The sequence below is a fragment of the Alosa pseudoharengus genome, unplaced genomic scaffold, assembly GCF_046254945.1.
Source record: "Alosa pseudoharengus isolate Yale_2024_CS ecotype anadromous, Long Island Sound unplaced genomic scaffold, YU_APseudo_1.1 YU_APseudo_1.1_scf_16, whole genome shotgun sequence".
NCBI lineage: Eukaryota > Metazoa > Chordata > Actinopteri > Clupeiformes > Clupeidae > Alosa > Alosa pseudoharengus.
In genome coordinates, this window is record NW_027468630.1 from 37,983,614 (window position 1) to 38,106,312 (window position 122,699).

Below are 122,699 nucleotides of genomic sequence, written 5' to 3' on the forward strand. Positions count from 1 at the left end.
AAAGCACCCACTTCCTTCATTTAGCGAATTCCTGATTGATGCACGTTACTGATGCTGTTTAGGCCTACTAGTTATCCCACAAACTCGGGTGCTGCGCGTCGGGAGTTCTCTGCCTCCGCCTCGTTCGTTAATTGTGAGTAACGGGATACCTCGGCGGACATAGTACAGACAAGTCCTAAATTATGCGATAGCGAACGTCAAAAAGTCTAATTGCTCCTTTTTGAAAATGACTGTCAGAAAAGACTACATGCACCCAGGGCCAACCGTAGGCTAATTTAATCCGACCTGAACAAAATCGCGTCCTGAGCTGGCTATTAACGTGCCTTTTAGGCTCTCAAAAGTGTAGCTTATAGCCTACACATGGACACAAATTGCATGCTTAAATAGCCTAAGAACTATTTTAAAACTGTTTTGTTAAACTATTGAACCGTAACACTTGCCATCACGCATGCACCTCTTCCTCTCCCTCTCCCTCTCGTGCACTCACACACATAAAGGCAAATCATCCTCTTTGTGACAGGTCCCTTAACAAGCACATAGCCAATTGTGCAGGCCTACTCTATGAAAATAATTGCTATCACTCAGCTCTTGGATTAACATGATACACAGGATTTACACTTGCAAAGTGATGCAAGTTGATAGACAATTTGTGTATCAAAAGAAGAAAGAAAAGTTTGCATAATTAAATGATTTTGAATTAAATTTTTGCAGCATATAGCCTTTACTATCTACCCCCCTTTTTGACAACTGACATATCGGTTTAACATATCGGTTATCGGCCTCCTGTTTTGGTAATAATTTTTCGGTATCGGCCCTGAAAAAACCATATCGGTCGATCCCTAGTAAGGATGACCAATGACTAGGCTACTTGTGAAAGACTAGATATAATAACCCAACTGGCCCAAGTAAGGTACTAACATCATTATCAAGCAATGATGTCTGCTGTAAACCGTACTGTAGACTTCCCCAATTTGTGTGTGAACAAAAGAAAGGACAAAAATTAGGGGCAGCCGTGGCCTACTGGTTAGCGCTTCGGACTTGTAACCAGAGGGTTGCCGGTTCGAACCCCGACTAGTAGGCCCTTGAGCAAGGCACATAACCTCACTTAGCGCCACTGTTGTTGCAGGCAGCTCACTGCGCCGGGATTAGTGTGTGCTTCACTAATTCACGGATTGGGATAAATGCAGAGACCAAATTTCCCTCACGGGATCAAAAGAGTATATATACTTACTTATACTTACTTACTTATAATATACAGAGATGTAGCCTATGTGTGAGAGAGCAGTTTCAGTTGGTAGGCTAGAATACTGATGAGAGTGGCAAGTGAACATGTTCTCTCCCTCACATACACACACTCTCTCTCTCACTCACACACACACACTTCATATATTCCCTCTGTCTCTCTCTCACACACAGTCACACACACTGTTGCTGAGTAGGAAAAGGCCTCATTTTAGCACATCATTCCTGATATATCTCTGTTGCTTTCAAATTGTTGTACATCCCAGAATAGAGAAGCATGGCAGAAGGAAGTAGTGGTATCCGGGGGGAGTGTTTAATACATTGTTCAGATGATAAACCTTGTGGCACCTACTGTATAAACATAAAGTCATGATACACACTACTGAGAGCAGCTGAAATTAGAGCCCCATCCTTGATCTTGCTAAAGGTCTCCCTGAGGGTAGAATACCATCCATATTGTATGACAGAAAATGCCGTAGCATCTTTACTATGAAGAAACTGCTTGACAAGATCCTTGACAAGATCCTTGCAAAAGACATATCTGCAGAACCGTCTGTCACAGAGGACCTAAGAAAATCCGCAAGGGAAGGTCCAACGACTTTAAGAGTTTATGAGGCTAAAGGTATACAGGTGCTGGTCATATGGTCATATAATTAGAATATCATCAAAAAGTTCAATCATGTCAGTAATTCCATTCAAAAAGTGAAACTTGTATGTTATATTCATTCATTAGACTGATATTTCAAATGTTTAATTATTTTCATTTTGATGATTATAACTGACAACTAATGAAAATCCCAAATTCAGTATCTCAGAAAATTAGAATATTACTTAAGACCAATACAAAAAATGTTTTTTTAGAAATGTTGGGCAACTGAAAAATATGAACATGAAAAGTATGAGCATACAGCACTCAATACTTAGTGGGGGCTCATTTTGCCTGAATTACAATGCGGCATGGCATGGAGTCGATCAGTCTGTGGCACTGCTCAGGTGTTATGAGAGCCCAGGTTGCTCTGATAGTGGCCTTCAGCTCTTCTGCATTGTTGGGTCTGGCGTATAGCATCTTCCTCTTCACAATACCCCATAGATTTTCTATGGGGTTAAGGTCAGACGAGTTTGCTGGCCAATTAAGAACAGGAATACCATGGTCCTTAAACCAGCACTGTGTGCAGGTGCCAAGTTCTGTTGGAAAATGAAATCTGCATCTCCATAAAGTTGGTCAGCAGCAGGAAGCATAAAGTGCTCTAAAACTTCCTGGTAGATGGCTGAGTTAACCTTGGACCTCAGAAAACACAATGGACCAACACCAGCAGATGACATGGCACCCCAAACCATCACTGACTGTGGAAACTTTACACTTCAAGCAACGTGGATTCTGTGCCTCTCCTCTCTTCCTCCAGACTCTGGGACCTTGATTTCCAAAGGACATGCACAATTTACTTTCATCAGAGAACATAACTTTGGACCACTCAGCAGCAGTCCAGTCCTTTTTGTCTTTAGCCCAGGCGAGACGCTTCTGATGCTGTCTCTTGCTCAAGAGTGGCTTGACACAAGGAATGCGACAGCTGAAACCCATGTCTTGCATACGTCTGTGCGTGGTGGTTCTTGAAGCACTGACTCCAGCTGCAGTCCACTCTTTGTGAATCTCCCCCACATTTTTGAATGGGTGTCTATTAATGTGCTTGGACACAGAGCTCTGTGAACAGCCAGCCTCTTTAGAAATGACCTTTTGTGTCTTGCCCTCTTTGTGCAAGGTGTCAATGGTCGTCTTTTGGACAACTGTCAAGTCAGCAGTCTTCCCCATGGTTGTGTAGCCTACAGAACTAAAATGAGAGACCATTTAAATGCCTTTGCAGATGTTTTGAGTTAATTAGCTGAGTGTGGCACCAGGTGATTTCAATATTGAACCTTTTCACAATATTCTAATTTTCTGATGAACTGAATTTGGGGTTTTCATTAGTTGTCAGTTATAAAATAAATAAACACTTGGAAAATATCAGTATGTGTGGAATAAGTATACAAGTTTCACTTTTTGAATGGAATTACTGAAATAAATAACCTTTTTCATGATATTCTAATTATATGACCAGCACCTGTATTTTGTGACAAATGTAGCAAGTATTTGAAAGGTCAAAGGACAAAAGAGAGTCTAACAAAATGTGCAGAGTTAAGACCTGATGACAAAATCAGAAGAGCAGCCGTCAGGAAAGGTTACAAAAGAGTACTATCCATAGCCAGTCGTGACTTAGTAGCAGCAGAAGTCCATTACCATAGATCCTGCTACAGGGCGTACACAAAGGAAGATTCAGACATAGACAAAGATGAAACTAACTTGGCCTGCAAATGTGTACGGACCTGCAAACTTCCTGACTGCTCCTGCCTTTCAAACAAATTAAAGTGCACGGAATTGTGTATGTTACAAACTTGTAGAAATCAGATGGAGGAAGAGGAGGATGAGGAGAACATGAATGCCGGTCTGGATGAATATAATGATAGTGATGAAGATTAAAAATATATTTTTGAGTCCTCATTAATCTTGTCTTCAAACGTTTGAGCACATCCACCTATAAATTCCACTGTAGCCTAAAGTTGAGCCATTTTTGCAGCCAAGACATTATGGTCTCTATTAAAGCCAAACATGCCTATTCAGCCATTTAATCCATATATTTTCTAAAAGCCCATACTCTCTAGATGTCACAAAACATGAGTTTGGACTTGATCCACCCTTTTCTATCCTTTTGCATGTATATATGAATGTATTATATAGGCGAAAATGTGTACATTTTATTTAATTTTGCCTGCATCATTAATGAAAAACTAAATCATCCATCTAAATTTTATATTTTCTACAAGCCTATGTCATCTAGATGTGATATAACATGGATTAAGACATGTCCCACCTTCCTCCAGACTTTGAGGCACCTATATCTGTACATAGGCTTGTATTGTATAATTTACTGTGTGTCGGTATAAAAGCTAGGAAAAATACAACTAAGCTACCACTTAGAGAGGGCTATCATACCAAATAATGTCCCTCAGGCATGGAGGATTACAAAAATCATTGGTAGATTTTGCCACCTCAGGTGATACCGATATGTGATTTTTTGGGTCCTGGCCCATGGACTAGATGAAATGAAGAAATATTGAGTAGAAGCAGTTCATGTCGCAGGCAAGATTATCATTCGCGCCCTCTGCTCTTCTGCCACCTGTGTCCAATGGGATTTGTCCAATGGAACACTCTCTCAAATCATGCATCCAAACAAAAAACAACCTGCATAGCAGGGCAACAATTCAATTCAATTACTCTCTCGATACATTTTAGCAGATCTGGAAATATAACTCATATTCATGAACTGTAGTAGCTTATTCTTATTTTTAATCTATACATTCACTACATAGCCTACATGAAACTTCAGCACTAGCATATCACGTTGTTAACATGGCTTCAACATAGCATGAAATAGCACTTCAAATCATTAAACTCATGTTCGACTCCGATTGGTTTTTAGCTTATGCAGTACCATTAATACATTTCCACACAATGCATTAAACAACTGAGTTACAGCAAAATAAAACTTTACGTGCTTAACTCATTAAACACATCTATCACGCCATGTCTGCTACTAACATAAATGACGAACACTCACCGGAGACAACTCATACAAGTAAGTAAACTCCTTGTCGTAATTTCGACCCTTTGCTGTTATTCCTTCCTTAGAAGTAGGTTTGGTGGGAAAAACCCTTTTAACTAGCTCATCAATGTTATTTTTAACTTTTCTTCTCAGTGTGGAAAATCTAAATATGGCTTCAGCTCACTATCGTTCTGCTGTCTTTCTGCTGTTTGCGATTTCTGTCTTCTTCTCTAAGAATCAGTGTAGCAGTTTCCCCTCTATGCAGCGCCACCACTGCCACCTACAAATACGGTGTGCAGGGAAAACATAACTAAAAGTAATCAAGAAATTAGATATTAAACTAGAATAATGTAATCCTATTAGTAGGCTATTTTCGAGTGGGTTACATCTGCAATGCACCTTCAATATGTTGAGTATATCTAATTTATAATGGTGTCATAACAGCCAATTGTTCAGGCTCATCACTTCATAAACCTAGAAGATAAGTCAGGCCAAACACAGTTATATGTCAAGTTGTCATGACAATATCATGCCAAGGAAAGTATTCATGACACAATTACAATGGTTTCATGTCAATCAATTATTCCGGCCCACCACTTCACGAACCTTCAGGCCAAACACAGTTATGTCAATTTTGCATTTCTTTCTTGGCTAATGTCAAGTTGTCATGACAACAGTTTACATTTTCTTGGCTAATGTCAAGTTGTCATGACTCAAATAATGTCATCTTGCCTAATGTCAAGTTGTTATAATGATGACACCCAAACAATGTCAACTTGACATTCCAAAAACCAAATGACACTTAATGACAACAGTCATAAACATCGATACTATCCCATTAGTGTGCATGACATGTGTCATGACATTCTTATGACGGTTACATGTCACCCTTGTGTAGACCCCTTCAAATAAAGTGTTACCCTTTTTATTCCAATTTTGGGTCTGTCAGTCACAGTGAAAACCGGGGACTTTTCCGGGGACAGCTCCAGCCGGGGACAGGTCACCGAAATCGGGGACTGTCCCCGGAAACCGGGGACGTCTGGTCACCCTACGTTAACTACCTTACAGACCTTCATACTGGTGACTGAATGTATTTAAACGTGGGTTACCTGTTTGATTGGCAGGAGCTGTGACGCGACTGGCTCGCTCCCTGGCTGATTTGTGTTTGTTTTGTCCTATGTTCCAGATAGCCTATGCCATGTTTGTTTTATGTACTTTTATGGCGATTCACGCCGTTAACTGCGTGTCTCCTGTGGGGTATACTACGAAGCACGTTAGACATATCTAGGCTATGTAGACATATCGAGGCTTGACAAAGCCTTGACCAGGGGTGGGCAAACTGCGGCCCGCGGGCCGGATCCGGCCCGCCAAGCACTTTCATCTGGCCCGCCGAGCATTTCATTTAGTTATCAGGCTGCTCGCTATTTTTTTCCTGCGATAGAGACGACGTTGGTTAGCTTTACTGCAAACTGCTTTTCACTCTCCTTAGATAACGTTTACAATGTCAATGTCAAAACATCATGTTAAGTAAGGGATAATGTATAGAACGCCGGTAATTATCGGAACATAGCTCTAAGTCCCGACAGGGCGAACAGGACCCCGACGCGCAGCGGAGGGGTCTTGTTTCGTCCTGAAGGGACTTATGTTCTGATAACCGGCGTTCTATACATTATCCCGCTCATTACACGGCTACTTGCCAAAACGAAATAATAAACTCCCCACGATATGACTTTAGCCTACATAACCTAGCCTATTTGTTACCGTTCATCGTGGCATTTGCTGAGAAACAAATAGTTCGCAACAACACACGCTGCTGAACTTCAAAACATTCTTTAGAACACAGCTGATCAACCGTCTGCTTTCACGTTTGAATGAAGTTCCAGTCCTTGCGTAGTGATATGAAAGACATTAATCAGAAGCACAAAACCCGTTGCCATTGACAGCGGTGATTAAAGCCTGTGGTGCAGGTTTTTTTTTTTGTCTTTTCTGGCAATTTTCTAGTTGGTAATAAACATTTAAACAATTATCCATTGTATGTGATGTTGTAAAGTATCACAAAAAAGAAATATAATAAGGAAAAGTAGGTGATATTTTAGCGGTTAGCAACAGGTTTGCGATGATTCTTATTTCTCCCACAATGCATTCCATGACGTCACATGAGGTACTCGTTTTGGGACGACATCGGAAAGGCCGCCTTGATACCATTGAGAGAGACTACGATTAGTGAGAGTAGCAGCTAGTGAGAGAGTAACAGTGTCAGATATAAGTAAATATAAAGATAGAGATAGATAGATATATAGAGATAGATAGATAGATAGATAGATAGATAGTGAGAGAGAGATAGCATAGATAGATAGTAGTGAGAGATAGCATAGCATAACATAACATAGATAGCTGATGGAGAGAGGGAGAGAGTAGATATATAAATAAATAGATAAAATGGTTTACTACTGTGTTTGTACCGGGTGCAAGAACTCCAGCAAAACTGGACTTAGGGTCCATTGCTTCCCCAAGGACAAAGGGATCTTCCGAAGCTAGGTGCAATTTGTCAAGGTTAGGTGGGCAGATTTTTCAGCTAGCTCCGTCACCGCCTTCTCGAGAATATGCAGCGCGCATTTCAAGGAGGAGGATTACCACTCAGGGGATGCCAAGATGGTCTCACTTGGTTTAAAGAATGAGAGGATGGCGAAGTTAATTCCTACCACTTTGCCGTCTGTGCATGCAAACCTCTCTGCCTCAGGGCTCTCAAGTTTTGAGGACAGGCAAGAGTGACATTCCCCGTCGACAATCCCCCCCCCCCCGCCACGTCAACACATACTGGCATGGGAGTCGAGCGCTCTAACCACTGAGCTAAAAGCCCAGGCTTCCAACTCAGCGGTTAGAAGCGTTCTTAAGGTTAGGGCAGAGGAGGCTTCTATAAGACTACAGGTGAAGCAGTGCTTCACCAAAAAAAAGTAAAAAACAAAACACAAAAAAAATCTTACAATTATCACAATTTTACTCCTTTGAAACAGAAATACAGTTACTAACACGAGCTGTTTTCCTGAAATCAGTTCTGTGAGTGACAACAGCGCCATCGCACCCGCGGTGAAACAGAGAATTACAGTGAATCAGACTGCTTCACCAACTTTTCGTTTCGCTTCACTACCATAGATATCTTTCCCCATTGACTTCAATGTAAATCGAGTGAAAACCTATTTTTTACAGTCTATGGTGAAAACCCAGGCGGCTCGTGGATTTTTTCAGTTTCAATTGACCGATCCCAAGCCCCGCCCCCTTTTACTATGTCACAATGAGGACTTCGGAGGACCTCGGTCAACCTCGGTCAATTTTGAATTTTCTAGTGTCCGTTCTGTATGACAATACGCCAGTTATGCGAATGCTATAATGCTTCTTTTGCGAGTAGCCTAAGTAACTAAATAACTAAAGAGCTCAAAAAGGTTCAAAGATAAGCCTGAGATACTTGTAGAAGTGACATCCGATATCCTGACCGTGTGAAACGTTAACACACATAGGCCTAACTTTGCATAACTTTGGATAGGCTGCTACTTTTCAGTAAAGAAATCTGTGTGTGTAGCCTACGAAAATGTTCCCTTTTCACAGGAACATTTTATGTTTTTGTTACACACAAAAACATAACTAAATCTGGTTTCCACTGATGAAACGACAACATAACACAAACACCTACACAAAAAAATATACCTACCTTGCAGGAACTGAACTCGCACATTCATACGATTGGAAGACCCGCAAAAGGCTACACCTTCAATCACGTATCGCATTACACACATCCAGAACATACTTTCAGCTTTGCTACATTGCCATGTTTAACTTGGGATAGAAGACTGTTGACAGAAATAGGCTAATGATCATTTTTTCAAAAAACGCAATAATAGCCTACTGCGATGCATTGGCTGAACGAGAGATAGACAATGTCTTCTAAAGATCGAATCATGTGCTGATTCAAAACTATGCCTTGCTATAGGCTATGCAGTCTCGAAATCGCCAATATTAGACCTAGCCTACTACATTGCCCACGTTTAAATTAATTATAGCATAATGATGAAGTCTAGTGCAAGACAAACCACGTCTGCAAACTGCAGATAACCTATGTCATGCGTGTATGGGTTTGAACTCGGAGTGGTTTCTTTTCAATACACTTGTATCATGTTTATTTGAACTCTTCCTTCTAAAGCAGCCATTCAAAATAATAAGTAGACTCTCGGCCTACCGAAGAGAAGCTATCTCTCCACCTCCCCAACATGAGCTGCTTAACAGGCTAGTCACTCTCCCAAGTTGCGTGAACTTGGATCTGCAGCACTTGGTCCCGTTTTACTAATCCTCGAAATATGGTTAGATTTTGTTATGGACACGTCAACACCATATGTTCGCACAGACCTGTTTATTGAATCAGAGTCACATCTGCAGCAAATAAGGTAAACTACCTGCTCGGGATAACGTGCTGTTTATCCAGTTAACATGCAAGATCCACGACACCGGATTTTTTTGTCCTTTGAAGTTTGAAGTTTGTGGTGTTCCACCTCGTTGATGACAGCGGACATTGTGAATGTGTCCTTCTGCATACTGAAGGCCTTTCTGACCTCTGATTTTTGAATATATCAATATTACCTGACGCCCAGAAATCCAGCATACACTGTTGCACTAGGCTAAATGGGGGTGCTGCGTCCCCATGTTGAACACGCGTTCTCGCACACTTTCCTGCAAACTTGTCCGACTTAGCAACAGTAACTATGGGACTGACAATGGGAGGAGGGGCTTGGGATCGGTCAATTGATCCTTATGGCAGATAAGTCCCACCCGTGAAGCAGTGACCGATTGGGCAGAATTTCACACTTCCTGCCGTTGAATATGATTGAAGCAACACTCTGGCCAATCACTGTCTCCATTAGCTTGCCATCACTTTTCAGTTGCCTTCAGTGACCTTACTAGAGTTTCATTATAAATTGTGTAATTCATTCGCATAGTTTGTTTTACATTCATTTTGTAAGGTACATCGGATTTTTTTCTGTGTAGGAGAGAACGTTTTATTTAGGATTATTGTGTGTAGCTCTGTGTTTTCTAACATCAGCTAGGGGTCTCCCCCACCAGTCAGCTAACGTTAGTGACTCGCTAAGTCCTAGCAAGATGGTTTCGACGGAAGTTTCAGGCGATGAACATCGTTGACCGCAACGTACAGGATTCTTTACAGTTTTTTGAAATGAGGACCTATGAGTGAATGCAGAGGGGAGACCAAGAGACTTCCTGTGAAATTAACACAGTTCGTGGGTGCTACTTTGGCTACGGTAAGGATAAACTTGATAAACTGTAGGCTACAGTATGCTATGCATTAGAAAGTGCAGCTTCTCAACGTAGCCATCCTGTAAGTTCATTGATGTGTTATGATAACATTAGCCTATGTTATGGATGTGTTATAGGCCTAACGTCTTGGCTTCCCATTTTAAAACCTCAACTTTGTCAAAGACAATTCAGAACAATCTGCTTGAAGCTAAATTTCAACTACCATTTAAAAACGAAATAGACACTGATTTGATTTAGAAAAAAATCTAGGATTCTTCAATGTATCAGAGGCAAATGCCAAGTGGATCTTTACTTTTGTAGAGAAGGAAGGCAGTGACAGAAACAAACTGGTTGGTCAAACATATGCCAGAGCAACAGTCATGGTATAATTTCTTAATATATCCCAGAGGCAAGAATGTGTCTCTTAATAGGCTACTGAATTTGACATTGCTTATGGGGCATTATTAGTAGCTTAGAATATTGGAAGATTGTTGTTTCAAGATGTTGTGGACATCAACAACTTGGCATTAATACACTGCAAAAACGTACCTAGTCACTAATAAGTGCTAAAGTGGAGATGCTCTTTTTTGGGGGCATGACCATAGATAGCCTAGTCTCTGCAAGCAATATGTCTAACAAAAATATGCAAACTTATTAATAATAATAATAATAATAATAATAATACATAAACCTTGTTTACTGTCTTGTCCAGTCTTAGGCCCACTACACCCCATTTGTGGCCTGTACTTCGAGATGGTGGTAAACAGGTCTTGATTTCTCAACAAATTACTCTGAGCTCTCTGACTGATCAAACATAACTTTTGTTTATGCCATTGCAGACAGTTCAATGTCATCATGTGTCTCATACATTCAACCTCACCAACTTTGCCAGGTGTGTTAGGCACAATGTTCGTTTCCGTGGGGGGGGGGGGGGGGGTCATAATTTCATAACTGCTTCACTAGAAAAAAATACCACCAGCCGCCACTGGGTTAGGGGTGTGAGGATTTACACGCGCAACTAGCATCATCAGCTAGCATACACCAGCCCCAGGTCAGTTACCAGTTGATCCAATATTTGTTGTGCAGAAATATAGCCCGTCTTATACACACCAATTGAATTTAAATAGAAATTGTAAAGATTTGTATGTTTTTTTAATTATTCCATATTTAGTGTAGTCATATCAGAACCTGAAGTAGCCTACAATCCAAATGCAAGCATGAAACTTCAGAGTATTACCTTTCATTTGAGGCCAATATTATGCTTATGTGGGGTTCAGTAAGCATTTGATTGCCAGTATGCATTTTGGATAACCCAAAGTCCTATGGGGAGTTTTCATAGGGCATTTTACCAAATGCATGAGCATACCTTGGCAAATAATGGTCTAAAGTACTCACGTTGTCATTCTATATTGATCTACTTTTGCACACAGCATGACAAGACCTAATGCTAGGACTCAAGTCATATCAAGTCAAGACCTAGAGGGCTGAAATGTGGTCAGTTCAAAGATGCTTGTTATCCGGTAGAAAAATAAAAGAATAATCTAGCCTTTGTAACTTTGTGACAGCTACATCACACAGTTATTCTAATTGTTTTCCAACAGTGTCTCAGCTTTCCAAAAGAGAGCAGATGTTTGATTATTGGCTAAAGTATGTAGGAACAATGCCCTCCTAAGTCAAAATGGGGCAAAAGTATAATTTAAAATTGCTCAGATTTGCAAAAGAAATGATTTGACACATGGCACTGACAATTCAATAATGGGCCTTTTCACCACCTCTGAGCATCCACTAACCTGGACCTTTTAGGGGGCTTTTCTCTCAGGGTGAATGAGAGGATGCTTAATTGCTTTTTACCCGACATTTTTGAATACAGATACAATGATTAATGCATCCATGGCCAGGATATAATTATATAATATGACATGATTTTAAAAGTGACCTATAACAATAGGCTATGCAATACACTTTAATTTGTTTAGTGCTAATAAAATGATTAAGCCTATTTGGAGAGAGAGATGTTTAGAATGTGACAATATGTCAGTCATCGTGTGAACGAAAGTATGACTAGGCATAGGCTACTTGTTCTGAGCAAGTGTTGTCAATGAACACTGTGAAACTGTTGGCTAAGTTACAGACAGTCATGAACAACTGATGCTAATTATCTGGGAAACATTCTCTATAGCAGCAGTTGTCATTGTTTGTGTCAAACAAGTTGTGGATTTGTTGTAACATTAAAAGATGACTTACTCTGTGCTGAAACCATGAACGGATGCTCAAAGCTCCAAGGTGAACGAAACTTGGAAGAAGTAGGTAACAGGTTCACGTTCAATAATTCACGTTCAACAATTCCAGGATACGCGTTTTCATTGGTTGTTGCGTTAAATCTTACCCAGATACAATACAGTTATTTTCTGATTGGCTATTGTGTAGCCCCTCTCGTTATTTTTGATTGGCTGATAAGTGGCAGGCTCAACTCCAGGGGAGACGCGCTTGATTCCTGCCGCTTCCATAGTGAGAGCGGCGCGGCCAGAGACATTTTGGGCGCTGCCGCTGCATATTAAATATATAAATAGTTTTTCTGCGTGAGAAATACAATGTGTGGCGGGAGAGCGTGACAAAAGACTGAAATGAGTGACTGTCACGCTCAATGCGTGACACTTGAGAGCCCTGCTGCCTGCCCTGTCCCGAGGTCCAGAGACACCGTCTGCCGCAAGCGAGATATTGCCACGGTAAGCATCATGCTACAAGCTGCGCGTTAGCTAGCTCTGTGTGTATTTTGCACACCGTGTTCCCTTTGACACAGCCTCCACTACATTCATGATCAGTCTGACATTAGAGTATATTACCGTGGTAAAGTTGGTTTTATATTGGACGTTGGATATTCGACACATTCGAAAAATCTATTTAGCACTGACGACGAGGGTCAAATTTGTGTCAAACCAACTTTAATGTGTTTAAACAAGGCCTGCCTATATTACACAAAGCTTCTTTTGTCCAAAAACCCATGTTTTGATTTTATGAATTTTTTAGGCTGATAAAAGATTTCAATCTATTATGCGGCTTCACCTTTTGACTTACCCATACTAAAACACATCTCCTGAACTCGGCTTACTGCCCTTTCTAGTACACAAAGCTTATTTTTCCCTAAAACCTACTCTTTGATTTTATACCATTTTTAATGTTAAATGTTTCAAATCTATTATGCGGCTTGCCCTTTTGACCTACCCATGTCAAAACACATCTGGTGAACTCGGATTACTGCTCTATATAGTACACAAAGCTTCTTTTTCCCAAAAATCCATTCTTTGATTTTATAAATATTTTTTAATGTAAAAAAATGCTTTAAATGCTTTAAATCTATTATGTGCCTTTACCTTTCGACCTACCCATGTCAAAACACATCTGCTGCACTCAGCTAACTGCCCTACATAGTACACAAAGCTTATTTTTTCCAAAGCCCACTCTTTGATTTTATAGATGTTTTGGTAACACTTTATAATAACTACACACAATTCATCATTTATTAAGCCTTTGTTACTTATTAGTTAATGGTTTGTTCATCATTAGTAGTTTCTTGTTCATACATAATTTATCATCAGTAAAGCATTTGTTCACACAATTATAAATGGTTTGTTCATAGTAAATAAGCCTATCCAAAAATATGTTTGTAAGTACATGATTTATACTTAATAAGTAATGAAACAACCACTTATAATGAAATCATTTTCTTATTATAAACCAGTTGCAAACTATTACAAAATGCTTTGATCATCATTTGTAAAGCATTGTTCCTATGTTGATTCTCATAAACAAAGTATTTGTACGCACAATTATAAATGGTTTGTTCATAGTAAATAAGCCTATATCTAAAATATGTTTATGAATTATTGTTAATACTAAATACATTTTGCAATAATATTTTGTTGATGAAGTAATATTTCCATTATTTAACAGTTGTTACATACACATGCACTAATGATTAATTAGGGTGAGGATACATATTTTATAAACCACTTCCTAATACTATAATTCATGATTAACTCAGGAGTTACAAGTGGTTAGTTAATGATATTTTGTGAGCTTATCTAAAGTGAGGACTTTCTATGCCTTGCAACACATTTTCAAATGAGTTGTAAAGATTACATTCACATTCATTCATTTAGCAGACAAGCGACGTAAACATGTCAATTAAATTGAAGGCCATTGACATAACAATGAAAGCTGGGAATTGAACCCCCAACTTTTCAGGCTATTGCATGCTAGTCCTGCTCCTTATCCACTACACTACCTTGGCCCAGACAGAAACCCCTACAACTATGCAAGAGTTTCTGTTTTCTTCTACTACACACTGTTATTAAACATCTGTAAAGTATTATTAAATGCTGTATTCTTCGTTTGTAAAGCATTATTCCTACATTAATTCTCATCTGTAAATCATGTTTACACACAGTTAAAAATGGTTTGTTCATAGAAAACACGCATATCTATATTATATTTTTGAATTGACTGTTGTAATACCACTGGGCAGAGGTAGTGTAGTGGATAGGGAGCTGGGTTAACATGTAGTAATCCATAAAGTTGGGGGTTCAAACCCCGGCGTCCACCAATGTGGCCTTGCCCTTTAATTTCATTGACATGTGTCGCTTTGGGTGAAAGTGTCGGCTAAATTAATAAATGCATGTGTAAACTTTATAACTCATTTGTAAATGTGTTGCAAGGCATAAAAAGTCCTCACTTTAGATGAGCTCACAAAATATCATTAACTAACCACTTGTAACTCCTGAGTTAATTATGAATTATAGTATTAGGAAGTGGTTTATAAAATATGTATCCTCACCCTAACTAATCATAAGTGCATGTGTATGTTACAACTGTTAAATAATGGAAATATTACTTAATCAAAAACATATTATTGCATCATTTATTAAGTATTAACAATAATGTATAAACATATTTTAGCTTATTTACTATGAACAAACTATTTATAACTGTGTGAACAAATGCTTTACTGATGATAAATTAGAAATTACTAATGATGAACAAACCATTAACTAATAAGTAACAAAGGCTTAATAAATGATGAATTGTGTGTAGTTATTATAAAGTGTTACCGATGTTTTATTATCAAAAAATGCTATAAATCTATATTATACATTTATTGAAAATATAAAAAAATCCAGTTGATTTACACAGCCAAATGGAACTTTGGATGGAAAACAAAATATAGTTAACTTAATAAATATAAATGATGTATGTCTACCTACAAAGAGGTAGCTTGTTTTTTTGCATTTTTGAATAGTAAAAAATTAATATAAAATCAAAGAGTGAGTTTTTGGAAAAAAGAAGCTTTGTGTACTATGTAGGACAGTTAGCCGAGTGCAGCAGATGTGTTTTGACATGGGTAGGTCAAAAGGTGAAGGCACATAATAGATGTATAGCATTTTTATAAAGTAAAAAAATAATATAAAATCAAAGAGTGCGTTTTTAAAAAAAATAAGCTTTGTGTACTATGTAGGGCAGTTAGCCGAGTGCAGCAGATGTGTTTTGACATGGGTAGGTCAAAAGGTGAAGGCACATAATAGATTTATAGCATTTTTGAATAGTAACAAATTTATATAAAATCAAAGAGTAAGTTTTTGAAAAAAAGAAGCTTTGTGTACTATGTAGGGCAGTTAACTGAGTGCAGCAGATGTGTTTTGACATGGGTAGGTCAAAAGGTGAAGGCGCATAATAGATTTATAGCATTTTTTAATAGTAAAAGAATAATATAAAATCAAAGAAAGAGTTTTTGAAAAAAATAGGCTTTGTGTATTATGTAGGGCAGTTAGCTGAGTGCGGCAGATGTGTTTTGACATGGGTAGGTCAAAAGGTCAGGTCGCATAATAGATTTATAGTATTTTTGAATAGTAAAAAATTTATATAAAATCAAAGAGTGCGTTTTTGAAAAAAAGAAGCTTTGTGTACTATGTAGGGCAGTTAGCCGAGTGCAGCAGATGTGTTTTGATATGGGTAAGTCGAAAGGGGAAGGCACATAATAGATTTATAGCATTTTTGAATAGTAAAAAATGTATATAAAATCAAAGAGTGCGTTTTTGAAAAAAAGAAGCTTTGTGTACTATGTAGGCAAGTTAGCTGAGTGCAACAGATGTGTTTTGACATGGGTAAGTCGAAAGGTCAAGCCGCATAATAGATTTAAAGCATTTAAAGCATTTTTTTTTACATTAAAAAATATTTATAAAATCAAAGAATGGATTTTTGGGAAAAAGAAGCTTTGTGTACTATATAGAGCAGTAATCCGAGTTCACCAGATGTGTTTTGACATGGGTAGGTCAAAAGGGCAAGCCGCATAATAGATTTGAAACATTTAACATTAAAAATTGTATAAAATCAAAGAGTAGGTTTTAGGGAAAAAGAAGCTTTGTGTACTAGAAAGGGCAGTAAGCCGAGTTCAGGAGATGTGTTTTAGTATGGGTAAGTCAAAAGGTGAAGCCGCATAATAGATTGAAATCTTTTATCAGCCTAAAAAATTCATAAAATCAAAACATGGGTTTTTGGACAAAAGAAGCTTTGTGTAATATAGGCAGGCCTTGTTTAAACACATTAAAGTTGGTTTGACACAAATTTGACCCTCGTAGTCAGTGCTAAATAGATTTTTCGAATGTGTCGAATATCCAACGTCCAATATAAAACCAACTTTACCACGGTGTAAAACCTAGCTTCCACCACGTCTACCTCATATGACGTCATCGCCGAATTGCATAAAAAATAACCGTTACTAACAAAAAATTACAAAAACTGGACTTTAACACCATTTTGGAGACATATCTAACTTTATATACATATCTTGAGTGCTTAATGTACCCATTAATTAAAAGTGTTGTTTAACCTGCACCACAGGCTTTAAATGCTTTGCCGGTGATTTATGTAAGGGATAATGTATAGAACGCCGGTCATTATGTAAGGGAAAACGGCCGCCGAGGTGTCCTGTTATACGGAATTAATGGACGAGGGCGAGGGGCAAAAACTCCCCGACGCGCAGCGGAGGGGAGTTGCCTCCGCCCAAGTCCATTAATTCCGTATAACTGGACACACCTCGAAGGCCGTTATCCCGCTTATCACCCGGTTGCCACTGTAAACACTGGAAACAAGCGGTTCTGTTTAAAAAGAAGCTCACTAGTTCAGCTTGTTGTACAACTTTAGCATGGACAGTTAGCTTGTTTACAGTTGATTCCATTGTTGGGAAGCCTGCAACCAAAATATTCTAGAGCGCTGCAACCGCAATCCTATTATGGTTGTTATAGTTACTATTCATAAGCATTGATATGGAATGGTGTCCTGTTATTCAGAATTAATAGCCACCCCACCAGCCAATCAGAAAAGAGTATTTCTTCTCTCCAGGTGATAAGGGGAAAATAAGTCCCGACAGGGCGAACCGCCCTGAAGGGGCTTATTTTCCCATAATGACCGGCGTTCTATACATTATCCCGCTTATTATACGGCTACTTGCCAAAACGAAAAAATGAACTCCATGATATGTCTCTTTACACTTATTTGTTACCGTTTCGTCGTGGCTTTTGCTGAGAAACAAATAGTTCGCAACACACGCTGAACTTGAATCAAACATTCTTTAGAACACATGTCAACCATCTGCTTTCACTTTTGAATGAAGTTCCAAGCGCAAACTCCGTTGCCATTGACAGCGGTCATTCTTGTTTTCAGAGGTCCTTTCCCAAGAAATAATGACCGCTAGAACTTTCGGAAATCCCATTCAAGTCAATGGAGCATTCTACTTGCATTGTGAAGAGCCGTATAATAAGTAGATTTAACATAGGCCCGAACGTTGGAAAGGCCCATTCATGTGAATGGAACTTTCTTCAGCACTCTGAAGAGCCGTGTAATAAATAGAGATAACATCATGTTAAACTAAGTTAACTCTTATCTCCTTTGCAGCAGATCTAACGTGAACATTATGCAATCCATTTAATTGGGAACGCGTCTGCACTCACGAGAGGGAGAGAGAGCCGCAGCGGTTCCAGCTGGCTTGTGATTGTTGATGATTGATATCTCCTTCTTATAAGAAAGTTTTAAAAGGAAATCATGAAGGCAACAGTAGTTCCCACTACTGACCATTTAAAAACTGTGAAAGGGCCCAGCCGTAGGTACAGCACTAGCCATAGCGGAGCAGGCAGAAGATCATTGAGAAATAAACGTGAATTAAAGCGACTGTCTTAATAAAGCGACAGTGCACAATTTATACATTTGTTAAACTGCATACAATTAGCAGTATTTTTAAGCAATTAATATTTTAAAACAAATACTTTTCATACTAAATTATAGGCTCTAAAAAATAAATTTTTTTTTTATGCATGTGTCGTGGGGGGGGGGGGGGGGGGGGTTGTTGTGCGGCCCGCCGGCCAATTTTCAAAACCCAATGTGGCCCTTGAGCCAAAAAGTTTGCCCACCCCTGGCCTTGACTCAGGGGTATACGTTAAGTTATGTGATATATTTGTCAAACTAGGCTTTCAGCTCAGATCAGTGTGCGTTCTCGGTGTTGGGATGACTTTGGCCAATCGTGTAACTTGGAGACGCACAAGACCGCCTCTATTTAAAAATAATTACTTCCGCATTCATGAGCTATAGCTTAATCTACACTGCGGTGATTTTTTATGTCTAACCTATAACATCAAATAAATCAATTGTCATCAGTTGTTGTATGGTATGCACGTCCATAGTGGGATATTTGCACGCACCGCCCTATTAAAGCGCATTCGAGATCCAAAATGTTAGTAGAGGCGGAGCTCCACCTGTAAGATATATGACAGAATCCTACACGTGAGAAAACTTAGTTTTTAAGACAATTGATTGGTCAGTGTGCGGTAGATTACACGATTTGAGCTATAACTTAGCACATAACCTCCTCCCGACCAGGTTTGGTTGACAGCATAAGATACCATGGTGATATAGCGACACTAAAACAAATCCACTGTCGTGTCACAGCATACCCTAGCTTTGAGCGCAACATACCTTGCTAACCCACTAATCGAGATTCGTAGTACACCCCAGTGGTCTTGCCGCTCTCTTTTGCTACTGGCAGAGGAGCTGTGATGCGACTGGCTCGCTCCCTAATTTGTGTTTGTTTTGTCCTATGTTCCAGAGAGCAATAAACAGTAAAATCAAGGTCGGTTGTGGCGTCCATCCTTTACACACAACGCAGAGTGATCGAGGGAGGGAAGAGACGACCTCTGTTACACATAGGCCCTATTTTATTTTATTTTTAGGCAAAGTGTAATACAAAAAGTGTTATATCTTAATATGAAGATTAAACTGGTAGAAATGTGGAAAAAAAGTCACCTGTAGTGTGATAAAAGTGTCACCTATTTGCCTTATTCACCCAAGTACACCCAGGGTACACTTGTCATTACACCTCAGTCCAGGAGATGGTGGTAATGCACTCCGTTTGCAAAATACCAGAAAACTCACTAGACGAAGAAGAAGGTTACTCTGGCAGTTGAGAAATTCTCCGCTAAATGAAGTGCATACAAATCGATACAAATCTAACCCAGGACCTCTACTAGATGAATGTGAGACAATGGGAGCCGTAAATCTGAGACTAGCGGTGACCAAATCATATTTTGCCGGATAGCGTGATGGTCTATTCCTAGATGGCACGCACGTAACATCTCGCACCCTAGGCCTACTCCCGGCTGCCGGCTGTTAGAATTACTGAGGGCTTCGTGAGACGGTAAGTTTTTGGAGCAGTATCGTTAATGTTGTTCATTTGAGTGATAGATAGATAGAAGAGAAACAATATGATATGTATGTGTCGACTACGCGAAACACCCTAGTGGAACCCGTTTGGACGGTCCTCTTACAAGCTAGGGTGGATGAAATAAATATCAGGAAGATAGCTGCTAGGTTTTTGCGCAACAACATTTTTATGGTTAACGTACATTGCTGAATAATCTACTTTTATTGTTGAATGTCATTACATAGTTTGTGCAAACAGCTACGAAAAGTGGAAACTACCAATGACTGATTATGCATCCACCTCGGCTGTCGTCATAGGCTACTGGTAACTTCCATTAGATAGAGCTTTCGACTATCTGACAGGGTTCGATTGCCGAAATATTTAACATAACCCACGACCATACGAAACATTCCTGATATTATACATGTCAGTGAAGATGGATGAGCTAAGCTCGTGGCTATACTGCCAGTTTGTGGTGTGGGTTTCCCTGTGTGGAAATCAAAGAAAATGGCTTTGGCCACTGTTAGATGTGTTAGCGTGAACTCGAACAAATATAAATGTTATTCGCTTAACAAAACTTTGGACTTGTAACGATATCGTATGTTTGCTCATTCTTACAAAAGGCTATCTCCTGGTGACACTGGCTAGTTTGTTTGCTTGCATTGTAGTTTAGGCTACCTGTCAGCCCTCCCGTTTTCCCCAGGTTTCTCACGTTCCCCAGCTGTCTTCCCGTTTTAATTAGCCTAGAAATCTAGACGCACCCTAGCGGCGGCAAATTAATTTGCTCAGCCTGTTCGTCTAGTACCAAACCATAGGGATTTCTATTGGCTGACGATGTGGACGTCAACCAATCACAGCGCTCTATTTTGTTAGAGAGTCTTAACCCTTACAAGCCCGACCATTCTAATTTCGTTAAAATTTTAACCATGACCAATCATCTAATATCTCAGCTGTCCAATGACTGATTTTATTTCTGAAATCTTTCCCGTAATGCTGACAACATAAGCTTCAATTTGATATGATTGGTTAAGGGGTTTATGGCGCGAAATGTTTTGGATACTTGAAGATGAGTCTTGAAAAAATATTTTCACTTGAGTCAGTGCATTTGACGTGGACAGCCGGATGCCACCTGCACTTAAGTTGGAGTTTGCCTCGACTGGAAGCCACAAAGCTGGATAAACTGAGGTAATATTGTTTTTACATCGGTTCTAGTTATGGTTTATCTTAATTTGAAGTCCTTAAATCATGTTATTTGACAGTAATATGCTTTCTCATCAGCGTCAACATTATGGCTTAGCGGGGGGCTAGTGCATCGTCACGTAACTTTAGCTAACTGTATAATTCTGAACTGCTTGCAATATTATCGTTTGCTTTTGATGTCAGTTATTTTCATTTGACAGTTTCATTTAAAAACCTGTTAGTATATAACCTGTAGGTAAGTTTGTTATCTAGTACCAATTTGCTTGTTAGGTAAGCCTTATATTGGCAAGACAGTATAGCAAACCAAAGCTGAATAAATCAATGGGCGCCGCGTTTCTAAGTTGCGTTCTCTTACATGAAATAAGTTGAGCGATATTTTTACTCCTCTCAATATGTAACGTTAGTTGTAGAAAATAAGATGTAAAATCACATATTCTGTCAGAAATGTAATTAACTTATTGCCTTTCCTCCGGTTGTTATCTGTAGTGCAGTCTGTAGTGAACTATTTTAGCTTGCTAACTTCTAAATGACAAACATCAGACGTGCTTGTCTCAACATTTTCTAAGATGGCATGACTTGAAATAGATGAAGCACAACTCCTCAATATTTAGTTATAGACTTTTCATAGGCCTACTTAGAAATATTTCGAGTATATTCTGAGGATGCTTCAATAGTTTAGGCTACCTCTTCTTTTGTGTGCATACATGCACAAATCTGTAGTTTTGTCATTTTATTTTTTACATTAATAAAAGGTATTTGTATGATTTCGCTCTTGTTTCAGATGGAGGATGACAAGACCTACACAGACCTTCTCGCAAGCCTGAAGAGGTAGCCGACTGCTCATGAACTTGCGCTCACAATGCTGAAGACCATGAGGGGATGGAGGAAGAAGGTATAGATTTATGTGCCATGCGTAGGATGGTGCAGACTAAAAAACTGTGTGAAATAGACTTGTTATGTTCTTTTTTACTCACATTGTTGTCCCAGGCATATGTGGTTTTACCGGAGGGAATGGGAGCTTGTGCTTAGTAGGCCATCATATGCAAACAGTGCAGGGGCATAGGACAAAGACCCCAGAAGAGTTTCACAGGTTTCTGGGATTGATCATTTACATGGGGTTCACTTCCCTCCCTAATATCCATTGCTACTGGGGAACCAAGTCTTGGCAGGGATCAGGGGACATTGACCAAATGATGAATACATATTGTGTACTCCAAAAAACGCAGAATAGCAGAAAGCACTTTTTCTCCATTGACATTGCCGTTGTCAGTAGCTTCTTGTTATTTCAAGTTTGACAATGCAATGCAGAATCTGGTGTTGAACCTAGGTTTGGTAGCTACAACCAGAAAGAATTTGGAGGAAATCTATCACAACAGCTGGTAGGCATTTCCGTTGAAATTTCAGCCTCACCTTCAGCTGCTCCAACTACTACTCTGTCGTCTTCCCATCAAGTACATATTCCTGTACAGCAGGAGCTTGTTATAAAACAACGTACATAATAAAACTAAAGTAGCTTGTATGGCCCTGGAGTGTAACGGTAGGCGAATTTGTTTTATTGATAAACAAATTGCTGTCAGATTTGGCATTCTGCAAAAAGGGATGCGTTTAGTAATGAGTCATAGCTCTTCTGTGTTCAACCTTCAGGTTCCCCACCCCACCTTTCCCTATCCTCCTCTGTAAGTGTGTGTGTGTGTGGGTATGAGTTTGTGTGTATATGTGTGTATGTGTTTATTCTCCACAGGCTTGTTTTAAGTATGTAATCCACTTTCAAATGTTTAGAACACATTGAGTTTTGAGTGATGTTGATTGTATTCCTAGCTTTTCATGAATAATAATACATTTTATATATGTATATAATTTTCATATTATACTGATTTATATAAGGAAGTTGTATTTGTTGAATCAAATGTATTTTATGTCTCTTTTCCGAAATGGTCTTCAATGAATACAGTATACTTACTTCCTGTATTACTGGTAAGGTACAGTATGTTTTTTTTTAAATGTCATTCTTATTGACTGTAGCATTTGCTTAAATACAAATAAATGGTTTATTCTTATAGACCAAATACATCTAAACCATTGTTTCTGACTTGATTATTAGTTTTTATGCATACTTTTATGTTGTTGGTGAGAAAGTGAATGTGAATTCTGTCAACATTCTAAATCCCGTTTCCTGCATTTTTTTACACTGATCACTAAAAATATCATAACTTTTGAAAGGTTAATGATATTCCAATACAGTTTTTTGTGTTAAATAGCCCACAACTTGCTGAACATTTCATACACTCTATATTTTTCTCTATCTTGTAGAGAAATATGATGAAAATTCATTTTTATGTGAATGAAATTAAATTTTGACAAATTCCGGATATACATTTGGAGAGGATTTTCAAATACTGTTCATTACTATATCAACATTACCATATGTATTTTACATCATTTCATAGAACTGATCCTTCTGATTACAATGGTATGTATATCCCATTGATGGTATGTATTATACTCAAGAAATAAGGTTTTTTGTGTGAGGAGGTCATCCAGCACCAAAAATGGAATGTTCGGCACGGGCACGAAAGGGTTAAGGCGGGATTAACAGGATAACGACAGTCCTGCAACGGTGAACAACAAGGTGGCTATGGCGAACGAAGAGCGGTTGTTTGAATCGGCGTTGGCGTCAACTTTGGAGGAGTTGGACTTGTGCTTTTCTTTGAAAGTTGAGCAACACATGCACTTAAATCATTCCTTTCGAAGAAGGATGTATTTGCCGTTTTGCCAACCGGATACGGATATGGTCGTAGCGCTGGCCTGTTGCATGGCAGTTTGAAAGACAACTCTGCCCGCCCCTTGGATTAAGCGAGGTGAATGGTTCGATTCCAGACTATACTTTTCAATGATATAGGATGGCCCGCCAGGCTACGTTTTAACTCATTGAATGCCAAGCTGTTTTTGGGAGCTTTGTCCTAGAGTGCCAGCAATCTAGACCATTGTTGATGATTTTTGTACAGCCACAGCATATTCTGTGTTATAGCTATGAACATGCAATAGCTCGATTAAAAGGTGAGACTTTAAGCTCTCGGTGGGTGCAAACCGTGTATTTTTACACGCCTCTGTTCCTGAGAAATCCCAAGCTAAACAGTGGCTAGTTTTCACCAAAATCGCTGTTTTTTTTCTGGAAATGGAGATATAACGTCTTTCATGAAATATGAAGTGTTGCCTGTTACTTACTTGTGTGACTTTCCGGGAAGTGATCAGCGAGACCTGGCGAGAGTGCCACCTAGTGATAGACCCACGAAAATGGCCTGGTTTTGACCTGACGTGCGTGCGTCACTGATTCGACCCAAAGCGGCAACCGAGTTATGATCAAATGTCCAGATAAAATGTCCAGATTGTGCGTTTTCATGAGTTTCACGATCGTCATATATTTCATTTCCATTCATCACAGATAGGGCTGGGATAAACGATTATTTTTTAAACGATTAATCTAGCGATTATTTTTTCGATGCATCGATTAATCTAACGATTAATTTTTTCAGTCCGATTCGATTTTGATTCGATTATCGATTATTTCCCCATTAATTGACTAATGGATTTACATATTTGAATGAAAAAACATGAATTCTTTAACATTGCAATATATGTTTATTGCTCTTAAGATTCCAAAATAAAAGACTATACAAGTGCAAAGTAATGCATTCTTAGTCAGAGGTAGCATTCAATAAAGTTCAGTAGTGTATAGGTCTAATTGAGTGCCTGTCACTTTAAGAGTTCGTGAGGGAATCCTTGCAATTAACATTAACACAGTTGTGTGGATGCAATTCATAACATAGTTAGTTCAAATAACGGTTCGTACTTCTCCTTTGGACAAGCACTTTTGAGTCTTGGAAAACACTTTTTAATTTACATCGGGATTTTGCAAACATTCAGAGTCAATAAAATGAGCCCTGCATGAGTAACGAAATACAAGCAGCTGTAAGTAAGCATGCTAAACTTGACATCCAAACAGTATTCTAACGTTAGCTTTGAGATACTGCTTGATTGCATAACTTAACTTAGTTTAGTCTCCTCAATGTACTATGTTGTGATAAGACATTAGCAGAGTTTACTTTAACTTTAATGCAGCAGTTTTGAACAAATTTGCGCAGCATGGTCACGATGCTAAGCGGATTTAGTAGCAATTTAGCCCGCTGTGTTCTATGCAGTGCTTCTATGTGGCAACAACAATCCTTCAACAATCGTGAATATTTTGTTAAATGCACATGCAGAGGAGGAGCAGCGGGCTCGTTACGAGAGAGAGCGGGCGGGGCGAGGAAAGGCCGCGTGAGTAAAAAAAGTGCAGCTCAATGAAATTATTTAATCTTATCTTATCTATTTAAATAGTACAACATAGAACATCAATGTGTGGTGGGTGGTTTCGATTTCGTGGCGCCCAGCCACAGATTAGTCAATGTATGGGAAACACTGAAGATGTAAAATTTAAAATATTTAGCAGCACACGTTATGCTTGACGAATCGACGCGCATATTTTGCGTCAACGTATTTTTTTCGTCGACGTTATCGATTACGTCGACGCGTTGTCCCAGCTCTAATCACAGAGTTCCCAAAATCACATATAAGGTGTGTTAGAGTGTCTAGTTTCGTAATTAAAAAAAAAAAGCTAAAAACGTAATATTACGTTTTTGGCACTGAACGCATGGGAAGCAAAAACGTAATATTACGTTTTTGGCACTCAATGAGTTAATATCTTACTATAAAATATCCCGTATTTTAATGGTCTCATAACATTTGCCCTACCATCGGGCATGTCTCTGTGATGTAGTGGGTATACGGTGATCAACCCCAAATGTTAATAGGCTACACCACTGCCCCTTTCCTGGTGTAATGTCACATTTAACTACCACACCCTAGCAAAAACACTGAGAACAAAATAGGTTTCTTCTATAGAAACAAAGCCAGCCTCCTTATGGAAAGTAGGAAACAAGTTGCTGAAGCAGTTTTCATGTCAGTTTTAGCCATAGAGGTTTTAGCAGAGCCCGTCTATGGAGAGCCTCCCCACTCTCTATAGAGCTGCACAGTCCCGCCCACAGCCAAAAAGCGGTTAGGTGCCGGATGTAAGATTCCCATTCATTTGTCCCATTGACGTTTGGAAAAATCCGTATCTAAAGAGTTTTACAGCATGTCTTAGGCTAACCAGCTACGGCAACGCATAAGCATACAACATATCATTTCGAGTGAAAAAATGAAGAGAAAATCCAAAAAGTAAAAGGTACAAGACTGTACATATTTTCATTTCCGAGCGAAGGAACTACTCATCCCATAAACCACCGCGCCCCTCACTGAATAATATAGGCAAAATCGGCGCAATTTATTTTGTCATTTAAACCATTTCCAACCGGCGACAGCACGCGAACCCTTTCCTCCAAACATTGATTTTTATATAGTGAATGTGCAGTTAATAGCAGTTATTTCAGGAGTAATCGTGTAAATAATAGTGTTTTGATATTGAATTTTATATTTATCATTAGGCTTGGGAATCGGTTCCAGTTTCCGGTTTGGAACCGGTTCCAAACGTTCCGATCCATCGGAATCGTACACGTACACACGTTAACGATTCCACTAACGATTCCGAACATCCATTCCCACGTCGCGGCACGACGTCACAGTATGCGAAATTTAGAAATGTTAAAGCATTCAACTTCTGCAGTGTTTCCCCTACAATGTAGGCTAGTCAGCAGCGCCACTCCTAGAATTCAAGCGCTGCTGCAAAAAATTGCCTAATTAAAAAAATGCACGCAAGTGAACTTAGGGAACAGCTGCCGTTTGTTCAGGTTCGATGTCAACAAATAATAGTAGGCCAACGTTGAAGGCGCAGTCAGGGATTCCACAGGAGATCACATTTGTTTGTGTTTATGTTTTAACTTTATTAGCAGACGCAATTTTGTGCAAAAAAACGTAGCCTACATTATGTTAACCAAGGAACCAAATTAAACACGCCAGCGAGGTAGCTTGCCCCTACCTTCAGTAGCTTATTCCCAGATAAATTCCACGCATTGTTTCGTTTTTTTAGGTTTTCGTTTGTTAGGCCTATACAGTAAATGCTTTCAAGCCCTGTATTGCCAACATACCTAGGCTGTGAAACTAAGGTCTAGCCTATTGGTGGGTTTAATTGAATTTCGGTAATAGTATATGCAACCATTTACATCTGGAGATAGTTTGTAATTTCCTGTAGAGCTCACCAAAATCATAGAAATGATACAGAACACTTATCTATAATCTAAAATAGATTTGCTTCGAGTTGTTAGACTTTTGAGCATTTACTTTACCAAATGACATGGAAAACACAATTCATTTCATCCATATATCCTTATGCACCATGCACAGCAACGCTACTAAGTTAGCTTAACCGTGAGAATCAGTGTTGCGCGGTCTGCCCGAAATTAAGCGGTTATGAGTCATAAACAAAATATTTTAATGATATTCGGGTCATTTGCGGGCGGGTCAGTTAAAATGAATTAAATATATATTTTCTACAAATAGGCCTACTTAAAATAATACGAGAAGGCTAGCATCAATACAGTAAAGCATCAATACAGTAAAGTCAACAGTAAAGAAGCTGAAGACGCGAGTTAAAATAATAAAGACATCCCTTCAGGAAAAGCGATATAGGCTATGGGAAATATTGGGAAAAGTTCTTAAAGAAGATGACAGTAGTACAAGTTATGGTCTATGTAGGCCTACTTCTTGCGAAGCCATTTAAAAGTATGACAGCCAAAACGAGCAGCCTGCAGGAATAAATGTTATGGCACAGACTACACAGACATATCTACCGGTATGTATAGGTTCGCGCATGCATAAAAGTTACCTTAGTTCGTTGTGTTTGTGACTTCAAATAGTGGATGTGCTTTGGTAAAGCTTTGTGCGTTTTGACCAGCAATGTATCTCTCTTGCCTACCTTGCCTCACCATTTCTGTTTTCGAAAGAAAGATGTATGTCCATGGCCTTCAAATCTGTTCTAATCCTTGGTGGTTGCGTGCGTGCTTGCGCTCTTATTCTCATTCTCTCTCCTGCGCAAACATGTCCTGCATGCCTACTGCGTGTAGTTCTACAGCATAAAGTTTCGCAAATAAATTAGTTTGTTTTACAGAAATGGCCTACTGCCACACTGCATGCAGGCTATAACCAAAATCACACATTTTGTAAATAAGCGGGTCGGATCGCGGGTCGGGTATAATTTTGTCCTAATTAATATTCGCGGTCCGAGTTGCGGTCGGGTTGATTCAAATATCGGGCGACCGCGGGCCCCTTGTGACCCGCGCAACACTGGTGAGAATCAAGCAAGCCTCTCTGGCCGTCACGGCCTTAAAGGGACAGGCACTCAATTTGACCTGCACCGCACCAATACATTGTAATGACATGAAAGAGAAGTCTATATAGTTTATACAGTGCTGTGCAAAAGTTAAGACACCATGCTAAAATTGACTAAAAGGAGGAATACAAATAATCTTTTGGAAATTGATCTTAATGGCTTAATTTAAAAAAAGAGGAAAAATCAAGCCTTTAAGGACATCAATTTTTTGTGAATGTATCATGTATCGTAAATAAATAAATGTTATTATATAAATAAATGTCTTAACTTGTGCACAGCACTGTACATTCTAAATAGTAATAGCTTGTACAGTGGCCTGTGATTAAGCTTTATTTTTTTGTCAGAATTTGTAACTCAATCTGTCAATTTCTTTCGACAAAATCCACCAGAAGTCATCATTTAAGGAGTCATTTTTTCAAAATCTTCTGGGGGGGGCTTCCTACGATCAACAGCACCGCTGCTGGAAAAAATTCTAGGGGAAACACTGTTCTGTATTGATATTGCAGCCTTGGTATTAATTTTCTAAAACCACTTTAAATTAGACATTCAAAGCCAACAACTCTCAAAGCCATCCTATAAGTGTTCAGCAAATGGTACAGGAATCGATATTGGAATCGATAAGGAATCGCATCGATAAGCAGGTTCGACAATGGCATCGATATCGATAATTTCTTAACGATGCCCATCCCTATTTATCATCGTGTATTTTATATCGCGTGTGTGTTAAAGCGGTTAACGTTAACGGCAGTGCTTCGTAACATTACCTGACTCATCCTATGCTGTCATCACTGCTCAGTCGGGCTGATGCATGGTCTGCTCTTGGACCACCATATTCAGTTTATTAATTTGCCGTGAATTATTACACAAAACGTTCATTAAATGCACGAAGAAGTATTCCTAGGTTAATGATTGATATGAATCATACAGTATGAAGGCTACAGTAGCCTAGCTAATGTTAACTAGCAGCTAACGTTACCAACCTCCCTGCTTAACTCACCACAACTTTGTAGGTCTTGTCCCTCATGCTGGCCCTTACAAAACCCACAAACTGACTCTCGGACACACAACAGTCAATAATGTGACCCGATTTAAAGTGGCTTTCACCCCTTTGGACACTCACTAAAACAATATATTTCATACTTGTGTTGCAGCATGTAGGCTAATGTTAGCTGCATTATGTAATGACCTACAATGTCGGAAATGCTAAAGGTTAGCCCGCCGGTTACCTGAAAAGTTTGAGTGTTTAAACTAACATTTACAGTGGTCTATTTGATAGTGTATTGGCCCTGACTAAGTTCGTGTGATGTATAAACCCCAATCCTTGTTGATACAAATGGGTGGATGACAAATAAGCCTGAAAAAAGGAATTTTTAAAAACTTCAAATATCATCCCTAAAAAGTGTTTATGTGTTGCTGTATCTCTAAACTTGACTAATATACATTTTTTTTTTCAAAAAAAAAAAGTGAAATATATATTTATATGTGAATTTGTCATGTTAGTGCCTAAAATTGTCATATGGTGTGACGTGACAATAATTTGAAATAAAAAAAATATACTTTTTTCTACTTTAATTTATGTCACTGTACATTTTAATCATGTTTGCTTTGATATGCAACATTTCCTTGTGAATATTTAGAAGAAAAACCTAACATTTAACAAGTTATTTTGTCAAGGTGGAGAATGCTCCTAAGTGTAACCAGATATTTTAGCTTAATTCTGATATTTCTTGTAAGAACTCACTCAAAATTCTTGAGGTTCTTGCAGATACCATTTCCTTTGTGTGCTATTGATGTTTTAATGATTTTTCAATTATAAAGTCTTTTTTTGTGACATTATTTAATGTCACACCAAATGACATGGTGTCACGCCATACGATGAAGTGCACCACTCCACCATGTGTCAGAGCAAAACAGGGTTTTAAATGACTATAAAATAATTAACAATGAATTTTGAAGTCACTGTATGAATGGTGTATGCGTTAGTGTTGTCACGATACCAAAATTATGACTTCGGTACGATACCTGCCATAAATATCACGATGCTCGATACTAAAACGATACTACGGCGAAATCCTAAGATATCTGGAGAAGAAAGGACTCATACCTCCTCCAAGTGTATTGAGTCATTTGTGTTAAATTTGGTGCACTTTTGTAGTGTGTAGGTCAATTCTGGGTTCTAAACTTCTAAACTTCCTACATAATTATTATTTTTTATAGTCAGTAAAATAGTAGGCCTACTTTGTGTGATTAAGTCCTTTATTGTTTGTTATAGTTCATTTGACAAATGACAAACTATGAACTCAGTAATTTCCTGATGATTAATTAGATATTAATGAATGAAGTAATACATAAATCATGAATTAATTCATGTACCCTTACCGTAAAGTGTAACTTACTCTGAGACTACATACATTACCAACCTAATTCGCTTCAATTGTGTAAAATGTAATGTAAATCAGGTTTTATGGCCAAGTATACTTTGGTATACAAGGAATTTGGTCTCTGCATGTATCCCATCCGTGAATTAGTGAACACACAGGTCACACATTGAAGCACACATTAACCTGGTGCAGTGAGTAAAATAGTAGGCCTACTTTGTGTGATTAAGTCCTTTATAGTTCATTTACATTGTGTTGTGTTTTGGCAATAAAGTAGCTTTAAATAGCCAAACTAGGCTAGATCAAGGTCAGTGTTAAAATTACTGCATGCAAATCACTGAATGCTATGCAGAGGGGCCATCTGATGTACAGTATAGGCTACCCTAGGCCTTCCCGTGTTCATGGGATTTCTTTGACAGTTGCAAAGGGGAAAATGTGAGGATAGTCTTCTTTGCGCCCAGTGTACAAGTACGACGTTCCAACCACTCAGGTCTTCGTCAGATAAGCCTACACCATTACCTGTTGCAATATATCTGTGTGCATTCCTACATTACGTCTATTTCTTTGATAACATGATTTGCTACCACGTAGGCTACTGTAACAATAAGCCGCTATTATTAGGACTCAACACGCTTTGGTGGTATTATGCTGTGGGCTTTAATTAGCGCATTTCGGGTAGCCTATCCTACATCTGGGCAATAATTATTGAACAAATTACAGTCTACATGCCATGACAAATATTACCAGTAGTAGGCTACTGACCGAACATGAATCGTAGATAGATCGTTTACAAGTTATGGTAATGTTATTCTGGCGTGAACATTGCGCTTTCATCACGTTAGCACCTTATGATTACAGCTCGTTATGTCTCGTCAAAATGATTACAGCTCGTTATGTCTCGTCAAAATTCATGGATGAAGGAAGGTTCGCTTTATCCCAGATAACCATACTCGTTTCACTTAGGCTAGACTAAAACATAAGAGAAGAACTTGGCACTAACCATGTAGTCGTGTTTTCTATAGCATAATCGTTAACCTGTCGTTCTTTGAACTCTTTAAAAATGTTGGGATATGCCTGCGAGGTGTTTAGCCAAGTTCCATGCGTAGCCTACTGCTTTTAAATTACTTTGTGTACCTGATGGCTTGCCTTCACTATTCGCGATGTATCCGAAATAGTTGCAGATTTCACTGCACCTTTTGTTTTATCCACAAGGCCTAGAACTGTCGGCAAAGAATGTTGACGTTGGCTGCCCACTCACTCACTCAGAGCTGCCTGCTTAGACACGCCCACTTGCCTAGATGCGTGCAATGAGCAGTGAGAGCAGCAGTTCACACAGACACAGAACGTTATTATTTTAATAAAGTATCGATTCTAAAAACGTCTGAAATCGTATCGTTTTTTGCGTGAAGGCATCGCGATACCTTTTTAGTATCGATACACCGTGCAACACTAGTATGCGTGTAACAGCAAAATAGATGAAAGTTTAGTATTTATTTTTTAAACTTACATCGCATGGTAACATAAAAGAAAAAAGTATGAGAAATATGAATTGTACAGATACATTTTTTCCCAATTATCACAGATTTAACAAAAAACATAATATCTGAATTTAAAACATGTTTTTACAAGAACTTTTATGTAAAAATGCAATTTGGTCATAGGGTGTGACAGAAATGTCATATAGTGTGACTTTTTTTTGTGTGAAAAAAGCTGTCATACCATATGATGCAGCGTCACACTATATGACATTTTGACAGTTAAGCTAATTTTCTAGACAGTTAAATACAGCTAACTATTATTTAGCATGCAACTGACCACATGGCAGCAGTGCTTTTTAAGAATTCATGAAGAATATTTGTGAAAAATAGCTACTTTTTAGGCAAATGATGTCACACCATAAGACACTAAAATTTGGCCACGATTGATGATGTCCAATTCAAAGCTTTTTATATAAAAATCTAAAAAGCAGAACTCCCCTCTTGACCATGCCAATTACTCCTGACATTCTATTGTTACTTCCCGGTTAAAATATACAATATAGTGTCATGCCATATGACAACCATTTTATGGACAAAATATATTTGATTATAACTTAGTTGGACAGCATGCATAAACATCAAAACCTTCTGTGGTTGTAAAAAACATCCAATTATTTTATATGCATGGTAAAACTTTAAAGTAATTATACTTTTTAGGAAGTTCGCACACATGGTGGACAGTCACACCATATGACATTTTTTATGTTTGGATGATTATTTTAAGTCAAAAGTTAAATACAAATCCAATAAATTTAATATGACAGAACTTGAACCTACCAGACCTACAACATTTCCATATCAGTTCTTAACAATTGCCATTTTTTATAAGTGTGTGACACATGGACAGTCTGAATTCTGCTATTTGTCATCTACCCAAGTACCAATATTCGTCAAGAAAGTTTTTAATCACATTAAGATTTTCGCCATCTTTGTCAATATTTTTCGCAGAGAAAGTCTCAAACTATGACCATAACGGCCTTTCCACCAATCAGAGGCATCATTGTGGGATTGTTCAGGATTGTGGGTAATGAAGTACTTATCCAAGAGATCACGAATAAAAGGCATTTATCTCAAAACAAGGTTAGTGCCCCATGAACTCTTGGTGTCTATAGGAACATATACAATCGCTTTGTACAGCCGTAGCTGGTTTTAAGTCTACCACGTGCAGTTAAGTTTTTATGGCTTATACCGCAATTGTCAATGGAGAAATTGCATTGAATTTTTACATCCGGCATCGGCTGTGGACGGGACTGTGCAGCTCTATTAATCCCATACAAACCGAATTTGGCTGCAGTTCACCAGAATTCACCTAGAAGTCGATCGCGGGCGAGTCCAAAATACAAGGGGTCCTATGGAGCTATATGGCTACATTTATTGTTTTCACCTATTTAACAACTGAAACCCTCAGATTTTATTTTATTTTTTGCAAAATGGATATGGATTATCAATCAAAAGTGAAATAATCCGGGAGTCATGTCCTTTCGTTTTCTTACAGGTTGGGTCGTTGTTGCCCATAACACGCTAGCATTGATGCTATGCTATGCTATGATCATGTTAATGAATGACGTCATTGACACGTTTGAATGGCTTTTTAGAACAATTAAGTGACTTTAAAAAATATAATACTCAACCAAGTGTATTGTCTTTGCCTCCCCTTTCGAATACATATTCAAATTACTTGAAAAAAAATTATATCCCGAGAAAAGTGGATTATGAGGGGTACAGCTCCATAGACCTCCATTCATCCTGGACTCGCCCGCGAGCGCCCCTAGATTGTTGAAGGTTATATTTCAGACATGCTTGTGTGGAATTGTGGTCCCTATCAGACCAGATCAAATGACTGTTTGATGCTCAAGGTTCCATGTATCCACTCTGAGTTGGGAAAGTCGGCCTTTTGTTATAGTGCCCCTACTTCCTGGAATAATCTTCAGTGTAATATAAAAATGAACTCTATACTTTCCTATAATCAATTCAGATCTGTAATCACAAACCTTCCTATGTCAATGTGTACCTGCTTTAAGTAAATGTCTTTATTACAGTGCATGAAAATGCTAAGTTAGCTAAGTCACATGGTTAGCATAGTTAGCATGCTAGTATGTTAGCATGCTAGTTAGCATAGTTAGCATAACTGCTAAAAATGATTAGCGAAGTTAGCTAAGTCATATGGTTAGCATAGTTAAATTTTAACATTGTTAGCATGCTAGTTAGCATAGTAACTTGGTTAGCATTATTATCTTTGTTAACATAGTTAGCATAACTATTAGCAAACATTGGAGCCATTCCAACTGTTAGTTATCGTCAACTATCTGCCTAAATAATTTAACCATTTCAATTATCAACCTATTTAACTGTTCAGTCATTCCAACTATATTAACCCTTAGAACCCTAAGCTGTTTTTAGGGCATTTTCACTACCTTTATTCATAAGGATTTATTCTGGTCATTGTAAGTGCCACACACATATATTATATATTGTTTTTTTCAGGAGAGTCTAGGCTATTCAGATCTGCCATCATTTCATGTATTAATACTAGCATTGATTTTATTTTGATTTTTAAAGAATTAAAATATAAAAAGTGTATTATAAAAATTCTTATATTTTGACATGTATCTCACCACAGCAAGCTCACAGCTCTACATGCATTTCATGTGGTTGTAGGGCAGACTGTCCTGAATCGGGCAATATAATTGCCATGTTTGAGGGATACTCTGGGGCTGAGCAATTTACAGAAATATTTGCTGTGTGATTTACGGAAATAAATGCCATTTTTTATAGTGACCTTTCTGAGCTCCATATCTGTGACACGAACTGATCTGACCTGACTTGACCCGAGGTTATGTGTTAGCCTGCGTGCCTGTGTGTATGCTGTCATAATAATTCTCAACTTTTTACTGCATTGCCATGAACAAAGTAAAGGCAAAAAAGGTGTTTATTTGTTGAACAAATTGGGATGCAATGTGAGCCTTGAATTGGATGCCATGCAGGAATTTGCTAGGATCTCAAAACCGGAATATGAACATGCTTTGCCATAGAGAAACACATGATAGCATTGGATTATAAACATGCTTTGCCACAAGAACAGATAAAAACGTGGGGTAAGTCCAGCTATATGAAGTTATTATTTTGCTGTCACTTCGTCTGTTTTATAACCCAGAAGGATGTACTTGGTATCATGCGTGGCATATCTATGCGATCATGGGTCCGCGAGTAATTCAAACGAGAGTAATGAGGCATAAAAAAAAAAATTCTTGGGTTCCGGTTTCCGACCGACCCTTTCAATTTATGTGCGACCCAAATTTATTTTATGAGCTTGGGGAAGAAATAACACTAAATAGTCTAGGCTACATTAAATAAATCCACAAATAAAAGGTGAACTATAATTACATTAATTGCGTTATGTATAGGGATGAGCGTATTCTCTCTGTTACAAAATAGCCTATGCACAGCTGTTCACGAAGACGATTGTTTTCGTCACTTACCAAGGCACTCGCAATTTTGTCCAAACACCGCAACTTTTTCGCAAATTTGACCAATCATCGTAGTTTCACTGTGAAATGTCACCTACCGCAACAGTCCCTCGCGCAGAATATTGAGCCAGATGGCACACTTCTGCACCTTCTGCATATGACGCCAAAGACTGCCCTAAGTGTTCGTTCCTCTGCAGTTTTGATGACAATAAATAGAAGGCTAACGTTAACGATCTGCTTACTTGCATCTCTCAACCTGGTGTTGCTAACCTACCTAGGCTATGAAAGTAAGTTATGGCCTACTTGGTTTACTGACATTTGAGTAGGCTATGCAACCCATTGGCAAACGTTTACCTGGATATGTCCTTTTAGCTTATGTCATGTTTATGTCAAGCTTATGTTTGCTAGCTTGTGGGCTTAGTTTGAGTAGTGCTACCAAAATCATAGAAATTAATAAAATTGCAAGACATTTACCTCTTCTATGATCCAAGAATAATTTCATTCGAGTTGTTTTTTTTAACATTTATTTTAACTAATGACATGGAAGACATTCCCAATTGCATCCACAAATGCACTATGCAAAAGTGATTTACACTTGTAGCCGAACACAGTGAGATGCAAGCCTTCCAATCCACTCAGAAATGTAATTAGGCTACTCGCACGTCCTTAAAGGGGCAGGCAGTCAATTAGACGTACACCACCAATGTAATGACATTAAACAGAAGTGTAGTCAAATAGTTTAAACCAATATGAAATTACTAGATACTTACTTGGATATTAGTAATTATGCAGGCCACAGACTATGAATTATTAAAAAGATATGAACTTAATATGAATTACAAAATATATGAATGTATTGAAACATATGACATGATACCATCTCTTTAGGTCTTTTTTGGACAGTTCTACTATACTGCTTTGTGAATTACCTCAGTCAAAGCATTTTCACAAATAAAGTAGGCCTACTTAGATTTTCTGTAATCCTTACTGTTTACCTTTGATTATCCTATTTAATAAGCATCAAGATTATCAGTGTGATTTTGGTCTTACTAACCTTAATTGCCCTAAATTTAAACTATTTTTGCAATTTTCACTTCCCGCAATTTCTCCACAAGAAACAGCTAAAATCACCGCAACTTCCATCCAGGCATTTTAGGTCGCAACAGTCTCAAAAAACCTCGCGAAATCCTGGAGGGATTGATTTTCTACCTACTGTATCCCTTACTGCCACTGGAAAAAAAAAAAAAAAAAAAAATTTCCCTACCGACCCATGGCCTCAACTGACAACCAACAGGAACCAAACCTTTTTTTTTTTATGCCTGAGTGTGCAGCGTTGGTTTGTGTACATGACGTTATTATTTTGCAGTCACTTCGTCTGGTTTTATAAGCCCGAAGGATCGATAAACATGGTACCAATGGATAGCCCTGTGCCTCCTCTTTCATCTGATATGCTTGCCATATCGATGCGATCACGGGTTCGCGAGTAATTCAAACTAGAGTAATGTGTGTGCAGGTGAACGCAGAGAAGTATAGACTGTAAATATGATGCAGTTTGATTTAATTTCATGATTTTTTTTAATTTTCATACTTGATCGTACAGACAAGTGTGTAGTCTCGTTGGAAAGCCCCACTTCTGCTCTGTCGTGCAATAAAGGTTTCATCTCGCTGCGACGAACCGTTCCGGAGCAATGTAACAGAGAAGAAGGGGTGTGTTTTTTGACGCACTTTGCGTCAATCGGGTTCTAAGGGTTAAACCTTATCTACCAAGCAAATAATTTAACCATATGAACTCATCATATTTTTGCATTTTCATGCACTGTATTTCCTTCAGGAAATGCTTTTCTAGTTCTTATTATTTTTCTTCTTCTAACGCAGTTAATGCAGCTTCAACCGTTTAACGTAGAAACTTCATTCAAACTGCGTTGCGTAGGTCTTACTTATGACATGTGGGCTTTGTATTTTTCATCTTTGTAACTTTTATACTTTTTAAACTGTTAATTAAAAACTGCTCAAAATTTCCTCATAGACTTAACATGGGCTGATGACATCACAATGGACTAATTAACTTGATTTGCACCTGGTATCATCTTCCAGCTGCTCATCTAGGCCCCATCAAAGAATCAGTTCAACTGATTGCACCTGTATCAACTGCTTTCTACTGAACTAGACCAACTCTCTGTCTCTCCATTCTACAAGGATATAAGACACATTTCCTCCAACTTTCTATCCATTCATCCTCTTCAAACCATTCACTCATTCACCCATTAAACTATCCATCAACATCCATTAAACAATCTGCCTATCAACATCCATTCAACTTTCTGTCTATCCATCCATTGCACTATCTACATTTAACTTTTAAACTATATACTCTGTCTCAGGCTTTAAGCATACAATATGGCTCTATTAAGACTGCCGTTAAGCAATTAGAATCCTATGGCAGGTGTTCGGGCCAGCTGCATCAACTGCCAGTCTCAGGCTTTAAGCATACAAACTGGCCCTATTAAGACTACACATCCTGTCCAACTGCTTCCTCTGCCAAAAACTGTTTCAAAATAAAAGTCCTCACTACAATATTTCACTGTTAAACAATTCAACCCTTTAAACTACTGAACTTTTTAACTGTTCAGCCATTGTAACTGTTACTTGTCATCAACTATGACTCCTACCCACTGTAGCTAGTTAGCATGGTTAACATAGTTAGCATGCTAGCATGTTGGCATGCTAGTTAGCATTTTAAGCAAAACTGCTAAAAATGATTAGCTAAGTTAGCTAAGTAACTTGGTTAGCATAGTTAGCATGCTAGCATGTTAGCATTCTAGTTAGCATTTTTAGCAAAACTGTTAAAAATGATTAGCTAAGTTAGCTAAGTAAAATGGTTAGCATAGTTAGCATGCTAGCATGTTAACATGCTAGTTAGCATAGTTAGCAAAACTGCTAAAAATGATTAGCTAGGTTAGCTAAGTCACATGGTTAACATAGTTAGCATGTTAGCATTGCTAAAATGCTAGTTAGCATAACTACTAAAAATGAAAACATTAGCTAAGTTAACTAAGTTAAGTATTATCCACCTATTTAACCGTTCAATCATTCCAACTATATTAAACCTTATCTACCAAGCAAATCATTTAACCATATAAACTATCCACCTATTTAACTGTTCAGTCACTCCAACTATATTAAACCTCATCTACCTAACAACCAATATAGTTTGTTTTTACTCTATGATATTTTACATCATATTTTTTGCATTTTCATGCACTGTATTTCCTTCAGGAAATGCTTTTCTAGTTCTTATTATTTTTCTTCTTCTAACGCAGTTAATGCAGCTTCAACCGTTTAACGTAGAAACTTCATTCAAACTATGTTGCGTAGGTCTTACTTAGGACATGGGTGCTATGTATTTTTCAGCTTTGTAACTTTTATACTTTTTAGACTATTAATTAAAAACTACTCAAAATTTCCCCATAGACTTAACATGGGCTGATGACATCACAATGGACTAATTAACTTGATTTGCACCTGGTATCATCTTCCAGCTGCTCATCTAGGCCCCATCAAAGAATCAGTTCAACTGATTGCACCTGTATCAACTGCTTTCTACTGAACTAGACCAACTCTCTCTGTCTCTCCATTCTACAAGGATATAAGACACATTTCCTCCAACTTTCTATCCATTCATCCTCTTCAAACCATTCACTCATCCACCCATTAAACTATCCATCAACATCCATTAAACAATCTGCCTATCAACATCCATTCAACTTTCTGTCTATCAACATCCATTACACTATCTACATTTAACTTTTAAACTATATACTCTGTCTCAGGCTTTAAGCATACAATATGGCTCTATTAAGACTGCCGTTAAGCAATTAGAATCCTATGGCAGGTGTTCGGGCCAGCTGCATCAACTGCCAGTCTCAGGCTTTAAGCATACAAACTGGCCCTATTAAGACTACACATCCTGTCCAACTGCTTCCTCTGCCAAAAACTGTTTCAAAATAAAAGTCCTCACTACAATATTTCACTGTTAAACAATTTAACCCTTTAAACTACTGAACTTTTTAACTGTTCAGCCATTGTAACTGTTACTTGTCATCAACTATGACTCCTACCCACTGTAGCTAGTTAGCTAAGTTAGCTAAGTAACATGGTTAGCATAGTTAGCATGCTAGCATGTTAGCATGCTAGTTAGCATTTTTAGCAAAACTGCTAAAAATGATTAGCTAAGTTAGCTAAGTAACATGGTTAACATAATTAGCATGCTAGCATGTTAGCATGCTAGTTAGCATTTTTAGCAAAACTGCTAAAATGATTAGCTAAGTTAGCTAAGTCACATGGTTAGCATAGTTAGCATGCTAGCATGTTAGCATGCTAGTTAGCATTTTTAGCAAAACTGTTAAAATGATTAGCTAAGTTAGCTAAGTAAAATGGTTAGCATAGTTAGCATGCTAGTTAGCATAGTTAGCAAAACTGCTAAAAATGATTAGTTAGATTAGCTAAGTCACATGGTTAACATAGTTAGCATGTTAGCATTGCTAACTACTAAAAATGCATTAGCTAAGTTAACTAAGTTAAGTATTGTCCACCTATTTAACCGTTCAATCATTCCAACTATATTAAACCTTATCTTCCAAGCAAATCATTTAACCATATAAACTATCCACCTATTTAACTGTTCAGTCACTCCAACTATATTAACCCTCATCTACCTAGCAACCAATATAGTTTGTTTTTACTCTGTATGATATTTTACATCATATTTTTTGCATTTTCATGCACTGTATTTCCTTCAGGAAATGCTTTTCTAGTTATTATTATTCTTCTTCTAACGCAGTTAATGCAGCTTCAACCGTTTAACGTAGAAACTTCATTCAAACTGCGTTGCGTAGGTCTTACTTATGACATGTGGGCTTTGTATTTTTCATCTTTGTAACTTTTATACTTTTTAAACTATTAATTAAAAACTGCTCAAAATTTCCCCATAGACTTAACATGGGCTGATGACATCACAATGGACTAATTAACTTGATTTGCACCTGGTATCATCTTCCAGCTGCTCATCTAGGCCCCATCAAAGAATCAGTTCAACTGATTGCACCTGTATCAACTGCTTTCTACTGAACTAGACCAACTCTCTCTGTCTCTCCATTCTACAAGGATATAAGACACATTTCCTCCAACTTTCTATCCATTCATCCTCTTCAAACCATTCACTCATCCACCCATTAAACTATCCATCAACATCCATTAAACAATCTGCCTATCAACATCCATTCAACTTTCTGTCTATCAACATCCATTACACTATCTACATTTAACTTTTAAACTATATACTCTGTCTGAGGCTTTAAGCATACAATAAATATGGCTCTATTAAGACTGCCGTTAAGCAATTAGAATCATAGGCCAGGTGGCCAGGCCATCAGCATCAACTACCAGTCTCAGGCTTTAAGCATACAAACTGGCCCTATTAAGACTACACATCCTGTTCAACTGCTTCCTCTGCCAAAAACTGTTTCAAAATAAAAGTCCTCACTACAATATTTCACTGTTAAACAATTTAAGCCTTTAAACTACTGAACTTTTTAACTGTTCAGCCATTGTAACTGTTACTTGTCATCAACTATGACTCCTACCCACTGTAGCTAGTTAGCTAAGTAACTTGGTTAGCATAGTTAGCTAGTTAGCATGCTAGTTAACATTTTTAGCAAAACTGCTAAAAATGATTAGCTAAGTTAGCTAAGTCACATGGTTAGCATAGTTAGCATGCTAGCATGTTAGCATGCTAGTTAGCATTTTTAGCAAAACTGCTGAAAATGATTAGCTAAGTTAGCTAAGTCAGATGGTTAGCATAGTTAGCATGCTAGCATGTTAACATGCTAGTTAGCATTTTAAGCAAAACTGCTAAAAATGATTAGCTAAGTTAGCTAAGTCACATGGTTAGCATGCTAACACGTTAGCATGCTAGTTAGCATTTTTAACAAAACTGCTAAAAATGATTAGCTAAGTTAGCTAAGTGATGTGGTTAGCATAGTTAGCTAGCATTTTTAGCAAAACTACTTAAAATGATTAGCTAAGTTAGCTAAGTAACGTGGTTAGCATAGTTAGCATGCTAGCGTGTTAGCATGCTAGTTAAAAAATTTTACAAAACTGCTAAAAATGATTAACAAAGTTAGCTAAGTAACGTGGTTAGCATAGTTAGCATGTTAGCATTCTATGTTTATGGTTATGGTTATGGTTATGGATTTAGCAGACGCCTTTGTCCAAAGCGACATATAAATACAAAACAACATAATAATATTTAAAAATGAACAGGGAACAGATTAAAATCTAGGTCAAATATAGTAAGGAGAATAGTTGTAGTACACAATAATATCAATTCAATCAATAGCCTAATAAAAAAAGCAATGTAAAAAAGGGGAAAGGCAATAATAAAACAATAATGTCAATTCAATCAATAATATAAAAACAATAACATGCTAAGACTACATTAAGGAGAATATCAATAATAAACAATAATGTCAAATTAATTAACAGCCCAATTAAAATAAAAACAACATTATATAAACCATAACACATAAGCGCTTAAACAACTAAGTATATGTTGAATAGGAATGTCTTTAGACCCCTCTTAAACGACCCAAAACTACCACAGGAACGGAGAGCACTGGGCAGTTCATTCCACCAACATGGAACCACTGAAGAAAAGAGTCTGGAATTAGACCCAGTTTTTATGACTGGTCGACACAACATACGCTCACCAGAAGACCGCAGTGGGCGGTTGGGCATGTAAGGCTTGATTATTGAATTAAAATAACTAGGAGCAGATCTAGTTAGTGTCCTATAGGCCAAAGTGAGAGATTTAAATTTAATTCTGGCTACTATAGGGAGCCAATGGAGAGTAACTAGGAGAGGAGTTACATGTGTCCTCTTTGGCTGATTGAAGACCAGGCGTGCTCCAGCATTTTGAATCAGCTGTAATGATCTTGTTACACAAGCGGGTAAGCCAGCTAATAGTGAATTACAATAGTCCAGCTTAGAGATGACCATGGTCTGAACAAGAAGTTGTGTGGAATCTTGTGTCAGATAAGGTCTGATCTTCCTAATGTTGTAAAGCATAAACCGGCATGATTTTGCAATAGAAGCTATATGCTCAGAGAAGTTAAGTCGGTCATCAATTACAACGCCCAAGTTTCGTGCCGATCTAGTTGGGGTCAGTGAAGTTGAGTCAAGCTGGATGTTAATCTGTTGGGGAATAGCTGTTTTAGCTGGAAACACCAAAAACTCTGTTTTTGAGAGATTAAGCTGAAGGTGCCGATCTTTCATCCAGGCTGAAATATCCTTAAGGCATGCAGAAATCCGGTGGGAAACACTAGAGTCATCAGGTGGGAAAGACAGGTAAAGTTGAGTGTCGTCTGCATAACAGTGATAGTCAAATCCATGGGAGCGAATGGTATCACCTAAGGAAGTGGTGTAAATAGAGAAAAGCAAGGGTCCTAATACTGATCCCTGAGGCACACCTGTGGTGAGGGCATGAGACTTAGATACCTGTCCCTGCCAAGACACGTTGAAAGAACGCGCTTTAAGGTAAGATTCAAACCAGTCAAGAGCTTTTCCAGAAATTCCCAGTTCAGATAGTATAGATAGGAGAATGTCATGGTTAACAGTATCAAAGGCTGCAGATAAATCTAGTAGAATTAATACTGATGACTGAGCAGAGGACTTAGCTACTCTCAATGCTTCAGTCACAGACAGAAGAGCAGTTTCAGTAGAATGACCACTCTTGAAACCAGACTGCATAGGGTCTAGTAGATTATTCTGATGAAGAAAGTCACAAACTTGCTTGAAGACCACTTTCTCCAAAACCTTTGACAAGAAAGGAAGAAGGGAGACAGGTCTGTAGTTCTTCACCTCAGTTGGATTAAGTGTACTTTTCTTTAGCAGAGGTGTAACCCTAGCCTGTTTAAAAGAATAAGGAACTATTCCAGAACTGAGAGAAGCATTAAATACATGTGTGACTGCTGGTAGAACAGCGGGTGAGATAGACTGTAGAAGAGTGGACGGGACAGGATCTAATGGGCATGTTGTTGGACGACATCGCTGAAGCAATTGAGAGACTGCTTCCTCATCAAGAGGAGAGAAAGAGTCAAATGATGGGGTCGTACTAACACAAGGCAAAGCCCTCCTTATAGGAGCATCAAACTGAGCACTTATTTTAGCAACTTTTTCAGTGAAAAATGTTGCAAAGTCATTTGCTGACAGTGAAGTAGTTGATGGTGGTGGTGGAGGATTGAGGAGAGATTTGAAAGTAGAAAAAAGTTGTCTACTGTCAGTGGCGCTCTCAATCTTGCTTTGATAGAATGCCTTTTTTGCAAGTGTAACAGTGGATGAAAAGGATGACAGCAAAGACTGGTAGTTACTAAGATCATTTCCATCTTTGGATTTACGCCATTTCCTCTCAGCAGCTCTAAGTTCCTTTCGTACTGAGACTATACTGTTCGTCAGCCATGGATGGCGAGGTTTAGAACGAGTAGGTCTTGAGGAAAGAGGACATGCTGCATTCAGACAAGATGCCAGTGTAGAGCAGAGAGTCTTTGTAGCGTCATTAACCTCAAGTGTCAAGAATGAGCTAGGAGTAGGTAAAGCAGATGTTACTAATGTTGCAAAATGGTCACTTGAGAGGCTTCTGAGATTACGCCGGAACGAAATTATCGGAGGAGGAGCTGCTGGGTTATCCAGGAGACGCACAGAGAATCTGATAAAGTGATGATCCGATACATGTAATGGATTAACCAAAACTTTGTCTGTATTACAGTTACGTACCAGAATTAAATCAAGATCTTTACCAGCCTTGTGAGTAGGAGGACTGTGGACACGTGTGATATTAAATGAGGAGAGTAAGGACAGGAAGTCAATTGCAGACGAGTTATCCAAATGAATATTAAAATCGCCATGGATTAATAATGGGCATGCATCCATTGGAATAGCAGACAGTAGAATGTCCAACTCGTTCACAAAGTTCCCAAGTTGTCCTGGAGGGCGATAAATAACCACCAAGTATAATTTGTATGGTTCAGTTATCATGATGGCATGATATTCAAACGAGTTGTGGACCTGAGCAGGCAGCAACTGTGTAAACCTCCAATCATCAGAGACGAGAAAGCCTGTCCCGCCTCCTCTACCAGACGAACGACTGGTATGCGAAAAAGCATAACTGGTCGACAACGCTGCAGGCGTGGCAGTATTCTCCGGCCTAATCCACGTCTCTGTAAGCGCAAGCAATTGAAGAGATAACTGTGAGGCCAGAGCAGGAATGAAGTCCGCTTTATTCACTGCAGATTGGCAATTCCACAACCCTACAGAAAAAGTAGGACAAGCCTGCTGAACTGATTGTTGCCTTTCAACACCAGTACGCTTATTAACCTGACCGGATACAGGGATATGTTGAAGGCACATTATTAGAAGGATTGTCAGCTAACAAGACAAGGTGAGACAAGAGTGAAACTTATCTGAGAGGTGCCTTGCTTGTGTCCTTGCTCGGTGGACTCGTCGCAGGTAGACTCGATTCGTCTTGACACGAGTAAGTCTTCACACGAGGACGGCTGCACACGAGCGCTGACGCCTCCGCTGACGCTCCAGCACAATAACCACTTTAAATGCTAGTCCTAATTGATCACGCGGAAAACCACCCCCTCTAAAAACTCACGACACCAAGGCCAGTCTAAGCGCATTTAAACAGACAGCCGTAATGAAAACAATATCAACTACCACTACCCACTACGGCTAATAACTAGTTTACCAACTTGTAACTATGACAACTACATAAACAAATCCCTTAACAACACGAGACTCCCATACAATTAAAACTTACAGCAAGTGCGGACGCAGCTCCAGAAAAAAACCAGTTGAGTTCAGTAAAGCTAACGTTAACAATCTACTTAGTCCAGCTACACTTAAAAACACCACCCCCTCTAAAAACTCACGACACCAAGGCCAGTCTAAGCGCAATTAAACAGACAGCCGTAATGAAAACAATATCAACTACCACTACCCACTACGGCTAATAACTAGTTTACCAACTTGTAACTATGACAACTACATAAACAAATCCCTTAACAACACGAGACTCCCATACAATTAAAACTTACAGCAAGTGCGGACGCAGCTCCAGAAAAAAACCAGTTGAGTTCAGTAAAGCTAACGTTAACAATCTACTTAGTCCAGCTACACTTAAAAACACCACCCCCTCTAAAAACTCACGACACCAAGGCCAGTCTAAGCGCAATTAAACAGACAGCCGTAATGAAAACAATATCAACTACCACTACCCACTACGGCTAATAACTAGTCAGCTAGTCAGCATTGTTAGCATAACTACTAAAAATGATTAGCTAGGTTAGCTAAGTCACATGGTTAGCATAGTAATTTGGTTAGCATTATTATCTTTGTTAACATAGTTAACATAACTGCTAGCAAACATTGGAGCCATTCCAACTGTTAGTTATCGTCAAGTATCTCCCTAAATAATTTAACCATTTCAATTATCAACCTATTTAACTGTTCAGTCATTCCAACTATATTAAACCTTATCTACCAAGCAAATAATTTAACCATATGAACGCATCATATTTTTGCATTTTCATGCACTGTATTTCCTTCAGGAAATGCTTTTCTAGTTCTTATTACAGTGCATGAAAATGCACTGTACTGTTCTTCCTAGGCTTCTTCTTATTACAGTGCATGAAAATGCACTGTACTGTTCTTCCTAGGCTTCTTATTACAGTGCATGAAAATGCACTGTACTGTTCTTCCTAGGCTTCTTCTTATTACAGTGCATGAAAATGCACTGTACTGTTCTTCCTAGGCTTCTTATTCTTCTTCTTCTAACGCAATTAATGCAGCTTCAACCGCTTAACGTAGAAACTTCATTCAAACTATGTTACGTAGGTCTTACTTAGGACATGGGTGCTTTGTATTTTTCAGCTTTGTAACTTTTATACTTTTTAAACTATTAATTAAAAACTGTTCAAAATTTCCCCATAGACTTAACATGGGCTGATGACATCACAATAGAGCCGTTAAGCAATTAGAATCCTATGGCAGGTGTTCGGGCCAGCTGCATCAACTGCCAGTCTCAGGCTTTAAGCATACAAACTGGCCCTATTAAGACTACACATCCTGTTCAACTGCTTCCTCTGCCAAAAACTGTTTCAAAATAAAAGTCCTCACTACAATATTTCACTGTTAAACAATTTAACCCTTTAAACTACTGAACTTTTATCTGTTCAGCCATTGTAACTGTTACTTGTCATCAACTATGACTCCTACCCACTGTAGCTAGTTAGCTAAGATAGCTAAGTAACTTGGTTAGCATAGTTAGCATGCTAGCATGTTAGCATGCTAGTTAGCATTTTTAGCAAAACTGTTAAAAACGATTAGCTAAGTTAGCTAAGTCACATGGTTAGCATAGTTAGCATGCTAACATGTTAGCATGCTAGTTAGCATTTTTTGCAAAACTGCTAAAAATGATTAGCTAAGTTAGCTAAGTCACATGGTTAGCATAGTTAGCATGCTAACATGTTAGCATGCTAGTTAGCATTTTTTGCAAAACTGCTAAAAATGATTAGCTAAGTTAGCTAAGTCATATGGTTAGCATAGTTAGCATGCTAGCATGTTAGCATGCTAGTTAGCATTTTTTAGCAAAACTGCTAAAAATGATTAGCTAAGTTAGCTAAGTCACATGGTTAGCATGTTAGCATGCTAGCATGTTAGCATGCTAGTTAGCATTACTGTTAAAAATGATAAGCGAAGTTAGCTAAGTCACATGGTTAATATAATTAACATGTTAGCATGCTAATTAGCATAGTTATCATAACTAATAAAAATAATTAGCTAGGTTAGCTAAGTCATATGGTTAGCATAGTTAACATTTTAACATTGTTAGCATGCTAGTTAGCATAGTAACTTGGTTAACATTATTATCTTTATTAACATAGTTAGCATAACTACTAGCAAACATTGGAGCCATTCCAACTGTTAGTTATCATCAACTATCTGCCTAAATAATTTAACCATTTCAATTATCAACCTATTTAACTGTTTAGTCATTCCAACTATATTAAACCTTATCTACCAAGCAAATAATTTAACCATATGAACTCATCATATTTTTGCATTTTCATGCACTGTATTTCCTTCAGGAAATGCTTTTCTAGTTCTTATTCTTCTTCTAACGATTTTTGTGCGTTTAATACAGCTTCAACCGTTTAACTTAGAAACTTCATTCAAACTGCGTTGCGTAGGTCTTACTTATGTGACTTCAGCTATGTATTTTTCAACTTTGTAACTTTTATACTTTTTAAACTATTAATTAAAAACTACTAAAATTTCCCCATTGACTTAACATTAAATTATGACATCACAATAGCAATTAGAATCCTATGCCAGGTGTTCAGGCCACCTGGATCACCATATATGGCTCTGGCCAGGCCACCTGGATCAACTGAGTTTCTCAGGCTTTATGACATCATAGCAATTAGAATATTGTGCCAGATGGCCAGGCCACCTAGATCAACTGTCAGTTTCTCAGGCTTTAAGCATACAGTCTCATTCTATGCTATAAGCCTGAGAAACTGTTTAGTCATTCCAACTATATTAAACCTCATCTATCTAGCAAATAGTTTAACCTTTTAAGCTATCCACCTATTTAACTGTTCAGTCATTCCAACTATATTAAACCTCGTCTACCTAGTTCAGTCATTCCAACTATATTAAACATCATCTACCTAGCAAATAATTTAACCTTTTAAACCATCCACCTATTTAACTGTTCAGTCATTCCAACTATATTAAACCTCGTCTACCTAGTTCAGTCATTCCAACTATATTAAAACTCATCTACCTAGCAAATAATTTAACCATTTAAACTATCCACCTATTTAACTGTTCAGTCATTTCAACTATATTAAACCTCATCTACCTAGCAAATAATTTAACCTTTTAAACCATCCACCTATTTAACTGTTCAGTCATTCCAACTATGTTAAACCTCGTCTACCTAGTTCAGTCATTCCAACTATATTAAAACTCATCTACCTAGCAAATAATTTAACCATTTAAACTATCCACCTATTTAACTTTTCAGTCATTCCAACTATATTAAACCTCATCTACCTAGTTCAGTCATTCCAACTACATTAAAACCTCATCTACCTAGAAAATAATTTAACCTTTCAAACTATCCACCTATTTAACTTTTCAGTCATTCCAACTATATTAAACCTCATCTACCTAGTTCAGTCATTCCAACTATATTTAACCTCATCTATCTAGCAAATAATTTAACCCTTTAAAACCTCATCTACCTCATAACTGCTAAAATGATTAGCTAAATTAGCTAAGTCACATGGTTAGCATTGTTAACATTTTTTCCAAAACTGCTAGAAAACATGAGCTAAGTTAACTAAGTAACTTGGTCAAAATAATTAGCTTTGTTAGCATAACTGCTAGCAAACATTAGAGCCATTCCAACTGTCAGTTATCGTCAACTATCTACCTATATAGAGCCCTTAAACTATTTGTCTATCAACACGCATTAAACTATCAGTCTGTCAACAACTTTTAAACTATCTACATATAACTTTTAAACTTTCAACATTCATTAAACTATCTGTCTATTAAACTATCTGTCTATTAAACTATCTGTCTATTAACAACTGTTAAACTATCTACATTCCACTTTTAAACTGTCTACGTCTAAACTATTAACTTTTTATTAAGCTATGCTATGTCTGTCCTAGCTTCATTTTCATGCACTCGTAATTCCCTGGAATTACATACTCTAGTTATCATTATTATTTATTATTAGAGGGCATGAAAATGCACTCTACTGTTATCCGATTTATTCTTATTTTTCTTCTACGTATTTGTGCGTTTAATTCAGCTTCAACCGTTTGACGTAGAAACTTCGTTCAAACTGCATTGCGTAGGTCTTACTTAGGTGACTTCAGCTATGTATTTTTCAACTTTGTAACTTTTATACTTTTTGAACTATTAATTAAAAAATACTAAAAATTTCCCCATAGACTTAACATTGGTGATTATGACATCACAGTAGGGCACTTAGAATCCTATGCCAAGTGTTCCGGCCACCTCCAGCAACTGTCTGTCTCAGGCTTTAAGCATACAATCTGGCCAGAGACGGTTGATAAAGCGAGACGATTCATAAGAGGGTAAATTCTGGCACGTTGTGACGTGGGGTTCGAAGCTGTCACGCCCATTTAGGAGTCTAGCGGGAGGTCCAGTGTCTATGTATTCCTATGGGAGAAATGAACATTTTCACGGAATATGACCAATCCCTTAGCCCTACATTCAGCGATGTAAGTTTTGAACCCATTTTCTACAAGCCACATGTCTCCCTAACATTCCGACATTGAAATTGTATTTTCCAACGAAACAAATAAAGACAAAAATAGCTTTGTTTGTGATCTGTCACTGTCTCCTCAAAGCTCTGGTGCACAGCCACTTGTTCTCAGAGGCTCTAGACTCAGAGATGGTTGATAAACTAACCTAACATATTTTTTGCTAGAACTAGTAGACTACCACAAAGTTGCTGAACATATGTTATTTCAGGTTTGTTCGCAACAATATATAAGTTTAACCAAAGTTCTTAGCTGCTAGCTAGCTAGCGAACATTCCCATTCACTTTCCGTTTACTGTGCTAATGTTAGCTAGCTAGCTAGCTAGCTAGCTCGGTTAACGGGGCAAAATGAAATTATTCATTCCGTGTCCGAAAGAGTGTTTCATTGGCATCACACACAAACAATGGCTGTAAAATAGTATACAAAATTATATGTATATGTTATTATTGCTTATTCAGAGAAAAGTTTATGTTTTGACATGCCTATTTAGGAGTCCGGAACTAGTGCAATTTCGTTCCATTGGTGAATCGTCTTATAATTCATCTTAGTTAACTATAGAATCTTTGATCTGGCTCTATTAAGACTACAGATCCTGTTCAACTGCTTCCTCTGCCCACAATTGTTTCAAAATAAAAGTATCCACTACAATAATTCCCTATTAAATAATTTAACCATTTAAACTATCCAACTATTTAACTTTTCAACTATTCCAACTGTCAGTTATCATCAACTATGCCTCTAGCCTACTATAATAAACCACCACCTACCTAGCAACCAATTTAGCAACCATTGAAATTAAGCATCTATGTCAGTTTCCATAGCAACCAACATGATTATACTAGCAAACCACTGTAGTAACTCCTTTATTTCTGATAGTAGCCACCATGGACACCCTAGCAACAACCTAGCAACGACTTCAAGTACCCTAGCAACAGCCTAGCAACCATATTCACAGTTAAAACCTAGCAACCAACATCATTAACCTAGCAACCAGCATAGCAACCACCATAACTACTCTAGCAACAGTCAGTTGTCATCAACTTTGACTCCCATCAACTGTTTCCTCTGCCCACAACTGTTTCAAAATAAAACTCCTCACTACAATAATTCCATTTTAAATAATTTAACCATTTTAACTATCCAACTATTTAACTGTTCAACTATTCCAACTGTGAGTTGTCATCAACCATGACTCCCGCCAACTGTTTCCTCTGCCCACAACTGTTACAAAATAAAAGTACTCACTACAATAATTCCCTATTAAATAATTTAACTACTCTACTCTGTTCAGCCATTCCAACTGTCAGTTGTCATCAACTATGACTCCCCACCAAACTTTTTTCTCTATCTGACCTCCATCTTTTTACTTGGATTATATTTTAAACAATATTCAACAATATTTTATTTATACCAATGCATAGTGCAGATTTGCATTCTTTGTCACTTTTTTACTTTTGATAAAGTAACTTGTTTACTTGATTCTGATCAGCATCTCTTCAGCAGTATGACATTGCAGAGTCGAGAGCAAACCACTCTCGAAAGCTTGTTTGTGCTGTGATGAATTACGAAGTTGACTGTGATGTATTGAATTACTGTGTCGCCCGCTGAATGCTGGAAGTGCGGCCAGAGCCCTGATGCACATAGTGCCTCCGGCGGATATCACTGCTGCCCGGCAGAGGACCAGATCCTCCTTGCCGAGAGTAGCATGTCTGGAAAAGATCTGTTAGGGGCGGAATGGGACACTTAAACACTCAACAAACACTGTAGCAACTGTAGCTGCTTGGCTGCTCTCGCTGTTGGCTGCAGAAACTCAAGCTGTTTTTGTACCGACACTACTTGGTGACTTTGAGAAACAGAGATCTATGTGAAAAATTGCCGGAGTTTTCCTTGAACTGAACAGCTAGAAGAATCTAGGCAAATTCCAGAACATTTGAGAATAATCCTAGGTTGTGTAGCCTTTTAGGCTACTCATGTCATTTAGTAGACTAAATCAGCTGATGAGCTTAACAGTGCTGTTCCCGCAGTTCACGCACTCGCAGTTTTTCTTTTTTTCATGCCCGGATAACTCTGCTCCATCTTCTCATTAACAATAAAACACTGGCTAACTTGATGCAAGACAGAGGCAAAGGGCCTAGATTAATTTGTGGGTCCCTATGCGGGTAATGTAGGTGTGTATAAGGCGATCGGGCTCTGTAGCCTACATGTCAGGTCATCATGTCATTTTCAGGGCTGTGGGGAAAGTCAGCGGGTAGTGAAAGTTAAGTTCTGCTGTCACACAGTGCAGGTTGTTGGAGGGCACAGCAGCTTACAGAAATCAGCCCGGCACTAAAAAAGCCACCGACCAACCGGGAATTGTCCCAATTCTCCCGATTACTATTCCGCTATTGAGAGCTGAAGAAAATCAGTGGCTGAGTACCGCAGGGTCACCATGTTCAGACACAAACTCCAAAAAACAATAAGTTGAAGCACTGTCCAATGTGTGGAGTTGGCAGGCTTTTGCCACATCATGCTAGCCTGGTTAAAACTATTGACTACTGGCTATTCACTTTGTGAATAGAGTATGGGGACTAACAATTGGAAAACGTTTCCAACACTAGGATGGTGACAGACACAGACGTAGACATAGCGTTAACTTTGAAATAATTTGTCCAGGCTAACCAATCACTTTGATCAGTGATTCCTAACTTCGCCTAACCTTTACAAACTGACAATAAACAGCACCGGCAGTCAGAAAACAATCTATGTAGGCCTACCTTTGCTGTAAATGAATTTACACATTCTTCCGACTGCAATTTTTAACGTGACTAGTACTGTTTATCACTGCCACTTTCGATTTCGGAACTATAGAATCATTCATGTCGCTGGTTGGCCAGCGCCTCGGACTATGTGTGCAGAATTATTAGGCAACTATTTGTGTGCAGAATTTTTATGCAACTAAATTAAAAAGTAAACATTTCCCACCTCACTAGTATATTTTCATTTATTTGAGTAAGAGTAACATATGAACAACTCGCTTCAGACATTTTTAAAAAGATATTCAACAACTGTCATGAGTCTTCCATGGAGTCTGTTGGTTTCTTGATCTGGTGATCAGCTTTTTTGCCCAGCAGCAAACACAGCCTCCAAAATGCTGTTCAAAGACATGTATTGTCTTCCCTCGTTGTAAATCTAATTATGAAGGGCCCATAAGTTCTCAATAGGGTTTAGGTCAGGTGAGGAATTAATTTGTCATCTTTAAGGCCTTTGCTTGCTAGCCATGCAGTGGAGTACTTGGATGCATGTGATGGAGCATTGTCCTGCATAAAAATCATGTCCTTGCTGATCAATGTAGGTAGGGCTGCACAATTATGGCCAAAATGATAATCACGATTATTTTGAGCAATATTGAGATCACGATTATTTATCAAGATTATGAATTAATTTTAGCGACAAAAATATTTTTTCCCTAAACATATTGGACTTGTTATCTGGCTCACCCAAATTCTTCCCCTCACATTTACACCCCTAAATTACTGCAAATATAGACTTGACTGCGACTTCCAAACTTCCAAACAACTTTTTTGTGCACGCTACTTTGTTAATATTTGGGGAAACGTTAACGGCCCACCGGGAATCCTCCCAACGCTCCCCATTAGCCACTTAAGCTCTGCTTCTTGTCCATGAGTTTAATCGTTTAGTCCAGGGGTGTCCACATTGGGTTTTGAAAATTGGCACACAAATAATAATAATAATAATAATAATAATAATAATAATAATAATGACAATAATAATAATAATAAAGTTTTGTACTATTTATTTTTGTTTGTAGAAAATTAATGCTGTTTAATTCATTTATAAATGGTGCACTGTCACTTTAAGACTCTTTGCCAGCTCCACTCAAATATAGCCTATGGTTAGTGCTTGGCCTTCTGCTATGCCACACATTTGATTTTTGATCCGTCTTTTTTTTGTATAGTCTAACTAGCCTACTAATAGTTAAAGGGAAACTTGGCAGGATTTCCCCCTCTGCTGGAGAAATTGTGCATTATGCTATTTCAAACTGGAAAAAGGTAACGATAAAGCACATGGATTTGTTTACAAGCTAGCAAAACGGTTAGCATAAGTTCGGCAGACAATGTGGATGTTACAAGGTAAGAAACACGATTTAAAACGAGTTTCTTGTTTCTCACTTCTCTTTCCGGGACGGTAGTCTCAATGTTGCAAGGTTGGTTTTCCGCCGGGGGACGCTAGGGGCAGCGGGAAAAGTCACCATTTTCACCAGAACAGGTCATTTAACCATCCAAATGATTTCTAAACGGGTTTATTACGTTGAAATAGTTGCCAAGTTCCCCTTTAATTAGTTAATGTTTCTAGTCCACAGTGCATCCAAACTGAGCAGTGCATCAGGCTGAGCAGTGCAGGGAACAGCTGTCATTGGTAGGCCGCATGCTGGCACATGGTCAGACAGGTTTAAGGAGCGCTTGATTTGTTTTGTAGCGGAGTGTTCTATGGGTTGCCAGGTTGGTTCTATGGGTAGAGCACGCATTTTTAATATCGCTCAATCACGCAAATTTGATCGTGGGAAGCCAAAATCGTGGTTGTGATTAAAATTCGATTAATTGTGCAGCCCTAGATGCAGGCCTAGACTTTTTCCTGTACCACTTCTTGAAGAAAGTATCTTCTAAAAACTGGCAGTTGTTTTAGGAGTTGGAAGTCCATCGTCAACCCAAAAAGGTCCAACTAGCTCAATAATAGCCTTAATAATAGCAGCCCATACCAGTACCCCTCCTCCACCTTTCTGGCGTCTGACTTGAAGTGGAGCTCTGAGCCCATTAATGATCCAGCCACGGGTCCATCAAGAGTAACCCTCATTTCATAAAACATAAAACCTTTGAATTGGAAACGACCCCATTCTTATTGTTGTCATGTTGTAGAACTCTGGTGTTATCAATCAACACTGTTTTCTTTCTGTTTAGGCTGACCTTGGGGTTGAATGTCCTAAGCGCAATGACGTTGTGAGTGCATCATTGCCATGCTGCCAGGAGTGGGTGTTTTTGGGACAGGTCGGACTGTGCGTGTTCTGATTCCATTGCTACGAGAACAAGGATTCCCTATACAAGCACTATGGGGCCGTAATGAAGAGGAGGCAGAATCTTTTGCAAAGGAACTGGACATACCCTTTTTTACAAGCCAGTCAGATGATGTTCTTCTTCATCCAGATGTGCATCTTGTATGCATCTACACCCCACCTCCACACACACGACAGATTGCAGTGAAAGCTTTAGGTAAATATTACCAATATTTCTCAGTTTCTAGCCTCATGTATTTGAGGTAAGTCTACATAAAAGCCTGCCATTCCGTTATGTCTCAAATTGCTGTCAAGGTAGTTTTTATACTCTTATACTTTTTTGTCCTTTTTCATTTCATTTTAATGGTTTAAAGCAGTAAAGCTCTAGCCTAGAAATCTAGACACGCCCCTAGCGCTAGTCTAGCAACTCTCCGTTGGCTCGTGAGCTCCAGAAATCGAAACTTAATCAGGCCATTGAAATCGTGTATAGAGTCGTTAGGTGGGTTTAACATAATGATTGATGGCAGAGTTGCAACGGTTTGGCTTGAATTTGAAAGACAACTGATTATCCCGCCCCTCGGACTGAGCACTGCGAACGGTGAGTGCCCAGACACTACATTTTAATGTAGGTCTGGCTCGCCAGGCTAGTAAAGCTCATTTGTAAAACAAATACAGTTAGAAAATTAAATCCAAAGTAAAATAGAGGCAGTCACATTTACCCATAGAGCTATATTTTGCCTAATTCAGTCTGGATTCTAGGGACAAACATTTGTAAATTATCGCAGGCCATATTGATTTTGGTTTTCCGTGTAGTCATTATCCTTTCACCCAATGCCTCCCACCTGACCATCTCAGAATTTCCTGAAAAAATTCTAGTAAAAAGATACACTTCTTAATAAGAAAAATCCAGAATATTTACTGTTAATAGTTTTCTCATTAAAAAGTATTGAATGAGGGGTATGAGGGGCATTTCTTTGGCATCATACTCTGAAAAGCCATTTTTAAACAGAAATATCGGGAAAACTATCTCACCTGTAGCCTTCAAATTTTCTACAGTCAATATCTGTTACTAATAGCATCCAGACATGGAATGTCAGGGGTGTGGCTCAAGTATAACCTAGTTATCAAGTAATTAAGGGCAAATCAATCCGGTGTTGCGGATCTTAATGGGATGCATGTTAACTGGGGATAAACAATTAACACGTTATCATAAGCAGGTAGTTTACCTTATTTGCTGCAGATGTGACTCTGATTCAATAAACAGGTCTGTGCAAACATATGGTGTTGACGTGTCCATAATAAAATAACAAAATCAAACCATATTTTGAGGATTAATTGAAGACGGAACCAAGTGCTGCTCAGTTCCCATGCAACTTGGGAGAGTGGCTAGCCTGTTAAGCAGCTCATGTTGTGGAGGTGGAGAGAGAGCTTCGGTAGGCCTATACTTATTATTTTGAATGGCTGCTTTAGAGTATGTTGTTAGGAAGAGTTAAAAATTTGAATTCAAATATACAATGTATTGAAAAGAAACCACTAGATCTATCCGAGTTTAAACCCATACCAGGCACAAAATATCTGCATGGCAGGCAGACGCTATCAAGAGCACCACTGCAGACGTGATTTGTCTTGAACTAGACTTCATCAGTGCCAACTGGTTACTGTTATACTTACTTTAAATGTGGGCAATGTAGTAGGCCTAATATTGGTGACTTCGAGACTGTATAGTCTATACAGCAAGGCATAGTTTTTTCGCACATGATTTTTAGAAGACATTATCTATCTTGGCTATCTCTCGTTCAGCCATCAAGATAATGCCACAGAGTAGGTTGTGTTTGTGGAAAAAAACTATTGTTAGCTTATTTCTGTGAACAGTCTTCTATCCCAACTTAAACATGGGAAGTTAGCTTTTGCCTAAAAGCTGAAAGTATTATATTCTTGTTGTGTTAGCGTGTCAGACTTCCAATCGTATGTGCCATGAGTGTTCAAATTCAGTTCCTGCAAGGTAGGTTAAGTGGAATTTTTTGCGTAGGCTTATGTCGTCATTGTAATTTCAACATTGGAAACCAGGTTTAGTTATGTTTTTGTTTGTAGTTATGAACACAAATAAAGGGAACATTTTCGTACAAACTCAGATTTCTTTACTGGAAAGTAGCAGCCTATCATAGATTCAATGCAAAGCCTACCCCAGGCATATATAGATATTATTTGAACCTTTTTGAGCTCTTTAGTTATTTAGTTACTTAGGCTACTCGCAAAAGAAGCATAGCATTCGCATAACCGTCGTATTGTCATACAGAATGGACACTAAAAAATTGCTCACGTACTGTCAAGAAGCTCTTGCATTAGTGGGATTGAGTTCTGAATGACCCACAAACCCTGTTTAACAAGCGCTATAGTGACGTCCATATTGTAAACCGTATTGTCTGAATCAAATAAACGTTTGTTAATTCACAGGGAGTTACACTGTGTTCCAAATTATTAGGCAAATTTTAGAAACGAAGAAACAAATATTAATTAAAAAATATTAAAATAGATTAAGAAAGCCACCGCTAGGGATGTAACGGTATGAAAATTTAACCTCACGGTTATAGTGACCAAAATTATCACGGTTTTCGGTATTATCACGGTATTTCTCAAAGTGTGTTCGATATGTTCAGAAAGCACTGATAGGCCTACACAAGCTGAAATAGTTTCAAAAAGTGTCCCATTCACTTTTTTCTTAAATCTTGTTAAATTGGCTATGTGCTTATAGCAGGGGTCTCAAACTCCCGGCCCAATTCCGGCCCGCGACCTATGCCAAAATAATAATGTAATCCGGCCCTTGAGGGTATTTTTTATTGCGACAAACAACGATACTGATTAAAATAGACGATAGATCCAAGTACGGTGACAAATCTCATTTGTAGGCTACTCTCCTCCACTATTTGCTAGACATCCAGTGCTTGATTGAAACCAAAATCGCTGCACAAAGTTTTCAGGAAATAGCCTACTTGTATTACACGCGAGAAACACGAAGACGTGCATTTGCAATGACGCGGAAGCGATGCAATAGTTTTGCACAAATTAAAGCAGACATAGCAGGCCTACACCAAATGGTGAAAAACGTTCACGTGTGATGAAGTCTTGGGTAGTCCATGTTATTCACCTATTCTGATTTTGAAGGAGAATATCCTTCAAATTATGATCAATGATCGAATATCCTTCAGATTATGATCGATCGTCTATTGACAGTGATGGTCACGATGTGAATGGAGGTGCGTCTTTTCGCGTATACAACGGTGTCCACTAAGCATACCATGGTTATTTCCACCCTCTGCCCAACATAGCTTGGAGGTTGCAGTGGTAATCATGATGATAGTGTCCGTAATGGACGTGGTACAGACAGCAGGGGTTGTAGAAATAGGGCTCTGAAGAACTACAAAGTCACCCGCGATATAGGAACTGATTTGACCAGGATACTTTATTGTAGGCCTTGTGGTTATAGGCTAGTAATAGTTTACTATTGTTGGTATACATCTTAGGTGTTTTCCTGTTAATTTGTTATGTGGGTAATATGACAAAAAAGAAAGTAGTCTAAATCTGCTCAAATATGTTCATCCAGTATTTACTGAAAGGTGCATAATTTGCTTGCCATCCAGTGGCAAATTAGATGGGTAAATGTACGCCCTTCATAAACTTTTGTTTCACATTTACAGTATACTTTATCTCTGGCCACTTTCAAGCCATGGCTTTTGGAAATTTTGATATAAAAATCCAATGGTTGCTTTCTTAACCCTGACGCCTAGTTTGCCAGTTATGAGAAGAAAATATTTTTATTTGGTGTGAAACACACACATAGGCCTACCTGTTTTTATGTTTTTTTGTTTGTTTTTATAATTTGTATTCATATTTATTTAATCATTATTTTATTTGTAAGCTAAGGATGCTAGCACAGGTGTCTAAAAATAGATAAATAGTCTTGCACTTTCTGTTTGTAGTTTTGTGTTTGAAAAAACATTGCATTTTAGGAAATAGCCATTATTTTTTTGTATTATTCTTTAACACTGACGTGGCCCTCCAACGAGATGACATTGGCAGAAGTGGCCCCCGGCTCATTTGAGTTTGAGACCCCTGGCTTATAGCTTAACTTACCCTACCATAACTTGGAGTTTGCTGTTTCTGTTATTTGGATGCAATGAGTGAGACCAAAGTAAGCGTTCAAAATAAAACTTTAGGCTACTGTATTGTCCTGATAACTTGAGTGGAATGGATTTAATGTGGACGTGGACATAAAAAGAAGCAGAGTGGCTACATGATACAGTGCACATTTTGCGGTGAAAAAGTTCCGCCTTTTAAAATCAGGTGTAGCCTAATCCGAATTGTAGTTAAAACCATCAATTAAACAACAGAATCAGTAGGGTACCAGTTTTGTTCTATTGTACCAGGCCTACTGTATGTCAAAAGCAGGCTCGAATGAAGCTGGGAAGGATTAAACACACGGTTTCCACACCGCGGTAATCAACAGTGATAATCATGATGTTTGAAATGAAAACGGTAATTATTATCGTCAACATTTTTATCGCGGTTTACCATTATACTGGTAATCGTTACATCCCTAGCCACCGCTATGGTGATTTCAATGGTAGATTGATTTGTTTAGATCCAGTGAAATTGCTGCCTTGACAACGCTACGTCATGGCTTCGGTACTCTATGGAACTTCTTCTCTGTGTCTCTCTCCATTGAACTGGGTAGCTCACTGACAACTTCAATGGAACCTCTTCTCTGTGTCTCTCTCCATTGAACTGGATAGCTCACTTTTCTTTTCTCCACTTTCTTTCACTTCTTTTTCTTCACTTCATCCATTAAACTATCTACCTATGCACATCCATTTATTCACTATTAAATAATTTAACTATTTAAACTACTCAACTATTGAACTGTTCAGCCATTCCAACTGTCAGTTGTCATCAACTATGACTCCTGGCAACTGTTTTCTCTGCCTAAAACGGTTTCAAAATAAAAGTCCTCACTACAATAGATCCCTATTAAGTAATTTAACTATTTAAACTACTCAACTATTTAACTGTTCAGCCATTCCAACTGTCAGTTGTCATCAACTATGACTCCCGTCAACTGTTTCCTCTGCCCACAACTGTTTCCAAATAAAAGTTTGTTTTGCATTTTATGTTAATATTAGTGCTGTCAAACGATTAAAATTTTTAATCACGATTAATCGCTGAATTCCTATGGACCCTTTCAAGAGAGTTCCATTATCAGCATCATAGTTGGCCCTACAAGACTTCCTTTTTAACATTCCATATGTTATCTTAATGCAGAGGAAGTAGATTGGGGCCCAAATAGAATGTTCAAGCATTGTTTTTGTTTACCTTGTTGAAAGGGTCTATAGTTAATCACGATTAATCACATATTTTATCATATGATTAAAATTCTATTATTTTGCATTTCTGAACTTTCCAGGAGTCCATATTAACAATAAAGTAATTATTGTGTATCTTGATTGGGATTACAAATTTCAAAAGATGTGCAGCAGACCTAAGGCAACACAATATATTCTTCAGAAATAGCTGATATAAAATGAAATAAATGCTACCGTGGAAGTGCATGCACAAAATGTAGGCCTACACACATTATAAAGGGCATAACAAACAGAAAATATTATATTCATACTATATTCATTATCTTTGAGTTCAGTTGAAAATAAGAAACTTTTCAACATGAGTGCATTGCCATTTTATAGGCGTACAGTCTATGGTGCACTGTCACTTGCCACACACATCAACGCCGAAGTTTTTAACAGGCAAACACTGGATGAACAATGGATTTTCTGGAGCAGCGTCGACCAAATATAACTGAATCGTGATTTACACGGCGGCAAAGTGTGATGCTGGTGTGCGGAGTTGTATTGAAAAGAATGGAATCTAATGTAAATGAATGTCGAAAGCAGAGTGCATCGCAAATAGTAGCAGCCAAAGAGGAATGTTGATAACAAAAGTGACGGTGAAAAAATCTTTGGCGGCACACAACTAATGCGTCAGCCTAGGCTACTACTCTTTGGCCAGCTCGTAAGCCCAAACAAGTGTGTGCAGCATGCCTTTAGCCTACTAACGGCGCATCATCATAAAGATACATTTAATGTTAACATTATATCATGGGAAAGATGGCTAGTAATCACACGTTGACGTTACATCTAGTTATTAATTCACAGGACATTCAATCATTTTACTAACACGGCAGTTATGAAGAATTATGTTTATGGTACTTACTCATGTCGAAACAATGTACATTACCAACCTAATTCGTTTGCAATACCCCATGTATTGTACAAATTTAGCATGTAGCTACACTTACAATAATATCCCATGCAAAACGGTTTAGCTTGCTAGCTAGCTAACTGTGGAACTTCAGTATAACACAGCCAATTATTTCACCTAGTTGTAGGAAATAGGCTACGTTCATATTACAAGTGATAGAATGAATGTGTGACTTATGTTTAGTTGATGTTATGACATGTAAAGTTAAGCTTGCTGAACTTAATTATAGTCAGCCACGGGCAGTTTGACTGTGCCTATCAATACATTCGTGACACTCCTGTTAGAAAACTGGAAAGAGCAAAACATAGGAACATGGTCACATTAATCCCATAAACACACAGATAACTCTTACACCAACCTTATTTTGTGCCTTTTATTCATGTTTGTTTCAAGATTTAATAAGTTTACTATAAGCCCTTTTCGCTCCCCACTTTGATGCAGCAGCATAGATTTCCTTTATATCAGTCATCTTTCACCTAAAAGTGAAAGATGCTACGTGTAGCACATACAAGTTCCATTCCATTCGTCAGTGCATATTGTTTAGTTTCCGGTCTAGCTAGATCCAGTGTGGTTTTGGTGTTGTTCTAACGTTACTAGTTGTTGCAACATCATGTGAAAAAACTACAAAGTTTGTTACACCAAAAAGAACGTTAATCTCGCAATAAAAAAATTGACTCCTTTAAAATAGGTTTACGTTAACGCCGTTAATAACGCGTTTAACTGACTGCACTAGTTAATATATGTTTTGCATTTTCATGCACTGGTAATTCCTTGGAAATACATTTTCTAGTTCTGTTCGGTAACACTTTACTTGAAGGTAGGTAAGGTAACTTTATTTATATAGCGCACTTTTGCATGCACAGAGTGCAACCCAAAGTGCTCCACACACAAGACATTGACACATAAGACAAAAGATGCTGGATGGAGCGGCGTAGTCGCCAGCGTAACCATGACACCAAGACATAAACAAACAAATGTACAATTTACACGCAAGATGGTTATAGCGCAATTTGACTAGGCGGTGTCTGTGTTGGCCAACTCGATAGCGCAGTTGTTGGACAGCGCGCGATGGTCTCTGGTTATGTTGGCGCAGATTGAATAGGTGGTGTCGGCCAACTCGATTGCGCAGTTGTAACATTAAACAGCGCGCGATGGTCTTAGGTTAGCGCAGCTTGACTCGATAGCGCGAAGTGCAACTGAATGGGTGGTGTCTGTGTTGGCCAGGCTTTTGATTTGTTTGGCTCGCCATAACTGGAAACACAGAACAGTCATGGGCAATCCTGCAGATCAGCAGCTCGGTGGACTTTGACAGCGACAGTTTGTTGTCATGACAGTGTCATGAACGTGTCATAAACATTATAGACAAGTCATAAACGTTTATGATTAAGTGTCATTCGGGTTTTGTCATGATAAGTTTACATTGTTTGGGTTGTCTTGATTATGACATTAATTGACATCAATCAAAGTGATATTATTTGACCGCTTAATAGGGGTGTGCATCTTTCCCTTAGAAGAAGATTCGATGCGTATCTATGATTCGATCGATCCAAGGATGACACGACAGCAGATAGACTAACTGACTTCATTCAGGATACTGCAATACACACGTTAACGTCACACACACATGCTGTTAGTCCATGCTTATGGTGAGCAACATAGTGTGTTTCAGTCACTAGTTTGCTGCCACTGTAGCAGTGACGCTACTTAGCTGAAGAAGTTGAAGAAGGCCAAATCAGAGAGAATCAGAGCGAATCAGAGTCGGTCAGATCATTTTGAAAGTAATGTAATTTGTAACGTTAGGTCTTCCACTGCAGCTTGCTTAGCAGCAACCGATTTTGTCATTTTAAAATTATTTACCAGTTCACAGTACATTTAAACCGATCCAGAGGTTCGCATACCAATGCACTCACATCTTTAACAATCAAATCAATTGCATCTGTTTTTACTATATTATATTTTAAATTGCATTTTCATGCTCTGGTAATACCTTGGAATTGCATTTCTAGTTATTAATGTTAGTTTTTATTATAGTAAAAAGCACTAATGAAATATTTTTAAAAATAAAATAACTGATGAAATTCTGGATTCAGATGTTTGAGGCTAAATCGAGACCTTAGCCTCCAAACTTTGCCAAAATACAGTATGTCATTTGTTAACCATTGTTTAAAATGAATTAACTCTTGTTATTACAGATAATAATTTATTTTTCCATCCATATGATGATTGGTTTATCTCTGTGTACACAATGTGCTTTCCTCCCATAGGCATTGGGAAGAATGTTGTTAGTGAAATGGCAGCGTCTTGTGCTGATGCTCTACAAATGGTTGCTGCAGCAAGATATTACCCTCAACTGCTGAGCATTATGGCTAATGCTCTGAGATTCCTTCCAGCATTTGTCCTTATGAGGAAGCTTATAGAAGAAGGATATTGTGGTGCATTACAGGTATATATTTGCACATGCTTGCACACACATGCACACGCACACCCTCACATACATGCTCAGAATGTCATTTTATTTCTGCAGGTGTGCGAGGCACGTGTGTACGGTGGATCTTTGCTCAGTCAGTCATACAGCTGGGCATGGGAGGAGTTAATGGGGGGTGGCGGACTGCACATCATTGGCTGGTGCATCATTGACCTACTAAGCCACCTGATTGGTTCTCATGCCGTTCGTGTGCATGGAATACTTCGTACATTTATGAGGAGGGCTGGGCCTGGCATCCGCTCTGTCACATCAGATGATTATGCTTGCTTCCAGATGCTAATGTCAGGAGGTGTGGTCTGTAGTGTTACCCTCAACTTCAATCTGCCAGGTTCTACTCACCATGAGGTAATGGTTGTGGGGTCCTCAGGTCATTTGGCTGTGAGGGGGACAGAGCTCTGGGGACATCGCCATGGTGACACAAGGGAAGAACATTTGCTAAGCGATAACTCTGCAGCTGGACCTGCTGCAAGAGGGCTTATAGCTATGGTTACACAGCTGCGTTTGGCATTTGAAACACAAAAGGACCGCTGCTCATGGGAACGGCCACCTGTTGCCATGGCAGCCTCCTTTGAAGATGGGCTGTATGTACATACAGTTGTGGAGGCAGTAAAACGTGCCAGTCGAAGTGGAGAATGGGAGTCTGTAGAGCTTGCAACAAAGGAAACACAGTCTAATCACAATCAGCACACAGTGTCTCAGTAAGAGCTGGATGGATTTTATGACTCTTGCCGGTGAAGTTGCTTCTTTCAGAATTAAGAATTGATTTCTGAACATTTCTGTACATGTGTGCAAGTGTGTGTGAATATAGCCTTTGCTCTAACCTGTGAAAAGTAGATGGATAAAAAAAAATAGTTGGAGTAAGTTTCTGTAAAAGGAGATTCCCTCAAATATATGTAATGTTTAACTGGAACTGAAATAAAAGTGCATTTTCTACTGTTTACAAGACTGTTCTCCAGATAACAAAATGATCTATATATAAGTTATTGCATTCATAACATGTGGAAATTATATTTTGATCATTCACTTCATTGTCTGTCTAACATACTCAGTCACCAGCATCCAGCACCAGTCCATTAACAAAGATCTCTACTTAACCAATCACATGGTAGCAACTCAATGCATTTAGGCATGTATACATTGTCAAGATCTGCTTAAGTTAAACTAAGCATCAAGGGCCTCATTTATAAAAATGTTTTTATAAAAATGCCTAGAAACCATCATTCATTTGATCTTAGTTCATTTCTGATATGATCCTATGTGTGATTTAGAAAAAACGTACGCCCGCAAAAAAAAACGTGCACTGCATACACCACTCTTCCAGATGTGCCAATTATAAATCACAAATGAACGTGAACTTGCTTGTATGTGCGCAGCTGGATGGTTTTAGGTCTCCACCTTGTAAACACCCCCTCATCAATATCATTAGCATATGCTTTAATGAAATCAATGGCCTAAAGCTGTATCTAAATATAAACATTGTATAGGCCTAGCCTATGCCATCAGCTGTTAAAGGCACAATGTGTCTTTTTTGTGAACTTTTGAAGTGTAATGCATTCAAAAATCAACTATACATATCAATAGAATCTGAAGAAATAACACTACTGACATTTTCTAATCGAAGAATATGCATAGCATAGCAGAGATCTCCTCCAGAATTAGCGTGCTAACCGACTAGCCCCGGGTCGTCCAGTCTTGCAATACCAGTTTATGTCTGAGGTGGCGACAGGGAGTAACATACTGGCCAAACCGTCTTCAGTGCAGCCAGAGAATGTCTAATAAGGGGAGAACTGCCACTCTCGGAAAACTTCCGGTTTCTGAACTGGTTGCAGTTCCTTCTGTGGTTCCACATGAGGGCGCTAGTCCACGAGTGCAGAATGCATGGAGGTCTATGGAGCTGTACCCCTCAAAATCTACTTTTCTCGGGATATAAATTTTTTTTAAGTAATTTGAATATTGTATTCGAAAGGGGAGGCAAAAAAAATACACTTGGTGGAGTATTATATTTTTTAAAGTCACTTAATTGTTCTAAAAAGCCTTTCAAACATGTCAATGATGTCACTCATTAGCATAATGCTAGCGTGTTATGGGCAACAACGACCCAAACTGTAAGAAATCAAAAGGACATAAGTACTCGTTCATTCAACTTTTGACCTATAACCCATGTTGAAGTTATACAAACTATAATCAAATCTGAGATTTGTCAACGACAATCAGGTGAAAGAGACAAATTTAGCCGCCTAGCTCCATTGACTTAGCCTGGGTGCCATTCCGAACTTAGTCCCGCCCACAACGTTTGAGGTCGGGAAGTTCGGTCTGGCATTGATCAATAGTGGCGCAAGTATAGAGTGTCCCAGTGACGCCACTTCCACTTGCCTCCATGGGACCTATCTTTCAAAAAAATTTGAACGCCAGTCTATGGCGAAAAAGAAATTATTTTCTGGTCCCGGTTGACTTGTGCCTTGAATTACCCATATGATGTTTGTCAATTTTAAAGACAATTTTTCATGTAAAGACATTTGCAGTTTGTTTCGTAACTATTCAATTACAACATTGTGAAAGATCGTAATTCCAACGACTACAAACCCATCAGTCGCGCTAGTAACGTTAGCTCATTCACAGCCACACTAGATTGTACAAGCATACCAGCAACAGGTCTTAATTGGGCTTTCCTTGCCGATGAAAATACCATGAGTCAGAGGATTAAACACATCAGGGGCCTCATTTATAAAGCTTTCTTACGCACAGATTTGATCTTAGACGGTGCATACGCTCAAATCCATGCCAACGCTCAGATTTATAAAAACCGTCTTTGACGTGGAAAAGTGCTTATCTCCACTTCATGTTCAAACTTGACGTACGACCATTTCCTTGTGGTAATGCCGGGGTACTGCAAGTAATCTGAGGTCTAAGTGCGATGCATTTTCAAAATTCCAAGACCAACGATCTCATGTCTTTCTTTACCATATGCATGATCAATATCAGAAGATTTTTAAAGTCGTTTTGGACGCAGCTTAATGCTTCATGGTTTGGCATAAAACTGCTAATGAGAACTATAGCCCACTTAAGAAAGTGAAAAAACGAAGCTTATTTCATAATATCTAAAAAAAACACCAAGAATGTTAAAAGTGTCTTATCGACTAATCTTATCGTTTCATTACGTTGGTGAAGTACATCGTTCGAGACGAGAGATGTAGTCCAGTGAGCGGATTCGTACAAAACCAACATAACTTTTGAAGTCTATCGAACAACAGTACTTTCTTGACGTGAAAAATTATCTTTTAAATTCACACACATCATATGTGAAATTCGTGGCACAATTCAAATGGGACCAAAAATTAATTGTTATCTCTCCATTAACTCCCGTTCATATTTTTTTGAAAGACAGGTCCCTTGTAGCGGAAGTAAAACGGAAGTCACTGGGACACTATGCTCGCCCAAAAGCTGGCGGGCCAATCAAATTGTCAGGGCGGGCTTTATACGAAGATGGACAGATGCTCAACAGTAACGTAATCAACCACGTCACCAAAGAGCGCTTGGGTTGAATCAGAGCCATATAAAAGTAGAGTTGCGACAATGGGTGTTCAAAATTCCGTTGGTCACGTGGTTTGTGTAAACCTCAACTAGTTCCCGGAAGTGATTGACAATGGATTAGAATGCATTAAATAGGCTACTGTTCAATTGGCCTATTTCACGCCGCCATTTTGAATATCGATAAGCGGTAAACTCACTTCCGGTTAACAATGTCTTATGGAGAAACTAACGTTATCGGAGCTATCTACAAGTTTACAAGGAATTTGCGGCATCTGCCAAATATTAATCCGTCACAGGTGGCAGATATTGTGGAACATCACACGAAAATGAATCGATCCAAACCGGATCGGGGATATAAATTGTTCCATGAACAATTTATATATAAATATGAAGGTAAAGTCAGTCAGCTAGCTAGATGGCTAATACCAGACAACTAGATGGGTAATACTAGATAAGACACAACAGCTTGTAAATGCACTTCAATAAAGCAGTGTAACAAAATTATCCTGTAGCCTACATCTACTAAACCATCAGAATTGGATTGTAGATATAGATTGTTCCATGAACAGTTTATGTTTTGTGAAGGTAATGTTGATGTCAGCTAGCTAGGTGGCTAACGTCAGATCCAAACAGCTTGTAAATGCACTTCAATAAAGCTGTGTAAAGAAATGATCCAGTATTTTATTTTGAAATTATTACGTGCATGTTTTATATAGTCTCCAACGTAGTAGGCCTAGATGGTAGTGTCATTGTGAGATAGAGATGCGCGGATGGGCTATTATTTCAACCGTAACCGCATAGCAAAACTTATCATCCATCCGCCATCCATCCGCACCAACGTTTTTTGACCAATTTTCAAATCCGCACCCGCCCGCCATCCGCTGGTTGTTTTAATGTGTGATGCGGTGCTGCTGACGTGAGGCTAGAAAGCTCTTGCCTATTCTAGAAAGACTGATCCAATGCAGCAAATATATTAAAAGGCTAAAGTCCTACATTGGCTATGTTGTAGCCTATCCCCAGAATATCAGCAGCAAACTCAGTCTCTGTCTCGCAAAAGTCTCCAAATAAAACGCAGCCTGTAGCCTACAATTGTATCATTGTAATAAAAAACGCAATTTAGCACATCATTTCAACATGCTGCTATTTAGCCTACTAATTAATGCCTATTGTAGGCTACTTTATTTTTTGCAAAAAGAAAGAAATCCTTAATAAAATAACAAGTCATTCACATTATAGGCTACTTTACGCACTGTAACCCACAGCACAGCAGTGCAACGTGCATGTTTACATTTTTAGTAACAACTTGCTTGCTTGCCTTACACATCTAAGTTTTCCGACTATTTTTCTTACCTTCTTTTTTCCGCTGTGGATGTTACTGAGCTTGTAGAAGTTTTAGCTCTTACGTTCTGAACATCTCGCACTGCCATTGCCCGATGTCAGTTCTGAGTCATATCACACCATAATCTGTCTCCCTTTTTAATGCCTATTCCCTGAATGGTAGGCTAAAATGACTGTGTTTTATATATAATATCGAAACAAAATAACCCAGTCAGTCTCATCTACGAGATGTTTAGGCCTCCTCCAATAGTGGCAACTGGGTTGCAAATTTGCTTAGTGGCCTACCAAGGCTCTGCAACGAGACGCGACATGGGAGATGAATCATCGGTCAACTTGCACTGTAGCCTATTCTACTTTCTTATTGCACACTGGAGAGAAAAACATGCTGGCTACGATAGGCTACTTAATTTAAACTTTGTTACCTTTAGTATGTGTGTGTGTGTGCGTGCGTGCGTGAGGGGTTGCTCAGTGAAACATCGGAGTAGGCTACACCAATTCCGCAACACCGTCTCTGATAGATAAAGAAAGCAGCATTCATAGAAGCAACTAGGCCAAACTGCCTGATGAAAATTTGACTATTTCAAAGTGTGCTCGTTTTTTTCGGATGTAGGTAACACAATTTAACAATGTATAGGCTATATTTTTTTCATTTGATTGGTTCAACCGCCACCCGCCCGAATTTAATTAAAATATTATATTTCTTCACGTCATCCGCCCGATCCGCGGTTTAACCGCGGAGTCCGCGGCTGTAACCGCGAACCGCGCATCTCTATTGTGAGATCACTGTGCTACCAATCTCTTAGAAAAAACGAGGAGCCGCACAAACGAGGTGTAGTAAACATTGAATCGTCAGGGGCAAAAGGAACAAGTATGCTGTGTTGCCCCCTGCAGGTAACCCCCAGAACCTAGTCAACGTCAGCCGTTTCTCAGACGTAACCCCAGGCCTAAGCAGTTAAAACCTACGAAAACCTCCCTCGAAGTTATTGTAGATAGCAGGGACCTACTGTCGAGTGCAGTCGCACGACTTCCCTCTGCGGCGCAGATAACCTAAAGCTCCTATTTTAAATATCCCCCTTGGAAGTTGATCAGGCTTCCGTGGTGGACTTATTGAGATGTTTATGAACTAAGGAGCGACTACGCCTAGGTCTCGAACAGTTGGCTAACGTGCGAAGATGTTTGACCCTAGAATTATCTAGAGACACAGGTTATAGGCTACTTCTTGCTCAGGTTTTATAAGGATGGAGATTTAGTTACCGTCCATCAGCACCTAAGTCCAACTAACCCAAGTCTTAGAAAGAGCAGATGAATAACCACAGAAGAAACCAGTTATCTTACCCTCCTGCTGGTATTCGTAGAAAAACCCAAGAAAAGACAAAAAAATACTGCTTGAAGAATTAGATGCCAAGGTTAAATAAGTTCTTTACTTTTCAGCATTTTGGTGATGATAACAAAATGCGGCGTAATATCCACTTGCAGGTTACAATGTTGTAAAAAGAGTAAATCCACAATATAGGAAAATAGTAAATCCACAAATGGAGAAGAGATTACAATAAAAATAGTAAATCCACAAATGGAGAAAAAGAGAATATACGGAAAAAAAAGTAAGTCCTCAAAAAGGGAAAAAGTCAGCTGATTGTCATTCTGTAGTCACTCCCTGTCGGAGTAGCAGGTCTGATATCTGCAACAGGTTCCACGGAGTTTCGGTCCGCGACTCAGCCTGGCACGACGTCCAACACTTTGCTTCTCAACGAATTTCGGAGGACGAATTCTAACAACCACACGCGACATCATAAAGCAAAAACCCAGCGAGTTGAAGGAAGGAAAAAAGAAGAAGCAGCCCCGATCATTTAGTTCGACCCTTATTTATACTAGGTAGACTTGTCCTCCCCCACACATTCCTAAGGCAAATCAATCTTTCCCACGACAGTTTAGAACCTTCTAGAAGGTTCCCACGAGGGCTGGGAATATTCTCACGTTAGCTGGGAACATAGCTGGGAATATTCTCACGGCAGCTTGGGAATATAGCTGGGAATATTCTCACAATAGCTAATACATTCTAGAAGCCACTGATCTTACCCAACAATTTAAAATGACACGCATTCACATCCTTCTCCGGGTTACATTTTGGAGATGATACATTACATTCAGGTTTACAGATAGTTTCCAGAGGTTACACAAACAGTTTACATTCAATGGCAATTATAACCATGTGACACATTACATTTAGCAACATACACTTTTACAGTCATTAAGAGAGATCGGTTACATTCTTACAGGTTACAAACACTTATGGCATTAACTCTTCACACAATGCAATCTGAATACATTCATTTGAACAGTTTAAGGCACTTTACTCATTTCACAGTTTTGAGACATACAATTCTTTTCATGCATAATTTCCTAGTCTTTACAAAGTCATGCTACTAAAATACTTGTAATGATACATTTCATTCATCGCACTTTATTATTTATTATGAGGTCATTGTTTGCAGTTATGGTTCATTTTCCATTCTTTTATTCATATTCAATAATCATCAAGTATTTCTGAGGTCAGGGTAATCTGGTTTAATAATCCTGCACATTGTTCAACATCTGCTTCAACACATTCATTCACTTCCACGCTTTCAGGTGATCTTAATTCAAGAGTAGGTTGCAAAGTAATTGGTTTAACATTACGATTCAATTCCTGGTCAGTTTCTTTCCTAATTTGTCTAATCATATTTTCTAGATCATAGAGGTTACCTTGACAGCTAGCGCTGAATCTAGCCTTTCTGCGTTTTCGCCTTGTAAGACGTATTGGTTTTGTGCTACCGCTCTGTGGTCCATACGGTCGGTGTCCTGGCGACACGTCAATGCCGAAATAGCTATTGTTTACAAGTCTTTTTGAAGGGGGTGCGTTGGCCAAATAATATTAAAAAGATTCAACACAAATGGCTATGGTTTGTGAACAAAAACGTTGTCTAGAGTATGCATCAACTAGAAAAGCATTTCCTGAAGGAAATACAGTGCATGAAAATGCAAAAATATGATGAGTTCATATGGTTAAATTATTTGCTTGGTAGATAAGGTTTACTATAGTTGGAATGACTGAACAGTTAAATAGGTTGATAATTGAAATGGTTAAATTATTTAGGCAGATAGTTGACGATAACTAACAGTTGGAATAGCTCCAATGTTTGCTAGCAGTTATGCTAACTATGTTAACAAAGATAATAATGTTAACCAGGTAACCATGCTAACTAGCATGCTAACAATGTTAAAATGTTAACTATGCTAACCATATGACTTAGCTAACCTAGCTAATTATTGTTATTAGTTATGATAACTATGTTAATTAGCATGCTAACATGCTAATTATGTTAACCATGTGACTTAGCTAACTTCGCTAAACATTTTTAATAGTTATGCTAACTATGCTAACTAGCATGTTAGCATGCTAACTATGCTAACCATGTGACTTAGCTAACTTAGCTAATTATTTTTAGCAGTTTTGCTAAAAATGCTAACTAGCATGCTAACATGTTAGCATGCTAACCATGTGACTTAGCTAACTTAGCTAATCATTTTTAGCAGTTTTGCTAAAAATGCTAACTAGCATGCTAACATGCTAGCTATGCTAACCATGTGACTTAGCTAACTTAGCTAATCATTTTTAGCAGTTTTGCAAAAAATGCTAACTAGCATGCTAACATGCTAGTATGCTAACATGCTAGCATGCTAACTATGGTAACCATGTTAACTAGCTACAGTGGGTAGGAGTCATAGTTGATGACAAGTAACAGTTACAATGGCTGAACAGTTAAAAAGTTCAGTAGTTTAAAGGGTTAAATTGTTTAACAGTGAAATATTGTAGTGAGGACTTTTATTTTGAAACAGTTTTTGGCAGAGGAAGCAGTTGGACAGGATGTGTAGTCTTAATAGGGCCAGTTTGTATGCTTAAAGCCTGAGACTGGCAGTTGATGCAGCTGGCCCGAACACCTGCCATAGGATTCTAATTGCTTAACGGCAGTCTTAATAGAGCCATATTGTATGCTTAAAGCCTGAGACAGAGTATATAGTTTAAAAGTTAAATGTAGATAGTGGATGAAAGTAGATAGTAGAAGAGGATGAATGGATAGAAAGTTGGAGGAAATGTGTCTTATATCCTTGTAGAATGGAGAGACAGAGAGAGTTGGTCTAGTTCAGTAGAAAGCAGTTGATACAGGTGCAATCAGTTGAACTGATTCTTTGATGGGGCCTAGATGAGCAGCTGGAAGATGATACCAGGTGCAAATCAAGTTAATTAGTCCATTGTGATGTCATCAGCCCATGTTAAGTCTATGGGGAAATTTTGAGCAGTTTTTAATTAATAGTTTAAAAAGTATAAAAGTTACAAAGATGAAAAATACAAAGCCCACATGTCATAAGTAAGACCTACGCAACGCAGTTTGAATGAAGTTTCTACGTTAAACGGTTGAAGCTGCATTAACTGCGTTAGAAGAAGAAGAAGAAGAAGAAGAAGAAGAAGAAGCCTAGGAAGAACAGTAGAGTGCATTTTCATGCACTCTAACTAGAAAAGCATTTCCTGAAGGAAATATAGTGCATGAAAATGCAAAAATATGATGAGTTCATATGGTTAAATTATTTGCTTGGTAGATAAGGTTTACTATAGTTGGAATGACTGAACAGTTAAATAGGTTGATAATTGAAATGGTTAAATTATTTAGGCAGATAGTTGACGATGACTAACAGTTGGAATGGCTCCAATGTTTGCTAGTAGTTATGCTAACTATGTTAACAAAGATAATAATGCTAACCAAGTAACCATGCTAACTAGCATGCTAACAATGTTAAAATATTAACTATGCTAACCATATGACTTAGCTAACCTAGCTAATCATTGTTATTAGTTATGATAACTATGCTAATTAGCATGTTAACATGCTAATTATGTTAACCATGTGACTTAGCTAACTTCGCTAAACATTTTTAACAGTTATGCTAACTATGCTAACTAGCATGTTAACATGCTAGCATGCTAACTATATTAACCATGTGACTTAGCTAACTTAGATAATCATTTTTAGCAGTTTTGCTAAAAATGCTAACTAGCATGTTAACATGGTAGCATGCTAACTATGCTAACCATGTGACTTAGCTAACTTAGCTAATCATTTTTAGCAGTTTTGCTAAAAATGCTAACTAGCATGCTAACATGCTAGCATGCTAACTATGCTAACCATGTTAACTAGCTACAGTGGGTAGGAGTCATAGTTGATGACAAGTAACAGTTACAATGGCTGAACAGTTAAAAAGTTCAGTAGTTTAAAGGGTTAAATTGTTTAACAGTGAAATGTTGTAGTGAGGACTTTTATTTTGAAACAGTTTTTGGCAGAGGAAGCAGTAGGACAGGATGTGTAGTCTTAATAGGGCCAGTTTGTATGCTTAAAGCCTGAGACTGGCAGTTGATGCAGCTGGCCCGAACACCTGCCATAGGATTCTAATTGCTTAACGGCAGTCTTAATAGAGCCATATTGTATGCTTAAAGCCTGAGACAGAGTATATAGTTTAAAAGTTAAATGTAGATAGTGTAATGGATGTTGATAGACAGAAAGTTGAATGGATGTTGATAGGCAGATTGTTTAATGGATGTTGATGGATAGTTTAATGGGTGGATGAGTGAATGGTTTGAAGAGGATGAATGGATAGAAAGTTGGAGGAAATGTGTCTTATATCCTTGTAGAATGTAGAGACACAGAGAGAGTTGGTCTAGTTCAGTAGAAAGCAGTTGATACAGGTGCAATCAGTTGAACTGATTCTTTGATGGGGCCTAGATGAGCAGCTGGAAGATGATACCAGGTGCAAATCAAGTTAATTAGTCCATTGTGATGTCATCAGCCCATGTTAAGTCTATGGGGAAATTTTGAGCAGTTTTTAATTAATAGTTTAAAAAGTATAAAAGTTGCAAAGATGAAAAATACAAAGCCCACATGTCATAAGTAAGACCTACGCAACGCAGTTTGAATGAAGTTTCTACGTTAAACGGTTGAAGCTGCATTGCTAACTAGCTACAGTGGGTAGGAGTCATAGTTGATGACAAGTAACAGCTACAATGGCTGAACAGTTAAAAAGTTCAGTAGTTTAAAGGGTTAAATTGTTTAACAGTGAAATATTGTAGTGAGGAATTTTATTTTGAAACAGTTTTTGGCAGAGGAAGCAGTTGAACAGGATGTGTAGTCTTAATAGGGCCAGTTTGTATGCTTAAAGCCTGAGACTGGCAGTTGATCCGGGTGGCCCGAACACCTGCCATAGGATTCTAATTGCTATGATGTCATAAAGGGCAATGTTAAGTCAATGGGGAAATTTTGATAGTTTTTAATTAATAGTTTAAAAAGTATAAAAGTTACAAAGATGAAAAATACATAGCACGCTTATCCTAAGTAAGACCTACGTAACAAAGTTTGAATGAAGTTTCTACGTTAAACGGTTGAAGCTGCATTAAATGCGTTAGAAGAAGAAGAAGAAGAAGAAGAAGCCTAGGAAGAACAGTACAGTGCATTTTCATGCACTGTAATAAAAAGCCTAGGAAGAACAGTACAGTGCATTTTCATGCACTGTAATAAGAATAAGAAGCCTAGGAAGAACAGTACATTATCAATGTCTTCAGTGAGCTTAATAAAGGCTTTGTTATAGACATTGGTCTGCTTTTTTATTCTTTTCTATGGCTTCTGCTATATTTCATTTAGAGATGTAGTGTGCAAGGCATTTTATGGTATTTGGTATCATATGCAAAGAGATCTGGGCATGAAAGAATTTGAAGATTTACATCTCCATCAAGCCTTTCAGAAGCTGCCCGAAGGACCTTGTCTCTGGTACTTGCGACGGTTCCAGTTGAAATTGCTGTCAGAGGTTCTGGTTTAGAGCTGGCCTTCCCACAGATGAAACAATCTCTCTGTATTGGAAATGATGTTGTATCAGCCCTACTCAGCCTTCTTGGTGCAGATGTGCTCTCACTCTCAACATTTGCAACTTGCTGCTGCTCACTGATTTTTGTCTTACTGCAGTAGTTCGCTATACATGATATGAAACTTTGATTTTGGAGGAAATATCATCTGTATATAGAGCCAGAGTTTTATGGACATCACCATCTCTCTCTCTGCTGAGCAAGGGTAAGTATGCATTGGAGGCCTTCTACTGTGGGGTTTTGGACATACATAGGGATCTTTTTTCTTGCCCTTTTCAAAATGTTTCCCACAAGCTTTGGATCCAATGTCTGTAAGACATTCTCTACAATTCAAGAGACTAGTGAAAAGGAAAAAATTCAGAATTTTCATTGAAATGCAAATTAAGTTCAATTACACATGCAACATTGGTCAGAGGGCTAAGTACTTTCTTAGCTAGGGAAAGTAGTTTCTACAACTAACTGTTTAGCTACTTAGGAGTGAAGTAAGCAGTGTAGGCTCTAATGTCCACTGCTGGTCTGGACAGACCAAAGCTAACAATATTATTATGACCGCCGCGCAGCGAAGCGGCGGTCATATAGGTTTAGTCAGATTTTTTTATTTTATTATTTATTTATTTTTTTTATTTTTTTTTTATTTTTCGCATGGCCAAATTTCCGTCAATGAGTCCCGGGACACTGAAAGACCGGGGTACACGAAACTTGGTGGGCATGTAACCCCACATGGATAGCATGGAACCATCGTTTTTCGTTTTGATCTGTAACCCCCCCGCTTGACTGGACCCCCTGAAAGGAGGGTAGGGCAGACACAGTTTTCTGTGAATATTTCGAAAACCGTGGGGTTTAGGAGGACCATTTTTTTTTGTATGTTGATCTCAAGGGGCCATGTCAACCCATTCCATAACCACTCATTTCATGTATAGCGCCACCTAGTTAAACACAAAAAAGTAAAAATGAGGTGTTGTAATTGAAGGTATCTGTGACCTAACATAGTCAAAACTGCACGAAATTGGAAGTGTATGATCATTATGACACCCTCTGTATGCACGCCAAGTTTTGTGGAATTCCGTTCATGGGGGGCCACACAATAAATTAATTTATGTTACTATACACCAACTGGCCTGTAGGTGGCCGGAGACAGTTTTCTGTGAATATCTCGAGAACCGTAGGGCCTAGGAGGTCCATCTTTTTTATGTATGTTGGTCTTAAGGGGGCATGTCAACCCATCCCATTACCACTTATTTCATGTATAGCGCCACCTAGTTAAAAATTAAAAAGCAAAAAATTTGGTGTTTTCATCACAATATCTCTGGCTGACAAGGTCAAAACTGCACGAAATGAAAAGTGTAGGATCATTATGACACCCTCCGAATGCATGCCAAGTTTTGTGTACTTTCGTTCATGGGGGGCCTTACAATAAAATATTTTATGTGTACATTTAGTGACGTACACCAACAAGGATTCCCGGGACACTGAAAGACCGGGGTACACGAAACTTGGTGGGCATGTACCCCCACATGGATAGCATGGAACCGTCATTTTTCGTTTTGATCTGTAGCCCCCCCGCTGGACTGGACCCCCCGAAAGGAGGGTAGGGCAGACACAGTTCTCTGTGAATATCTTGAGAACTGTAGGGCCTAGGATGACCATTTTTCCCGTATGTTTGCCTCCAGGGGTCATGTTAACCCATTTCATGTGCACACATGTGCACAAACAGATACACACACACACACACACACATACATTCACAGTAATCATACGTATGACACATACTCACACAGTAGACATATGTACGCTTGCATGCACAGGCACATACGCAGGCACAAACACAAGCACGCACGCACACCCACACACACACACACACACTCACACACACTCACACACACACACACACACATAACATAAACATAACACAAACAATCAAGAATTTCTCAGAATTATAAACAGGCAAGATGGGAGTGGGGTTGTATAAAATGAATTTTACATGTGAAATCTATGAACTAATCATGTTTTGGTACTTGTTGTCTAGCAGATACCAGTGAGAATTGAGTGTGGATAATGCAATTTAGTGAGACAGTTAGAATCATATAGGCCTTTCAGCGTGATTTCTTTTTGTGGAAAAAATGTGCTGGACTGGGCGGCGATCATATTTTGTACCGCTCTGCGGTACATCTAGTTTTCCATTATTTAGTAATGACTTGACCAAAACAAAATGCAAGCGAATGTAAATATTTTAATAAAGGTGTTCCATTTCAATTTTTACCTGATTCAGTTGGATCTGTGTTTCATATGAAATGTATCATTATTAAATGTAAATATAGAGCAGCACTTACCTTGCAGTAACAATGAATTTGTCAACATTCTTCTCACCACTGATAATGTGATTTGGACTTGAGACTGTATTTTGCCAGTGTTTCATTTTGGACACCTCATACATTGAGTGACAGAACACCCTAACTTGTCATACTATATGTACATATTTGGTATTGTTGGATTCAGTACAACCCCACCTTTCCAACAAGCCATCATATGTGTTTCTATGATAATCCCTGGTAAAGCAGCTAAAGTAAATGAAAACATTCTGCATAGATATTCATTTTTTGCATGTCCGCTTATTTTAGGTGTATGTTTACATGTCTCTATTCATTCCATACATCAAGATATTCACATCCAGTCTTTTCTAGTAGGTAAAGCAACTTCCTGACTATACACATGCCAAGTTTCAAAGTTCTCAGAGCTTGTGTGATTGATCTGTACTAGTTTATATGCCTTAACTCCCATACGGACAGGCTATATTTTAGTCCTTTTTTGGTTTTGGGGTGTATAACAATATCTGTTAATTTAACAATCTTAGCAGTAAAATATTTTTAGCCAAGAATCCATTTCATATATGGGAGACCTTAGAGATGAGGAAAAATATTGTTGGGTTTAGTTCTACCTCCGGTAGGGGTATCTCAAAAATGTGGGGCCATTGTCACTAGCCTATATGACCGTGCTGATGCTAACAGCTGCAGCTCCCTCAAATCTAGGTTCTCTCATGCATATTAGGCCAGCTTTTGCCAATGAAAATTAATGCAAAATTGAAAAAAACAGTCCTGCTCCTAACTGAAGAAACGTTTAAGTTACCAACAATGTTAACAACAAACTCAGTTTCACTGTTGCAAGTACAAAGTTGGCTGTAAATATGCATAGCCATATTAAATTTTAACTAACCAGCTAGCTTTGTGATAACAAAATCTTACCTTTTATGTGTTTAGTCCACTGAAAGTTATCCACATATCAAACGATTAAATCCACAGTTATGGAGGAATTGTTTTGGGGAAGCAGTTGCACTTTATCCCACTTTTGCTGCCCTTTTTTAAATTAAACCACTTAAATCCATAGCCTAGATGAGCATTGCGCATAACGTTACAACTATGTTGACATGATGGTAAAGCTAAATGCCCAAGACATGTCACGTCATAAAAGTTGTAGGATACAAACGCAAAAACTTAATGACAGCTCATTCGTGGTGTTGCCTAGTGCTGCCTAATTGAAATGGTATAGGCAATGTTTATCTTATAGGTTATTATCTGTGGCACATTTATTGGGCTTTAGCCTCTTTTAATTTATTTGATAAGGAACTGATAAAAACTGAGCAGCAGAAAAGCGGTCATAGTATACATAAATAGTTATAGTGCATGAAAATGCACTATACTGTTCTTCCAGAATTTCTTATTACAGTGCATGAAAATGCACTGTACTGTTCTTCCTAGGCTTCTTCTTCTTATTCTTCTAACGCACTTAATGCAGCTTCAACCGTTTAACGTAGAAACTTCATTCAAACTGCATTGCGTAGGTCTTACTTATGACATGTGGGCTTTGTATTTTTCAACTTTGTAACTTTTATACTTTTTAAACTATTAATTAAAAACTGTTACAAATTTCCCCATAGACTTAACATGGCCTGATGACATCACAATAAAGCCGTTAAGCAATTAGAATCCTATGGCAGGTGTTCGGGCCACCTGGATCTCAACTGCCATTCTCAGGCTTTAAGCATACAAACTGGCCCTATTAAGACTACACATCCTGTTCAACTGCTTCCTCTGCCAAAAACTGTTTCAAAATAAAAGTCCTCACTACAATATTTCACTGTTAAACAATTTAACCCTTTAAACTACTGAACTTTTTAACTGTTCAGCCATTGTAACTGTTACTTGTCATCAACTATGACTCCTACCTACTGTAGCTAGTTAGCATAGTTAGCATGTTAGCATTGCTAGCATGTTAGCATGCTAGTTAGCATTTTTAACAAAACTGCTAAAAATGATTAGCTAAGTTAACTAAGTAACATGGTTAGCATGCTAGCATGTTTACATGCTAGTTAGCATTTTTAGCAAAACTGCTAAAAATTATTAGCTAAGTTAGCTAAGTAACATGGTTAATATAGTTAGCATGCTAGCATGGTAGCATGCTAGTTAGCATAACTGCTAAAAATGATTAGCTAAGTTAGCTAAGTAACATAGTTAGCATGCTAGTTAGAATAGTTAGCATAACTACTAAAAATGAAAACATTAGCTAAGTTAAAGGACAATTCCGGCGCAAAATGAACCTGGGGGTTAATAACACATTTGTACGAGTTCGACCGTTCGCTGGGATTTATTTTCATGCTAGTCGAATGTGACCAGTTTTATTGCAAACCGCTAATTAGCTTTTAACGCTAGCCTTCGGGGCACACGTACAGTAGAAAGAAATCGCTATTTCTATACCACTAACAAGGCTCAAAATAGCACCACACTTAAACAGTAGCATAATGAGGGTCTCTACATGTAAACCGAAGCATTGAGAACTTTGTAAGTGTACAGGCAGTTTATTAAAAAGAAACACATTACCGTTCACGTCTGGTTGTTCACATATACAGGCAGGCGATGTGAACTAAAATCATGTAATTTGCTCAATATAGGCCTATCAGAAATAAGCTCCGATGTAACATAACTTGTATAGTGTACTTACTTAGTGGATGTCCATCTGGTCTCTCTGGTATGGATCGCCGCCTCCAATTTCTTTTCGGGACATGGAAAAAAGTTTCAACTACAGCCCTGTTTATCAATGAGGGGGAATCTTCAGACTCTACAGAACACTGCGTCTCTTGGGGGTCGCGACGCAACAGGTCCCACTCCATGCAACACAGGCACTCCTCTTCGGTGGCTATAGCTTCACAATGTCCGCAGGTAGCCTACAGTTTCTAGAAGTGCGAGGCTGTGTGCAGCATTGACTACAGGTAGCTCTCTCTCTCTCATAGCCCTTTCACGGAGCTCCGCAGCTCTTCGTTGGTAGGCTATATTCCGACGTCCAATAAGGGTTCATCCTCGATGTCTTCAAATTCGTTCAAATAGCCTGCCATCTCTTATGTCTCCTGTTGCGTTCAGTGCTTCTCTTTTGCACAGTCCTTTCTTTCAGCAACAACGTTTCACATGAGATTCACTTCACATCCCAGAGTTTCGTTTTCCCAAGGCGCCTGCCTGTATGTGAACCAGACGTGAACGGTAATGTGTTTCTTTTTAATATACTGCCTGTACACTTACAAAGTTCTCAATGCTTCGGTTTACATGTAGAGACCCTCATTATGCTACTGTGTAAGTGTGGTGCTATTTTGAGCCTTGTTAGTGGTATAGAAATAGCGATTTCTTTCTACTGTACGTGTGCCCCGAAGGCTAGCGTTAAACACTAATTAGCGGTTTGCAATAAAACTGGTCACATTCGACTAGCATGAAAATAAATCCCAGCGAACGGTCGAACTCGTACAAATGTGTTATTAACCCCTAGGTTCATTTTGCGCCGGAATTGTCCTTTAAGTTAAGTAACTTGGTTAACATTATTATCTTTGATAACATAGTTAGCATAACTGCTAGCAAACATTAGAGCCATTCCAACTGTCAGTTATCGTCAGATTAGCTAAGTTAGCTAAGTAACATGGTTACTATAGTTAGCATGCTAACATGCTAGTTAGCATAACTACTAAAAATGATTAGCTAAGTTAGCTAAGTAACATAGTTAGCATGTTAGCTTGCTAGTTAGAATAGTTAGCATAACTACTAAAAATGAAAACATTAGCTAAGTTAACTAAGTTAAGTAACTTGGTTAACATTATTACAGTGCATGAAAATGCACTGTACTGTTCTTCCTAGGCTTCTTCTTCTTATTATTATTATTATAGTGCATGAAAATGCACTATACTGTTCTTCCTAGGCTTCTTCTTATTCTTCTTATTTTTCTTCTTCTAACGCAGTTAATGCAGCTTCAACCGTTTAACGTAGAAACTTCATTCAAACTATGTTGCGTAGGTCTTACTTAGGACATGGGTGCTTTGTATTTTTCATCTTTGTAACTTTTATACTTTTTAAACTATTAATTATTAACTTTTATAAAATCCCCATAGACTTAACATGGGCTGATGACATCACAATGGACTAATTAACTTGATTTGCACTTGTATCATCTTCCAGCTGCTCATCTAGGCCCCATCAAAGAATCAGTTCAACTGATTGCACCTGTATCAACTGCTTTCTACTGAACTAGACCAACTCACTCTGTGTCTCTTCATTCTACAAGGATATAAGACACATTTCATCCATCTTTCTATCCATTCATCCTCTTCAAACCATTCACTCATCCACCCATTAAACTATCCATCAACATCCATTAAACAATCTGCCTATCAACATCCATTCAACTTTCTGTCTATCAACATCCATTACACTATCTACATTTAACTTTTAAACTATATACTCTGTCTCAGGCTTTAAGCATACAATATGGCTCTATTAAGACTGCCGTTAAGCAATTAGAATCCTAGGCCAGGTGGCCAGGCTATATTAAACCTCATCTACCTAGTTCAGTCATTCCAAATATTAAACCTCATCTACCTAGCAAATAATTTAACCTTTTACACTATCCACCTATTTAACTGTTCAGTCATTCCAACTATATTAAACCTCATCTGCGTAGTTCAGTCATTCCAACTATATTAAACCTCATCTACCTAGTTCAGTCATTCCAACTATATTAAACCTCATCTACCAAGTTCAGTCATTCCAACTATATTAAACCTCTTCATGTTGGTTGCCAATTAGCACATCATCTGTTTTAACAATATATTTCACACCATATGTTTTGCATTTTCATGCACTAGTAATTCCCTGGAATTGCGTTTCCTAGTTAGAGTGCATGAAAATGCACTCTACTGTTATCCGAATTATTCTTAATATTATTACAGTGCATGAAAATGCACTCTACTGTTCTTCCTAGGCAACTTCTTCTTCTTATTATTATTATTCCGCTTACCACTTTTTCTAGACGCAATTTCTCTTGAACAGTTTAACTTAGAAACTTCATTCAAACTTTGTAACGTAGGTCTTCAAACAGATCGGGTTGCTATATCTTTTCAACTTTGAAACTTTTATAGTTTTTAAACTATTAAAGAAAAACTTTTTAAAAATCCCCATAGACTTAACATTGCCGATTATGACATCATAATACGGCCATTAAGCAATTAGAATCCTATGGCAGGTGTTCAGGCCACCTGGGGCCTCATTACAGAAAGAATCCTAACTGCTCATCCTAACTTAAGTTAGGAAACCAAAGATAGGACAAATCCTAACTTCCTATTACAGAAGCAGTGCCTAACATTATGTCCGTTTCTTATCTTATCTGTGGCTTCCTATCTTATCTTTATTTATGAAATCCTAAATGTTCTATCAATCTGATTTTTCGACGGCTATCAACAGTTTATGTCTTTTTCTGCACTTAGAATGTGCTCGAGACTGATAGAACGCATAACTGTAACGACAAATGAGCCTAAACGTTAACGTTAAAGCTTTAACGAAAAAGTTAAACGAAACAGCAAGCTAAGGTCATGGCTGGTCCAGATAAGAAGAGGAGGGCTTTTAATTTCAGCCAAGACGAGTTGGAGGCATTAGTTCAGGCGGTGGAAGACAGGAAAACTGTATTGTTCGGAAAATTTTCAATGACCGTAACGGCGCAGTCTAAAGACAGACACTGGAAAGAGGTGGCGGACTCTGTCTCAGCGGTTTGTGGGATGCTGAGGACGGTGGAGAGTACTAAGAAAAAGTGGTCTTCTCTAGCAAGTGATGCTAAGATCAGGGGGGTCTTACAAAGGAGGGACCAAGCAAAGACGGGGGCTGGTTTGCCCGAAGTGAAGCCCCTAACCTCACTGGAGGAGAAGATCCTGGCCGTCATGGGTCAAGTTTACACCGAAGGTAAGTTGATTTCAGCACTAGCTTCCATCGCAAATTAGCCAGCTGCTAGTGCTACGATGTAACGATGATAATCTAAAATGTAGCAGCGTAGCAGCTACCTGCTAGTGCCAGCGCTACCGATAACTGGCTTGGAGGAGTGGCTACATAGTAACCCTAGAATAGGGCCACCAGAAGCTACATGTTACTTGTGTCGAACCAGACAAAATACAGTCTATGTAGGCCTATGTAGACCGCAAAAGAAAAGCCAACGCTGACAACTCCCTAACGTGAAATCATTTGTGTATCATAGGCATTGCAACCGGCACGGAGGTGGGACTGGATGAGCTGTGTGAGCAGAAAAGTGGCGAGGTGTGTCAGTCGACATCGTCTGACCCTGAGTCGAGAAGGGTCATATTAACGCTGATGGATTCAGAGTGTGACACTATGAATCTGCCACCAGCAATGGTCATCCCATCACCTGGTAAGTCGAATTCAACGTTGATGGTAATTTAAAATAAATAGGCTATGAGGTGCATTTTCACAATGATGCTGTCTCAACTGTAGGCTACTCCTTAAGAACAGTTGAGGTATATAATGTCCCGTTTAGTCTATGCGGTTCACTGAAAGGTGCCTATAGGTTCTGAATCTAAGATTCACAGTTTTTGATTCTTCTCTACAGCTAAAAAGAAGAAGCACATAGGCCTACAAGAGGAGCTTCTGGAGTTGGAGAAGGAGAAGCTGTGGGTAATGAGAGAAAAGGTCAATATTGATAAGGAGAGACTGCAATTGGAAAAAGAAAAATTCGAATTCATGAAGGAGTATGTAAAAAATCGAGGGAACAACATTGTTGATCTCTCTGAACTATAAAAAAACCACACTTATTTATTTAATATTGTCAAAAATAAATATTTTAAATCAAAACTGCAATGTTTTGTCTTTAATTATCTTGTAAAATAATGTGCAATTAAGTTGTTTCTGGCGGTTCTGCCAGTCTGTGCACCATCATGTAGGCCTATGCCATCATGGCCTTCCTCCTCATCTTCAACCGGGATGTTTTCAGGGTCCGGGAGATTAGCCATCCTGCATATGTTGTGCAGCACAGCAGTGGCCTTTACAAACATCACCACTCTCTCAGGGGAATACTGAAGATATCCCCCACTCTTATCATGGCATCTCCATCTACAACAACATAAATTAACCAGCAGTGCACCAATTAACCAGTTAGTTTGTATTGCCATCATGGTAACATGCTTTACTTTTTGGTATGATGTTATAGTCCATATTAATATTAAATAATATTAAACTTATACATTTGCTACATTGCTTTTGAAATGTATAGTTTAACACTAGCTTCTTCTTCAGGGTTACTACACACTCCTTATCTACACTATTGAATGCAACAAAGCAGTATGTCTCACCTTCCTTTCCATATACCATAAAGCCTCTCCTGATGGCTACGGCACCTTTTGTGTGCCACATTATACTTCCTCTCTGCCTCTGTCTGCTCATTCATGACTGGTGTCATTAGGTAGGGTTTCAAGGGGTATCCCGAGTCTCCCAAAAGCCATCCACTTGCCCTGCCCTCTCTCAGGTAAGCATTGATATCACTGTAAATGGGCACATATGCATTTGTTTTAGCAAAACTGCTAAAAATGATTAGCTAAGTTAGCTAAGTAACATGGTTAGCATAGTTAGCATGTTAGCATGCTAGTTAGCATTTTTTAGCAAAACTGCTAAAAATGATTAGCTAAGTTACCTAAGTCACATGGTTAGCATAGTTAGCATGCTAGCATATTAGCATGCTACTTAGCATTTTTAACAAAACTGCTAAAAATGATTAGCTAAGTTAGCTAAGTAACATGGTTAGCATAGTTAGCATGCTAACATGTTAGCATGTTAACATGCTAGTTAGCATTTGTAGCAAAACTGCTAAAAATGATTAGCTAGGTTAACTAAGTAACATGGTTAACATAGTTAGCATGCTAGCATGCTAGCATGTTAGCATGTTAGTTAGCATTTTTGCAAAAATGCTAAAAATGATTAGCTAAGTTAGCTAAGTAACATGGTTAGCATAGTTAGCATGCTAACATGTTAGCATGCTAGTTAGCATTTGTAGCAAAACTGCTAAAAATGATTAGCTAGGTTAACTAAGTAACATGGTTAGCGTAGTTAGCATGCTAGCATAGCTACCACGCTAGTTAGCATTTTTAGCAAAACTGTTAAAATGATTAGCTAGGTTAGCTAAGTAACATGGTTAGCATAGTTAACATGTTAGTTAGCATAGTTAGCATAACTGCTAAAATAATTAGCTAAGTTAGCTAAGTAACATGGTTAACATAGTTAGCATGCTAACATTGTTAGCATAGTTAGCATGTTTAATAAAACTGCTAGAAAATGTTAGTTAAGTTAGCTAAGTAACATGGTTAGTCTGCTAGCACTGCTATAAAACATTAGCTAAGTAGCATGGTTAACAGAATTAAAAATCTTAGCATAACTGCTAGCAAACATTAGAGCCGTTCCAACTTTCAGTTATCGTCAAATATCTACCTATGCACAGCCATTAAACTATTTGAATATCAACATTCATTCAACTTCCAGTCTGTCAGCAACTTTTAAACTATTTACCTTCAACTTTTAAATGGTCTACTTTTAAACTATCATTAAACTATCTATTAAACTAGCTGTCTATCAACAACTTTTAAACTATCTACTGTCTATCAACAACTTTTAAACTATCTACATTCAACTTTTAAACAGTCTACTTTTAAACTATCAACTTTTATTAAGCTATGCAACCACCATGTCTATCCTAGCATCACCGTAGTAACCATCTCTTTATTATCTGTTTTAACTATACATGATATTTTACATCACAACTTTAGCATTTTCATGCACTGGTAATTCCTTGGAATTGCATTTCTAGTTAGAGTGCATGAAAATGCACTCTACTGTTATCCGAATTATTCTTAATTACAGTGCATGAAAATGCACTGTACTGTTCTTCCTAGGCTTCTTCTTATTAGAGTGCATGAAAATGCACTCTACTGTTATCCGAATTATTCTTATTAGAGTGCATGAAAATGCACTCTATTGTTATCCGATTTATTACAGTGCATGAAAATGCACTGTACTGTACTTCCAAGGCTTCTTCTTATTACAGTGCATGAAAATGCACTGTACTGTTCTTCCTAGGCATTTTATTCTTATTACAGTGCATGAAAATGCACTGTACTGTTCTTCCTAGGCTTCTTATTACAGTGCATGAAAATGCACTGTACTGTTCTTCCTAGGCTTCTTATTCTTCTTCTTCTAACGCAATTAATGCAGCTTCAACCGCTTAACGTAGAAACTTCATTCAAACTATGTTACGTAGGTCTTACTTAGGACATGGGTGCTTTGTATTTTTCAGCTTTGTAACTTTTATACTTTTTAAACTATTAATTAAAAACTGTTCAAAATTTCCCCATAGACTTAACATGGGCTGATGACATCACAATAGAGCCGTTAAGCAATTAGAATCCTATGGCAGGTGTTCGGGCCAGCTGCATCAACTGCCAGTTTTAGGCTTTAAGCATACAAACTGGCCCTATTAAGACTACACATCCTGTTCAACTGCTTCCTCTGCCAAAAACTGTTTCAAAATAAAAGTCCTCACTACAATATTTCACTGTTAAACAATTTAACCCTTTAAACTACTGAACTTTTATCTGTTCAGCCATTGTAACTGTTACTTGTCATCAACTATGACTCCTACCCACTGTAGCTAGTTAGCTAAGATAGCTAAGTCACATGGTTAGCATAGTTAGCATGCTAACATGTTAGCATGCTAGTTAGCATTTTTTACAAAACTGCTAAAAATGATTAGCTAAGTTAGCTAAGTCACATGGTTAGCATAGTTAGCATGCTAACATGTTAGCATGCTAGTTAGCATTTTTTGCAAAACTGCTAAAAATGATTAGCTAAGTTAGCTAAGTCATATGGTTAGCATAGTTAGCATGCTAGCATGTTAGCATGCTAGTTAGCATTTTTTAGCAAAACTGCTAAAATTGATTAGCTAAGTTAGCTAAGTCACATGGTTAGCATGTTAGCATGTTAGCATGCTAGTTAGCATTACTGTTAAAAATGATAAGCGAAGTTAGCTAAGTCACATGGTTAACATAATTAGCATGTTAGCATGTTAATTAGCATAGTTATCATAACTAATAAAAATTATTAGCTAGGTTAGCTAAGTCATATGGTTAGCATAGTTAACATTTTAATATTGTTAGCATGCTAGTTAGCATAGTTACTTGGTTACCATTATTATCTTTAACATAGTTAGCATAACTACTAGCAAACATTGGAGCCATTCCAACTGTTAGTTATCGTCAACTATCTGCCTAAATAATTTAACCATTTCAATTATCAACCTATTTAACTGTTCAGTCATTCCAACTATAGTAAACCTTATCTACCAAGCAAATAATTTAACCATATGAACTCATCATATTTTTGCATTTTCATGCACTGTATTTCCTTCAGGAAATGCTTTTCTAGTTCTTATTCTTCTTCTTCTTCTAACGCGCTTAATACAGCTTCAACCGTTTAACGTAGAAACTTCATTCAAACTGCGTTGCGTAGGTCTTACTTATGACATGGGTGCTATGTATTTTTCATCTTTGTAACTTTTATACTTTTTAAACTATTAATTAAAAACTAATCAAAATTTCCCCATTGACTTAACATTATGATTATGACATCACAATACAGCCGTTAAGCAATTAGAATCCTATGGCAGGTGTTCGGGCCACTTGGATCAACTGCCAGTTTCAGGCTTTAAGCATACAAACTGGCCCTATTAAGACTACACATCCTGTTCAACTGCTTCCTCTGCCAAAAACTGTTTCAAAATAAAAGTCCTCACTACAATATTTCACTGTTAAACAATTTAACCCTTAAAACTACTGAACTTTTTAACTGTTCAGCCATTGTAACTGTTACTTGTCATCAACTATGACTCCTACCCACTGTAGCTAGTTAGCATGGTTAGCATAGTTAGCATGTTAGCATGCTAGCATGTTAGCATGCTAGTTAGCATTTTTAGCAAAACTGCTAAAAATGATTAGCTAAGTTAGCTAAGTCACATGGTTAGCATAGTTAGCATGCTAGCATGTTAGCATGCTAGTTAGCATTTTTTGTAAAACTGCTAAAAATGATTAGCTAAGTTAGCTAAGTCACATGGTTAGCATAGTTAGCATGCTAACATGTTAGCATGCTAGTTAGCATTTTTTGCAAAACTGCTAAAAATGATTAGCTAAGTTAGCTAAGTCACATGGTTAGCATAGTTAGCATGCTAGCATGTTAGCATGCTAGTTAGCATTTTTTGCAAAACTGCTAAAAATGATTAGCGAAGTTAGCTAAGTCACATGGTTAACATAATTAGCATGTTAGCATGCTAATTAGCATAGTTATCATAACTAATAAAAATGATTAGCTAGGTTAGCTTAGTCATATGGTTAACATAGTTAACATTTTAACATTGTTAGCATGCTAGTTAGCATAGTTACTTGGTTAGCATTATTATCTTTAACATAGTTATCATAACTACTAGCAAACATTGGAGCCATTCCAACTGTTAGTTATCGTCAACTATCTGCCTAAATAATTTAACCATTTCAATTATCAACCTATTTAACTGTTCAGTCATTCCAACTATAGTAAACCTTATCTACCAAGCAAATAATTTAACCATATGAACTCATCATATTTTTGCATTTTCATGCACTGTATTTCCTTCAGGAAATGCTTTTCTAGTTCTTCTTCTTCTTCTTCTTCTAACGCGTTTAATGCAGCTTCAACCGTTTAACGTAGAAACTTCATTCAAACTTTGTTACGTAGGTCTTAGTTAGGACAAGAGTGCTATGTATTTTTCATCTTTGTAACTTTTATACTTTTTAAACTATTAATTAAAAACTATCAAAATTTCCCCATTGACTTAACATTAGATTATGACATCACAATACGGCAGTTAAGCATTTAGAATCCTATGGCAGGTGTTCGGGCCACCTGGACCAACTGCCATTCTCAGGCTTTAAGCATACAAACTGGCCCTATTAAGACTACACATCCTGTTCAAGTGCTTCCTCTGCCAAAAACTGTTTCAAAATAAAAGTCCTCACTACAATATTTCACTGTTAAACAATTTAACCCTTTAAACTACTGAACTTTTTAACTGTTCAGCCATTGTAACTGTTACTTGTCATAAACTATGACTCCTACCCACTGTAGCTAGTTAGCTAAGTAACTTGGTTAGCATAGTTAGCATGTTAGCATGCTAGTTAGCATTTTTAGCAAAACTACTAAAAATGATTAGCTAAGTTAGCTAAGTCACATGGTTAACACAATTAGCATGTTAGCATGCTAATTAGCATAGTTATCATAACTAATAAAAATTATTAGCTAGGTTAGCTAAGTCATATGGTTAGCATAGTTAACATTTTAATATTGTTAGCATGCTAGTTAGCATATTTACTTGGTTACCATTATTATCTTTAACATAGTTAGCATAACTACTAGCAAACATTGGAGCCATTCCAACTGTTAGTTATCGTCAACTATCTGCCTAAATAATTTAACCATTTCAATTATCAACCTATTTAACTGTTCAGTCATTCCAACTATAGTAAACCTTATCTACCAAGCAAATAATTTAACCATATGAACTCATCATATTTTTGCATTTTCATGCACTGTATTTCCTTCAGGAAATGCTTTTCTAGTTATTATTCTTCTTCTAACGCAGCTAATGCAGCTTCAACCGTTTAACGTAGAAACTTCATTCAAACTATGTTACGTAGGTCTTACTTAGGACATGTGAGCTTTGTATTTTTCAACTTTGTTTCCCCATTGACTTAACATTATGATTATGACATCACAATACGGCCGTTAAGCAATTAGAATCCTATGGCAGGTGTTCGGGCCAGCTGCATCAACTGCCAGTCTCAGGCTTTAAGCATACAAACTGGTCCTATTAAGACTACACATCCTGTTCAACTGCTTCCTTTGCCAAAAACTGTTTCAAAATAAAAGTCCTCACTACAATACGTCACTGTTAAACAATTTAACCCTTTAAACTACTGAACTTTTGAACTGTTCAGCCATTGTAACTGTTACTTGTCATCAACTATGACTCCTACCCACTGTAGCTAGTTAGCATAGTTAGCATGCTAGCATGTTAGCATGCTAGTTAGCATTTTTTGTAAAACTGCTAAAAATAATTAGCTAAGTTAGCTAAGTCACATGGTTAGCATAGTTAGCATGCTAGCATACTAGTTAGCATTTTTTGCAAAATTGCTAAAAATGATTAGCTAAGTTAGCTAAGTCACATGGTTAGCATAGTTAGCATGCTAACATGTTAGCATGCTAACATGTTAGCATGCTAGTTAGCATTTTTTTCAAAACTGCTAAAAATGATTAGCTAAGTTAGCTAAGTCACATGGTTAGCATAGTTAGCATGTTAGCATGCTAGTTAGCATTTTTTGCAAAACTGCTAAAAATGATTAGCTAAGTTAGCTAAGTCATATGGTTAGCATAGTTAGCATGCTAGCATGTTAACATGCTAGTTAGCATTTTTTAGCAAAACTGCTAAAAATGATTAGCTAAGTTAGCTAAGTCACATGGTTAGCATGCTAGCATGTTAGCATGCTAGTTAGCATTACTATTAAAAATGATTAGCGAAGTTAGCTAAGTCACATGGTTAACATAATTAGCATGTTAGCATGCTAATTAGCATAGTTATCATAACTAATAAAAATTATTAGCTAGGTTAGCTAAGTCATATGGTTAGCATAGTTAACATTTTAATATTGTTAGCATGCTAGTTACCATATTTACTTGGTTACCATTATTATCTTTAACATAGTTAGCATAACTACTAGCAAACATTGGAGCCATTCCAACTGTTAGTTATCGTCAACTATCTGCCTAAATAATTTAACCATTTCAATTATCAACCTATTTAACTGTTCAGTCATTCCAACTATAGTAAACCTTATCTACCAAGCAATTTAACCATATGAACTCATCATATTTTTGCATTTTCATGCACTATATTTCCTTCAGGAAATGCTTTTCTAGTTATTATTCTTCTTCTAACGCAGCTAATGCAGCTTCAACCGTTTAACGTAGAAACTTCATTTAAACTATGTTACGTAGGTCTTACTTAGGACATGTGAGCTTTGTATTTTTCAACTTTGTTTCCCCATTGACTTAACATTATGATTATGACATCACAATACGGCCGTTAAGCAATTAGAATCCTATGGCAGGTGTTCGGGCCAGCTGCATCAACTGCCAGTCTCAGGCTTTAAGCATACAAACTGGTCCTATTAAGACTACACATCCTGTTCAACTGCTTCCTTTGCCAAAAACTGTTTCAAAATAAAAGTCCTCACTACAATACTTCACTGTTAAACAATTTAACCCTTTAAACTACTGAACTTTTTAACTGTTCAGCCATTGTAACTGTTACTTGTCATCAACTAATTAGCTAAGTTAGCTAAGTAACTTGGTTAGCATAGCTAGCATGCTAGCATGTTAGCATGCTAGTTAGCATGCTAGTTAGCATTTTTAGCAAAACTACTAAAAATGATTAGCTAAGTTAGCTAAGTCACATGGTTAGCATAGTTAGCATGCTAGCATGTTAACATGCTAGTTAGCATTTTTAGCAAAACTGCTAAAAATGATTAGCTAAGTTAGCTAAGTCACATGGTTAGCATAGTTAGCATGTTAGCATGCTATAATGTTAGCATGCTAGTTAGCATTTTTATCAAAACTGCTAAAAATGATTAGCTAAGTTAGCTAAGTCACGTGGTTAGCATAGTTAGCATGCTAACATGTTAGCATGCTAGTTAGACTTTTTAGCAAAACTGCTAAAAATGATTAGCTAAGTTAGCTAAGTAATGTGGTTAGCATAGTTAGCATGTTAGCATGCTAATTAACATAGTTATCATAACTAATAAAAATGATTAACTAGGTTAGATAAGTCATATGGTTAGCATAGTTAACATTTTAACATTGTTAGCATGCTAGTTAGCATAACTACTAAAAATGAAAACATTAGCTAAGTTAACTAAGTTATGTATTATCCACCTATTTAACCGTTCAATCATTCCAACTATATTAAACCTTATCTACCATACAAATCATTTAACCATATAAACTATCCACCTATTTAACTGTTCAGTCACTCCAACTATATTAAACCTCATCTACCTAGCAACCAATATAGTTTGTTTTTACTCTGTATGATATTTTACATCATATTTTTTGCATTTTCATGCACTGTATTTCCTTCAGGAAATGCTTTTCTAGTTCTTATTATTCTGCTTCTTCTTCAACACATTTTGTGCGTTTAATGCGGCTTCAACCGTTTAACTTAGAAACTCCATTCAAACTGCGTTGCGTAGGTCTTACTTATGTGACTTCAGCTATGTATTTTTCAACTTTCTAACTTTTATACTTTTTAAACTATTAATTAAAAACTACTAAAATTTTCTAGGCCACCTAGATCAACTGTCAGTTTTTCAGGCTTTAAGCATACAGTCTCATTCTATGCTATAAGCCTGAGAAACTATTCAGTCATTCCAACTATATTAAACCTCATCTATCTAGCAAATAGTTTAACCTTTTAAACTATCCACCTATTTAACTGTTCAGTCATTCCAACTATATGCTATCCACCTATTTAACTGTTCAGTCATTCCAACTATATTAAACCTCATCTACCTAGTTCAGTCATTCCAACTATATTAAACATCATCTACCTAGCAAATAATTTAACCTTTTAAACCATCCACCTATTTAACTGTTCAGTCATTCCAACTATATTAAAACTCATCTACCTAGCAAATAATGTATATGTAGTTGGAATGACTGAACTAGGTAGATGAGGTTTAATATAGTTGGAATGACTGAACAGTTAAATAGGTGGATAGTTTAAAAGGTTTAATTATTTGCTAGGTAGATGAGGTTTAATATAGTTGGAATGACTGAACTAGGTAGATGAGGTTTAATATAGTTGGAATGACTGAACAGTTAATTAGGTGGATATTTTAAAAGGTTAAACTATTTGCTGCACTGCTGCTATTATAAATTGTTAATTTCGGGAACTGTTTGAGGCTTCCATTAGCCGCCATTGTTGAAAAAAAAAAATGGAACATTAGCGTCAATGGAGTTGTCGCAACTCTACCTTTATATGGCTCTGGGTTGAATTCGTTTACAACAACGATGGCTGCCACTGGAGAATTGAGATGTGTAGATTCTGCTATCAGGTCTGTTCTAAAAGATATCGACAGCGAATTAATTTTAAAAGAGGAACAGAGTAACGGGATCAAGGCATTTGTTGATAAGAAAGATGTTTTTTGCCTAAGCAACTGAAATGGGCATCACGGCGATGCAACTCGGCGTGCACGACGAGGTGGATATAGAGCATCACAGTCCCGCCCACAGAAGTTTCCGGAAGTAAGAATTCAATGCAATTTCTCCATTGACAATTCGGGTATAAGCCATAAAAACTTAACTGCGCAGGGTAGACTCAAAACCAGCTACGGCTGTACTAAGCGATTGTGTATGCTCATATAGACGTCAAAAGTTCACGGGGCACTAACCTCGTTTTGAGATAAATGTCTTTTATTCGCGATGTCTTGGATAAGTACTTCATTACCCACAATCCTGAACAATCCCACAATCCCACAGTGATGCCTCTGATTGGTGGAAAGGCCGTTTAGTCATAGTTTGAAACTTGAATCAGCGAAAATTATTGACAAGATGGCGGAGTCTTTTACTGCCTATGGCGAAAATCTTAATGGAGAAATTGCATTGAATTCTTACTTCCGGAAACTCCTGTGGGCGGGACTGTGATGCTCTATACAATTTCTCCATTCACAACTGGGTATTAAAGTTGTGAATGGAGAAAGACGGTTAAAATCATAACCGTCCATGGTAGACTTAAAGAGGAGCTTGGCAACTATTTCAACATAATAAACCCGTTTAGAAATCATTTGGATGGTTAAATGACCTGTTCCGGTGAAAATGGTGACTTTCCCCGCTGCGTCTAGCGTCCACAGGCGGAAAACCAACCTTGCAACATTGAGACTACCGTCCCGGAAAAGAGAAGTGAGAAACAAGAAACTCGTTTTAAATCATGTTTTTTACCTTGTAACATCCACATAGTTCTGCCAAACTTATGCTAACGGTTCGCTAGCTTGTAAACAAATCCATGTGCTTTATCGTTACCTTTTCCCACAGTTTGAAATAGCATAATGCACAATTTCTCCAGCAGAGGGGGAAATCCTGCCAAGTTTCCCTTTAAAACTAGCTACAACATGACTAAGTGTTTGTACATGCTCATATAGACACCAAAAGTTAATGGGGCATCAACCTTGTTTTGAGAAAAAAACTTTTTATTCGCGATTTAACGGAAAAGTACTACACTATCCAAAATCCTAACATGTAAAAGTCAGTAAAAGCAGATCCCTTGATTGGTAGAGATCGCTGTTGCCATGGAAATGTTTATGCCACTGTTCCCATAGCTGTCATCTCAGTACTCGCTGGAATCAAGATGGATACCGAGGCTGGTCATCTTGAAAGTTGAATCAGAGAATGCCTAATAAGGGGAGAACCTTCAATCTCGGAACGCTTCCGGTGTGGTACTGCATCTAGGGGCGCTCGCGGGCGAGTCCAGAATGAATGGAGGTCTATAGAGCTGTACCCCTCAAAATCCACTTTTCTCGGGATATAATTTTTATTCAAGTAATTTGAATATTGTATTCGAAAGGGGAGGCAAAGACAATACACTTGGTTGAGTATTATATTTTTTAAAGTCACTTAATTGTTCTAAAAAGCCTTTTAAACGTGTCAATGACGTCATTCATTAGCATGATCATAGCATAGCATAGCATCAATGCTAGCGTGTTATGGGCAACAACGACCCAACCTGTAAGAAAACGAAAGGACATGACTCCCGGATTATTTAACTTTTGATTGATAATCCATATCCAAAATAAAATAAAATCTGAGGGTTTCAGTTGTTAAATAGGTGAAAACAATAAATGTAGCCATGTAGCTCCATAGGACCCCATGTATTTTGGACTCGCCCGCGATCGCCATCTAGGTGAACTCTGGTGAACTGCAGCCAAATTCGGTTTGTATGGGATTAATAGAGAGTGGGGAGGCTCTCCGTAGACGGGCTCTGGTTGAATTTACTCAATGGAAACGGCAGGAAGTTAGTCATCTTCTTGTGTGAGATTAAAATGGAAGCATGTTAAACTATCGTTAGGCTGCACATGTTCGAAATGTGTAAGTTTGAAAAGGCTCTTGGGATAGTTCCTTCCTTCACTCGGAAATTAGAATATGTACACAGCCTTGTACCTTTTGCCTTTTTTGCGTTTTTCTGTTAATTATTTTGCTCGAAATGATATGTTGTCTGATTTATAAGTCACATCGTGACTAAGGCAGGGGTCGGCAACCTTTTTTGCCTGGAGAGCCAATTTTACCATTTTTTTTTTTTTTATCTCAGAAGAGCCACATAAAGACGATTACAAAAAAAGTTTGGATATTTAACATACAGTTTAACATACAGTTACTTTCATTTAACAGAGGATTTTAAATAAATGTTCTACTCGTTTTAAAAGTAGGCCTAATGTGCAAGTAACTTGAAATGTAAAGTGGAATGACAGAAGTATAGGCCTTAGGCATCCCATGTACAGTATTGTAGGCTAAACACCACCCCCTATTTTTCCAGTGTCCTTGGGTATGCAAAGTAACATCATAGTTAACAACACAACACTCAATTTTCGTTGACATGTCATTGGCGAAATTGAACATTAGGCATACCAGAGATTAGATTTGGTGATGGCCTTGGAGTCTGGCTGGCTCATATTTAGTGAGGTGAAGTTTCATGCAAGAATTGAGGCTGTCACCATTTAAGGGCAACTCCACTCAAAACTGTCATAACGCCAACTAAATACCATGGCATTGTGTTGGCGTTATGGATGTGAAAGTTTTCCGCAAAATTGCCCTTAAACATGAGCGCAGGTTTGTCTTGCGTAAACAAACAAGGAAAAAATAAAAACATAAAAAGTATAACAAATAAAAACATAAAAAGAGTAAAAAGAATAAAAACGGAACAGTAAGAATAGAATGAAGGGCAGTTGAATATGGCTATGTATGAGAATAAATACAGTATGTACAAAAAGACTTTGCTTGCGGTGATAGCCTACAGTTAATGTGAATCGCAGACTAGCCTATAACCAAAGAATGTAAAGGAGATGATTTGCACCTCTGTTCACCAAATAAAGGACCTACTGCTAAAAAAAATCTAGAGGAAACACTGGGTTTATGTGAGATTCTGAGTCACTGTTTAGATCCAGATATAGCCTATGTAGGGCTACTGCTTTGGTCATGATGAATGAAACAAGTCCATATTCAACTATTAGGAATGGTAGTAATGGGCAGCTGATTATAATGGATGGCGGATGTAATTAAAAAGACAGGATGGTAAGAAAAGATAGGCCTATAGTAAAAACAATTTCTGCTCTTTAAAAAAAAAAAGATATACCAGCTATATATACACCATATCACCTCTGTCAAAAATGAGATAACGATGGTGAGTGAATGCTCTCTTGAAGCTACCACATTTGTTTTGTTTTTTGGAGTGTCTATTTACACCCCTGGTACGAATAGCTTTGGCCACACAGCTGAGCTATTCACACCTTGTGACATAACAACAAAAACACGTTGCTCACGTGCACAAAAAACATGACGGACATTCGTTTTTTCGTCAGCAGAAAGTTAAGAATTCTGAGAGGTTTCGGCACTAATATCTGTTCAAATTAAGTTTTAGATTGAAAAGTTGTGTTTTATTTTCGTAATCTTCGTTCAGTGAAGTTCTCAAAAGTTTTGATTGCAACAATTAGCTAGCTCACGCACCAGGGTGTAAATAGCATAATTTACTATATACAGCAGGGTACGAATAGCATCCACTTCTACTATACATCTAAGCATACCTTATTCAGAGCGTCTATTACACAGCTGAGCTATTCACACCCTGTGACATAACAACAAAAACATGTTGCTCTTTTTATTTTTTATTATAACATTGTGTGATCAATATGCCAGAGTAAATGCACAGGGGTGCAAATAGCATACACTGATATTTGTACCAGACGGGGTATTGATAGAACACATTGCTGTGTGCACCAGGGTACGAATAGCATACATTAATATTTGTACCAGACGGGGTATTAATAGAACACATTGCTGTGTGCACCAGAGTATGAATAGAATTCACTTCTAATTGCACCAGGGTACGAATAGCATACACTGCTAATTGTACCAAGGGTGCAAATAGCCTTACCCTTTGTAGCTTCTACATGCACTTTGTTTATCCATCTTGACGTGCTAACAGAGCCAAAGTGGGATGGGTGGGGCTTGTTATTGGGCCAGCCCACGAGCCCAGTGTCAGTAAAGAAAATGAACCAGTCGGCCACTAACTGTCCTTGCTTTTTAAATATTTTGTTTTCTAATTAAAATTGATTAAATTGAATTCTGTGGCCCACTGACTGGACTGGCCATCTGGCATACTGGTGATTTTCCCAGTGGGCCGATGCACTTTTGGGCCGAATTGCCGCTGTAATTATAATTTAGGCTATACAGTTTGTATGGGGTTTTTTTACTCATATGTAGGCTACATTTTACATACCACTAGCATGGCCCAATCAAATCTCTTAGGCCTAGGCTACTCTTTTTTTTTTTTTTGGCCGCGCCGGCCTTTAAAGAGCTGACAGTGGCCCATTGGTTCATTTTCCATAATAGCGCTAATACAATGCCGACTGTGACAACAAAATAATGCCTGCGTTCTGTTCCCAGAGCTATCTCTGTCTATGATCTGTAGCGTTTCTCAAACTATGAGCCTCCTCGACGAATAGATTGCTGGTCTATGGAGCCATGAATTTGAATTACGCCCGGCTGTCTGTTAATTTGCGGCACAATTGAATCATATCATAGAACCACGGACCGAAAGAAAAAGAAACAATGCATCTCTGTTAACCAAAAGCTATAGTTTTGCTAACATCTCCATTATTAACGTGAAATGTCACCATGCAGGGTAGGCCTATTGTCAAGCAGTGAAGTGATATGCAGGTAGCCAATGTTCACGTCACCTAGCCGAATTAGACAGAAGGCGAGCTCTACTTGCTCTGTATGTCCCTCCCAAACTGTGTTAAAATGGTGTGTTTATCAGCAAGAATTTAAAAAAATTCTGTGGGAAAGAACCCCTGGACCCTCACTTAGGCCAATATCCGCAATATTAATAAATATAGTAATAATAACAATGTCAATACAATATCAAATATCAATAATAAAAAATACCATAAATATACAAATCATAACTCTAAGAATGAATTCATTATTTAAGGGTAAACTGAACAGATAAGTCTTGAGACTCCTCTTGAAAGATCCAAAACTATCACAGGAACGCAGAAGGCATTTCATGACATAGAATGAATGCACACATATTTTAAGTGGACTGTCCCAGTCCAGCCCTGATATTTTACAATATGTTTTACAATCCAGGATCAGTTAATCCATTTTTCTTTTATGCCAATTTGGCAATTTAAGCAATTTGGGATTGGATCAACCTGATCCAGATACAACCTTTTCAGAATTACAAAATCCGGATATCTGTGTTTCTAACATATCACAATGACAATTTATCCAGATCAAAACCAATATTCGATTACATGATCCAATCCAATTTCAGGATCCTTTTTTCCCTTTGAACAACCCCTTTTCAACATTTGATCCAATCTGATAACCCTGGGCCCAGATATCAACTTCCTCTTAAGCGTGACTATCCCTAATGTTGGGAAATAAACCCTGTTATGGTGGAAACAAGATGAGCACAGGCTTGCGGCAAAATCATTTATATGCTCCTTTTTATTCACCCATCAGATAGAGATGTCAAGTATGTCAATATTTGTTGGATTTTGCCTAAATGATTTTGCAGAGATTTTTTTCTGTATTCCATTTTATCTCAATAAGGGGGGCAAGCAAGTAACCCCACCAAACTTGCATTTTATGTTGATATTAATGTAACCTATGAATAGTTCACAACAAATTCAACAGATTACAACCAATATAAGATAAACAGTAGTATATAATAGCCTAAATATGAATATAAAGTGTATAAATTCTAATGTTTTACCAACACTAATCTAAGAAGAAAATGGTAGATCCAGAAGCCTTTTCCCCAGCATGTTCTGAGGATATTTAGCACACATGCCACTTATGGAAAATCCAAAATTAGGCATGCTGCAACCAAGCTCTGCCTGATATAGCACACAGCACATTGCTGACTCAGACATACCAACACTGCTGCTGCGATTGCAGTACACACTTAGGGACACACACTTGCATACAGAAACATACACTCAACCTAACTTGCTTTTCCTAGTGTTCACAAATTTCCTATTTACATGAAATGGAAACTCAGACAGGAAACTCCAATATCCATGAAAAAGAATCACTATCATTTCTCATGGGACAATACAAAATACTAATAAGATTCTTCAACTCTTGATGGTCAATCTTTGCGCATCCATAGACTACAGTAAATAAAACATTAAAGGACAAAAAATTGTGGGAAAGTGAGAAAGAATGAATAACAATGATAAAAAAACAAACAGAACAGACAGGATTAAAAAAATGAGAAATAAAAAGAGGAAAAGAAAAAAGTATACTAGCCTAATATATAAAAGTGTATTGATATTTTTAGACCAATTGCAGTATGGCAGGTAGTATGGCTGTGAAACTGGATTCAAATATGTCTGCCCAGTTTCCTACAACTTCACCCAGTTATGATAAAATGTCATTCAATTCATATTCTGTGTGTTTTGTAAATCCAGTTCCACCACCCTGGGATCACAATGTAGAGGTTGAATTGGTTGTTCATTAGCAGAATGTTAGATATGGAGTGTGGTATATAGTGTATAGTTCATAAGGAGTATGGGCCTCAGACAGACAGGTGGTGCTCAAGCACTTGCCCGTTTGTCCTGTCTTGATACGTGCATTTATGCTTTTATTGGTGAAAGGTGGGAAAGAGTACTGTTCTCTAAATCACACTTTTGACACTCAAGTGAAACAGAAATATTATTAAAACATCTTAATACAGCCTGGGATGGGCCAAAAAATTAGTATTTGATTACAGGGTAATCAGACATGTTAGTCTACATGTTTCCCCCCGGAGCACTAACAGAGCTTTTTTTTTCTTGAAGACTTTTTTTGGTTCCCAACTAGATTTAACCTTAAGCTATTAAATAAGTTGCACCAATCTTTAACATTTAAAAAAAAAATGAATTAATCCTTGCCCCACTACTATGTTTATATTTTTAATATATTTTTATTTTTTTAATATTTTTAATTCTCAGCTGAGGTGGTTCAAACTGTCAAACAGAGACACTCTTGAGGCCAACATGCACAAGCAAACATACATGTAGAACTGTGTAGAATCAGTCACAGTGGCATATAAAACATTTTGTATTATTTTGGTCCTTGGCAACCATTGTTGCTGAATAACTACTTTTTATCTTTTATGTTCATTTTGTTTTGGTTTATTTTGTAAATATTCATTGCTTATTTTATTAGGCTATTGATTGAATTGACATTGTTGTTTATCATTGCTATTCTCCTTATTATAGTTTGACCAACATTTGAATCTGTTCCCTGTTAAATTTTAAATATTCTATTGTTTTTGTGTGTGTCGCTTTGGACAAAGGCGTCTGCCAAATCCCATAACCATGACCATAACCATATATATTCTATTGTATTACTATTCTTTTTTGTTTTACTTGTGATCTCGGCATCACCGAAAAAGACTGCTACTCCCAATGAATTTCTGAAAATTAAATAAAGGTTGAATAATTGACTGAATGAATAAATGAATGAAGCACACTAATGTAGTAGACAATATACTCACAACCAGTAACAAAGTGGGGTCAGGTGGTGATGCTGGACTAAGTTAGGGAAAACAAAAATGGCTAGAGCTACAGAAAAAGTTAGCAAATGTTCTTAATATTTGGACAGTGATACATTTTTCTTATTATGACCGCCGCGCAGCGAAGCGGCGGTCATATAGGTTTAGTCATGTCCAAATTTCAGTCAAGAATTCCCGGGACACTGTAAGACCGGGGTACACGAAACTTGGTGGGCATGTAACCCCACATGGATAGCATGGAACCATCGTTTTTCGTTTTGATCTGTAGCCCCCCCGCTGGACTGGACCCCTTGAAAGGAGGGTAGGGCAGACACAGTTTTCTGTGAACATCTCGAGAACTGTAGGGTTTAGGAGGACCATTTTTTTTTGTATGTTGATCTCAAGGGGCTATGTCAACCCATTCCATAACCACTCATTTCATGTATAGCGCCACCTAGTTAAACACAAAAAAGTAAAAATGAGGTGTTGTAATCGCAGGTATCTGTGACCTAACATAGTCAAAACTGCACAAAATTGGAAGTGTAGGATCATTATGACACCCTCTGAATGCATGCCAAGTTTTGTGAACTTTCATTCATGGGGGGCCTTACAATAAAATAATTTATGTGTACATTTAGTGACCGTACACCAACAAGGATTCCCAGGACACTGAAAGACCGGGGTACACGAAACTTGGTGGGCATGTAACCCCACATGGATAGCATGGAACCATCATTTTTCGTTTTGATCTGTAGCGGTGGGCTGCACTGGACCCCCCGAAAGGAGGGTAGGGCAGACACAGTTTTCTGTGAATATCTTGAGAACCGTAGGGCCTAGGATGACCAATTTTTTCCGTATGTTTGCCTCCAGGGGTCATCTTAACCCATTCCATGTGTACACATGTGCATAAACAGATACACACGGACACACATACATTCACAGTAATCATACGTATGACACATACTCACACAGTAGACATATGTACGCATGCATGCACATGCACAAACACAGGCACATACGCAGGCACACACACAAGCACACACACACACACACACACACACATAAACATGTACACGCACACATGCACACAAGAATTTCTCAGAATTATGAATAGGCAAGATGGGGGTGGGGTTGTATAAAATGAATTTTACATGTGAAATCTATGAACTAATCATGTTTTGGTACTTGTTGTCTAGCAGATACCAGTGAGAATTGAGTGTGGGGTTAGGTGCCTTGCTCAAGGGCACTTCAGCCGTGCCTACTGATCGGGGTTCGAACTGGCAACCCTCCGGTTCCAAGGACAACGCGCTGACCAGTAGGCCACGGCTACCCCCTATGGTAACGTGTGTTTAGGGAACACATATTAACAGGGCTCGAATGATCTTTTTGTCTTTAAGGGGGTCTCTCTATCTCATAAAAAGTTGGCACACCCCGCGCATAGCCTCACAAGGCGATACAATTAAATAGCCTTGGTGCAAGTGGCGTTTTTGCGCAGTATATGCGCACGGTAGGCCATAGGCTTTACCTTGACACACACACACACAACAGACAGAGATTTTTCATAGAAATTGATTCCTTTTCATTCATTTCAACATATTATTGATTGTAATAGTCCATATTTCATTTCAATTTCACAATACAAAGAAATAGACTAAACGATTTAGTATGAGTGCCATTCTCAATTTCACAACTTAAGTCATTTGAACCAGACCACCGTCTCAGATAGGCTATCCTCAGTTTCAAACATAATAATGCATGTAGTATAACTTATACATAGGGATAATGCACTTACTGGCAGAAATTAATAAAGCCATTGCAGCCAAACTATGTTCTAGTAGGCTAATGTACACATATAACAACACCTGGGTGTTCAGTCGTCTCGTGTGTTGAACCGTGGAAAATTAATAGACAAACAATTTTGGAATTTGCAACTGAGATGTTGTCATATAGCCATTGAATATTCTGCCATCAAGAGATTGCTAACAGGTGTTTCAAAATATCTGGGAACTTTCCGGAGCTCTGAATGGCAGACGATAGCTACAGATCAGTTCACACAATCATTGAAGTAGGCTGCATTATGGGCCATAATTTATGGCTTTGTCAATCAACATAAAAGAGGTGAAGTGCAAGTTCAACAGCAAACAGGACTTTACGCACGTATCAAACCATGTAGTCTAGCCCAATGAACGCCTATGTAAATAGACGAAACACTCGCATCAAAGCAGGGTGACTTCTTCAGACTTGCGAGTACTATCAAATCGATCGTATACGGTTTGCTCATATAGTCTAGTGGTGTGGTGGTGAAGTGCAGTCATGCTCCGTTCAAGAGCGTAGGGTACGTCTACGTCTATGTCCCATAGTAGCTTATATTTTAATTTAACATCAGGTAAGAGATCACACAGGGTGGGATAATGAGTGGTTGATTAAGATTAAATTACAATGCCAGACACCTTCAGATATGAGAGATCCCCTCAGATTTTTGACTTTGTTGCTTTCATTCTCACTCTATGGGAGCTCAGCTCCCTCTGGCTCCCACAAAATTCGAGCACTGCATATTAACCATTCTAAAATGGATAATTCCGGTCCTTTTTATGACTGGCTGAATCGTGTTCAATGCTGTTGTAATCCAGAACACAACCACATGTTGACTGCATTTCGTTCTATATTGCTGCGCTACCACAACTTGATACAAAAGTTGCTGCATCTGCATGGAAGAATGATTATCTATGAATAAATTGTTACATTTCTCATTGCCGTTCCTTTATTTTGTGAAATCTTGCCATGTACATGTAACCGTTTTGAAAAAGCAATAAGCCATTTAAATCTGTAAGTGATTTTAGAACAGGGGCGGTTGCAATGCTCCTTAGCTGTTCTATGATCATTGTTAACTATGGTCTCTCAAGGCTTATTGCTTAATTAAAACCACATCCTCTGTGATGTCCCGCCGGCAGTTGCCCCTTCCATCACCCCCCAACATTCTAAATAATTTTTATACATGTAAAATATGTGTAGTGCTTTACATTGACAGATTAATCTAACTATGTCTCAATTACATTTAATCAAAAATGCCCTCCTCCCCCTCCTCCGCCTTTGGTCCTTCTCTACCTTCTAGCTGCAGTGTACTGTATATCCTTAGCAATATGCTAGATATAGCATATCGGGTTTTGAAATATTCACAGGAATCCATAGAAATTGAATACTGTTATTTTATCCAATATTAGTTGTGCAGATATATAGTCCATCTCATATACACCAATTGAATTGAAATAGAAATTGCAAAGATTTATATTTTTGTGTAATTATTCCATATTTAGTGTAGGCATTCCATATCAGAATCCCTGAAGTACAATTGAAAAGTGTTACCTTTCATTTGAGACCAAGATGATGCTTCTACAATCTACACGAAGGGGTTCATAGGCAGTATGCATTTGATTGTCAGTATGCATTTTGGATAACCAAAAGTCCTATAGGGAGATTGCATAGGGAACTTTACAAAACGATTTACAACATGATTTCGTAACACGTGAGTATCAACCTTTTGTTAGAAGTTTAGTGCTTTATGTTGGTTTCACCTCTTTGTGTAGACGCAAGGTTTTTTTTTACCAGTGTCGTTGAAGGTGTGAAAACGGTAAGAAAAAATATATATCGTTTTGTGGACATGGCCTGAGTGTGATAGATTGTAGAAGAATGGATGTAATGGGACCCAGAGGATGTAATGTTGGATAACTTTGCTGATTCTTTGTTGAGTGAAATAGCTTATGGAAGCAGAGGATTAAGAAGGGACTTGAAAGTAAAGTTCAAAGTTTTTTACTGCCTGTGGCATTCTGAATTAGCCTCATTACCATACTTACTGCTTTGCCTCACTTTGTGAAGAGAGTCTGTCCTCTCACAATAGAGAATGTCTGCAACCCTAGCATCGTCACAGGGGTATACTTTGTGTTAACTTTGAAATCATTGGTCCCGTCTAACCAATCACATTGATTCGTAACATTAGTTCCTACTTCGCCCAACCTTTACAAACCAGTAATAAACCGCATTGGCACAGGAAAAAAAATATTTAGGCCTACCTTTGCTGTACATAAATTTACACATTCTTCTGACTGCACATTTTTAAATGTTTGCAGGCATAGCTATTAGCGTTGACCACAGCCAGTTTTGATTTTGAAACAGCGCTCTCATCGCTAATTACCCCGGTGGCTGAGAGAAACGTTAGTGTATTGCTGTGAAATGAAAATGAACGCAGATACTAGGCAGGCAGCGCCAGATTTATTCTCAAGTTTTCTCTGATAGAAATCTTTTTTAGCAAGTGTAACTGTAGATTAAAAGGCAGATAGCGGATCACTGGCATCTTTGGATTTATGCCATTTTTTCTCAGCAGCCCTTAGTTCCTTTTATTTTTTATGGATACTGCTTCTCTTGTGGAAAGGGCATGACATATTCAGACAAAATGCCAGTGTAGAGCAAATAATGTCTGTAGCATCATTAAGAGGATATCCCTATGTTCCCAGGGTCCTTTGTTCCCCAGATTAACATGGTAGGTAATGGGAACATGAAAAAGGTTCCTATGTTCCCAGGGACCTGTGTTCCCTAGTTAAAGGGTCCTATGTTCCCAGGGTCCTATATTCCCAGAGCCCTATGTTCCCAAGGTCCTACGTTCCCAGGGCCCTATCTTCTTCGTGTTCCTTTGACTACTGGTTTTCACAACAAATTCATTATAATCCATCCATCCTATCAGTCTACACATACAAAGACAAATTTCAGATATTGCACAGGCACATTTACAGTATATGGGGCGTACCATGACAAAATGAGTCCTATGTCACGGAAATCCATTTAGAGATAGAGCGATTTGAATGATGAGAGGGTAAAAAAATGACTACATTATGTATTTTTTTGTAATTCCTTAAAACCTCGTATCTATCACTCATTGACATTACTGTAAAGCAACCAAGAAATATGATTTTGAAGGCCAAATGTGTAGGCTGCGCGTTAAAGTTTGGATGAAAAAGTTGACATTTTTCTTGCTCGAGGCTTGCTGTGTGAGAACAGGAAAGTTTCTGTTTTCTTTGGTCTGATAACTTTGTGTTTTGGCTTTTGGCCTCTTCAAGAAGTCATCATGAATAGCCTATCCGCTCATAATTATTCTGAAGAAAATTTCTATTTTAGCCGAGATTTAGGAGGAGAAACAGCAACCTAGCCTAAACATACAGTTGTTGCTGACCAGATTCTTCACGGAGATTGCACCCGATTGGTCCAATATAATATGTTTTGTAGTTGGTGGCCTATTCAAAAACAAAAACATTGGGCTATGCATTAAGCATTTGGCTATTGTCCTTGTTGTCTGTCAGAAGTTTATCGAACATTATAGGCTACCTCACAAGTTATAGTTAACTACTAATGTCTCACGAGTTTTACCGCCTGTGTGAATGGAGCATTTAGAAACTGCGCTGTGTAGTTCGATTTTTTTGGATTCTGAAGCAATTCAATCTTTGGCTATGGATTTCTTTGGAGAATGGACAACAGAGATTGACAGCGACAGCACTGGGGCTATTTTAATTCCAAAAGCCATAAGAACTTTATCAGGATGCATAGTCTTGTGGTAATTGGTCGAGAGGAAATATACATAATATGCTCATTTACACTTCACAAACTTTAAAGCTGATTTTCTCAAAACGTATTTTTTGCTGAAATGAGGATAGCTTTCACATTTTGGCCAATATCTCTGGGTTGGCTGAATGGAATTGAACAAATGACCCTAAGGTCTGTGGATTATGAATATCCAATAAACCCATTTTTTTTATTTTGTCAAACTGGACTCATTTCGTTGTGGCACGCCCCATATGCCAATGGAGTTTTCTTTTGGATTTGTGCTTAATTTTTTCAGACTAATAAAGACATAACAAAAACTGTATTTTATGTATAAGTATTTGACCCAGAACACCAATACATTATTTTTAGAGACCATGACACTCATGACAATGTTTGGTTATAGCATGTATAGTTGTTTTAAAACTTAATAGGATATAGTATAATAGGAAAGCCTGAATAATACTTTACTAAAATATGAACTGAACTAATGAAATACTTCAAAAACCCTCAAAAACTTAAAGCAACACCAAAGAGTTTTTTGTACCTTAAAATATCGGCTATAACCGCACTATGTAAGTTTGCCAGATCGGGTAGCGGATCTGTAGTTTGATGGAATGAGACATAAGAAACTACAAATTTGACTTGCATCTCATGTCGCAATACATCGTACTTTTATAAGTCATGCAAAATATTCTACCTTGTCTGTGGACATCGTTATTTGCAAAGCAGGTGCTGGATAAACAAATAGCGTGCGTGCGACAGAGGGAAAGTTCTTTGGTGTTGCTTTAAAGGTGCTCTAAGCGATGCAGGGCAACGTCACTTCTGTTGACTTTCAAACAAAACAGAGAGCTAGCTCGCTACTTCCTCCCCCTCCCTCCCGTATTGCTCCCGTGCAATTGAAACTCTCCTAAACGCGCATCTCGCCTGTGATTTGCTGGAACAGTTTGTTATGTTTTCATGGGCTAGGTTTGCCCAGGTTGTTTTTGTTGCCGTTCTTGGAGCCTGGGCTGTCCACAGAGATCGCATTTTTTTACAGTGTATTCAGGACACATACAGCTAGCGGTTGGTTAGGTGATGCAGTAAGTGGTGAACTGGTGAAGCTGTGGTAAATATTATGAGAAACTACGACAGAGAATTTCTGATGAGACACAGCACTCAAAAAAATCCTCCGTAGAAATGCATGGGGTTAGTTTGTAACGCCAATATGGCAGTTGTCTACACATATCCCGCCCCTTCCACGGCAAAGAAGTTGACATGTGAATACATTGTGCCAATCATGCGGTGTGTTGTGAATACATCGCGCCAATCATGTGTTGTGATCTCGCCGCTGGAGCAAGGTCGGTGTCGTCCATGTCCAAGCCATGTGCAAGTGCATTTCTGCCGAAATGGATGCCTGATAAGTGCCCAAAAAGCGTTACAATATGGCCGCCGAGCGGATTTGCCTAAAAGTACTACGATTAATCTGACTCCATAAAATTAAGAAATCGACCTCAAATAAACTATAGCAGAGGAATGGCATGGCATAAGAGAATAATTAAGATGGTGGGTGAATTAACGCTTTATTAACTAATAAATCATAAAGGTAGATGTGATCAATATCACTTAACATTGAATGAAAGGTAAAACTCAGATAGGTCTATATACTGTAACAAAGTAACAAAAGAACAAAGTAAACTTACCCAAATAACAAACTTAAACCTAAACGTAACAAGTTAACAAGGTAGAATGTCAAATACACCAGATAAAACAATCAAATATAAAGTAAAAGAAAGACCAAACCCAAAAGTAAGAAGAGAGAAAGAAAAGAGTGGCCAAGAAGTCAGAGAAAGGAGAGAGTGACCTCCAGCCAGCAGTATATCAGAAGAATCAAGGAGAGACTGCCAACCAACTGGCCTGCAGATCATTGGTCAGTTGGTGTAAAAACATATAGATGTGAGATTCACATACAGACTACAGTGTAGTTCTTAATCTTCAACTATGCACAGATACTGTATATTAGATGATAATGAAACCATGATCAGACTGCTGCCCACATTACAAGTATCAATTCAAGACCAAACATGAATGTGTCATATTCACAGCATACATTTACAGAGATTTCAGAAGTGACCATCAAACCAGTTTCTCTTTTTGGAGAAATTGACAGCTTGGTCCAAAAATCTTGGCCTTACACTCCCTTTTGAAAACTGTGTGTTACAGTGTTACAGCATTACAATATTATAATTTGTTATTAATTCTCTTGGGTAAAGTGCATAAATACCAAGTTATGGAAAGGACATGGAAAGGGTGAGAGTGAGCCCTCATGCATTTCACAATTTCACTTTGATGGGAATGCGCAATTGAGATTTAGCCACTCTGTGTTAGCAAAAACATACAGTAGGACCCTGGGAACATAGGACCTTGGGAACATAGGTATGCTCTTGCATCATGGATAAAGACGTGCAATAGCTGTCATTCGCAAGTTTGATGACAGTAAATTAACAGTAGCCTAGCATCATGGATAAAGGCTCCGGCAAAATGATAAATCTGGCACTGTATATCCCATAGCCTGAAATTATAGGTTTAACTAAAACACCAACTCCTTGTAAAATCGCTACAAAAAGGTTAGTCTGTGTGCAATTAAACAGTCAGCTATAAACAGTTAATATTAATAACGGCAACAACAGCCAGACCACAATTAGCTAATGTAAAGACCCGACTGTGTCAATGCCCAACATAGAGATTCATCCATTAATCTTTCTTTTATGTTCAGGTCAGGATACATTTTAAGTTTAAATATACAGTAGGCCTATATATATATATATATATATATATATATATATATACAAATGCTTGGTTGAATTTCCCTGCTTGGTTGAATTTGCGTTCTTTAGAATGGCTGTATCACACTTGTATTTTATTTCGCCAAACTTGTCATGTTGCATCAAAGCTGTAAAATACAGATGTTCAGAACATAGCAACATTGTAGCATATGATGGAGGTGGCTTTTAGCTAGTTACATGGCAGTAGGCTGAGTAAAATAGCAATGTTTCAAAGCTAAGGTTCATCAGAATTCTGGGATATGCCCGCTTGACAATGGGAGATGCTTTTGGCCATAGCAACCATCCATTTAGAACTAGCGATGGCAGTTTGTCCTGCAAGTTGAGAAATTAGTTCATATGTGGTGGAAAGAAGTAGTTCTACAAACAAGACAGTTTTAGTGATTAAAACATTTAAATTAAAACAGCAAATGAACACAACGGAAGTGGCAACAGTGGTATAAGCGGGGTAATGGACTTCACGACGTTCGGTTCACAGGAAAGAAATGCACTTACGATGGCCACTGGTGCGTCGGGCCGTTTTACCCCCTTGAACGTGCATTTCTTTCTGTGAACTGAATGCCGTGTCCCTTACAAATATCACTATACACCACACAATGAGTTGGCCTCTAAAAATAACATATTTCGTGTTCTAGGTCAAACAAAAATCTTACAATCTTAAAAAAATAAAAAAAACATTTGTTCATCATTATTTGTCTGATAAAATAAGCACAAATAGTCAAGTCAAGTCAAGTCAACTTTTTATATAGCGCATTTTATACACAGAGGTCATTCAATGTACTAGCCTATACATAAACAAAAGCAAACAGGAATAGAAGGGCAATAGTCAAATAATAATTTAAAAAGTAAAGAATAAAACATAATAAGAAAACATAAAATACACAAGGTAATAGTACATAAAAGTGTTAAAAAAGTAATAATTAAACCATAAAAAACAACATAGAATGATTATACAAGTCAAGCACCCACTGAACAGCAGCAATCTATGGAGATTCTTGAAGTAGTTTCAAACTGCGTGTACACATTTCCTTTCAGGGCATAGGACCCTCTAATTGGGGAACATAGGACTCTTTTTCATGTTCCAATTATCTACCATATTAATCAGGAAAATATAGGACCCTGGGAACATAGGGATGACCCCCATGATGCTAGTGTTAGTTTAGTCATCCAACTTGCAAATTACATATAAGTATATACTCTTTTGATCCCGTGAAGGAAATTTGGTCTCTGCATTTATCCCAATCCGTGAATTAGTGAAACACACACAGCACACAGTGTACACACAGTGAGGAGAAGCACACACTATTCCGGCGCAGTGAGCAGCCTGCATCAACAGCGGCGCTCGGGGAGCAGTGAGGGGTTAGGTGCCTTGCTCAAGGGCACTTCAGCTGTGCCTACTGGTCGGGGTTCGAACCGGCAACCCTCCGGTTACAGGTCCGAAGTGCTAACCAGTAGGCCACGGCTGCGCCAAACAACACAATGCTCCATAACAACTAAGTCTGTTAGTTTGTTTTGATCAAAACCAAAGTTTATGTTAAATAAAGTAATCATTTAGATGACTATGTTTCATTATGATGACTTTCATTTCCCATATTCATAGGGTTCTATTTCAGTCAGAGGACATGTTCAACTACACTGAGACCACACAGTCACAGAGCCCTCCCCTTTAGAAAGCGTGCAAATCCATGCCGTACACACAGACAGACATAGGTATCCTTCACATATCCCCCTGATACACTTCTCCTGCCCTGTAAAGTCATGCCTCATCTGGGGTCCCACACACAAGGATCAACCTAACATAGGGGTCCCCGGTGTGGTTTATACTACAGGCTCACCCTGGGCATGTGTTGGATGACTCCATAGCAAGCCAGCCCACTTCTTACACCATTTATAGTGATAGGAGAGAAAGGTCACCCTTTTTGCCCTTGAATTTGGGCCTGTGAAGTACTAAAACTGTAGCGATAGGGCCAGAATGGGTGACTGCAGTCTCTATCCGCTATACTTATCAATGTTGTTCTCCTCCCTGCTGCATTATAACTAATTCTGACATTTCATTAGTGGAAGAGCCAACAAAGTGTCTTTATCTTTCCCAAAATCCCAAACAGAAATTATGAAAAAAGCATGTCTAGTTGATTGTGTAGTGAACAATGACACAAAATACATCTTACCGCTCCAGTATTCCTATTGTAATCCTATGATGTCATTCAGTTGATAATTATTATGACTCATTATATATAAATTTGTTTTAATGATACATTGCTCATGTTCACATAGTCTAGATAGTGTTTATTTTTTTTCTCAAAGAAATAATGCCTACATTCTGAATTTTGGCCTTCCAAAGGTAGGTGGTGGTTGTCATAGAGGTACGTCTCTGTAGAAATGTGAAGTACTAACAACATATCCTAGTCATGTGACCTAACAATTATTTTTTCATACCAAAATTAAAGTCCCCTTCTTCACTTTTAAATAATAAAATATAGGTTTTGTGTTACTAGCAATTAGAAACACTAAGATATATTAACTGTTGCCATATGGCAATACCATGCAGTAGCATACAGCCACACTGGGTACAGCCAGACCCTATGGGTCCCTATGCCTATAGTTCTTGTCCTAGATATGTGGCCATCAACTCTGACTGACTGGGGTCTTTCTGTGAAGTTCAGCCACTTACATTGCCTTTCAGAATTATTGCTACCCCTAGTAAAGTTTTCAATGTAAACAAAGCAACAATGGGACAATAAAGACTCTATCTATTTCAGGCATTCTGGCCAATCAAAGGAAATTCTGCCGAACGTACCATCAGAGCACTTCTCCCTGACAATGGGCTGTTTAAACCACTGAGGTCAAGTAGATGTTTGTTTTCACATGGCTAAAACAGAAAGACAGAAAGACTGAGGAGTTTCTTTGCTCAAGACATCCGCATCGTGAACACACATAAGACTCTTTAAACTACATGGTCTTACCATACTGCATTTACACATACTGCAACCCCCCCACCCCCACCCTCTCAATCTATTTATTAAATTCCTTCTAAATCTTTCTCACTTTGTTCTTATAAATAGTTACCTATGCAGAGGAAAGTTGAGCCGCTAAATGCTATTTCATTACAAGTTTTACAAGAGTAGAGTAACTATGTATGTGACATAAAAATCCTTGAATCCTTGAAGTGAGCCTAAACATATATTAGAGGCATTTTATTTATACTGGTCTGATTTCTGAATGTTTCTGAAGTTAGGGAATTGTAGGTTCCTATGTTAGAATGATTATATTGCCCACAGTTCAGCATTCCAAAGATGGTTCAATCAGAATAGAATAGAAAAAGTCTGACTTTCTGACTGACTTTCTCTCTCTGTTCTAACATAATGATAGACTGTAGATCTGTTTATTAAGCCAAGGACTGAACTACCTAAAACCAAATGAAAAAAAAATGTGTTTGTAAAATGCTCTTTGTTAAAGCATCTCAGCAATGTAGATCTACAGTCACCCCCGCAATTACAATACATTACAATACATTATAAAATCTTACAAAAATGCTACATTTCTATTAGCCCTAAATTAAGTTCATAATCACAGAAACTAAGTGAATAACACCATGGTGACATGTGTCATGGTGTATTATGATTCCACATGTCAGCTAAGTTAAAGAATACCTCAAACTAATTCTAACAAATTAAAGATTAAAGAAATCTTGGAATTTTCAATTTGTCCATACATTTTATTCTGCTCACAGCTGTTACTCAGATGTCTCAATTTCATGAGACCATAGTAAGGGAAAGAGTGAGGAACCTTTTGGAGGAAATATACAGACGAAGACAGGTGTTTGAAAGGAAGAGAAGACTAAAAATACCCTATACAGGAGAAGGGATTTGGGGGATGGGGATGGTTTAAGGGAAAATAAGAAAAATGTCCTTTTCCTCTGTCTAGAATAGATCCCCTAAAATCTGCTCTTCCTATAGATAGTTACTTTGATAGTACGGAAGAGGGAAAATTGTATAATTACCAGACTAAGTAGTTATGCTAACTTGCTTGCAGAGCTGTTACACCCCCTTGATTGAAATGTTGTGGGTGCACTTCTAGTACCCAACTAATGTAGTTTTGAGGCATAAAACAGCTGAAATGAATGCCCCTCCTGATTTCAACACAAAAGTTGGAAAACTGTGATGTGTGTTTTCTTCTGCAATTGCAAAGAAATCCTCTGTTATAAATGTCAAGTAAATGTCAAGTAAATTTCACTTTGAAAACACACGTCTTATTTCTCTTAACCCCTTAAACACTTCTGTGATCACATTAACAGTTGTTTCCTGGGTCTGATAGAACCTTTCCGTCTGGTGCTACTGGTTAGAGGTCCCCAACATAAGAAATCTTTATTTGTGACAGAACCAAGAGGTCAGAAATAGGAACAAGACCCTTTAAGGGGGAGGGGGAGTTAGTCTCTGGCCAAGGAACTGTCTTGGTGGGGGCTCCAAGACTCTTGTTGCTCATACTCCATATATAGCCATATCAGTGGTCAAATGTCTTAGAGTAGCGAATCGGAATACAGATCTTTAAAAAAAGCGCAGGTTGGCCAAGCAATCTCTTGGGAGTCATTTCCAAAAAAGTATTGGGTGTCTCTCAACGTCTGTGGCCCCCTAAAAAAAAGCGCATATTACAGCTTAGCAGCAGCACCGGCGTGCACTCCAGCGCAGCGTTCAGTCCGGCACAGACGCTTGAGGCTTCATCCTCTCTGTTCTATCTCTTTTCTATCAGTTAGGTACACTAACACACAACCAGCAGCCATGGATGCCATTAAGAAGAAGATGCAGATGCTCAAGCTTGACAAGGAAAATGCCTTGGACAGAGCAGAGCAGGCTGAGGGAGACAAGAAGGCAGCAGAGGACCGCAGCAAGCAGGTCGGCATCTAGAGTTGGATGACTGTTGGATTGATTACACAGAAGAGTTTCCTTTTTATGGAATATTACACTTATTGTGACCTGAGTCATGTTAATGTAGTTTAAGGGAAGTGATATACATTTTCCCCTTAAACTTTTCCAATACTTTTACTTCATTCTGTCTGTGTACATGTCCACTTATGTCTATGGTTTTATGTGTGGCCTTAGCTGGAGGATGATCTGGTAGCCCTGCAGAAGAAGCTGAAGGGCACAGAGGATGAGCTTGATAAGTACTCTGAGGCCTTGAAGGAAGCACAAGAGAAGCTGGAGCTGGCAGAGAAGACAGCCACAGATGTGAGTGCACTGTTTTGTCATTGTAGAAACAAACACACACACACACACACACACACACACACAAACACACACACACACACACACACACACACACACACACACACACACACAGTACTTTATACACTGTGTCAGAGGTACAGGCTCTGAGGTACATCAGAGGTACAGCCCTATTTGAAATAGAATAAATAAAGCATATCACTCTGCACTGCACGGGCTGTTTCATATTTAATGTTTAAACTCACAGAACAAAGCAAAAAAAATATCTAGCCCTGACCAAATACATACTTTGTGGCCAAGGGAAGGTCAACTCCTGTGTACACAATTAAGGTAATGCTGCCTCCTGCTTTCTGAGCAGTTTTCGTCAACTAGCCATGTAGTATACTATATATAGCACAAAGCTTTAAATGGCCAAGTCAGTGTGAGCTATCAGGTTTACACGATACAAGCTTACAGTTTCAGTAGCTGTGATACTCCTCTGACTCATGGCAGCTGTGCAAGATGATAACCCAACCCCGTTTCCTCACACCCACCACAGCTACACCACTCCAACCACTCCAACTAAATGACTATACATACAATAATTAGTATGATTAAAGTATAATTTGAAGTTGCATTTAACATAAAATTAAGTTTCTTGTTGACAGAAACAAATACAGTATAACAAATTGTGTTTTGTTAATAACAATTCAACAGCTCTCTGTCATATATCTTGCATTACAGGCTTAGACTATCTAGGCCTATACATTTTGTCAGAGCTAATATTTTAAGACAAACATGTCAAGTAATGTGTATGCAACAACTTAACTGTATTAATATCATTCAAACTGATTTTTATATGATCAATGAGAACAGAGTAGTAACCTTTGAGTTTGTGACTTCCCATGGATTATTCAAAAATGCCTTTCTTTGGAAGCTATGTTTTTTTGTTTAATTGTAACATTGTCAAGTGACAGTGTTAGCATTTTAGCCCAGTGTTCGATGGGGCATAATACAATTTTGAAATATTCAATTCACAGTTGCACTGAGAGTGTGTTTAAGTAGGAACAAATTACTGTACGAGGCCAGATAAGTGGTCAAATTCTGAAAAAATTCAGATACTTTGATACATATTGAAATTATTAGTACAATCTGCATTATCCAAGGAAGCCAGGCACACAAGGTAATCATTCAAATAGAATGTACAGTTAATCAACATAACTGTGTGCAAGGGCAATTTGTGCACTGGTTTGTGACTAAGTGCTTAGGCAGATACAAAAAAATATAGCTAATTATCTATTGTTAAAAGAAATAGATTAAGATGCCTCTCCTACAAATGATTAGTCATTTCCAGAAAATAGTACAAAATGCAGTAAAATACTTATACAGTTTGTTTCATCATCCATTTTATTATTGTTGCTATCATTATCATTATTAGCATCCTCTTCACAGTTTGACACCATAATTAGCTCTTTGTGTATAAGGATATGGGGGCTCTTGCTTACCATTTGACTCTCTGCAGGCTGAGGGTGAAGTGGCCTCTCTGAACAGACGTATCCAACTGGTTGAGGAGGAGTTGGATCGTGCTCAGGAGCGTCTTGCCACTGCACTGCAGAAGCTGGAGGAGGCTGAGAAGGCTGCTGATGAGAGCGAGAGGTCTGACTGGCACTCACGCCAACACACAAAACTGAACAAGTTGTAACATTCTCTTGTATAAAAACCAGAATGAAAACAAACAAAAAAATTTGTCTCACTCTCACAGAGGAATGAAGGTCATTGAGAACAGGGCCTTGAAGGATGAGGAGAAGATGGAACTGCAGGAGATCCAGCTGAAGGAAGCCAAGCACATTGCTGAGGAGGCTGACCGCAAGTATGAGGAGGTGAGTTTTCAGGCACACACAACTGCATACAACATACTCATAGGTCACAGGTCTAGTTTCCTCCCAACAATTTAGCAATTTTGAAGTGCAATACTAACAGTTTTGATACCATATGTATCTACCTACATTTATGCCAGTGGCATTCATAAGGGATTACTTTACACTTTCTTCACTAAATACCTTCTTTCACTTTATTCTTTAAAAAGTGGAAAATGTCCTCACTGCTAATGGAGTTCTGCAGTTGGTGCCTTTGGAATAAACATTAATTTTGCCAATGGAGGTATTATATAGAGAGTGAGGAAGTACCCCCTGTGTTCTGTTCAATGGTGGATGCTATCTACTTCAGCTAAATATATTTTTTAAAATCTTTACAAATGTCACTTTTTATGCCATTTTTTCACTAACAAGTCAAGTAGGTTCAAAGTTCCAGATGGCCAAAATAATTATATATATAATAAGTATGTTGTCCATGCAGATTAGTTGATGATCCCTGCTTGGAAACTGACAGCTCATATGAGCATAATTGACAATAGTCTTGCTTGTGAAAATGTGGTTGGAAGTAAGCACACATAACTAAAAATATGCTATTTTTAAAGATGGTGACAGCCAATTTGTATTCTAACATGCTGACGCTAGACCCCTGATTTTGTAAAGCATGAGTCCCTAATTCCCAGTGATTTTATTTCTTAAGTTAGCAGAGGGCATATGAATTTGAAATTTTACCTGCCAGGATTTGCTATCCCAATGTCTAAAAATCACGCAAATTTCTAGTTGGATTGAAATCAGATAATTAGCAAATACTCAATCATGTCCAAGTGCTAAACAAGGATGTATGCGGTATGTTCAGGTGGCTCGTAAGCTGGTGATTGTTGAGGCTGAGCTGGAGCGTACAGAAGAGCGTGCTGAGCTGTCTGAGGGGTAAGGTCTTTGCACAAAAGTAAATATTGTGTTTGATGTCTGTTTATATCAAATGGTACAACCATCATTCCTTGAATTCTTTTTCTGTAGTAAGTGCTCTGAACTGGAAGAGGAACTGAAAACTGTGACCAACAACATGAAGTCTCTTGAGGCCCAGGCTGAGAAGGTTTGTTTGTATTGTGTGCGCGTGTGTGTGTGTGTGTGTGTGTGTGTGTGTGTGTGTGTGTGTGTGTCTGTCTGTCTGTCCACTGGAGGTGACTTTGAATTGGTATATGTGTTGTGTGTATATGTTTTGTGTATGTCTTATGTATGTTAGCACTGACTGTAGTACCTCTTTTTTACAACAGTACTCTGCGAAAGAGGACAAGTATGAGGAGGAGATCAAGGTCCTGACTGACAGACTGAAGGAGGTTAGTTCCTTTTTGTTTTTCAGTCCTCATCACACATGAAAGCCTTTAGTCTTTTTAGACTCTATGATTGTGTTCTGAAATCATTCTTTGTGCTCCAGGCTGAAACTCGTGCAGAGTTTGCTGAGAGAACAGTGGCAAAACTGGAGAAGACCATTGATGATCTTGAGGGTGAGTTTTTAAGTTTTGACTACCCCTCTGCTTTGTCGCTATGCTTTACAGCATACACTGATCATGGCGGAGTGTAACTTAGGATCTGAGTCCTCCATATACACTTATCGTAGAAGACACTATGGTATTATTTTTGTGATATGAAATTCATCGCTCTTAATGCTTATTATGTCTGTAGATGAGTTGTATGCCCAGAAGCTCAAGTACAAAGCCATCAGTGAGGAGCTGGACCATGCCCTCAACGACATGACATCCATGTAAATATTGCATTCTGAATATTTCTGAAAAACTCTTTTCCTTCCTATTTTACAGCCAAAAATGCTTTCTTACCCAACTAACCCTGTATAGTAGATGTAAAATGTTATGCATGGACCATTTTATAGTTATAGTTAGTAATATTATTTTTTACTGATCTTGTCACCATTTCCTCATTTCTAATGTCTGCATGTCTTGGTCATCAGAACTACTGCATGTCCATTGTCTTCTCCATCATCACACTCTGTTTCCTGTCTATCTCTCTCTCACCCACAGATAATTTGCTTACGTTTCCTCACCGGTGTGTTCTGGCTGAGGGGCTTCTTCATTTTCCTCACCCTTTCTCTCTTTTTCTCTATGTTCTTATATGTTCTCTATCACTCCATCCTTCCTGTGTGGGGCAAGGCGACAAAGCACTTACATTATGTATGGTGCCTAAAGCTTTGAATCATTTTGCTTTCTGTAAAATAAACATTCATCCATCTGTTGCTCCCTTTCTCTCTTCTTTTTGTTTGTTTCTTTTGATTTCTATTTATGTCCATAATTTATTTTTGAGTAGCTTCAATAAAATCAAAAGCTCAACATTTACAAATGTTTTTTTTATTGCCTCATACAAAAATGATACATTCATTAATTTATTTTCTTTTCATCCAAATTGATCCCTGGTGAATTGAATACAAAGCTAATTATATGATACAAAAGAGTGATAGTGGGTATTATGTTAGAAGTGAGGTGAGTTACACTTTCTTTCTAATAATACAACATGTAATAATACTTTAAACACAGTACTGTACATTTCTTGGAGGGATCTGAAGGGTATTTCACAAAAGCAGAATTAAGAAATCCAAAATAAGTGATAAAAGAGGCTTGACCTAGTGTTGTCTGGTCAACCTAGCTCAAAAGGTTTCATGAGCGCCAATCCAGGATGAGTAGGAGCGACTAGATCAAGCCAGGTGTAAGTAATTTAAGATACAAGCACATTCTCGTCTATTTTTTATTCAAAATAACTACCAGTTGGAATGAAAAAAACACAGAAAATACCATCATTCAGACAAAGACAAACAGCTTTTGATATAGACTTACTGTACATGAAAGTGAAGTGAAGAGTTTTGAATGGGGAGACACAGCTGTTTCTGTAAAACAGCGGGAGTAGGGTTGGTGGACCAACAGAATGCACTGTATGTATACATCAATGTGTGAGTGCTTTATCATCTTGGCACACGACATCATACAGTCTAGCCCAGTGTTTCTCAACTGGGTCAACGAATGGTACTGATCTGCGATAAGGAGACTGCTGGTCTGCAAAACCGCAAAATGTCACACTTGTCTGATAATTTACGGCACAATTGATCATGGAACTGTGGACCAATCAGGAAATACTAATTTCCTTAAATAGCCTGATAAAAAAACAAACTCTGGACACTCATGATTGTATGATATGTTATATCCAGCTAGACAGGCCCTCTTTATTTACACAAGCCCTACTAAACATTTCCTAACACCATCCATCAGAATGTTCAACTCAATCTGATAGCCCGTTATTTACTATAAACTTTTTTTTTAATCATACCTGGATGGCTGACTGCTACTTATACCATTCGCCTATCCTTTACATCATGGTTATGGTGTTTCCTAATTCCTACCCTTCTACCTACCTTTTTCACCCATATTCAGATGTTGATGCTTTTTATGTGTTTGAACAACTCGCTCAAAGCACTTCATGACTATGGGTGTCAAGGCAATTGGGCGATAGTCATTCAGGGAGGTTATTGCTGTTTGTTTTGGAAGAGGAATGTTTTTTGTGACCTAGATAGATTGCTTTGGTGGGGTTGATATGAGAGAGGGCTCATCTAACCTCATGGGTGCTCAGCACTCGTGACTCTGGTGAGGCTTCTTGCTGTGGCAGTTTAATTGTGGGTTGGTCATTGTGCCTGTCAAAACGTGCAAAGAGGTCATCAGGAAGGGTTATCATACCAAAATGTTATCTACAGACATGAACCTTTTCAAAAATGATAAGTAACCTTTGCCACCTTGAGTGGTACCGACATCCGGTCTGGCCCAAGGACTAATTGTGTGTGTTCGTTTTTGTGTATACTGTATGTGTGCTTCTCTGTGTGTGTTTGCTTCTGAGTGTGTGTGTGTGGGTAATGGGTTGTGTGTGTTTATGTGTTTGTGCGTGTGTCCCTGCTTGCCTGCATGTGTGTGTTTTTTTATGTTACTGTTTATGTGTGTGTGTGTGCCTGCCTGTGACTGCGTGCATGTGTACTGTGTGTGTGTTTGTGTGTGTGTGTGTAGCTGAGTAGCAGGATCATTATGACACCCTCTAAATGCATGCAAGTTTCATGGAATTCCGTTCATGCAGGGCCGAATCAGTTACACACACACACACACACACACGAACACACGAACACACACACATATACAGATAGACACGTGCACACACACACAGTACACATGCATGCACACACATGCACAAACATGCACACATACAGGCACATACAGGCACTCACAGGCACACGCACACACACAAGCATGCACATGCACACCCACGCACACATGCAGCCAAGCAGGCGCACACAAACACACATACAGTACACACACACACACACACACACACGCACACACACAGACCATTTCCATTCACATCTAACCATTCTTTCATTTCCTCCTTTTCATGTCCTCCTACATTGTCAGATTCCTTTGCTTTAAATTGCAGTCATAAAATGACCAAACAAAGGCAACCAATTACATCAACCAATCACATCAATTTGTGTGGGAGAACTTTGTTTTTATCATCATCTGCATTTGGTTCTAAGTTTTCATTCTATCCAGGATCAATGCAGTGTTTATTCATAATTTTCGAAAAGACCTACACACATCATCAAAATGTATTCCTATATGATAATAATGCAAATACTGCAAGTAAAATCCCAAGAAACTACTACTATGTTTTCAGCAGACTGGTTTTCAACATTACAGTAAGATGCTACAGTGGGATGATTCTGAAATATTTTTGCTGTTCTGGTTATCACAATAAACAAGCCAATGAGTCTAAATGAATGCCTCATCCAAACAGATGAACATGCTTTATATGCATTTCCTATATGTATTTCCAATTTTATAGGGAATTTTTCCTCGCCCCTGTTACTCATGGGCCTTCTCTTTTCTGATTGTTTAACACTGTAAAGCGCCATGAGACATGTGTAATGTTTTGCCACTCTATAAGTGAAATTAAATTGTTTTGAAATTGAAATGTATTAAAACAAC

The 122,699-nt window shown here is 38.1% G+C and overlaps 3 protein-coding genes across 5 annotated transcripts; all 3 read left to right on the forward strand.

The window, feature by feature from the left end:
* The first annotated feature begins 9,784 nt into the window (after window positions 1–9,784).
* gfod2 (glucose-fructose oxidoreductase domain containing 2) lies at window positions 9,785–65,073 on the forward strand. 3 transcript variants are annotated; one of them, XM_076287949.1, is made up of 5 exons: window positions 19,664–19,914; window positions 33,348–33,479; window positions 55,248–55,556; window positions 63,916–64,094; window positions 64,176–65,073. In XM_076287949.1, exons 3-5 carry the CDS (start codon window positions 55,304–55,306, stop codon window positions 64,836–64,838), a joined length of 1,095 nt encoding a protein of 364 aa, XP_076144064.1. In that variant the 5' UTR covers window positions 19,664–19,914; window positions 33,348–33,479; window positions 55,248–55,303; the 3' UTR covers window positions 64,839–65,073. The 3 variants fall into 3 exon arrangements, with proteins under 3 accessions (XP_076144065.1, XP_076144064.1, XP_076144063.1); XM_076287950.1 differs by lacking the exons at window positions 19,664–19,914; window positions 33,348–33,479 and adding an exon at window positions 9,785–10,180; XM_076287948.1 differs by lacking the exon at window positions 33,348–33,479.
* Window positions 65,074–83,842: 18,769 nt separating this feature from the next.
* Window positions 83,843–85,052, forward strand: LOC143125303 (nuclear apoptosis-inducing factor 1-like). The gene is made up of 3 exons (XM_076286643.1): window positions 83,843–84,206; window positions 84,496–84,666; window positions 84,865–85,052. The coding sequence occupies exons 1-3, from the start codon at window positions 83,843–83,845 to the stop codon at window positions 85,050–85,052; spliced, it is 723 nt and encodes a 240-aa protein (XP_076142758.1).
* A 30,226-nt stretch (window positions 85,053–115,278) lies between these two features.
* tpma (alpha-tropomyosin) lies at window positions 115,279–119,920 on the forward strand. The gene is made up of 10 exons (XM_076287951.1): window positions 115,279–115,492; window positions 115,700–115,825; window positions 117,324–117,457; window positions 117,564–117,681; window positions 118,529–118,599; window positions 118,690–118,765; window positions 118,947–119,009; window positions 119,108–119,177; window positions 119,356–119,434; window positions 119,709–119,920. The coding sequence occupies exons 1-10, from the start codon at window positions 115,379–115,381 to the stop codon at window positions 119,710–119,712; spliced, it is 855 nt and encodes a 284-aa protein (XP_076144066.1). The 5' UTR covers window positions 115,279–115,378; the 3' UTR covers window positions 119,713–119,920.
* Window positions 119,921–122,699: the final 2,779 nt, after the last annotated feature.

Bases quoted from the DNA above. Each gene is read 5' to 3' on its own strand.
- gfod2 (XM_076287950.1), top strand. From the start codon at position 55,304: ATGCTGCCAGGAGTGGGTGTTTTTGGGACAGGTCGGACTGTGCGTGTT. The intron at 55,557-63,915 runs GTAAATATTACC...TTCCTCCCATAG, and splicing joins GATTGCAGTGAAAGCTTTAG to GCATTGGGAAGAATGTTGTT. The intron at 64,095-64,175 runs GTATATATTTGC...TTATTTCTGCAG, and splicing joins GATATTGTGGTGCATTACAG to GTGTGCGAGGCACGTGTGTA.
- tpma (XM_076287951.1), top strand. From the start codon at position 115,379: ATGGATGCCATTAAGAAGAAGATGCAGATGCTCAAGCTTGACAAGGAA. The intron at 117,682-118,528 runs GTGAGTTTTCAG...CGGTATGTTCAG, and splicing joins CTGACCGCAAGTATGAGGAG to GTGGCTCGTAAGCTGGTGAT. The intron at 119,010-119,107 runs GTTAGTTCCTTT...TTTGTGCTCCAG, and splicing joins TGACTGACAGACTGAAGGAG to GCTGAAACTCGTGCAGAGTT.
- LOC143125303 (XM_076286643.1), top strand. From the start codon at position 83,843: ATGGCTGGTCCAGATAAGAAGAGGAGGGCTTTTAATTTCAGCCAAGAC. The intron at 84,207-84,495 runs GTAAGTTGATTT...TGTGTATCATAG, and splicing joins GGGTCAAGTTTACACCGAAG to GCATTGCAACCGGCACGGAG. The intron at 84,667-84,864 runs GTAAGTCGAATT...TCTTCTCTACAG, and splicing joins AATGGTCATCCCATCACCTG to CTAAAAAGAAGAAGCACATA.